At 45.5% G+C, this 123,315-nt stretch overlaps 2 protein-coding genes across 2 annotated transcripts in view; one reads left to right on the plus strand and one right to left on the minus strand.

The window, feature by feature from the left end:
* Positions 1-32,948: 32,948 nt before the first annotated feature.
* Positions 32,949-104,251, plus strand: Rreb1 (ras responsive element binding protein 1). The gene is given in 13 exon segments (XM_015493981.2): positions 32,949-33,075; positions 36,864-36,984; positions 37,603-37,815; positions 42,430-42,519; positions 43,495-43,658; positions 64,476-64,620; positions 65,184-65,320; positions 80,766-80,955; positions 81,791-83,318; positions 83,320-84,483; positions 94,224-94,385; positions 99,303-100,121; positions 100,829-104,251. Coding segments are annotated over 11 exon segments (5,025 nt in total). The 5' UTR covers positions 32,949-33,075; positions 36,864-36,984; positions 37,603-37,644; the 3' UTR covers positions 101,284-104,251.
* Positions 104,252-119,104: 14,853 nt separating this feature from the next.
* Positions 119,105-123,315, minus strand: part of Ssr1 (signal sequence receptor subunit 1) — a 38,440-nt gene continuing 34,229 nt past the window's right edge. Inside the window, exon 9 of the mRNA XM_048799754.1 lies at positions 119,105-119,115. The gene's annotated coding sequence lies outside the window, so the exon portion shown is untranslated. The remainder of the gene's footprint in view (positions 119,116-123,315) is intronic.

Genomic DNA, 123,315 nt, shown 5'->3' on the forward strand with positions numbered 1-123,315 from the left:
AAAAAAAAAAAAAAAAAAAAAAAAAAATCCCCTCAGGGAGAGATTAGAAGACGAGTGCGCCCTGAGCTAGTCCCCTTATACTTTATTATTATTACTTTGCTAATTTGAGGACTTTCAGCTCTACCACTTTTCAGTTTTCGGAAGTTCTGCTTAGGCATTGGCTTGCCCGCGCGTGTTGTGTATCCACCTCCCAGAATAAGTCGGTTAGAACATTTGGCCTCCCTGCTGACTGTTTTGGAGTGGAAGCAGCCTGAGGCTCGGAAGCGCCCAGCCAAGGCCTGTGTGACAGGAGGGTGGTCGCCCTTGCTGGAGGAGCCCCGCAGAGCAGCCTCCACACGGAGAGGCTGGAGAATGGCCCCAGCCAGGTGGCCCAGCCTGGAAGGGGGACGTGACCTGCTTTCCAGAGAGAGAATGGAGGCAAAAGGCCAAAACAGCCGAACCAGCTGCAGGGCTGCTGGGTTTACATCTTCCCAGGGTGTCAGGCAGGCGCTGTCGCCCACCGTCCTGTGCTCAGAACCATGTGCCTGTCTCCTGAAAGCGGAGCCCGCTTGACTTGTCTCACTGCTCTGTTTCAAGTCTCTCCTTTTCCAGGATCAGTTTAATTATAAAAATGAGCCCATTCAGCTGGGTCGTTTCTTGATGTTCTATACTTGAAGTGCACCACCAGTGGGGATACCGTCAGCACTGCTACTCATGGTCAGAGGCCACCGGGCTCTGCGGCTTCTTGTTAAGTGTGCCTTGCCTTACCCACAGACAGTCCATGAGGTCAGCCTTGACCACCTCCCGGCATGTGCTCTGTAAGTTGCCACCTCTGCAGTCATGTGACTCAGACCCACGCTGAAGCCAGGGTCCACTGACTGCCCCCAGGGTTCCCCCACCCAACACACACATTGCAGGGCACTGTTGCACCCTAGAACCATGTCAGTGACTTACAAGGCAGGGCCTGGCCTCTCTACTTTTGGAATTTGTCCCATTTTGCTGTGCTGCCTTTGGTGATCAGTTTTCTCAAAACAGTGATCCTTTACCAGGGTGAAAGCTTTTCTACACTGCAGAAGCCAGGGCCCACTCCAGGAGAGTCTGATCCATCTTGTCTGGGTAAAGGCTAGAAACAGGTAACCTGCCCATTTCTGTTGGAGACTTCTGATGAAACAAAAGAATGTGTTTCAACCTCTAGAATTTTTGGGGAAAATAATGTTGAAAGGGTTAAGACATGATAAATCACCAAATTCTCCCATCTGATACTTACTTGCAAAGCTGTTCTCTATTAAATGAGGTATTGAGCTACCTGTGCTATGACCTTGATAGGCCCACGGCATTGGCAGATGTCAGTGCCACTAATTAATTTTTTAAGAAGTTGAAGCTCTTACAAAATTATCAAGGATGCTCAGTAGCTGGTACCAGATGTTTCTTTTGTTAAGGGAATGGAAAAGCAGTGTCACAGGTAATTGGGCTATGGATGTTTAATACCTTGATCTGAGGCTGTGGGTTTTGGGATGATTTTTAAGAAGGGTTAGGGAGAGTGCACATTCTGGTTTCTTATGTGCCCCCCCCCCCTCGGCCACTTGCAGTATTATCTTATGTGGAGGTGTTGACTCAATTATCATTAGACCCAGCTCCTGTTAGAAGAGAGTAAGTGGTACTTGGGGCCTCTTTATCTGTATGGTTTTGCCACAGCTGAGGTGACAGCCTGTTCTAACTGAATTCAGTCCTTTTTTCCTCCTTCACTGTGGAACAACAGGAAAGTCAGCCGCTCATCTTGTCGGGTACAGACTTTACAGCCTCTGAACAGCCTTTGCTTTTGCAGTTTATGAATGCACCATTTGTTATTTAGAGTACAACTGTTAGATACAACTGGCCTCTGCAGCCCACTCTGCCCAAGACCAGTGAACATCGCTGTGGCCTTTTTTTTTTTTGCATAGGCCAAATTTTTGCCTTAAATACCACCATTTTGTTCACACTAGAATTTCTTTGACCCAATTTACATTTTTCACATGTAAGTTTCAGAAATAAGCCTTTAATTTGTTCAAACTGTTGGGTTGGCAGTCCTGAATAAGTGAGAGTATTGAAGGAAGAGATTGATTTTGTGCCTTAGTTATGTACATGTGCTTAAAAAAAAAAAAAACTCAGACATGTGACTATAGTTTTATTTTAAATTGGCTTGAAATTGTGAAGTTTTACTACTGTTTTCTAGGTCTTATATGTATTTCTTTTTGACCTTGCACATCATCTCTTTGTCATCAAGTATTCAGTTAAGAATTTAAGATTGATCTTAAATGTTCTCATAACAAAAAATGAGTATATGAGGTGATGTGTTAATTAGCTTGATGGAACTATTTCACAACATATTTGTACATCAGAATATCTTGTGTACACTGTAAACATGTACTTTTTTTGGGTAGTCTAAGGATTGAGCCCAGGGCTTAGTGCTATACCACTGAGCTGCACTGACAGCCTGACAAATTATTTGTCACCTATGCCATAATAAGAAAATTATTAATTGAAAAAATAATTTAAGTGAATCTGTCAAAAACTAAACTCTGTAATGTGGTATTCTGAAGTATTTGTAGACAACTTTATCCTTTTTCTTTCCTCCTGAACCAGGGTTTCCTCCAAAAGTGATACTATTAATGTTAGAATTTTTACTAGTGTTTTTTTCTCTTTCACATGTACATTTTTGGCCCTATGTAATTAATTATAATAGATATTGTGTTTTGTTATCTCTGTGGGCACAATTCCTTCTTTACAGTTCATTTCACAGTATTTTAGTTAAAAGAGTCTTAAAATCTTTTTCTTCTGTGTTTTAAATATTCAGCAACTGGGCCAAATTGTTCATTCTAACTGCTATCAGCCCTACTTTGGCTGAGGAGAAGAATTTCTGTTAAAATAGCACTAAGTGTCCTACAGCAATCAACTCCACATCCCTTGATATCCTGGAGATTCCAGAAATGAAGCAGTCATTTGCTGAAAATTAAGATTTCCATATGTAAATCTTCAGGTAGATATATTTATTTGATGTCTTTCAAAGATGTTATGGAGACCCTGGGTTGCACTTGGCTTTTGCTAAAATGGGTACATACAAACATGCTTAAGGGGAAAGAGTCCAATGTTTGAGATCTGTGCTCTTCACTTTACTGTGTGGAGAGGAAGATCTCTTTTTGTAAAGATTAGATCTCTACCTGAGGAATCCTTAGAGTTGATGTGAAGGCAAAGCAGACATAAGCAAGAAGTTGGGGCAGAGGGTAGGCAAGCTCTTCTTCGAATGTATCATCCAGGAACAGGTTTCTTAGCCCTGAATCCATTCTCATTTTCAGAGCGTGTTTTACCTATGTGTTATCCCACATTTTGATGCTTGGATTTGATCTACACCTTTAAACTATGTGAAGTCTCATTGGTCTTTTCTCCCTTTGCTGTAGTTTCTTGTGTGATTAATTAGGTGTATTGCTTAAAATGGCAACTGAAACATCACCAGGAATTTTCACCAGGTAGAAACTGTTTTTTCCTGTGTCAGAACAACCAGTGTGGCTTAGTTGATGCTTCTGTTGCTAAGCAGGTACATTTCTGGTCTGAAGCCTGCCCGTTAACCCTGTAAATGCCTAATGGCAAGCAGAAAAGAAAAAAAATAATTTTGTCATTCTTTCTCACATAGTATTTGTTGGAGTGTATGAAAACTGGACCTAGCTCAACCTAACCCTGAGTTACCCATTTTAGTGGGGAAGGAGAAGAGCTGGGGGACAGCTGGGGGGGGGGGTTGGCAGTTTCCATTGAGATGATAGCTCCAGTAGCCGAGAGTCCAGGTCTCAGTTAATGTGATCAAAATTATGAGTTTCATTTCAGTGAGGAATGGGTTTAGCTATTTTCTTTGGGAGTCTTCTCTATACGTCTTACTTTAATCGCCAGTATGGTGTGCGAAAGGACAAGGGAAGAAGGGGTTGCAGTTTGCATTCATTTGCCAGAAAGGAGTTAACAGAACTTGCCGCAGAACAGGTTGGGCAAGACTGTTAAAGCCAGTGATGAAGTCTTTCTCTCTCTTTCCCTCTCTTCCTCCTCCTCTGCTGCCCCCACTTCTCCCGAGATTTTAAAACATCTTCAGAGATCACACACACTCTCGCACACTCCCCGCTCCTCATTTCAGTGTCTGGCTTTCCCTATCCGAGGCAGAACCTTTGATGTGAATAAAATACTTTGTGCAGATGAGGAGGCTGCGCAAGCAGGCCGGCAGCCGGCTGTGGGACTCTGCCTGGCCAGCTGTTTCTCCAGCAGGCGACGGTGCCCTCTGTCATGTAACATAGGCCCCATTCAGCAGCAGCATTCTTGAGTGTGCATTTATGCCTCTGTGGGACTGTGGGGTGGATGGCCTGGGCAGGGGCGGGGGTGGGGAGTGGAGGCGGAGAGGGAGAAGGAAGTGTGCGCACAGACAGCCGTGGAGGGTGGTGTGCTGGAGTGGCTGCCACTGGGGTGCCAGTGAGTCAGGAGACTTGCTGTTGGAAGCATTAGCAGTTAGCTCTGACTTGTGGCATGCCTGGGGGCCCTAACTGTGGAGGAACCAAACTCTTTAAAAGCTAGTTCGGTCTGATATAAGTTGTGCATGGTGTTTTCATCCGTCTACTCCATAAGCACACCATATATAGTCATGCTGGAGCTCACTAGGACACCATCGCAAGGGAACGTTGCTAACACACAGCTCCTTTGGCCTCAGAAGCAGACTCACTAGGTGCTTTCTATTGTGCTTGCCTTGCTTTCTTCCTTTTGGAGGGCAGGAGGCGAGAGGAGAAGGGACTCTTTTTCTATCTTTACACTATTGAGTTTGCCTGCCCTCTGAAAGCTAAAGAATTGTATTGTCACGCAGGAGAAACTGAGTTTTAGGATTCGAGCCTTGTTTCTGTTTGTATCGTTATCAAGTGTGTTTTGTGTTTTATGGTTCCTGGTCTCCCACTGTCTGCTACTAGAGCACCTTCTGACTTTTGGAGGGTGCGCTGTTCCCTGTAATGTGTATTATTTATTGGTGGCCCTGTCTCCAGGGACTTATGTGTGTGCTTTGTGTCCTTGTGTGTGCTTGTCCCAGCCCTTTCTGAGCTGCTGAGTATGTTTATACATCACCTTCAGATGGCCAGGGCAGGGCAGGCAGCTAGCTCTGTGGAACCCGTGGCCGCCGGTTTCCACTTGGCAGAGCTGGGTCTGTGGAGTGGGGAGGAGACAGTAACGAGAAAGAAATGCACTTTTGTCCCCCCCCCCCCCCTTGGAATACCCTGGGGACTGCATTTCAGCTTGGAGTGAGCAGGGTGAGGCATTTGTGGTCCAGATAAGAAGTCTTCTTCCTTTTCCCTCTGTTTCCTTTTCCTTCCTTTTGCCGCCCACCGCCCTCCACGCCTGATGCCTTTCTTCTTAGGCCATGTAGGTGGGTAAACCTTGAGGAGAAGATGGCTTTTGAGTGGGATATTCGGGTACTATGTAAAAAGACAAGACAGGCGCTTTCTTTGCCTTGTTTTCTCTCGGTGGCCTCAGCAGAGTGAATTATATCTGTGTGACAGTTAATTGTACCATCCTTCCCCTTTCCTAAGCTGATAAGCCTCTCTGTGTCTGTCTCCATCAAGCTTCTTTGTTTGAGAAGTTCCTAATGCAGTAGAAGAACAAAGTGACACTTTTTCTTACTCACTGAAGTCTCTCGAGCATATTTGTAATGTCCTTTATCATATTTTTATTTCTTCAGTTTATATAATTGAATTGTTCCGAGTAGTAAAAGTGACTAAGTTAATATTTTCTTAAAAAAATCAGTTTTTTTGAAGGAAGACAATGTTTTGGTTTTTTTTAGAGGTATTTGTATTTATTTCTAAACCCTGAAGAGAATTTGATGAATAATGTTCAGAATCAGACACTGGGACCTGCCAGAGGACAAATAACAATATGAATAGCAGCTGATTTGCTAGTGTGCAGTTGACTCAAGGTATACACCACTTATGTAGGGGGTCACTTATTTGGGCATCCTTAGGTCCAGAATATTGAGCTGATGTGCATGTAAGAGCTAGTGGGATACACATTATTGGGGGGGTTATATAAAATAGAGCTTTCAAAAGTCACAGAGGTGATAGGAAATACTGATGCTAATACTCCTACCCTTGATTTGTGTTGATCCTTTAAGCCTACACTCTAACACTGTTTATTCCTACTGTACAAGTGACTGACCACCTTATGTCTCACATTTCTCAGTCAACTCCAAATTAGAGGCCAGAATTGGGGGTTGAGGGTGGAAAAGAGCCATCGGTAGGAGGTAAATTAATGACAAACAAGAAGTATGTCAGGGGATGGGACAGGAATGGCTAGTTACCACCAGGGGAAATTAAGGAAACTGGACAGAGGAGCCCTCTGTGTTCTTTCTCACATCTGCATGGGCATCCACAGTGATCTCATAAAAATTTCAATTAAAAATACAAGCACTGCCAACTGAGGATATAGGGGCAATGCTGAAATAGAAGAATATTGACTAGTTTCCAAAGGCAGCCTTGTTAGTAATTATTCACTGTGAAATGATGGTTTTGAGTCATTCCCCCCATAGGTTAAATTAATCACATGTTGATTCATCATACTCTTAGGAAGTTTAAAAGATACTTTTAAAAATGATTAACACTTAGGGTTTTATACAGAAAATTAATTTCTGAGTCCCCCTCCCCTATTCTCAGCAATGTGCAGCTACTCTGTGAGAAAACATGAAGTATTAGAATTATCTTTCAAGTGTAGTCAGATATAAAGTAAAAGTTTATTTTACTTGGACCGCAGGAAAAAAGCTGTTTCTTAATAGATTCAAGTGATGTCCAAGTACCATCATTAGGTGGTTGACTTTAAGCCATCTAATGTGAATTGGAAGGAAAGAGTGTCCCCGCTCCCACATCCCACCTGAAGACTCATTCTACAAAGGATGCAGTCTTAGTCTGGAAGGGACTCAAGTGGTCACTTGGTCTGTTTTTATGAGTTTGTCTATATTCTACTAGATATTCTGGCTAGTGTCTAGAATTGAACAAGTTATATGGAATCGTGTCCATGTGATTTGCTTTTCTGTTTTCTTTTTTTTTGGCCAGGAGAAATGTGATACTAACTTGGAACCAAAATATGCTTATTCTGCAGAATTATTAGATTTATGGGGGGGAGTTGTTTGCTTTAATGTTACTTGCTAATTTTATTCTCAGTAGCTCCTATTTTACAGGTAGAGAACATTTGAGCACTCCATGGTGATACATCATAGTCTCCCTTGATAATCCAGTATGGACATTTTTATAGAAATCCTAGGGTTAAAAACTATCCAAAGTTGCAAATACCTGCTAATGGTTCTCCAAAGGCATTTTGATTTGATCTGCATAAGTACTGACCCAGGTTTCAATAATCAGACTCATAGCTACATCTTAAATACTTGCATATTAACTCTTAATAGTATCAGATTTCTTTTATAGTTAGATTTGCTGTGATGCATTATTAACCTGTGCATAAGCCTGCTAAAAACTTTTTCCTTCCTGATTCAAATAGGTTTATGGTGTTGTTTTGGTGGGTTTTTTGTTTGTTTGTTTGTTTTTGTAGCTTAGGAGTTGTTCCTGTGAGAATTTAATTAGATTTGAAATTTGAAAACTAGAATTCGTGATTACTGCCAATGATGGTGGAGAGTATTCTCTTACAGAATATATGTTTTTGACACTGTCGGGCAGGGAAAATGCATATGAATTGTATATACACAATAGGAACTAGTTTTCTGGATTTAGACTCTCAGGGCAGATGGAAAAGTAATAAAAACCAGGACTTCCCAAGAAGCAAGTAGCAGGTTTCCAAGCTGACTCTTTGGGATGGGGACAGCACAGAGTGGACTTGCAGAGTGTGGCTGAGTGGTAGAAGATGGGGGTCAAGATTTGTGACAACCTTGCCCAAGTGATCTGTAGCTGGTTACAGTGCAACTCAGTTTTAGCCGATGTGCACAACTTCTGGGAAGGCTGAGCCTCAGCAACAGTTGTTAGAGATCCCAATGGTGGAGGTAGAGATGCTGGGCACAGAATGGAACAGTCACTGGCTGCTTGGAGATCAGCCTCTGTAAATCATAGGCACCAAAAACTTGTGTGCCACTGGAGTCACTGTGGAGAGAGCAGGAGGGTACATGCTTCCAATTGGTGTTCTGATGCCCTTTAAAGTGCCTGGAGCACTTCAGAGACACTGCAGAAATGTGTTGGACAATTATTAGCATCTCAGTACATAGCATCCATTGTTTTTTAAAAGCTTTCCCCTTTACAAAATCCTAATCTTCTCTATATAAAGTAAATGTCAGTCTACTGTAAAAGCTGACCAAAATTACTTTTGTTTTACGCAGCATGTTAGTTATAAGGACGGAAGTAAAAACCCAACGAGAAGAATTTGATCAATTGATTTAAGATTGTTGGAGGATTGAAGTGTTACTTGATTGCTGGTCTTATCCAGGATTTTGAGATTTCAAGGAAAAGTGGACAATGGCTGCTTTTATCCTAGGGATTTCAGCAGTCATATGATCTACCAACCAGCCCCCAGGAACAGCAAGCACCGGCAGTCTCTGTGCTGAGGAGTCCGTGTAGAGGAGGAACGTCAAAGTGGGTGGCATGTGCTGGCTTAGGAATCATTTAGCCAAGAACTGGTTTTGGTCATGACTATAATATATGCATAACAGTTGCATTTTGTAGAGACAGGACACATGAATGGTCTGAGATTTATTTGGTCGAGTTGGTGGAGCTTGAGGAGGCAACAGGAGGGATGCCAGTGGGGATCAGCAGTTTCCTGAGGAGCCCAGGGGAAGCTGTCATGGCCAGGTTGGAGACAGGGACAGTGAATCATCTTGTTAAGCCCTCTCAGAGAAGTTACTGGCGTGTGGACCATGTATGAAATCACACACCTCTTTGGGCATAAGTAAATGGAAAGGGGATTTTGGCTATATAAAGGATACCATTTGTAAACTCCCAGGAATTTACTTAAGCTTGACTCTCTCTTGTGGTGAACATGACTATGGAGAAATGAACTGAGCAAGTCAGATCATAGAAACTGCATGTCATTGCTTTTACATGGCTTCCGATTTCTGAACATTGTATGCTCCATTGTGTTCCTCTCTTGCAGGCACACATGCAAGAACTCTGATTTGAGGAGACAGGATAAAGGTTATAAAATCACCTGACTGAGTAATAGGGAATTGAGTTCTAGCAAGATTGATGCCAAGTTTTTTTTTTGGTAAGCTTTTATAATAAATCAACTTATCTAATTGTACATCATTCCTGTTATTGCAGTATTCTAAGAGGAATGTCCCCCTCCTGTTAGCTCCTTATGAAAAATAAAGAATAGTCTGGTTTGGGGGAATATATGGAGACTTCATTGGTCTGCCTAATATAAGTAATTCCTGTGATTTTTTTTTTTTTTTTTTTTAAAGTAAGCTCTTACTACTGTTAATTTCGGGGGTTGGTTATTCTTTTTTAAGATAGGGTTTCACTATGGTCCCCAGGCTGGTCCTCATCTCCTGGGCTGGAGTTGTTCTATCATAGCCTCCTAGTAACTGGGACTACAAGAGTGCACTATTACACTAGCCTAGGTTTTCTTTATTTTTAAGTAACTTTTTAAAATGTTTTCTGAAAGACATGAAGAAAAGAAAATCTACTCACTTAAATTATCTACTCACAGTTACTATTTTTAAAAAATTAGAGAAATTCAACTTTAAGTATTGGGGCCTTTTTATTATTTTCCATTCTGATTTTACAGCTGAGTTACAATATGTGACCAGATGGATTACATGAGTGTTGACCTTTTTGGGGAATGCCACATGCAAGTACCTAAAGAGCTAGAATATGACATACCCAGAGAATGAGGTGTTCAAGGGGCCCTCAAAAGAAGCACTGATGCAACAAGGTCCTATCATCTCAGGGTTGAGCTTTGCCAGTGCTGGATGGGACCACAGAGCATTGAGCTTCTTAATAAATGAGTCTTGTGTCGGATTCCATCTCTTGGGTCCCCTTCTTCCTCTGGGAGAAGTCTTTTCTGCTGTCCTTTAATAAAGCCTCTACTTTCCACTCTGGAAAAAAAAAAAAATGAGTCCTGTGCATGTGTACCAAAGGCCTCCTGCTCTCTATAGACAGAGAATCTTTTTTTGTGTTCCATTCCACATAATCTGGTAGATAGTATACTTTTTTTTTGCTACTGGGGATTGAACCTAGGATTGCTTTACCATGAGTACATCCTTAGCCCTTTTTATTTTCTATTTTTGAGACCAGGTCTTCCTAAGTTGCTTAGGGCCTCATTAAACTGCTGAGGATGGCCTCAAGCTTATGATCCTCTTGCCTTATCCACCGGTAGATAGTATACTGTGAATAGCTTATTGCCTGCATGTTAAATTGCAAAATGCACCTAGGTTAGCTAGAAACTATGATTTTTTATTTGTTTTTTGTTTAAAGCAGTTCAGTAGTTAAGTGCTGATGAGATAACCTAATTTTGCCCAGAGAAAAAGGTAATCAATTCACACATGAGTAAATAAAGTCAAAACCTTGTACTCTTGGTCTGCTCTACAGAGACTGATTAAAGTCAAAGGATTCCAGTAGTGGGAATACACACACTCACACACATACATTCATACACACACAGATACAGACACTGTATCAACAGGAGATTAATTCCAGGACTCCCCCTCCCCTTGGATAGTTGTAATCCTCTAACATCAGCCTCCCCAAGTCACTGTGATTGCAGGTGCGTGCCATCATGCCCAGGTTCCAAATTCTTCAGTGTATTTACCGTTCACGTTGTTAATACTTCTTAGCATATTGAGGTTTCTAAATTATTAGCAATTGTTTTGTAATCATATGCTACTAAGGAACTTTTATATTTGATGAGAAACACTCAAAAAGGGAGGTTAAAAAATCTGTTTTGGTAAATGGAAGTTTATGAGAACAAGATAGAAATCCTGGCTGATTATAAAATACCTTTTCTATGCATTTGATAGGTTGGACTGATGGTGAAAATAGGCTTTGTCTAAGTCAGGTTAAGCTAAATGATGCTGAGGTATCAAGTAAACCTTGAAATCTAAGAGGCTCAACCCATAAAACACCATTACTTGTTCATATGAAATCTTTGGTTGGGCTAGCAGCTCCTAAAAAGTGGCTCAGGGAACCAGGCTGCTGCCCTCTTACAGCTACCCCTGCCATTACAAATGATTCCAGATGGACACAGCAAGAAAGAGTTAGCACAGATCTCACACGTAATAGCTTCAGCCTGGAAGTGATGCGTGTCACTTGTGACCACAGCCTATTGGCCTAGAATTAGGCGTGTGGGCTGCCTAACTCCAGAGGGAAAGGGGTGCTGAGAGAGATGCAAAAGAACATAAGGATAGCCGGGTGCTGTGGTGCCCACCTGTTATCCCAGAAGCTTAGGAGGCTGAGGCAAGAGGAGGATCATAAGTTTAAGGCCAACCTCAGCAGCTTTGCGAGACCCTGTCTCAAAATAAAAAATTTGGTGCTGGGGGTATAACTCGGTGGTGAAGTGCCCCTGAGTTTAAAAAAAAAAAAAAAAAAAAAAAAAAACTTGGTAAGGATATTCTCTGATCAGTGAACCACTCTTTTACTCTCCTTTCTCATTGCATTTCTGGAAGATTTACTGTACACCTAAATAAGCTATGTAAGTTTTAGGCCTAAAGAGTAGATCTTAATGAATTAACTGTGCCATTCAGCAGTGGTTCTCAAAGTGTGGTCCCCAAACCAGCAGCATCAGCCTCACCTGGGACTTGTAGGAAACAGATTCTTAAACCCTTTTCAGGTTTTATCAGAAACTCTGGAGGGCTGGGTACAGTGGTACCTGCCTATAATTCCAGTAGCTCAGAAAGCTGAGGCTTTGAACTGATCACAAGTTCAAAGCCAGCCTCAGCAACTATCTTAAAATAAAAATTAAAAGGCTGAGGATGTGGCACAATAGTTAAGTGCCCCTGGGTTCAATCCCTGGTACCAAAAAAACCAAACAAAAAAATTATATATACATAACTGATATTCATTCTCCCCTCCCTCCCTCCCTCTTTCTCTCCCTCCTCTCTCTCTCTCTCTCTCTCTCTCTCTCTCTCTCTCTCTGGTGTGGCTCAACAGTAGAGTGCTAGACTGGCATTTGCAAGACCCTGATTCTATCCTTAGGACCACACACACACATACACATGCAAAAGCTGTGGAGGTAGAGTTCAGAAATATCTTATAAAAAGCTCTCTAGGTACATTCCAAAACATAGGTGAATCAAATGTCTTTAGCACCTGTTGGACTCATGGTAAGTGAATTAAGTCTGAAGTAATGATACATACTTGTTAGTGTGTATGTGCAGGACATGTGCTCAGGAGGACACGTGCTCAGGAGGACATATATGATAATAGCAAGCATGTAGGGGGTTGTACTAAATGTTCCAAATAATGTTTAAGCACCTTATAAATGTGACTCATCTATTTCCCACAACAACCATATAAAGTGAGTATTGTTATGATCCTCAGCTTAGGAAACTGAGGCAGAGAGAATTTCTGTCACTGTCTAAAGGCAGTGCCCATAAGGTCAGGCCACTTACGACAGTTGGCAAGTGGTAGAGGCAGGATTTGAATCCAGGTGATGTGGCTCCAGAATCTACTCTGTAACTATTGTGTGGTTCTACCTGCTGATCTTTGGGTGGCCACCCACTAGGCCCTGTGGTCATTTTTTCACTTTTTCTTGAATGGAGATAGTTTGTGAGAATTAGCAGGAAGTGTGGTGTGCTGGTTACAGTTCACATTTTAAGTTAAGCCCCCTCACCACGAGTTTCATTCGTTGGTGGTTTACATGTGTGGTGGGCTGGTGACAGTGTTGGCCAATCTTGGAGGTGCACAGCTAGGCAGCAGTTGCCCGTTCATTTAAAACTGAACAATAAATAGAACAGGGTTGTTAGGGTTAGAACCAGGGAGCTAGTGGGAAGTGGTTTCTCAGTGAGATAGTCGTGCTACAAGAACATTTTCTTCAGTTAACCTATGTGCAATCTCCAGACTCGAGGGAGAGGCCCTGTTCTCATCACCTTCCCTTTTTATTCTTCTGCCCTTTCATTTTCCTTCATCCATCTGCCCTCCCTGAGATGCTCATCGGAGGCCCAATTCCATCGGGGGCTCTGAACAAGGTTTCTGTTAGGTCTTTATGAGCTAGACATCAGTTTTATTAGAGAAAATGTGTTTTTCCTTCCAAAAAACGAGTTAAAAGGGTTTTCAACCTTCCATTTGGGAAGTCTAAATAGAGTTAGACCTTAGACTGACTTTAATTTTGAACTGATCAAATAATATTTTCCAAATGACATTTAGAACTGCTTGTTTCCTTGTATCTTTATTTACAGTTTGTAATTATTAATTGCCTTTTCTTCCAAGTGAATCTGTTGTGTCTGTTGTTTAGGTGGCCTTTGCTGGCCTGTGTGTTTTCTTCCCTGCTTTGTCTCTTGTGTTCAGCAGACTAGAGCTGAAAAGGCTCCTTGGCAGCTCTGCCCGGGACAGTACCAGCTTTGACTCTAGGTAGAGGATAAAGATAGCATCACCCCTTTCGGGTTTCATGTTGGCTGGGAACAGCTGCTATGCCTTGTATAGCCCTTAATATAACATTTCATCCCTGAGTTGCTAAAATTTTTAGTTTTCTCCAAGCCAGGGCTTAACCATGAGGTTTTGACATGCAGATGGAGAGTCTAGAATTTTCCTTTGAGAAACACAGTTGCTTGTCTTGGTTGTTTAGACCAGTACAGAGATACGATGGTGGAAAGAGAGAGAGAAGGTTGTTTGCATAAGTTGCTTTAAAGCTCCATCCACTTCCTTCATCACTTTAAATGGTTTAATTTGCTTAGGTACTCCAGCAGAGGTGTAGATGATAGAAGGAAATCTCAAGTCAAATCTAAACAAAAGAAGAAAGAACTGACCTAAAAAAGAGCAACTGAACTCACACTAATTGAATCACACTTTTGCCCAGACCAGCATAGGGACAGAGTGCTCTTGGTGGTCTTGTGCCTCTTAACAAGGAAGCCCTGCCAGTCCTCTTGCTGGTCTCCTAGTGCATTCTGCATGGAGCCACATCTGGGTTAGAGCTGCAAAATGTGAAAGCCATTTCACATTGGCACCTGGAAAATGTATTCTCCCCTCTGGGAGACCTGGTGCCCTTGGTATTTGTATTTGGAATCCTCAGGCATCCTTTGGGAAAAAGTAATAGGCTTGCCTCTTACAGCTAGAATGTGAGATGCAGCCATTTGAAATGGCATGGTATGAACATTCCCTCTCCTTGGCCAGTCATTCCGAATCGGAAACGGGATTCCACAGGCACCCTGAGTAGGAGAAGGGGATTCCAGAGTGCCACTTCACTGCTCCCTAGACCTGTTCTCAAGGGAGAACACCTTATGGTCACTTGGCTGTAAATACCTAAGCTAACTAATGGTTTCCCTCTCTGTTTAGCTTCCTTTTCTGGGGCTATTGCAGAGTCAGGAGCCGGGGTGAGGAGGGAGACTTATATCTCTGACTGCCTCCACCAGCTCCCTGGGGTCCTTGTTCCTACCATCAATTTCCCCTTTTCTTCTTCCTCCTCGCAGCATAGGACCATGGCCTATTTCCTGGAGATTCCTGTTGAGGACACTATTTGAATGCCTCTGTGTGCACAGGATTCAGCAAAGGCCATCCTTGGGCACCCCCTCCAGGATTCCTCTTTGCTCTTTCATCTTCCTGACTCAGGCGACAGGCTCCGCCCACTGGCTGCTAATGTGTTCACACTTATCTGGAGGCCATTCTTCTCCCTCCTGAGGACCTCGATCCTGCCAGCCCTTCTTCCTACCCCTTGTGACTAAATAGGGGTGTTCTTCGTGTCCCATGCTTGAGTCTCATGAGCTCAGCGGCACAGCAGCACAGGACCTTCCTCTCTGAGGAATCCATCCCCAACACTTATCAACTGATTTCACTACCATGACCTTCTGGACCCCTCCTCATTTTATCCACATTCAGAGTCTCTAAAAAAAGAACTTATCCCAGTCCCCTTAACCATTGGAAACTTTCCCCAGTCACCATTCTGTTTCCTGTGGCAAGAGAGACATGGTCTCTTCCTCCATGTGCTCTTCACGGGGTTGGTCTCTTCAGCTGCCCCAGGAGCTTCCCTTTCTTTGAAAGTTGTTCTGGTTTGCCTTTCCCTTCCTATTTCCTCTGTTCCCTTTTCTAGTCTGTCTTCCTTCCCTGCAGTACGGTACCATGTTCAAACAGGTTTCTTGAAAACTCTTACATCACCTTTCTCAGCCTACACTGAGCCCACACCCCCCAGTGTCCAGACCCAACCCCAACATTCCCAGCGCCCCATAATTTACACACCCTCTGTAATCATCCCTGCCCTCAGCAGCACCTGGTCCTTTTTGGGTCTCAGCTCCTTCCAGCCTCTTTTCTACCTCCGTGCCCCTCCACATCCACTCTGCCCATCCACGCTGGTCTCTGCTCTTTCTGGACTGAAAATTAGTACTCCATGGGCAGCACTTAATCCTCTTACCTTTTTGTGCTTCTCTCTCTCTCTCTCTTTTTTTCCCTTCTCACCTAGATGGTGAGCTCATAGGTCATCTCCTTGCCCCCTGCCCCAGTTTAGTACTGGGTCAGTAATTGCTAATTGAGGTAACTAACATGCATTTTTATCATCAAGAAATATTTGAGGGCCTTAGAGTATTTTACCCCAAGTCATTGGAAGTGGGATCACAGGTCCCATATTTTTCCCCCAGACTTTTTTAACCTCTTGATAGCTTGAAGGCCCGGGTGGGGTTGGGGGTGGATGATCAGTTTTTATCTTCAGAGGAAATGGGAGAAGACAAGGACTGAGCCAGCTCACCCATCCACTACTACCCTTGTCGTGATTCTTAAACTTTATAGTTGATGTAATTTTTCCCATTATAGCCAGTTATGCATTGCAGTTTAAACAGAACTGTTCCATGCTTAGGGGGACTCAGCTTTAGTTCCTGGTTTTTATTTAAAAGTCTCACTAAGTCCCCTATTACCTTTTATTAATTGAAAAATAAACATAGCCCATTAGACCACCCTCTACTCCGTGACCCCTTTGAGATTCACAGCAATTGATCGTGTGGGGACCACATTTACACCTACCTGAGGTGCTCTTTCAGAAAACCTCACGCCTTTGATGGCCTAGAGTTGGCCACAATATACACTCCAAGTTTTAACCTAATAGTTGCCATAAAGAAACTAACTGGAATTCCAGCAATCATTCCTGGAATAACTGAGGTGGGGACAAAACCACACAAAGACAGTGACGTAGATGGGGCCCACCATGATCTCTCCCCACCCCTTCCTTTCCAGGAAGATGAGTTCTGTTTCAAAATGATCATGTTTACAGCATGTATGGGGGATAGTTTTGGAAACTGATTGGACTAACTTATTGAGTCGTTGTCATTTATTTGTCCACACTGCTTAAGTGAATTCTGTCATTATGTCATTCTATCTTCACAAGAAAAGGGAAGGTTAGAAGGTTTGCTATTGCCAGTAATAGAGTCAAGCCTAGCAAGCTTAAGGCCCTGGGTTCCATCCCGAAGGCTACCAAAACAACTTTAGCTCTCCAAAGGTAGAATCTAGTCTGCTGAGGCTCAGACCACTGCTGTAGTTCTGAGAATCACAGATTCTTTGGATAATCTGGTAAAATTTATGTCTCTTTCTATGAAGAATGAATACCTTGTAAATTTCTTGTAAGTTTTCAAGGGTCTGGCCTTTGTGCTTGTCTACTTAATAGTGTCTATCAACCTGAGTATGCTGTCTGTTCAGTTTAGCCCATAGTAGGCTTTCAGCACATGTTTATAGAGTGAGGTAAACTAATGCCTACTCTGCCAGGCATGTTTCTGACAAAAGATACATAAGTTGGGGAAGGGAGGACAGGGAGCAGTCCACATTTTAAAAAGGTTTGACTCCTGATTATTTTCTTCTTTGTATGTTTTTTAAGAAATCCGAATGATTAACAGAGACATCAAATTATACTTGTATTTTTAGAAATCACCATATTGTCATGATACATACTTCATTTTAGGTGATCTTTTCTAGGTTTCATCGGTAAATATGCTATCATAGCACAGAATACTTAAACATACCAATTTGACTTGTGTGTACAGGTGTGTGTATAATGAACATGGAACCCAGGACTTCAAGTATGTACCATTGAGCTACATTTCAAGCCCCCAACATGCTTTTTATTTTTATTTTTTTCCAACCTGCTTTTCAAACATGACGTAGCATTATAAACATTTTCCTGTGTTTTCACACATTGACCTTTATGTTTCAGGTGGGCCATGTTCAAGCAGGTTTTGAGTAGATGAGGCAGGGTGGGGATGACTCATCTGGAAGAGGTCAGACTGTTTAGGAGATAACCTTCTCTTGGTGGTCTAATGGGTTATTTTGCTCTATATGCTGAAACTTTTAAAAATACTAAGCAAAATAAAATACTTCTGGGACTGCTAATTCCCCTCCTATGCCTGTAGGCAAAACATACTATACTGTCTTTCTTCCTGCCTCAGGGTCTAAAAACCCTAGAAGCAAACAAGTTAAGAACTACTGTGTAGTAATAAAAAGAAACTGGAGTAAAGATCTAAGCTATCCAATGAAACTGCCACTCGTCATGTGTAGCTGATTTTGTTTTGTTTTTGGTACGTTGGGTCGAACCCAGGATTATCTTACCACTGAGCTACATCCCCAACCTTTTTTATTTTTTATTTTGAAATAGGGTCTCACTAAGTTGCTTAGGGCCTCACTAAGTAGCTGAGGCTGGCTTTGAACTTGGAATCCTCCTGCCTCAGATTCCCCAGTCTCTGGGGATTATAGCCATGTATCATGGTGCCTGGCTGTAGCTGGTTTGTGTGTGTGTGTGTTTTATTGTGGTGCTAGGATAGAATCCAGAGCTTTGTGCATGCTAAGCAGGTCCTCTACCACTGAGTTATATCACCAGTCCACGTGTAGTGGTTTAAATTTAAGTTAGATTTAACTAAAAATTTCAAAAGTTTAATTCCTTATTCATATAAGCCACATTTCACATTGTGGCTAGTGACTGCCATATTAGACAACATAGATAAAGGACATGTCCACCAACTGAACTGCACTACTAGAGATTGTGTCATTTCAATAAAATGTTTGATGCAGGATCTAACCTGTTTTATTTGATAGCCTTTAGAGAAAAGAATCTGCTGGGCCCAGTGGCTCATTCTTATAATCTCAGCTAAGGAAGGCGGATAACAAGTTCAAGGCCAACCTGAGCAACTTAGTGAGACCCTGTCTCACAATAAAATGAAAAGGATATAGTTCAGTGCTTGCCTACCATGTGCTAGGCTCTGGTTTTAGTTCACAGTTTGGCCAGATAAAGAGAGAGAGAGATGGACTTTGTTTTTCTTTGGAGACACCTTAGGCATTTTACATTGGGTGAAGTTTTCTGTGAGCTTGTAACCTTCTGTAAGTTAAGTCTCTTTAAGCACTTTCCCCTACATCAGCAAGTCATGATGGTCAGTTTCATGTGTAGAACACAATTTAACGATTAGTACGTTCCTTCCTTTTATTTGTTTGTTTTTGCCATGCTGGGGTGGAACTCAGGGCCTTGGGCTTGCAGGACTGTACCACTGAGCTAGGCTTCTAGCCTCAGTCACATGTTAAATGGCTGCATGTGTTACATGTTTCATTTATTCCCAAGCATTTATCTTCCTGTATCCAGAGCCCACTTGCACTCCTTATCCTCCTCCTCCCAGATCTGCTTTTCTCATCTGCTCTTTTCTGGCTGGGGATGTTTATAGACAAGTTTTCTTTAAAACAAAGCTCCTTTCTTAATCCTGCTGTGTGCGCTTTACTCTTTCCTGCGCGAGGCATTTCTCCATCTCTGTTAACTGCCTTGTCATCCACTGTGTTGCTCCATGCAAGCAGCCCAGGGTCATTCTGGACACTGTCCTGGCCTTCACAGCCAGGATGTCCTGTCTCCTCTCTGTTCTTCCTCTGTGATACCCCCCACCCAGACAGTGCCTCTTCTTGTCTGTCTTTCAACTCTCATAGTCACCTCCTAATTGGGTTATGTGCCCCTAGTCATCCATTTTTAAAACTGCTGCCAAATCTTTTTAGAATTGGGTAGGATTATTTCATCCTAACCACTGAACCACATCCCCAGCCTTTGTTTTTGAGACAGGGTCTCTCTAGGTTGCTGAGGGCCTCACTAGATTGCTGAGGCTGGCTTTGAACTCTTTTTTTTTTTTTTTTTAATGTTGATTTTTTAGTTGTAGATGGACACAATAACTTTATTTATTTATTTTTATGTGACACTGATGATCCAACCCAGGGCCTCGAACATGCTAGGCAAGCGCTCCACTGCAGAGCCACAACCCTAGCCCTGGCTTTGAACTCTTGATCCTTCTGCCTGGGCCTCCTGAGTTGCTGGGATTACAGATGTGCACCACTGCGCCCACCTCGTCCTAACTTTTTAAGCGGGGGTGGGGTTAGTAGGTTTCACAGTGGCAGGATAAAGTTCATCCCTCTCTGATGGAACCTTGACCTCGGGATCCTTCTGCCAGCCCCATCCTTGCCATTTCCCCCAGTCCACTCTCCCTTCTTTCTCAAAATGTGCTGGTATACTCTGATAGCTCCCAGGGGGGTGGTTTCCATGGGCTAGAAACAATGTAAAACGTTTGCAGTCGGACATGGGGTTACATTTTTTTTTTCTTTTGCCAAGTAAGGGCATGTAAATGCAATCATCTACTGTCTTTATCATCTCATTTTAAAAAGGGGCTTTTGTAAATTAAAAAATAAAGAATGAATTTAGGAAACAAATTATAATGAAATGCAATTGTCATGTGCTAGGTAACTCTTTTTCTTTTTTTCAGTACTTGGAATCGAACCTGGGGCCTTTGGCATGCTAAGCAAATGCTCTACCACTGAGCTACTGCCCAGTAGCAATTAAGAACTCATTCTTTCTCCAAGCTGTGTTCCAGTTTTTGCATGTGCCTTAAAGCGGGGTCCCTTCCTCAATCTCATGTTTGCTTTCGCCCTACTGCCCTTAAGCTGGGTGACTCTTACCCTGGTGAGCCCATAGCTTTAAAGTGTTTGGCCCACACTCCCCTTTCTCTTGGGTTGGAGTTTTGCTCCTTGTCTCTACTCTGCCTCAGCCCGAGCCAGGAGCTCAGTGCCTTACACCTTTTTGGAATCTCAGTGGACTCTAGTGCCTGAACATAACCATCATTTGCACACTGATACCACATCTTGTCCTATATCTAGGGCACAAAAACAGTATAGGATATTTTAAGCAACTAATTTTAACACCTTGAAGAAAAGGCACACTTTTCTGCACCTTCTTAATGTTTTGGATCAGACGTACTGTGACCTGTAATTCCAACTGCAGCAAACTGAGAAGACATTTTTTAGTGAGATATGTGGTTGGGATTTAAGAAATGATACATAAGTACAAAGACACTGGAAGTTTTAAAGCCCAACATTAGTATGTTCCTTTGTTTTCTCTTTCTACAATTAAAAAAAAAAAAAACCTTAGGAATGTTTACCTAACATTGTGATTGTGAATAATAATATTTGACTATGAATTTGGATTAAACAGAATATAGTTTTAGAACCATTAATGTGGTACTTTTTTGAACTTCTGAGTCTTGGCTAGGAAAATACCAAAAAAAGTCATCATCATAATTAGTAGTTCTTTTTTCATGGAGGGATCCTTAAAAGGATTATTCTTACCTTAGCCAAAGCACAGAATTAAGGGATCACTCTAAAGATTAAAGAGATGGTAAGTTTTTTTCTTAAATCCCTGACTTTCTTGCAGGTAGCCAATTATATAATCTTTTAGACCTTTACTTTGTTGTTTTGCTTTGTTTTCCTTGGGAAAATTCTTTGTTCAGATTGGGAACACACCAGGATTTCTGAGTCTTCTATTCTACTTTATGGAACTGTTAGTTACAATTCTAAACTGGTTAAGTAACTGATGCCATTCTCTTGCATTATACTTTGACTTCTGCGTTTTAGTTGTGGTGCCCGCAGAGCATGAAATTGAGTTTGTATGAGCATGCGTGCGCCTGGGTGTAGTGGACTTCGTTTTCTTTCCAGAATTGTAATGAAGCATCTTCAAGGCTTTGAGAAAGTTTCCTCAGGCATATTCAGTGAGCTGGTAGATGCCATTGTTTCGCAAGTTTTCTGTTTTCTTTGTCTGTACAGGTTGTTCCTGACTTCATGGCTGGGAGGAAATTGAGGATGCTGAAGTGTCTGCTGTTTGGCTGGTGAGACAGCCAGTTAGCTGGCGCCTGTTCTCCCATGGTCTCTGACAGGCTGGGTCCTGTGGCCATAGGAGAGGGGCCGTCTCGAAGGCTATGTCCTAGGTTGTGCTCGGAGCAGCATGGCTCCTCTGGCCTCACATTCTGTCTTAGTCTATTATCTAGCCTCATTTAAAAAAAAAAAAAAAAAAAAAACCACCTAAAAGAATACTGGCTGCATTCTGGAATATTAGCATAGAAATTGGTATTATGTACTCAGCTTGTAAATAACTTGCTCTGTCACTCATTCCCCACCCCTCTCTCTTTGGCCTGGCCTCCCTTATTGTCCCCATCTCCTTTCCCTCACCCAGCCCTCTTAACTGAGATTGTGAGATTTGTTAAGGGGTATTTGGGCAAGGCAGTTTTTCTTTCCTTTAATTGATTTTGAAGCAAATCCTTATACCCCAAAGAAAGAATTCTCTCTGACAGTATTTTTATAAACATCTAATTTTATCATCTTCTGAACCCATTATCTTCATGTGTGCTGATGCCCAGAAAATGAACTCCTACCTCATATGGCAGGGAGTCAGGGGCCTCTTTTGTCTGATGGGTGAGTTCTTGCTGTTCATCCCATCCTGTAAATGACTCAAACAGCCTTATAATCACCATGATTTTGCGCATAAATAAGTGGGTTTTGCTGCCATCCTCAGTCCTGTGTATTCATAAGAAGGTTCTAGCAGCTAGCAGGTAGAAGTTCTTTTGAGCCCAGAACTCAAAACACCCAGTTTTGAGACCCAATAATTAGGTCTCAGGTGCAGAGTTAGGACCAAGAGAGATGTCAAAGATCGAAATCTGGCTTCCCCCCACAGGTGAAGGGTCCAGGGTATTATGGGTCACGCACGCGGAAGCAATCCTATGCTGTACTGCTCTGCATCCTAGTGTTAAAGGACATTATGGCAAGTATATTAGTGTAAACTACACTTGAGCTACTGCAACTAACTTACTGGGTTTTCTGGACTTTGATGAAGAAGGTGCTTGTGTTTGTTGCAGACAGAAAGTAAATGCGTAAGTGAACCTGCACAGTAAGTTCTTTTCTGGGAAGCACCAAACCCCTCCCACACTGAGGCTCGGGGAGTGCTGGTCCATTGACTGGGTGGCTGTTAAAAGTTGGAGCTGAAATGAATGCAGCTGTTGCTCAGGCCACTGTGCCACAGCCACGGAGGCAAGTATTTGAAAAAATTCACACGGCCCCTCCAGGAGAGCTGCAGGAAGTGTGGCCCTTGGCTCCAAATGGTCAGCAGGAGATAAAAGTGTGGACTGTTGGAGGCTAAGCCCCTCCTAAGGCTGGATGGCGAACTGTTAAGGGAAGATAAAAGAGTAGGGATGTTCTTTTTGAACAACAGAAGGGTGACTTTATCACATGCATTCAAGCAAATTAAAGAGGGTGAGCAAGAGGTGCCTCAGCTTTAGGACTGAGTGTGTTGAAGAACTCTTATTTGAGAAGCAGAACTGAGTGACACACAAGCTAAAACAATTTCATGTCATGGAAGTATTGGCAGAGGCCAGTCCTTCTGACTGGGAATGCTCACGTTACGTACTGCATACAGTAAATGGGGGTCAGCTTGGGCATCCAAATCTGCGTGTCACAAAGGTTGTCTTTGTCAGTGTGTCTGGGCCATGGGAGCTGTATTGAAGTATTCATCCATCCTCAGACTGGGCAGGGAGGTAGGCAGGCAAGCAAGCAGCCATGTCCCAGTTGGCTGGAACTCTCACAGTTCTCTAAGTGGTGTCGGGGCACCTGTCTCCTCTTAAGTGTGCTTCTGGTGCTGGCCAAGTTATTACTCAGGTATGAGAGGTTTAAGGGAAGGGACCTGTCCTTCAAGGGTTATCTTCCATTTGGGGTTTTTCTTCCTATTCTCTGTAACACTTGGGGTAAGTTTTGGGGCTTGCGAAGGGGTTGTGTGTTTAGGGTGAGTCTTGTAAATCAAGAGCCCACATTTAAGAACCTGGATGCTTCCAGTGCCTGATAGGAGCTCAATCCAAGGCAAATGAACCAATGTGCTTTGGGAACTTGAGGCTTGTTTCAGCCTCTGGGGAGGGACATGGGGAGGGGGGTGTCAGGCATTTCTGTTGGTGAAGCATCAGTGCAATTAGACCCCCAGGGAGTACAATTGCCATGAACTAATCACCCTCCCAGCATGTCAGGGCCAGAGCAAGCTAATTGCCCCCAAGCCCCTGCCTCTGCTGGTCCAGCCTGTTTTCGCACAGAACATACCAACTTCTCTTGCCAACCGGACATGGACCTCAGGAGTGGTCTATCCTGCCCTGTAGTCATTCTTGATTTATTCAGTTTAAGTAAAACCATTTGCTTGCCAGTTGTTTTTGGTTGGTTGACTTGCGATAAACACTTATCAGCCACTTATATCTCAGAGTATTCGTTTGCCTTCACAAATGCAGTGGTAAATACTTTTGTTGGAGGCAAGGAGGGAGTTGGGGGAAGGAAAGATCATCCATTCCATGCTCAGAGGGCCACCCATCAGGTTTCTGGGAGCTGGGGTATGTCAGTTCCCCAGGCATAGTCATTCTCAGCTGACAGTTGGTAATGTCTGATTACCCACTGTGAAATTTTGACCACAGCTGACCACTTTTCCAATGGGCGAGGAAAGATGCGACCTCCCCCTTTCACTGTCTTCTCAAAGCTGTCAGGAGAGGAGCAATTCAAACACTTTTGTCTTCCACAAAGTCATTTTGGTTTTCCAAGGAGTGTCATCCTGCAACTGCCCTCAATTCTGGGAATGTGCAGCCCAGTCGGAGGTTAACCACCTGCTCTGAGGTTGCTTAGCTTGCACACAGCTCCTCCTTGGGAAGAAGAGATTCCTGTTTCTGCTGTACCCTTTCTCCAGCACGTCAGAGAGGCCAGCCTCAACCTCAGGGCCTGTGAAAGAGTTGCAGGATATTGCCTAAAACTCTATGCAAACTGCTACTGAACTTTACCCCAGCTTCTTTCCAAAAGCTATAAATGTGACTAAAGATATTTAGCTCCACTTCAGAGAAGTGTCGAGAACAATGCAATGACTACAGTCCAGTTGCCTGAGGAGACTGGGGCAAGTTGCTGGATGTCAGCAGCATCAGATTCAGGTGCTACAGCTGGGACAGCAGAAGTGTGTTGGGGAATACCAGGAAGAAAGAACCCCGTCCTTGGAGGAGTCAGTAGTGTGTACTTCCTCTATTAAGCAAATGTAATGTGGAACTGACCAGGATTTGTTTCAGCAGCACACTTGGGTTTTATTTCCTGCTCACCATGCAGCATGGAGAGTGTCAACAGCTGTTCTGCTTGTTACTGTCAGTAGGATTGCATTTGTGATAAGCCAGCTTATATTTATTTTTAATTTTCTGACTTGTGGGCTGGGACAGGAATTTTTTTTTTTTTTTACAAAAATTGTCAAAATTTTTAGGTTCCTGCCCTTAAAGATTTGGCAGTCCAATAGGGGAAGCTAGGTAGGCAAACTGAGGAAAGTAGGGGGGTGGGGGGGACAGCCTAGGGCATAACCTGGAATGTTGGGAAGGAAATAGCATAGCATCAGTATCCCAGACTCGATGGTGCAATACTGTTTGCCAAGTGTTTTAATAAATCAGCTTCACTTCTCAGATGGGAGAACTGAGGTTCAAAAAGTTAAGGGCCTGCCACCTGAGCTTCCGGGTCAAAATTTAAGACTCCACATCGTCTGTTCTTTCAGTAATTATGGTTTATTCTCTCTGTACATTCAGAAGAATTTGACAAAATTCTGATAGAAGATTTATCCTCTCAGAAGTACAGAATCTAGCAGTCAGAAGAGTCATCTAACCTGGTCTCTCACCTACTACGAGAAAATTTGTTGTTGTTGTTATAACATTTGTGATTAATGGTTACTCCCCTCCTTGAATACCTCTAGGGCAGCAAGCTCATCACCTTAGTGGGCCACATTCTGTCTGAAGGCTACTCTACTTGTTTAAAGTCCTGGTTTAATGAGTTAGAATCCCAGCTTGGTTTCTCTGTTTCTCCCACCCATACCTCATTCCTGCCCCAGAGGCCTCACGGAATGGATGTGTGTCCCTCTTCTAGTGCTGCAACTTTGGCAGCCGGCTCTTGTGTGTCTCTGGTTCTTTCTCTTAATGAATGGAGCGTCTCCATTTACTTCAGCCATTTCTTATTCTCCCCCTGACTTGGTGTTCCAAACCTGTATTTTGTCCATTGCCTTTCTCTGAAAGGTTTTCAATGATCTTTGTGGTATATGAGAATTTTGGAGTCGGACAAACCCAAGCTAGAGTCTGACCCTACCCCACAAGAGCAGTGTAGAATCCAGCAGATAAACTGATCATTACCTGCAGGATTTGGGAAAGGATTAGATATATGTAATGTCCTTGACACATTTCTGGCACAAGAGTTTATGTCCCATAGTTAATGCCCTCTAGTTATTCTCTGGAAGAAAAATAACTGGATACATCAGACATCTAATACATTCTCACTTTAATCCTGTTATCTGTTACTTATAGCAAAAAACTCTTTCACCTTTAAAATTCCTCAACCCAAGTTGGTTGTGGAGGCTCCTTCCCATCCTTTCCTAGACCTGTATCTACCTGACAAGTCAACAGATTAGATCTTTTTTTTTTTTTTTAATATTTTAGTTGGACACAACACCTTTATTTGTTTATTTTTATATGGAGCCGAGGATCAAACCCAGCGCCTTACACGTGCTAGGCGAGCACTCCTCCCCTGAGCCCCAGCCCCAACCCCAGATTAGATCTTAAGGTGGGATGGGTAAGACCACTAAACTTAACCCCCTGTCCTGGGGACAGGTGAGGGGACCTTGTCTCCCTCTGCCTCTTCTGCCCAGTATGAGCACTGCCGTGTTTAGACACAGGTCACCTTGGTCACTCACTCCCCACACCCCCAGCTGCCTTAAGCAGAGTAGAAAATGATAAAGGATTCTGATAAGTTAGGCAAGAAAGTGATGAAATACCAGGTCCTGGTGGCCAAACAGAAAAACAGTGTTTAGAAGAAGTCTGGCATGCTTGTGGAAAGGGCCAGGGACTTGCTCTTCCCACAGCTGGGTGCCAAAAGCCGCCCGCATACCCTTCCCAGGGGAGCAGGGCACATTGTGACAAATGACTGCCAGGTGGCAGCTGCAGCTTGGCCTCTCAAATCTGGCAGTAGTTAGACTCTGTCAGTAAGGCACACTCCCGGGAGAAGAGCTGCAAGAAGTGGAGTCAGCTTCTTCCCAGCCATCGTGGACCAACACAGAGGCCGCGGTGAGGTCTCGGCCCTGTTTCCTTCCTCCGAAGACGCCAAGATCCCTGCAGGGGGTGCCAGGAGGACAGCTGTGGGGGGACACCTTGGTTCAGCACCTACCAGATAATCCACCTTTCCAGGAGTTTGCATTTTTGCTTTATTTTATTTTGTGGAACCTTGGGCCTCGCATATGCTAAACGCAGGCGCTCTGCCACTGAGCTCAATGCCCAGCCCCAGAAGTTCACGCTTTAAGTGATCAGTTTCATTTGACAGATGAAGCTGCTAGACACAGGCCTTGTCTTCCCAGTCAACACCGTGCTTTTCTCTCAAGTCGAATTTAATGCAGCAGTGAAAATGTCCATGTTATTGTTATTTTTTAAGGGAAAAAGTGTTCCTTTACCTAAGGACCATGGACACTCCTGTGTTATTCCTGGTGAAATGTTCCCCATCAAGACCACTCGGCACCGGAAATCTAATCATAGTATGGAGCAGCAGCCACAGAGGGTAGAAATGATCTCTTTCCTCCTCCTTGTCCCGGGTTCCATGAAGAAGCACGTTGCACTAGATCTTCAGCTGTTTTTAAGGCTGGAGGAGGGAGGCTTAGGGTTGCCTTCCCTGGGAGTCATCCTCCCTAACTGCTCTGTTTCCCTGTGCCCTTTGTTTTGCACATTCCTTACTGCCCAGGATTGTCACTGGAGAGAGAGGGAGGGTGCCCAGGGGCCACCAGAAATCCTGACCAAAGGGCTCAAGTGTGGAGGCCAATCCACAGAACCCTCAAAGGAACTTTTCAGGGAATAGCTCAGGCTCAAAGAGTGCCATTTGCTGGAGAGATGGGTTTCAGGATCTTGTGAAGGCTCAGGCTAAGTGCAGACTGGTTTTGCCCTGTCTGAAGCTCATATCCAACATGTCCTTGTTCCTGAGGAAGGTAGAAATAGGTCTTGCAGAGATGAATCCCTTTCCCCTCTCTTATTTATTAATTTGTTTTTTTGGTAAGTAGAGCCAAAGCTGGAATTGGAATCTGAGTCTCTGCTGCAGTGCCTCCGTTTTGGCCTGGGACATGGTGGATCTACAGCTCTCGGAAGGGAGGTTTGCTGTTACCCTTCCTGAGGTGGTTCTCAGTGCAGAGCTGTGAACACACAGATTGTTGGGCCTGCCACCCTAAGGGTTTCTGATTATATGGATTTGGGGTGGAGCTGGAGAATCTCCATTTCCCATGAAGGGCTATGAAGTTACTACAGATGGTCCCCAACCTATTTTTTTTTTTTTACTTGTACAATTTTTTTGATTTCTTAATGGCATGAAAATGGTACACATTCATTAGAAACCACACTTGGAATTTTGAATTTGTCTCTTCTCCCAGGATAGCAGGATGGGGTTCAGTCCTCTCTCGGGATGTCTCTCTTGCCTGGCTCCCAGTCAGCCATGCCACCATAAGGAGAGAGCACAGGCACTATACTGTATGCTGTGCTTTTAAACTTTGATGTTCAGCACTTGAGGTGCATTCAGTGCATTTCCACCTTAGGATGGGTTTATTGGGATGGACCACATTGTGGATCAAGTGGCATGTGTGTTCTTCAGGGTGGCTGTGTTGACAGGTCAGCTGTAGTTAACTTCTTGCTGACAAGATAAGGCTGGTGGTAAGGTGCCCTGTGCATGTGTTTGCCTAGTTTTCATCTGTGCAGTCTAGGCACTTGCCCCCCAACTCCTGTCCCCCACTTCTTCTGACATATGCCATTTGTTGGCTTGTCGCTTATTGTCTCAAACCTCTTCCCCCATACCTCTGGACCTGAGCACAGCTCCTCTTGCTCCAAGTCTGTACATGATTTTCATGGAAGCAGAAGTGACCTGGTGGGCTTGTGTCATCAGCCACTGGACAAGACTGGGCTGTTTGGTATCTTAGACTGAGCCTCAGGGCTTCTTCCCGCCTCCTTGGCTTGGCTACTTCTAGAACCACAGGGTATAGAATGTGAAAACCTCTCCCTGTCCCTTTGCACGGCGGAGGGAATGTTTCTTTTTCCATAGAGGTGAAATCCCGACCTGCCTCTTGCCATAGAGTAGGGGACAGCAGGCACGAATGGAAGGCCAGGTGCTGAGCATTTAAAGGAACAAAAATGATTCAGACCAAGATTTAGAGAAGCCAGAGACATGACTAAGGGAGCACAACTGTGCTGTCGAGCCCCATGCCAAGGGCCACACTTTTTGTTCAAAAGAAACTTAATGGAGTTCAGAAAGAGGATTCACTTGGTTCTCCTACTTAACAGCCCTACAATTTTGGAGACAAGTAACTTTAGTTTTCTCATCTGTACAATGAGATTATCTTCACAGCATTGTTGCTATCGGAATAAACAAGGCAGTGGACTCTGTGTGTGGTACATACAGAGTGCTCAGAATTTGTTAGCTCTGAATATTTAGTGTGATAGTGGAATTAAAGGTCCTTGTGTCTTGGGGTTTGGAACCAAGAGCCCTGGGTTATTAGGGGTCGGGGAAGTACCAGGTGCATAGTGGCCAAGAAGAGGGGGAAGTTCAAGGGGAAAGAACTGAGCAAAGAGATAATCACGGGGACTGGTGGACCACAGGGCAAAAGGCGGGCTGTTGCCAGAGCATGAAGAGCCTTGAGTACCAGTTTAAAGTCTGACCATTCCTTATAGTCTTGAGGGATGGGAATGGGGAAGTGTTTTGAAGCTCAGGAGACAACCCAAAAGGAGGTCCACATACACACCTTGAATCCTGGGATTGACACTCCACCCCCACCCTTTTACCTCCACACTTCACTCCTGAACATGGCCTCTGCCATCGGGTACCTTCCCAACCTCTTCGCAGCAGTCCATACTTAGCCAAGGGGAGAAGATGCAGAGCTGGCTGGAGCGTTCACAGTGCCCAGTTGTGCAGGGTCTGCTCAAATTCTGAAAGGCATTATATGACACAGTAAGGCTCCCTTTTACCAAAGCGAGTGCCAGCTGTGGGCAGGGAGGGGCGGGTGACTTTCATGGGTTACCGCCCTATCCAAGGCATAGCATGCACCCTAAGCCAAGAAACACATCAACTTCCTGGAACCGTCATCCCAGCTGTCTCAGCCTTCAGAGCACATGCAAGTCCATCCTGGTTAGGAAAAAGACAGTTTGGCCTCAGGCTTTGCAGGCAGAGAGAGAGCAGGCTTGGCTGTGGTGGCACAGCTAGTCTGGTTTGATTCGGTCCCCAGCCAAGTCCACCCTTCAGGAGATGTCTTTGCTGTTGGTCAAGTGCCCTAGTAGCTCAGACCATTCTGATGTCTGTACTCCTCTTAATTCAAACTCTTTGAGCCTGTCCTGGCTGGCCTGAACTCATCAGCTGTGCTCCAACACACCATGCATCAGCCATCCCACCCCGAGTATTTATGAACATCCAGGAGGCTCAGCACTGCAGCCGTGCAGGTCCAGTGTTGTAAAGCCCAGGACCTCTGCCATCATTGTGGGCAGCTCAGCGTATTCCATATTTCCTGGGGGTCTGAGGACAGATTTTAGATTTCACTTCAGAAACCCTGGAGTTTTCAGAAGCTGGGATGCTGCTCTTTGCTTCTAAACCATCTTCCCTTTTATCTCTCATCTCTTCATTGCTATCTCACTGGACCTGGAGACAGGCTCCTTAATCTTCTCTTCTGGTTTTACATAGCATTGTCCCTTATCTCCTCAGGGGCTGGGGGCTGGCCTTCCCTTGCCCCTCCTCCTCCCAGAGGGACCTCTGCCTTCTCCCAGACATCCTGCCTCCTTGGCTTTGCAAAAAGCTGGTGGGAATGAAAATCCAGAAATTCAGCATCCCGGACCATTCCCCAAACATCCCAGCCTTCTTAGCCGCCTCTCACCAACCAGAGTCATCATTTAGACCATAACTGGTCTTGTTTGTTTGTTTGTTTGTTTGTTTGTTTTGTTTTCATTTTTTCTCCTGAGGCAGTTGTGATGGAGGTAAGAGATGTCTTGAAGTTTCTTCCAAAAACTGTTTTGTACTTTTCCATTCTACAAGTTCTGTGAGTCCCTTAAGCCTAAGGGAACCCAAAACAAACAGGGTAGTGACTCTATTATTCAACTTAATTGAAGACATTCTTGATATTCAGATCATTTACATCCAAGGTCAGAGGATGGAGTTTCAAGGTCAAGCCTAAGCGTGGCCTTTTTGCTCCAAAAGGATCCTCTTCCCCTTTGGTTCTCTCTGTGTATTTGAGGGGAAACTGGTGATTTTTATTTTTTATTTTTTGGTAAGTACTTAAATGAGAAGAGGAAGCAGGACTAAATTTTAATGGCAGTCTTAATTATATTCTGGAGAATGTTCATTCCATAAATGTTTCTCTGACTCTGAAACATATTGTGTGAATATATATGTGTGTGTCTTTTAATTATATGTGGAACTTATTTGGAGATCTTGACAGTTTCTGGGAGGAAAAAAACCTGTGGGCTACTTACTCCTTCCCAGACTTCCTTACTAATAAAATGTACCTTTTTTTACCCCCAACTACGTGTACTTTTTCCTTCTATTTGTCTTTTATTTTGGGGGCTCTGGAAATGGAACCCAGGACCTCACCATGCTGGGCAAGTGCTGTATCATTGATCTATACTCCCAAGCCCCAGTTAATGTAAAAATGAATTGAAAATAGAGAAAGTTTGCTTGCTTTTTAAAATACTTATTAAAAAATTATGCTTAATTTTTCCTTAGATATCCATAAGTTTATATAGGTAGAGATCATCTGAAAGAATGGTTTGTGTATTTCCGAAATCTGCATAACTTTTAACAAAATTAGCTGATCCATGGTTTTGGGGAAGTGGGGGTCATATATCAAGTAAAACACGAATTCTTCCCTTGCTTTTCCAGAATATTTCTGGAGTCCCTGATCCTCCTGAATCTGAATGAAAATGTTGAGTGTAGAGTGTATGTGTGGTTTTTTTGTTGTTGATAGACCTTTATTTTATTTATTTATATGTGGTGTTGAGAATCAAACCCAGTGCCTCACACATGCCAGGCAAGTGCGCTACAGCTGAGCCCCAGTCCCAGCCCCCTTTTTATTTTTTATTTTGAGTCAGGGTCTTGTTACAGTGCTTAGGACCTTGCTAAGTTGCTGAGGCTGAGTTTAACCTGCCTCAGCCTCCAGAGCTGCTGGGATTACAGGCATGCACCACCTTCCTTGTTTCTTGATACTTTAGAATCCAAGAGAATAACACAAAGAAGATGGAGAATTGAAGCAGAGAGGTATTAAGAAAAATTTGGGGGAGCATCATGGTATCAAAAAATCACTCAGGAGCTGTTTCTGATTTAAAAAAAAAAAATGCTGGTGAGCTTTATTACCCACCCCAGCAGAGCAGCCTAGCCCAGGCTTTTGCCTGCCCAGGGTGGTTAAGGAGCTATCTGTGGACAGCTTGAGGAAGTCTGAAGACGATAGCTGTGTGGCACACTTGGACAGCTTTTCTCCAGACTCTTCAAAAAAGGGATGAAAGTGAAAAAATGTGCCCCGCAATTGCTTTTAGACAAGTGCTATCCGCATGGGGTTTATTTTGCTGCTGCTCCCCCTGCCCCCTTTTCTGCTATGCTGGGAATCATGTGCACAGAGATTTCTTTTTAATGTGGTGCTGGGGATTGAACCCAGAGCCTTTTGCATGCTGGGCAGGTGCTCTATATGCTACATCCCCAGTCTTATTAACTTTTTGAATCTTCTCCCAGTTTTGCACTCTTTAGCTTAGCTGAGAGATGCTGTTAAGAGCCAGAGACAAACATACCAGATGCTGTCGTTCTGAGAAATGCCATATTCCAGCTTTCTCTGACCGTTGAGGTCCAAACACAACATTGTCCCAGCTTGGGACTTTTCAGGGCCTTAGCACACTGGAGAAGACTTTCTCAAGTTCGTGAAGGGTGTGTGTAATTAGAGACATTTTCCACATCTTACTCCAGAAAAGAAAAGGTGCGCATTTGGTCCTGTTTGACATGAGTTACAGACACTTCTTGTTTGGGAAAATATGAGATAGTCTCAACTTAAAGGCTCTGTTCATTACCTATTTCTTATTTTATTGCTTCTTTTTTCCTGTTTCTATAGCATTGACTGGTATCCTGTTTTTCTATTTCCTTCAAGTCAAAGGACCATCAGTTTCTACTATTAACATGCATTAGGATTGCCAGAGCTCCTCCAACAGTCACAGCCGGCCGTCTGGACCCCTCTCTTGTGGTGTTGCCCTCACCATTGCTGGAACCTGCTTGGTGTGGTGGTGGTGGGTGGGGGACCTGTGGAAGTGGACTCAGCTGTAGCCACACTTGTTTAGATGCTACCAGGTCAACTCTGGGTGGAATCGCCGCACAGATTACTTGTAACTGTAGTCAGGGCATGGGAAATGTGCTCTTGTCTCAGTTTATGATTCCTGGTGTTGTTGAATAGAGGAGATTATACAGAAAATGGATCGCTTCTTGTCTTAGCTCCCTTTCACATCAACTTCTCTTGTTTTTGCAGGTTGCTCCAACTCTGCGCTCCAGAAGTGGTGACTTTGAGGTGTGACCCTGCCCACATTTGGGCCCAACCCGTGCCAGCTTCTCAGTAAGGAGGTCGTGACTTGATAAGACGAGAAAAACAGGTCAGTTAAACAGCACAGATTTTCCTTTATTTATAGTAACGGTCAGGGTTGAGTCTTCCTATGCTCTCCCTTCTTCCAGCTCCCTCCCCAGTTGTGCTCCCTCTTTTCCAGGATATCCTGAGACTTAGTGCAAAATCAGTTTAAAATTGTGAGTGCACCTTGCTATTTTTTTCTTGATCTGTTGATCCTGTGGTGTGGGATGAGAAAGCTGAGCATGCTTCACAGGAAGCAGCACCTCAAACCAGATTCCTCTCTTCTCTCCTTTTTCCCACCCCGCAGTTTGGTCTGTGGGTTAAAGACTGGCACACCAGGCTAGTCTACTTGGTGTTGTAGATCACACATGTGTCTTGGGAACTTCATCTGGGGTCCTAGTCCTCTCTGATTCCAGTTGAAGGGGATGGTACTAGAGTGGGGCCAGTGATTATTTTAATGAAAATTCTAGGGCTATAAATATCCATAAAAGGAAAAGTGTTTTATCAAAAGACCATAAACTATTAAAATATCTTTTATTCCATGATATCAAGCATCAGCAAGTTTAGGTATATTAGTTTGGGTTATTCCATTGTACTGTAGGGCATTGGGTAGTGTAGCGGGTAGGTAGAATGAACTAATACTGGCCACCTTGCATCTAGTTAAAGTATCATAACGAGCCTTAATGTTAAGAAGGATTTTTTCTTTTTTTTTTTTAATATTTATTTTTTAGTTGTAAATAAAATATAGGACACGATACCTTTATTGTATTTATTTATTTTTACGTGGTGCTGAGGATCAAACCCAGTGCCTCTCATGTGCTAGGTGAGGGCTCTACAGCTAAGCCACAACCCCAACCCTGGGGAATTTTTTCTAATACGGAACAGTGAACTACATTGTGTTTAGCACCAGCATCTTTCCGGTGCCCCATTCCATACTCAAAGGAGAACTCAAGTCTAGGACTCAAGAATAAACTAGAGTAAAATCTAGCTTGTAAAATCCAAGGGACAGGTTGTTATTTGCTTTTGAAACATCTTCCCAGGGTGGATCCAATGATCCTTTTTTTCCTTTCAACCAGCATAGCCAAGTATTCCATTCTATTAATTGTATTGCTATTTACTTACATTAAAATAGGAAAAGGGGGCTGGGGGTGTAATTCAGTAGTCAGGTGCTTGCTTTATCATATACTTGAGGCCCTGGGTTCAATCTTAGCACAGCAAGATAATTATCAAAATTAGGAAAAAGAAGTAAATGGAGGGGATCTTGGTGTCATTTACATGCAGCATTAACACTTACATTTTATCTTCAAGAAGGAAATAAATTTGACCAAGCCAGGAGTGGTGGTGTACACCTGCAATCTCAGCCACTCAGAAGGCTGAAGCAGGAGGATTGCAAGTTCAAGGGCAGCCTCAGCAACTTAGTGAGGCCCTGTCTCAAAATTTTAAAAATAAGAAAGGCTGGAGATGGAGCTAAGTGGCTCAGGAGGGGAGGGGATTGGCCAAAGTCTTCCTGTCCAGAAGAATGAGAAGCAAGTTTATAGTTAATCCCAAAGCATGGCTTTTCTCCTTTTCTAGTGGGCTAAGTCCTTGCAGCGTTCAGCTCTTGTGCTAATTAACTGTAATAACTCTCGCTAGGCATTTTGTATTTCAGACCTAGTTTGCAAAAATGTATCTTAGATATCATGACTGAAAAAATTCTTACTAGCAGTTTGGATCTGTTTAGAGAACATATTTTTGTCAGTTTGCCTGTTGGTCATTTAGTCACAAAGGTGTTTACTGCAACTTCATAGATTTGAGTCAGCTCTACCAGTTTTCTTTTCTAAATTTACTGATAGGACAAAAGTGAGATTATCTTCCATACTCTTCATATAAATTGGTAGGAAGGTTCATATTCTTTTTATTGATACAATATAATTACTATAAAGATAGATTTCTAGTAGTTATTTTACACAATGTGGTGAATTCAGTACTGGAAGCATCTATTTCTGAACCCAATACATATTACATACTGATTAATGATGATACTTTTGTTAACAATTAATTAAGAAAAAAATGTATCAGGTGTGGAGGCACATACCTATGATCCCATCAATCAGGGAGACTGAGGGTGGAAGATTGCTAATTCAAGGCCAGCCTCAGCAACTTAACAAGATCCTATCTCAAAATAAAATAAAGAAAGGATGGGACTGGGGATATGGTTCAATGGTAGAGTGCTTGCCCAGCATATGTGAGGCACTGGGTTTCTCAGCACCACATAAAAATTAACAAATAAAGGTATTGTGTCCACCAACAACTAAAAAAAATTAAAAAAAAAAAAAAAAAGATTAAGGATATGACTCAGTGGTAAACTGCCCTTGAGTTCAACCCCCAGTATGAAAAATAGAAAGAAGAGTGGTATGTGTGTACACACTTGTATGTACATACTGTGTTTGCATATTTTTTCCCCTAAGGAGAAATGACCCCATTAAAGACAAAAACAGGAAGTAAGAAGCATAATTTTTAATAGATTTAAATGGATGTTGGCATGGGGAAACAGTTTGGTTTTCCTCTCTTTTGGGGAAAAGATGTGGGAGGTGAGACTGGATCAGGAATCTTAAATTGTATGCTTTTGCATTTACTCCTTTTTCCTACTATTTGGTTATATTTAGAACATCTACTAACAGTTGTCTTAGGTTGTTTTCTGTTGTTATAACAGAATCCCCAAGACAAGGTAATTTATAAAGAATAAAAGTTTATTTGGCTCAGAATTCTGAAGGCTGGGAAGTTCCAAGGGCGTGGCACTTTCTTGGCCTTCGTGCTGCATCATAACACCACAGAGGATATCACATGGCCAGACAGAGCAAGTGTGCATGTTCAGTTCTCTCTTCCTCTTCTTGTAAAGCCACTAATGTAATTGTGGGTGTTCCACCCTCATGACCTTGGCTAATTACCTCCCAAAGGTCACACTGCAAATACTATTAATAATGTATGAATTTCAAGGTTAATTTTCAATACTTGATCTTTTAGAGAACATATTAAAACAAAAGCAACTAAAGCACGTTTTATCACTTGACAAGGAAATTTCTAAGATTGTCATTGGCCCTTTTGGTAGGATTTCATTTAGAGATTTAGCAGATAGAAGCCACTTAATAAAGTTCTATCCCCTTTCCTGCTTTGTTGCTGGAAGGCTGCTTATCTGGAGCTGCTCTGGGTAGACCACCTGACCACCTGTCAGAGCCCCTAAAGTTGGTGGAGAAAACCACATGAAATCATGTTCTTTCTCATGTTGTTTTTAAGCAGCCTCTTCAGCTGAGATTATGAGCTTGATCTTAGGCTGCTGTTATGGCCCTCTGAAATGTGTTAATTCTAACCATAGAATAAGAAGGTACTAAGATAATATTACCAGTAGGGATTCAGCTATAGAGTATAAAATATTCATCCCAGATAAAATGAGGACTACATTTTATGTATGGACTCATTACTGACTACACCTCTCGCCATAGGCCTTCTAGTGGCAAAGAGTACATCCAGCCTGAAGAAGTAAATCCTGGTGTAAAAGGGTCATTACTTTCCCTTTGGTCATTCTTTTCAGGTTACCAAGCTTCGTTTAGGTCTGGCCTAATACTGTCTTGACTCCGACCTTTTAGTGAATTCCTTAATTGTTTTGTGTTTGGTCAATTTCAGGTTGAGACACAAGGTGGGTCAAGTTGGGGTCTGAGGCTCCTTATAAGTAACTGGGGCGCAGTTTGAAAGAAAATTTGGTATATAAATATGAGCTTCAGAAAGTAAAATACAGCAAATAGATATTCCCTGAATCTTTCTACCTCTGTTTCCCTCCAGTGTCAACCAGTGATAGCCGTAGAGGAAAAAAGAAGTAAACACGGAGCCATTTCTTCCTGCGTGTGGATGCTAGTTCTCGCAGGGGGAAATTTCACGGTTTATCAGTTGGCAAAAAATGGAGGTAATTAGCCACAGGGGTGGGGTTTTATTCTTTCTGTTATCTGGGGTATAGGTGTAGTACTTACTTGTGTTTTTGAAGAAACAGGCTATTTTATGTTGATTTGAAATTTGGTCATAATCCTGACAGGGTTGGTTTCTCTAATCTCTTACAGAATTTGGGTTGCCCATTAAACTTACTTTATTGCAGCAATGGAATTAAATGAAACCTGAAGTTTCTCATCCCGTATATTTAGGTCTAGAGCCTTTATGTCACAGAAAACAAATATATGGTTCTGTGGAGGATGACAGCCAGCCAAATGGCAGCTTCTGGGGTTTCTTGTTGTTGGCTTAGCCTTTCCCACCTCTGCTTACAAAGATGAGGAAAGGCAAAGAAACCTTCCTCAGGTCACTTGGAGTCCTGTCTGTGACATGCTCTCAGAAAGGAAGCAAGATCAGTGGTGAGTCTTCAGAAAGCCAAAGTGTCATTAGATGAAAGCTTAAATCATCATTGGCACCACATGAGTATGCGCTTGACTAGAAGGAGGGTGTTGGTGTTTGACCCAGCTTGTAGTTCAGTTACACTTGGCTATGAGGAAAGTTTCAACTTCCCTTGGTAATGTCAGCAATTTCTGGTTTTCAGTTCTATGACAGAGGCTTCTTAGAAGCATAAACTCCTGTTCCAATGACGTCAAGTTCGCCTATTGGCTTGGAAGGCCCGGACCTGTCTTCCATCAACACCATGATGTCAGCAGTAATGAGTGTAGGGAACGTCACAGAGAATGGAGGGAGCCCCCAGGGCATCAAGTCCCCTGTGAAGCCTCCAGGACCAAATAGGATTGGCAGAAGGAACCAGGTAGGCTTCAAGTACATTGGGTGGTAGCATCTGGATGGGTTCCGTCTGTGAGAATGTTGGAGGAAGTTTCCCAGCTCCCTAAGACAAAACCTTGAATGTGTTCTGAATTCAACAGATACACCCAGAGGCCTAATCATTTTTCAGGAGCAAATTTTTCATAGCTTATTTCAGTTTCCTTTCATAGAAGAAATTTTCTTTGCTTTGGTGTTAGTGTTGTGATAGCACCCTTATTCTTTACCCCATGATTTGATTTAAACTCAGTCTTTCTTCACATGATCAAGGCAGTGAACTTGACTGATTTCTCGGCTGTGATGTGGTTTCTTTCCTTATTCGCACAGTTGGTTAATTGAACTTTCAAAGCCAACTCCTTGATTTTTTTTTTTTTTAAAACATCTTCAGATTAGGTGGCAAATAAGTCCTGTTTGTATAGGGGCTGCTGTTCAACTTTCCAGTTTTCAAAATGCACAGAATTTGACTCCAGAGAATTCCACTTAAGATTCTGTTTAGTCCTCTAGACAAAGGATCAGGAGAAGTGGGAAAAAGTAAATGGGTAGACAAAGATTGGGAGGTATGATTGCTGTTATAAAAGTCCTAATCTCCTCCATTGGGAAATAAGATGAATCTTTTAATTAATGGACAAATGGGACACTTTTGAAAAGTTGTGCTGCCACAGTAGAAACATGGTGTAGGTATACAAAGGAGGGAGGCAGAGGACGAATGAGTCTCTGTTCTCCTCTGGATCCATACGGTGTGAATTTTTGGTTTTATGGGTTTATACTAAACCTTCAGAAAGAAGGCTGTCTTCTTCTGAGTTTATCTAGGAACCCAGGGATGGACAAGAGAGCAAGCCCACTGGGCTTTTTTAAAATTTTCTTTTTTATTAGTAATCTTACTACAGCTGTTCTTACACAGAATTCTCTGATCACATCTATCTGGTTTTCTATAACTTCTCAGTAGTAGAACCTTAATTAAGATTTTAATGCAACTTACCCTCCAGGAAATGTGATGCCAGCCCCAGCTCCCACCAGGTGTGTGGGACTGCACTTCTTCACAGCTGGCTCAGGGCTGAAGCCTCTGTCGGCATCGCTCAGTGGTGTTTGAGGGTCGGAGCACTGACACCTTTCTTTCTCTTTTTCTCCCTTGCCTTCGTGTGCCTCTCTTCTATGGGTACCTGAGAAAATACTCAGCCTGTATGACTGTGGCCTGAGTCAAGAAGGAGCGCTAGCTCTGGGAAGAAAAGGTTTACTTCCATTTTCACGTGCCTGTCCATCTCTTCATCTATCTGTCCATCTCTCCATTCATCAACTTATGTAACAGTGTTTACCAGCTTCTACTTCTAGCTAGCTGCTGTGCCTGGAACCAAGCATTTTGGGATGAATAAGACAGATAAGGTCATTGTCTTCATCCTTCTCTGCTCAGGAATGAGTGAAGTATAGGCTGGAGCTTTTCCTCAAGTAGCACAGCATCACCCCCATCCCCAGGGCCAGGCAGAGCTGGTCCAGGGCCAGGCTCCAGTTTCTTCCCAGTTGTTCAGAAATAGCCATTAGAGCCATGGAAGATACCCATGACTCCTCCCATTCCTGCATGATGAGTGGCGCTTGTTCTTCGGAGGAGGTGAAAGTGCAGGTGTAACTGGGCCACTTGTCCTCTGCTTCCTTTCTCCTCTAGGAATCCGGTGCACTGACTTTATTTTTCCAAGAGAGTTCCGGGCCAGAGGTAGCCTGCTAAATACAGTGCCTAATTAAGGGAACAAAATGCAATGGGAAGAGAGTATAGGGAAGAAGGAAGCAGCCTCCTTACCTGTGAACTGGATAGGGAGGCCGGAGAGAGGGAGCCAGGAAAAGTCCCATCCTCGTGAGCAGAGTTCCAGGACAGATTAGGCACAGCCGGATGCTGACAAGGGTGCCAGATTGTTTCATTATGGAATGGTTAGTTATCACATTAGCTGCTAATTTTATCTTTCAGCTCAGGAAGTGTGCTTCTTCCACCAGCACAGTCATAATAATTGGATTCAAAATCCTCCAGTAGGCCGTTTCCAACATCACAGTGATCTCTTTTCTGTGTAGTTTAGTTTTGAAGGTTAAATCTGAGCCCACAGCCCACCTGAGATTTCATGAACCTGTATTATGGTCTACATGGCAGCATTGCCAGCCTCAGGTTTGGCAGCAGTTAATGATCAACCTTAGAGTCATTATCAGTCAGCTGCACAAGCTGCATGCAGTGTATCTGGTATCTGTTTCAAGCCAGATGCAAGAAAAAATTTTTAAAAAAAACCCGTCTCCTCACGAGTCTGGTTAGTTTGTTTTTTCTTCCTCCTGCTCTTTTTTTGTTATTGTTGTCGTTGTTGTTGGTGGTGGTGGTGGTGGTAGTTAGTGGTGGTGTTGATGATGAGCTGGGCTCTTACTGTCTTGTGACCCTGAGTCTGGCTGAGGCTTGGCTTATCTAATAATTTGACAGAACTGCTCCAGAGGTTTTATTTGATCCTAATTTTGGCCTAGATGTGAGGCGTCCCTCATTATTATAGAAAGTGCTCTTCTTTTGCTGCTTTTGGGGTTTTTTGTTTTTATGGAGGTCCTTGGCCAGCTCTAGTCTGAATGATTGTAGAACTGGATGAGAAGATAGGACCCCCATCCCCAATTATGCCTTTGAGAGGACTTAGAAGTACCTGAGTAACTTGGTGAGATCAGGACTTGTTTGGTTTCTGGGATAATTGACTTCCTTATAGAATTCACATCCTTAATCTTTTTAAATGTGAGTGTGAGAAATATGTGGCTGACTTACATAGTTCTCAGACCCACTTCCACAGATTGAAGAAGGATCATCTTGCTTAGAATGAGACTTTCTAGTTTCTGAAAAGAAGTGAGGGAGAAGGCAGCTACAGACTAGACATCATCATGCATTCATTCATTCACTCCACCCATCTGGTTTATGGTGCCATTTGTTTTATAGTGCACAGGGTAACTTTTATTTTCACCATCTCTCATGAGCCAACCACAGGGTGTTTCCTTTCTGTGCCTTGGGGTTCTTTTTTTTTTTTTTTTTTTTTTTTTTGGTCAAACTTTATATAGCATTGTGGTTTAGGGCATGGGCTGTAGAGCAGCTGACCTGAGTTTTAATCCTATGTCTACTTCTTAATTGTTCTCCAGTTTAGGGCAGGTTACTTGCCCCTCTGTACTCTAGTTTCCTCATCTAGAAAATGGGGTCCATAATAGTGTCTCTTAGCAGCTATAGAGGGCAAAAAAAGAAACCTTATGTTTCTGTATATTCAGAGTTTCCACATAGTAAGTGCTCAATAATTGATATTTGCAGAAACTCAGCTGAATCTCACTTCAAGTAAAAGAGGTCTATTGAAAGATGCTCAAGGACAGGAAATGATGCACAGCCTGGCCAGAGTGTCTGGCCTCTCTAGAGCACTTGCGCATGTGCGTTCATGTTCTCTCTCTTTCTTCCCCCTCCCCACCCCATACCTTTGTCTCAGAGAATGCCTGACCTCCCTCTCCAGTTAGCACTGACTTCTTAATTGATTTCTTGTGGCTTGAACATGCCACAGTGTTAGGTGTGGTCCCAGCTCTACATGAATTCTCAAAGTGCTCCTGATCACCTAACTTGGCAACACCCAGGCACATGTCAGTATCTTCAGAGAAGCTTATGAAACCAACAGATTCCTAGGTTTCACCTCCCTTCCTCCCTCCCTCACAATGATTCTGATCTAGCATGTTGAGAGTCTGCTCTAGAAATGTGTTATTTTACAAAGCTCCCCAGGTCCCACTGATGGCCTTCCCTGAGCATTCCAATTTCTGATTCCCTGGAGAGGTGTCCAAGTCTGGATCCATTTACTTGTGAGACAGAGACCCGTGGTGCCTAGGGACTGTGTGAGTAAGGAGACCATGATAGGTAGGCACTCCTAATAGCTTTCCTTGGATTACTTGGAAAGAGGAGCTGTAAAAAGGATTAGTGAATTTAAATTTCCTTTAAAAAGTAAAATAATTTCCTCAAAGGAAGCTTGTCCTATATGTTTTGAGGGAACATAAAACAAGACTTCACCAAGTAGTAAGCTGCTCCGTGTCGTCTCTGTGGAAGTCTCCAGTTTACACTGTCAATTCTATCAAAGTTCTAACATGGACAACATTTTTTTTTTTCTTATTTCTTATTTACAAACAGTGTCATGCTGATGCTAGCATGGGTCAGAGGAGTTGTGTTAATGCCTGTAGGGTACATAACCAGGCACTAAGGGCTCCTGCCTTTGTTAGGGTGGGTTTTTATTATTTCACCATTACGGACAGTGAAATAGTATCCATGTAACAAAACACTGCTGTTTAATAAGCACTTACTCTGTACCAGGCACTATTTCAGTGCTTTAATTTTATTTTAAGTTTATGAATTTAATCCACATCACAACATGTTGTGATTGATACTCTTTTTTTTCCCAATTACAAACAGGGAAACTGAGGGCAGACAGGGAGGTGACCTGCTCACGCTGACACCTGGACAGGCTCTGGTCCGCTGCTCTCGGCTACTTACAGCCAGCTCTAAAGACACGGGGGCTTATGACAAAAATAGAACGCACTGGTTTACTATGATTTGAAATTCATACTTTGTTTTAATCTCTTTTAGGAGATGAAAGAGGAGAAGTCTTCCTACAACTGCCCCCTGTGTGAAAAGATTTGCACTACCCAGCACCAGTTGACTATGCACATTCGTCAGGTTAGCTGCTACTTTTGTATTTTTGTTCTAAATTATTCTTCATTAACAAGGTGATGAGATGATTTGATTCTAATGGGTGAAATGTGAACAGTGCCTAATTTTGATTTAATCTTTTACAATCTTTGGGGCAATTATGAAATAATTTTTGTGTTCATGTTACTTTGGCAGAGCCCAGATCAACACAGAATAACTTCAGAATTTAACAAAATTTAGCTAACTGCCCACTTATATTAACAGAAGACTTTTCATCGTATGTGACTTGTCAATATGATTTGAGTTCCTTATGATACATTGAGGTCGTAGATGTCTTTCCTTTTCTTTATTGCTCTAAGTTTATCTCATTCAGTTGTGAATTTGCTTAGTTTGGGATCTTTTTCTTTTATCCTTTTCCCTCATCAGTCATGGCTGATGAGGGAAAAGGATAAAAGAAACAAGACTCTTGATGGGTATTGGATTGATGGGAATGATAATCAGTTGAAGTCATAAACATGCTGCTGAATAACACGTTACTAGAGTTACTTGGGTTTGTGTAGAAATCCTCTTTGCCATGTTTGAGAGGCCAAAACTCTACTCTGTAGGTTTCATTTTTCTTTCTCTGACAGCAGGCCTGCAATATCAAACTTGAAGGGATATTGACTCTCTGAGACAACCCTATTTCACCCATTTACTGTGTAGTTGAGTCCTTCTGCCCATAAAGTTAATATATGTGGTCAGTTAATCTATATGTTTCAAAGAAAGCCTGCAAAGACTTCATCTTTCTCTGAGCCTTGCAGAACTGCTTTTCAAAACTGGAACACAAGAAGATCCAACAAAATATTATTTGTCCATGTTTCTGATGATACATTTGGACCCTTTAGAAAGATAGTTAAAACAAAAAGAAATGGCCAAGAAGCTTCATCGGTTTTTATAAAGCTCTAGATGTCTGAGGTTTTGTCTATCTTGTCAAGTGACTACTGTGGTGATTATTTTCTGCAGCACAACACAGACACTGGAGGAGCTGACCACTCATGCAGCATCTGCGGGAAGTCCCTGAGTTCGGCCAGCTCCCTGGATCGCCACATGCTGGTGCACTCGGGCGAAAGGCCTTACAAATGTACTGTGTGTGGCCAGTCTTTCACCACCAACGGGAACATGCACAGGTGGGTGAGACACCTTTTGCCTCAGAGATGGTGTCTCTGAGCCATGGAGGACTTACCTGAGGGCCGAGAAAGTTCTAAAGTTCGGTTGCCCAAGAGAAAAGCTAGAAATGGTTTTCTTTACCTTCTTGGGGTGTCAGGCATGTCTGGCTATGAGAAACAACACGCAAGCATAGCTATTCAAGGTTCATCCCCCTGGGCCAGTTGAAGTTTGTTTTATTTCTTCCTTTCTTTTTTCTCTTCCTCTTGTACTAGGGATTGAACCAAGGCCTCATGCTAGGCAAGCACTCTACTACTAAGCTATATCCCCAGCCCTTATTTTATTTTGAGACAGGATTTTACTAAATTGCCCAAACTGGCCTCAAACTTGCAATCCTCCTGCCTTGGTCTCCCAAGCAGCTGGGATTACAGACATGTGCCACCACACCCTGCTGCCAATTGGAGTTTGAGTGCCACAGGTGGGCAGTGTACATATATATAGCAGGACCCCCAGGGAGACACATTCACATAACCCTGCCCTTTGAAAAATATTTGCATGTGCCTACCATATTTAAATAGGTGACCTGATCCTGGAGTTTCAGGAAAGATAGGATAAAATGGAGATAAAGAAAATGTGATAAATGTCAGGAAATTACTTCCTGAGTGAGAAGCATGCTTATTCAGGTGTGGGCATATTAAAATATTCAGCCAGTGGGAGACTGGCTTACTCTTCTTAGAGTGATTGCATTGTTTTGAGTAATTTAGACAAAGAATTTTTAAATGCTTACCATTTTTATACAGACATTGTAGGAACATTGAAACTAAAAAAGGGGAGAAAGGAGACTCAGAAATTTCACTTTCTTAGAAAGTAAAACTTTTTTTCTATATTCCTTTCTAATCAATATCCTTCTTTTTCAAAAAATAAGTTACATTTTAATATACTTATTTCAAAATAAAACCTTACATTACCATAATATAATTGATTCACTAGTTCTATTTGATTGTATATAATTACTAAGATGAATGGTCCAGTTTATTCTATCTAGGCTCATTTTATAAGCCACTAATGATACACTTGGGGGGATATATTTGTATGTCACTAAGTTTCCTGATTTTAAATATTGCATACATGAATTCAGGTCTCCACTGTCACTTGTAAACTTTCTGTCCTTGTGCAAGTTACTGAATTTCTTGGTACCTCAGTCTCCTCATTTACCCAGGGCCTCACACAATGCTAAGCATGAACTCTACCCTGGAGCAGTACCTCCCACCCTAAAATGAGATTTTTCATAGTGTCTGCTTACTACAGTTAGGATGGGGATTAGGAGATAATGAATTTAGTGCACAATTCTTAGCCCTTGGTAAGCAATTGATAAATATTATTTACATTTCTGAGTAATGCTATAATAATTTAAAGCCTATGGATTTCTCAATCTAAGCTAGAAGTGAGGTGTATAGTATGACTTCAAGAAAAGTATGAATATTTTAAAGAAAGTTTTACAAAGTGTTTTGCTTTTATTTCCCATGTAAATATCATTCCTGAAGGGTCATTCTCTTTGCCCTTTGAACCATTTTAAGTCTTTTGGTACAATTACATGGGATGTTTTTCCATTTATTTAGATCTTCCTGTTTTTTTTGTTTTTTTTTTTTCAAATAATATCTTCTAGTTTTTAGAGTATGAGTTTTATATTTATTTTGTTACTTCTATTTTATTTTCTGGGGTTATCATAAGTGGAATTGTTTTCTAATTTAATTTCTCAAATGTTCATTGCTAGTGTGTAGGTATACAGTTCAAATTTATATATTGACCTTGTTTCCTGCAACCTCACTAACCTCATTTATTCATTCTTATGGTTTTTTTAGTGGATTACTTAGGATTTTATAATATAAGATTATGACACTTGCAAAATTACTTCTTCCTTTCCTATCTGGATATATTTATTTCTTTTTTGTGCCTATTTGACCTGACTGGACCTTCAGTATATGTTAAGTAAAGTGAAGAGTGTGGGTGGTTTTAAAATCACAGTTTTAATCTTAGGATAAAGAAAGCATTTAGTCTTCCCCTACTAAATGTGTGTTAGTTGTGGGTTTTTCATGAATGCCTTTAAAGTTGGAGGAAGTTCCTTTCTATTCCGAGGTTGTTAAGTATATTTATGATGAAAGGGTGTTGGATTCTGTCAAATGATTTTTTTTTTTTTTTTTTTTTTTGCATCTATAGTCAGGTTGTTTTTGCCTGTCTTCCCCTCCCCTCCCCTTCCCTTTAATTCTCTTCCCTTCCCTTTCTTCCTTCTCTCCCTCCCTCCCTCCTTCCCTTCCTTCCTTCCACACTGGGGATTAAACTCCAGGGTGTTTTACCACTGAGCTGCATCCCCAGCCCTTTTTATGTTTTGAGACAGTCTCATTAACTTGCTGAGGGTCTTGCTAAGTGGCTCAGGTTGACCTCAGACTTGACGTCTTCCTGCCTCAGCCTCCTGAGACACTGAGCTTACAGACACTGAGTGCATCATTGTGCCCAGCCATTTTTGCTTTCTGTTTTGTTCTATTCTATTCTATAGGTTAAACTAATTTATTCCTAGGATAAGTCCTATCAGGGTCATAGTGTACAATTATTTTCAAGTGTTGATGAATTGGGTTTGCTAGCATTTAGTGTTTATATTCATGGCAGTGTAGTCCTTTTGTGCCGTCATTATCTGTTTTGGGTACCAGGATAATACTGGCCTTGTACAGCGAGCTAAGTAAGATGTATTCCCTCCTCCAATGTTTTTTGGAAAAGTTTGTGATAAGCTGGCATTAATTCTTAAATGTTTGGTAGAGTTCACCAGTGAAGCCACCTGGGCTTTTCTTTTTTGGTAGTTTTTTTAAATAACTAATATAATCTCTTTGCTTATTATAGATCTGTTCAGTTTTTCTTTTTTTCTTTTTTTTTTTTTCTTGAGTCATTTGTTTCTTTCTAGAAAATTTGGCCATTTAATTGAAAACAATCACTGATCTAGCAGCCAGGTATCCACAGCACCTCATAAGATACCTTCTGTTCTGGAAAGTCAGTGGTATTGTCCTCTTGTGATTTCAGTGATTTGATTCTTTTTTTCCTTTAGTCATTCTAGCTAAACATTTGTAAGTTTCATTGATCTTTTCAAAGAACCAGTGTTTGCTTTCATTGATTTTCCACTGTTGTTTTTTTGTTCTCCATTTCATTAATGTTCTGCCTTAAACATTATTATTTCCCCCTTCTTCTTGCTTTAGATTTTGTTGGTTCTTTTTTCCAGGCTTGTCACTTAAAGTAATAGGTATGAATTTATTAGAAGGGATAGGAAAGGGGAAAGGAGGAGGAGATGTGATTCCTCTCAGAGAAGAGAGGAACTGAGAACTTTGTGGGGTTTCTGTTGTTGTTTGTTTTTATTTTTTTGGAGGGGGTACCAGGAATTGAACTCGGGGCCACTCAATTACTGAGCCACATCCCCAGCCCTATTTTGTATTTTATTTACAGACAGGGTCTCACTGAGTTCCTTAGCACCTCGCTTTTTGCTGAGTCTGGCTTTGAACTTGCAATCCTCATGCCTCAGCCTCCCGAGCTGCTGGGATTACAGGTGTGTGCCACTGCGCCCGGCTGAGAACTTTGTTTTTAATACAGGCATTTACAGCTGTGTATTACCCTATAACCGTGGCTTTCCTTACATCCCATAAGTTTTTTTGTGTTGTGTTTTTCGTTCAGCTCAACATATTTTGTAGTTTCCCTTGTGATTTCTTCTTTGACACATTGGTTATTCAGGCGTGTTCGGCTTCTACAGATTTGTGACTTCCCAGATTTCTGCCTTTTATTGATCTCTATTTTCATTCCTTTATACTTGAGGAACATATTTTTGCATAAATTCAATCCTTGTAAGTTTATTGAAGCTTGTTTTATTACATAGCATATGGTCTCTCCTCGGGAATGTTCCACGTCTGTTTGAGAATGGTGTGTGTTCTGTTGCTGTTGGGTGGAGTGTATAAATGTGCTGTTAGGTCAGGTTGGTTTATAGCCTGTTCAAGTCTTCCATTTCCTTGTTGATCTCCATGTATTTTTATGTGCTGTACCTTGAAGATTTGTTAAATGATCATCCCATTTTGCAGAAGAGGAAAGGATCAAAGCATCACGCAGTGCTGAGAGATGAGTACAGGCTCTCTGGCTTCAGAGGCCACGTGTTTACTTACTATGTGAGAAATAAGGAAGAGAGTGTTCATGTCACTGCATATTAGAAAAAAGCACTCCTGTCAGTCTTTTTTTTTTTTAATTTTTAAATTTTTTTTTAGTTGTAGATGGACACAATACCTTTATCTTATTTTATTTTTATGTGGTGCTGAGGATCGAACCCAGTGCCTTCCACATGTGAGGCGAGTGCTCTACCACTGAGCTATCACCCCCAGCCCACTCCTGTCACTCTTGTCCTCATTCTCAACATCATTCCATGTTGTCAGAGTGTTATTTTCAATGTTAAACTATTTCTGTCATCCTGGTAGCATGGTCCACTCGTGTGTGGTCAGACATGGAACAGCTTTGGGGTTCCTGTGTTGTTTAGGAATATGTGGATGGACTTAGAGGTGTTCTTGAATTTTTTATAGCATAGCCTTGGATATTATCCTAAGGTACATTTCTCATTTATAACACTGTATATTAGAATTGTTTGTAGATCTTTTAAAATGTAGGCCTTCAGGAGTCTAATAATTGGAGATTTTTATTTTATTATTGCAAGACATTTTTTTTTTTTTTGAGAGAGAGAGAGAGAATATCTTTTTTGTAGATGGACACAGCACAATGCCTTTATTTTTATGTGATGCTGAGAATCGAACCGAGTCGCGCCTGTGCTAGGCGGAGCGCTCTACCGCTGAGCCATAATCCCAGCCCCAGCAAGACATCTTGATTGGGAAAAGAGGATTAAATTGTTGGAGGCTGAATCCTAGTCAAATTCTGCAGAACTTTGTGGAAATCTCTTAATGTTTTGACACTTTAACAAAATGGGTTAGTAATATCTCATTTAGAACTTGGTCACAAGTGAAATAATGGTTATGAAAAGGTTCTGAAGGCTTATAGTATACTATGGATCTGTCCTGGATGGAAGGCTTTTTAGTCTGTAAGAGCTGAAAACACTGTAGTGACTCTTTGTTTAAAAAAAGAAAAAGAAAAACACAGACGTGTGTGTGTGTGTGTGTGTTGCTCTGTCAGCTGTGTGATCATAGACACGTTACCAGACTTCTGTCTCAGTTACTTCATCTGTAAAAGCTAGTATTATCCATGCCTACTTTGCAGCACTATTGTTATTCTTTAAATAAATGAATCAATATAAGCAAAGTACTTAGGATAATGCTTGTTAAATAGTATATATAAATGTTTACTAATATTATTGTTGTATGTGCTTAGACGGAAAAATATACTGAGGAAAACATTTATGTAATTCCAGAAAATGGGAAGCTTAAAAAATTTTTTTGTTTCCTTTTCACTCTTGTTAATCTGTAATTAATAGAACTTATTTAGAGCTATTTGAGGCTATCGCACTATATTTATTATCATTTCTGCAGAAAATTACAAACGGGGTTAAAAGAATGGTTTCTGTTAATCACAGTAAAGCCATTACCACCTTCCTTTGTCAGCGGAACTGTACTTTTGGAAAAATTATAAAAATGTGAAGACACTTACAAAAATGTGCCAGAGAGAGTGGAGTTAGATTTATTTGCCCTGGTGGATCCATTCCAGAATCCGAGGCTGCAGTAGTGAGCTGCGATCTCTCCCTACCACATACCTGCGTTACATTAATCAGGAGCCAGAACTCCCTGGGATGTGTGTGCAGGAATCAAAAAGAATAATGAAAGCCCAGGCTCTGAAGAGCATGGAGGGAAGTCAGTCGGCTGAGTTTGGGGCTCAAGACCAAGGTTCTTTTGCCACTTCCCGTCCACTGCTGCCACTTCCCAAGGCCTGTCAGCAGCAGCTGGTGTAGAGGAGCACCTGGGGCTCCCTGGGTGAGAGGACTCTGCCGCAGCTTCCAGGAGCCCACACCCAGGTGTCGCTTCCATCTTGTTTGTGACTTGCTCTAGTCCCTCCCTCAGCTGTGCCTCTTTCCTCTGACATGTCCATGCTCTGGTTTTTAGTCTCTTCCCTGAGGGTACAGTCTCTGCCGTGATTTGATTCCCTGTAGTGTGGGTTTCTAGGTTTCCATCTCTCCAGGGGCTTGATCCCACTGTCTTAGGGACCACACAGTTCCCCCTTCCCTCACTTCTGCTCAGCTCTGCTCTGGAGGCTGTCCACATGGATGAGTGTGGTGCACCCTCCAGGAGTGCGGTCTTGCTGAGCCTGGCCCTCCCTCCACTGTTTGCTGTAGGAGGCTAATTCAGGCTACACCCCAGAATTTTTGTTGCTGAGATACTCAGAGGGCCTCATTATACGTCTCACAACATGGACTGCAAGGACTGCATTCTTTCCAAGTTTCAGGCTATTCTTAGCTGGTATTGAGGTGCTCTTGAGCACCCACCCCATTCTACTCCCTGGTCCTTGGATGAGTACGTGTTGGTTATCCTTGTTTCTAAGCCTAATTAGTCTTTTTTGTAGAGTCTCCTTTATCTTACTTTTATAAAGAAAATCCTCAGTAGGATTGTTACATTAATAAAGAAAAATGAATGTCATAGAATGTCGTGAGTGATCAGTCGCTTTGAAGCACTGATAAAGCCTATTACTTTTTATTTCTTATACATTTTTTATTAAGTAAATTTACACGCTATTTTTATTTTATTTTGTTTTTGGGTGTTGGTAGACCTTTATTTTATTTATTTATATGCGGTGCTGAGAATTGGACCCAGGGCCTCACACACGCCAGGCAAGTGTGCTACTGCTGAGCCACAGCCTCAGCGTCTTACATGGTATTTTATTTATTTGTCTATCTGTATATTTTTGAGACAAGGTCTCATTGCAAAGCTCAGGTTGGCTTCAAACTCCTGGGCTCAGATGATCCCCTTGCCATAGCCCTCTGAGTAACTGGAAGTACAGATATGTACCTCCATGCCTAGCATAATGTGTTTAAAAATAATGGTATTTTAGTAAACAGGGAGTAAAGTAGTGCTAATTCCAACTCATGAGAATTTTTTTTTTTTATTTTGATGGTGCTGAGGATTGAACCCAGGGCCTTGTGCATGTGAGGCAAGCACTCTACCAGCTGAGCTAGCTATATTATAACCCCAGCCCCTCATTATGAGAAATTTTGATGAGAAACCTTTTAATATGTTGCCATATCTGGTACAGTTTTTCAAGTTGCCACTTCCCTGTCTGCGGATTCTTATGTTTTTAAGGTTTGAAAATCCTTTATCCCAAATCTTTTTAACCACAGCTTCGTTCCTGAGCAGTGTAATAGGTTGCCATCAAGTACAAAACATGTTTCATGGAAACATCACTGTGGGTCCAGCTTCTAGCTTCCCAGAACTTTTTATCAGCTGCTCCCACGTTGAATATTTGGATTGAGTGGTGCATGTCTTCCAAAACAAACTTGGGAAACTGAGCCAGAGCACGCCCTCCGGGGGAGCTCAGTGTAGGAAAAAGGGCATCGAGCTTTGCAATTTGCAAAATTTGTTCCAGAAAGTGCTGGGCTGCAGAGCTATGAAGAAGTGATACTTGAAAGAGAGATGGAAACAGACCTCACTTGGAATAAATTCTGTCTTTAAAATCGGTATTTAAAAATAAAAAATTGGCAGACCATAATTGCCTTGGAAAAAATAGAAAATTAATTTCCCCCATTGTTCCTCATTTTGCAGACCACAGACTTTGAAGCTATAAAGAGAGATGTGGTTTTGTGTTAGGCTTAAGGACTTGCTGAAGACCCTGGCATCGGGCAAGCTTTCATGACCATCTTGTCCATTTATTCTTTAAAGAACAGGGATGTGTTCTCATTTCAGCCATCATTAGAAAGGTGAAAACAAGGAAGAAATATCCCTGGAACATCATCTACTTGCTTTGTCACAGTCTTTGTTTCTTAATGCGATGGGCACAGTTTTACTGTTGCTAAATATAGGAGACATAGGCCCTGAGGATGCTGCTGGATGACAGACAGACTTCAGGAACAGAGGCTTATGTGTTCTTACTATGCTTGAAGAAAATCTTCGCTGCACAGAAATGTGACCTACTCATGACAAATGAGACCCAGGGGCTCTGAATTTAGCATGCTACTCTTAGATGCTTAGGCTAAGCTATTCCTTGGCATGCACAACTGAACTTGGGTGTCTGGAACAGGTGGCCAGTGTTAAACATGAGAAGGGGCAGAGGTAGCACAGTATCTCCAAGAGCAGGGGACAGTCACTTCTTTACCCTGCGTGCTCAACAAGAGGAAGAGCCCTGTGACTATCCAGCATGGTCTTACTAGGTTTCTGAGGACATTCTGTAATAATTTTGGTATTTGCTGCTTCTCAGGGGTGGAGGTGACCACTTTAAGGTTCATCCAATCCCATCTCAAAATGAGTCTCTTAATCACCTGGTTGCCTATTCACCCTGCCACCATGTTCCCCTGCAGGAAAAAAGGTATCGGAGCAGTTCATGTGGCAAGAACTTAGTTGTAGGATAAAAATCTGTGGGTCACCCTGCCCAAGACTGTGTGAACACTTTATTTCCTTTGAAATATTTCTCCCCTATCTGCTCTCTGTTTTGATACAAGGTCTCACATTATTGCCCGGGCTGTCTTCAAACTCTGTGTGTGTGTCTGTGTGTGTATACACATAGAATTTAAGTATAATACCCCATTCTATAATCATTGCACTTAATATGCTTTTCACTTTCCTGAGAGTCCACATCATTAAATGACCCATCATTTTCCCAGAGAATGAGCATTTACAAATCTGTTAATCACAGAAAAATATCTTTGTTACCAGTTTCCCCTAATAACATCATGAAGTTCTTTCTAAATATGTTTATTGTTTGATTGTTTATTTAAAATAAACATTTTTAGCCTTTCTTAATATCTCATTGGCCGGACTTGAGACCCACGTGCTTTTATTTTCACCTCAGTAGTAATGTAAATAAAGGTGACATTTTCTGTGATGCTTTTGAGGTCTCTGGTCATTTTTATTCCTTTCTGGCCATAGCTGATAAAGGATTCTCCATGGAATGGTGAAAAAAGTCTCAATTTCTTCATCTTTTTTAATTAATTAATTAACTAATTTTTTTACATACATGACAGTAAAGGAATGCATTACACTCATTATTACCCATTTACAGCATCAATTTCTTCATCTTTAATGCAGATAGTTTTACTCACAATCTATTAAGAGAACTAAATGCTAAATTTCCAGCTCACATTAGGTGCTCAACAAATTGTTCCCATATTTCTGTTCTCCATTAAGACACTTAACTCAGCAGCCCCTTCTGTGCCCTTTAATAATGGTAGTAACAGGCCACAGAATTGAGTCTGATAACAGTACTTGTAGAGTAGCTGTGTGCCATATGTCTAAATTTCCATTTATGAATTCTGCAGATCTTTGCTATTATTTGAATACCTCATCCCCTTTTAATGTGATGTTTCTGGGTTTTGGTGTGGATTTGCATTTACACTATTTTCTGGGGTCCAGTTTTAGAATTTTTTACTTTGCACTTTAGAAATGTGCAGAGTAGAAAGCCACCAGTATTTTCTAAAGAAAAGGGTAGGCACAGGCAAGAGTGACTTGTCACATAATTTCATTATTCAGGTAAGCTAAAAAACATAAGAAAACACCAAAGCTGAAAGTTGATATTAATTGACAATCTCTCATGTAGCCTATTTTGGGTTTGCTAGACTTGATGTTCTTCAGAACATTTATTTATTTTTCATGTTTGGATTTTTCCTTCTGTAATACCCCTTAACAATCAGCATGGCTTATTTTATATTTTTCAAAGAACAGTTAAAAACGTACTTGTGCCTATTGCTTATTTCTTCTTTCTTTCTAAAAGATGAGTTGGAGTTAGGTCATTGCAAAAAAAAGAGCTCTCTTATAACAGTCCACGCACCTGGATGTGTTAAACAGCAGTCAGGCCTGTCCTGTCACTACAGTCTGGTTCATATTTCATTTTTCATCATTGGACTGACTAGATGTTAATGTTGATAACTTAGGCTTGTGTCTATTCTGGCAGAGGTAGCGTTGGTCTCTTCATTTCTTTTTGAAAATGAAGCAAATGCAAAACTAGTCAGTGTAGTGTTTTTGACATATCTTGTTGAAATATTTCAAAAGCTCTGCCTTCCCAGGTAGAACTGGCGGATGGCATCAGAATCTGGAGCATCGTGCCTGCCCACACTTGATCAGCCCGGCAGTTACGAGAGCTGAAAATTAGGTCACAGCGGGCAGGAATGGATTTGGGGGCAGGAGAAGGAATGGAGAGCCACTGACACACCCCATCTCCTCTCCTACGGCATTATTGACCTGATGTCCTGAGAACTTTGAACAGATCCTGAATGTGTATCCAGCTTAGTTTTATAATGTGAAACTAGCAAAATTGAGGAGGAGGAGCCTCATTTCCAGGGCAGCACCTCGTTGGGCTTTATACCTTGCATTTTTCCACCTTTGTTTAAATATCCAACCTGTTCAACCTGTTTGGGCTGAACAAGCTGGTGCTAGCAAACATCCAGACGTGCCCACTCGCTGTCAGACGTTTTTCTGATTTGTTAAAGGAGGCGATTAGCAGCAACATCTACATCACCCCCCCAAAACCATTCCTCCTAAAAAGGAATGGTGAACAAGAAGCAGGAGACCTTAGCCTGTGTGTTTGTGACACGGGTTCCCAGTCTCCTTTGGTGTGTATGTGCGCACCTGTTTCTCCACTTCTTTTAGGGCTATAAGATCCTTCATGGAGGGGTTATTCCTTCAGTGGAGAGAGATTTTGTGTTTCCTTATTCTGTTGCATAATGGGCTTGTTGGTATGTGGTGTCAGCACTTCGTTATTATTTTTCATGCTTATATAACCCAGCTCACTCAGGAGGATTGTTATTCCAATTTTATAGGCAGGAAAACTGAGGTTTGTGATACTGGGGGCCTAGCCGTGACCCTCAGCTATTCCTCCTGGTCTCCTCCCTCCCTGGGCTGCTGTTGGTAGAACAGTATGCTGCTCCTCCCTTGGAACACATTGTTGGATTCTGTCATCTCTTGAAAGCAGAGATTATGTGCATCCTGCATCCAATAGCACTTGAGAAGAAAGGTGACTGTAAACTCTGCAATCTCTGAGAAGTGTCTCCGTTGCCTTGTTGGTTTTGGCAAGTGATATTTCTCTTTCGATTCATATGTTGTACGTTGTCTCCTGAGGTGGGGTCCCCTTTCCTTCTCAGGTGTCTCTCACTAACCCCTGCTAGCCCGGTATAACAGATGCCCCAGTGGTGATGCCCCTTCTCTGCACCCACAGCTGGGACCTCCACTTTTCTGTTGGGACTAAGGACTGACAGCAACTTAGCCCTGTCTTACTAGGAAGACGTTCCTCTCTTCTTTCTCTGCAAAAGGGAGACAGAAGTGAATGTCAAGGTTCAGCCATCTTGAAGAAGCTTAAAGTAAAACCCTGCAAGATTGATGTGAGAAATGGCCTCGGTGACTTCAGCATTTCCATTCCACCATGAAGCTTAGATTTAGGTTGGTCATACACTGTTTTTTTAGTGGTTGCCATAGGAAGACATTCTCCATAGTGAGACTGGTGATGACTTCCCTCAAAGATAATGGCTCTGGGTCAGTGTGGCCACTTTGGGAGTGGTGACTTCATTTGGGACCCCATCACCTAAGGTGGGAGTCACTTCTGGTATAGGACTGGCTGTGGATGTGAGATTTGGACTCTAGGATTTATGGGGAGGTTGAAGAAATCAAGGGGGTTTAACTTAGAAAAGAGGAGTTTGTTGTATCATGATGGTTGCCCTGGGAATATTTAGACACTATCAGGTGAGATATGGTGGCATTCTTTGTGGACTGTTTCTCTGGATTTACATAGGGAAAGCACAAGCCAGGAAGGTTCAGCTTTGTCACCAGTCTGTTTGTTGTTATTGTTTTAGTCTGTGGATTGAACCCAGGGATGTTTTGCCACTGAGCTGCATCCCTAGCTCCTTCTATTTTTTCTTTTGAGACAAGGCCTCAGTAAGTTGTTGAGGTTGGCCTGGAAGTTGGAATCCTCCTTAGCCTCTCGAGTTGCTGGGATTACAGATGCAGCACCACCTTGCCCAGCCGAGTCTGTGGTGAAGGTGTAGAGATAGCAAATCGTGTATGCAGGGTGTAACGACTGAGAAATTATTGTCACTAAGCAAGCATGGGCAAAGAGAAAGAAGTACGAGATGGTTTAGGGTGAACTGAATCAAAGGTCTGACAGTTAGGACTAGTGTCTAGAGTAAAGGTTATTTAAAGGTTGATACCAATGTACCTGGGCTGCCCGCCAAGCCCCTCCTACTCGATGTGAAAGTCAGGAGGGAAGGAGAGAGAGTGGCAGTTATGAAAGGAGTGTGTCTCTTTCCTATGTAGACAGTCAAAAGCTAGAGGTCACTGTCCCTCAGTCAACAGCTTCCAGGTCAATAGAGAAAGGAATTTAGGAGCCAAAGGTACCCTTCTGCCCCTAAAAGAGTGGCTGGGACATTGAGGAAGAATACTCTTCAGGTATCGAAAGTCCAGCTCAGTCCATCAATGAAGTAGTGTTTGGACAAAGAATACATAGGGATCTTACCCAGGACCAAGATAGAAAAGGAACTGCCAAAGAAAGTGGCGAGGGGCAGGGGGGGAATAAATAAGTAAAAGGAGCTGCCCTCTCCAAACACTGCAAGGAACCTGAGACGAGATAGAAATAGTGGTCCAACCAGAAAGACCAGGACCTCAGAACCCAGGGTTAGAAAGGAGCCCTGGGCTGGAAAGCAGAGGAGTTACCGAGCACCCAGCAGTGTTTGTTAACAAGGACTTGAGGCTAAAGGCTGGTGTGCACCTGCTTTGCACTAAGGTCTCTTCGTTTGAAGTCTGTCCTTACACTGGTGCCATCAGAGTGCCAGTCTTAGGTAAGAGAAGCCCTCTACTCCTGGGTGTGTTGTCTCAAGGAGGAAGTCTGTGCCGTGGAGGATGTGGCCTGTACAGGCGTCTCCCTGAGTGGAAACAACAGGAAGAAATTCCAGTATCAAGGCTAGGTGTAGGGCTCCCCTTTGTCACAACCTCTGCTGTCCATAACATTCCAGTGAGAGGACACCACTGGCCTGTGGTGGGATAAGTACAGTGTCAAGGGCATTTCACCCAAGCATCCCTGGGAGCAGGCGAGTTAAGGTGTTCCCACGGCAAGCCCGCAGACAGCAGATTTGTACCTCATGCCCAGATGACTTCTAGACTTTTCTGAGAGGATTGGCTGTTAGGTCAGCACAGTTGCTTATGCTTACGCATCGACAAACCTTCTTCCACACCCTGGCACAGCCGATGTGACCTGCCTCCTGGACAAGCATGACTGGACGTGAACAACACCTGAATGACTAGAAGGTGCCTTTGCACTGACAGGTGGGGCCCACTGGGATTCGCTGTTGATGCCTTGCCATCCCTCTCCCCATAACCCTCCTCCACTCTTGACTTTGTGCCCCATTGTTTGCACAGAATTGATTGACATAACAAGTATCACTCACACCTCTCTACCCTAAACTCCTCTCCTAGGTATTTGCTATGAAAACATAAACACAAATCTTTCTGAAGATGTACTTTTCTTTGGCCAGAAATGTGTATTGTAAAGCTGTGATGCTTCTTAATCTCACTCATTCCCTCTTGATTTATCACAAGGCATTGTTGGACAAGAAAAGCTATCGTCAGTATACATGAGTATGTATCTATAACCAGGCTGCTAGAACCTGTTTGAACTGGTTGCCTTCTGTTTGGCAACTCAGCAGTGCAGAGTGCCCTCTGTGTAGAGTTGTGTGTACTCATGGAGTGACCTTCCTTATGCCATTCACTCAGAGGATCAAATAATTCAACTTCTCCATTAATAAGCCTATGAGGAAATTAAGAGTGGAAATTTTGCAGGTACTGGAAGTGTCTAGATCTTTCCTGAGCTTTAACCTTCACATGTAAATTAGACATAGGAAGGCTCAAAGAATGCCTCTTCAACTAGGCAATCCTTAGTTTGGGTTACATTTAAACTTGCTGAGGGTTTCCCTGAAGGACTTTTCCACTCAAGGAATTTTAAGAAAGTTGAATTTCCCCATTTGCTTTGTTAAGCGTTTATGCCTGGTAATTTTAGAGACTACTGGTATATTGGAAGATGAGTCTGAGAGAGGTTTGATGCATGAATCCAAAATCTATGGACATCCTAGTCAGATGGTTAACCAAACCTGCAGTTAGTATCAAGGGCGTAAGAATTTCCCTTGGATCTCATGGTTCTTACACTTGAGCAAGCAAGACATGGAAACCCATATTGCCAGGCCCTGCTCTAGGCCTCTAGTCTGCAGGCTTTGCATTTGTAACAAGCCAGAGATGATGCTGATGCTGCTGGTCAGAGGCCCATGGTTGGAAAGCAGTGCTCTAAGAGAATGGCAGTATCATCCCCCACTTCACAGATGTGCAAATTGAAACTGAGGTAGCCTAAGTAACGAGTCACCGTGGTTACTAGGTGGCAGAATCAGAATCTAACATCCAAAATGCATCACAGCTCAAAGACATGGGAAGTGAACCCTGTGGCTTCACTGCCATCATACATTCTCTTTATGCTATAAATATAACATCTTCCCTCCAAATTCCTGCTTGCTATTCAGATCAAGCCAGTGCTTACATGGCTAAGAGTTAACTCCCATCCCAGGTCTCAGGATTCCCATGCCTTAGGAAAGTCAGCAGGAAGTATGTGTATTTGAAACTGGGAAAGAGGATGTTCAGGGAGGTAAGGAGTGTGTTTAAGGGATTGGTGTTTCTCCCTGGAGTTACTTGACTAGCATTCAGCTCTCGCATGCAAGATCCGTTTGGTTTAGCTCTGATCTTTCTCTTCAGTATGCCGATGGACATCCCACCTTACTGTGGGGATGTAGTTCAGTGGTAGAGTGCTTGCCTTCTGTGTACAAAACCCTGGGTTCAGTCTCCAGTAGCTCTAAATAAATTAATTTTATCTCAAATTTTAGAAGACATGATTACATTTACAGGAAGAAAAATGTTAAGTCGAAAATCAATATATCCACCCCTGTTAGTAAGCAGTATATTCCAACAGATTTGCAGGTGGCACCCACAAAATTTGCACTATCAGTATTAAAAGGTACTCAGATTTTTATTCCAGATTTACATCCAGAATATTTTTGTTCATCACTGTAAAAGCCTGTCTAGGTGTTACGGATGGCAGGAAACTTCTCTTGATTCCCAAAGTGCTGATAAAATTCCTTCCTTAGACACAGTGTGGCAGGATTCTTACTGGTTTTGTTAAGTTTGTCAGGGTTGGTTTTGTTTTATTAAAATACTAGGGATTGAACCCAAGGCAGTGCTACCACTGAGCCACATTCCCAGCTTGCTTTATTTATTTGTTTCGGTTCATTTATTTATTTATTCATGGCAGGGTCTTACTAAGTTGCTGAACCTGGCCTCAAACTTAAGATCCTCCTCCTGCCTCAGCCTCCTAAGGTGCTGGAATTACAGGCATGCACCAACATGCCTGGTTCCTATTGCTGAAGTAACCTGCCTCTGAATGAAAATTCTAGAATTTTATGCAAAAGTACAAGTGTACTTTGATTTTACATTGACCTCTCTACTGTATGTGTAGATAACTGTTTGAATGAATGAGCACAAATTCTATTAAGAGACAAAAATAGCTTATGGGGTACTTGAATATTACTAGTTACTCCACAGATATCAGGTTTGTTCGCATTAAATTCCAGTGACGTAAATTATAAGGAACCTAAGGATATATGGTGTAGTGGTGCTTCAAGTGGAATGGTTTCTGCATATGCTTTGTTCTCCTTTTCTTCATTTATTATTCTGTAATTCAATATATTCATTTGTTTCTTCTTCTAGCCATTTGGTGGATATTTGTCCACCACCTACTGTGTGCCTCCACAGGCTAGTGTAGAGAACAAGAGACAAACTAGGTTCAAGATAATAGAACTAATTTGACTGGGGGCAAGGGGTCAAAAAAGGAAATACACAATCTCTTCCCTTTCTGCTGTGTGTTTTTGAAGGAAGTAAAACCTGAAAGGGCCTTGGGATAAAGAGGCTAGGATGCTCACCAGTGAGGCCCAGGAAATAAATGGAGACAAGATTTACTGAAAACAGTCCTGGCGGAAAAGTTGAGCAAGAAGTGGTATGCCGTGACCTCTTTTAGGAGCACACTGTCTGCTGGGTAGGGAATGAACAATAGGCAGCAAGAAGAAGAGCACTGTGAACAGTCTCAAATCCCATGACCTGCTGGTGGGTCACCCTGTAGTTGTCAGTGTTTGCATAGGGTATTCATCTGTGAATTATCATTATAAAATGACTTGCCCAGTTATCAGTCCTTAAGACAAATTTCGTTAAGTGGAGTTACTGGGATAAAGGACATATACATTTAAAAGTCTGGTCCTTATTGCTTAGCCACTTTGCAGAAAGGTGGTTAGTTAACAATTCTCACTCTCATTAACATTGCATATCTTAAGACTCCATCACATTTGCTAAAAGGGAAAATGAAAAGACATGGTTTTGATAACGGTTTGAATGAAGGAATCATGGGCATTCTAGTTGACAAAACTTGGTTCATAGGAACTGGGGATGTAATATCGCTTTCAAACATACGCAGCAACTGGGTCTGGTAGTATATGCTTGTAATCCCAGTGGCATGGGAATCTGAGGCAGGATGGTCACAAATTCAAGGCCAGCCACAGTAATTTTAGTGAGAACTTCAGCAACTTAGGGAGACCCTGTCTCAAAATTTGAAAAGAACCAGTGATACAGCTCAGTGGTAAAGTGCCCCTGGGTTCAATTTCCAGTGCCAAACAACAACAACACACTCATCAGAACCATCCCAAGCTATGTTATGTCATCTCTGGAGGTCATTGTCTCTGTGCTCTGAGCTCTCAGACCATGTCTATGCAGGATCCAGCGTGATCCAGATGTGGATGAAAGATGTCTACAGACTGGAGGGTATCCTGAGGTTAGTGAGCAGTATATTCCAACAGATTTGCAGGTGGCACTTAGGGGCCTGGAATTGTTTAATTTTGAGAAGAGAACTTGGGAGAAATGCAGTGGTCCTCATGTGCTATCGGAAGAGTATAGGTTGTGTTGCCCCTGACAACTGATAGATACTTAAAGGATGGAATTCCTATCTGACTCCATATGCGGAAGACTGTCTTTTACCATGAGAACAACTGGTGAAAATGGAGACGTCCTTGTTGTTGGAAACATTCAAACACAACTAGATGGTGCTCTCTCTCATATGCTGTGCAGAGGGACTTTCTGTGCCGAATGCATGACTGGGTCCTATCTTAGCTCCTTTCCAGCTCAGGGCTTGTCTTCATTGAGTCTCAGATAATGAGAATCGGGCAGATTAACCCTGGAAATAAGACCTACGAGGAAAACAGACCCCAGCCACCGCCTCTTTTTTTCTTTTTGGTATTGTTGTTGTTGCAGATGTACACAATATCTTTGTTTTATTTATTTATTTTTTAATGTGCTGAGGATTGAACCCAGTGCCTCACACATGCAAGACAAGTTCCCAACCACTGAGCTACAGCCCCAGCCCAGACCCAGCTTTCTAATCACAATAGTGTTTGCTCTTTCCTTCCACCCCTTTTCTCTGTCTGGTTACCCTAAGGGGGAGGCTAATTACTGGCTCATCATGATGACTCTCGCCCTGCTTCCTGAAAACCTTAGGGAGGAAATGAACAGCTCAAGTTGCTGTCCATGTTGTTGGAGGCTAAGGAATCGGAGCAGGGTTGGGATGGAGGGAATCTGTAACTGCAGATCACATCCAGTCAATTGGACCTCTGTGGACCTCTGAGGCCATTGACTAAATTTAAGTCTTGAATCAGCTTGCTTCTTCTATTGGTCATCATGTCTCTGGAGGAACGAACCAGGGACTCACCCACCATGTTGTGGCCAGCAACCAGACATTTCATCCTAGACTGGAGCTGTGCTTGTGTTTTGAACCTGAGGCTCCAGCAGGACTCAGAGAGCTAGAGTAGATGGTTGTGTTCTTCAGTTTCATGGGGCCAGTAGGACTGCCTGTCCTTCCTTCTTTCTTTCACCGCAGCCATCATGCTGTTCAAGGGCCACCCCAGGATTTTAGACTAGGACCAGGTTTTCTGCAGTCCTATGGGCTCTTCACCTGCTCTGTCTCCTGATAGAATTTTGTCATTTAATGCCAACTATTTCACCTTGGGCCACCGTCACCCACAGAGGAAGTGCCTGGGTTATGGCCCTGAGATTCCAGCCAGTGATCCAGAACCAAGTTAACTGACTGATGTGGCCTTTGGAGGCCATCTGAAGTAGGAGAAAGGTCCCAATTGTTGAAAACTTCATTCTAACCGAAAATTACAGATCCCTCTTTATATCACCACTGTATCTGCAAAATGGAAATAACAGTGTGTGTGAAAGTTCTGCTAAACCCTCACTGAGTGCTGGGTTTAGCCCTTCTTCTCCCTGTGAAACTAGCTTCTCTCATAAATCCCAAGGACAAAATAATAAAGCATCCTTTTATATTTCTGTGTGTATATGTATCATGTGGTTGAGAATATGGAGCCTGAAGTGTGCCAATGAACTGTGTATAGTCGTCATTCTCTAATTTCTAGTATTCTCACTCTATTGGTAAAAAGGGTATTGTTTTTGTTAATTAAATTGATTTTGAATAAGTTATTGAAATGGCAAATTTGAATAATAATTTATATCTTCAGTATTATCATACTTCCTCAATTCTTAGATGCTTTTTTCTTAAATATATAAAATTGGGATGAACCATATAATAAATGCTGAAAGAAGCCACTTTGGTTTTTTTTTTTCCTTCAAACTTTGATGTTAAAGGATGTTCTTGTCAAATCACAATCACTTTTGTACTTAACAGAGCTATTTGTGTCTGTTAACTTCTTCAAGTCTTTAAGTGACTGAGAACTAAATAAAAAAGCATCCTTCCCTAATAATTTGGGTAAGGAATTTTGTGGCTATAAGCGTGATTGTGATTCTCATCCATTTTCTCCCACTAGATTTTTCTACTCCACCACATGGATTCCCCCTAAGAAAACAGGTTTGGCTTCTTTTCCTGAGTCCCCTGTCCTCAAGGTCAGGATCCATCTTTAGCAGTTCCAGCTGGTGGATAGCTGTAGGACTGGTGCTGTTTTGTCAGGGCAGAGTCTAGGCAGGGGTTAATTCTAGAGTGTGTCTAAGGAGTAGAGTGAGAGAAGTCTAAAGCAAACTGTAGCATCTATATCCACAAACTTTAGAAAAGGAGATTCCTGCTGCTGTAGGGCAGAACCTGTGTGTGGGAAATTCGGCATCCTGGCCATCTTGATCATTGGCACCAGCAGCCGTGATTCACAAGCTGCTTGGCCTTTTCACCCCACAGACTCACTCCTCTAAAGAAGGCACAGCAAAAAGGTGAGCTGAGATGGTTTTCAGAAGTGTAACAGGGGAGTGCATGAGAGCTTTGCTGTCTTTTCACATTCTTAAGAACTTTTATAGGGACTGGAGGTATAGCTCAGTAGTAGAGCATTTGCCTAGTGTGCATGAGGCCCTGGATCCAATCCCCAGCACAGGGGAGGGAGTGGAAGGAAATTCTCAAGTAAAATCATCTTATAAAATAGCTATTTGTAAAAAGCTGCAGCTACATTCCTACATCTGGCACAGTTTAACCCCATTCAGATGATGAGTATGATTGTCATTAGCGAACTGAAACCCTTTTTATTTTGCAAAAAAAAAAGGAATTGAGACTATTTGTTTGTAATGCCATTCTTTTCCTCTGTATCTTGGGACCCTCTTCTTAGGATGTTTGTTTTAGAACCTGATAAAATAAGGTTATTTATTAAGGGCTGGGTCAATAATAAGGGCTGGAGATATAGCTCAGTTGATAGAGTGCTTGCCTTGCCTTGCACAAGGCCCTGGGTTCAATCCCTAGCACCACAATAAATAAGTAAATAAGGTCATTTAAATCAGATCCTTATCCATAAGACCCCTTTTAATGGAACAAACACATATAATATATATAAAACCTCACTTTCATAATATATGTGTATCTAGATACAAGAGTTGCAACATGTAATTTACTGCTCTGTCCACCTATTCTCATCATCTATAAATCCACATAATACCTTGAACAACATGGAAAAGATTTCAGGTCTTAAGCACTCTGGACATGTGCTTTGTCAGCACAGTTCAAATTTGTACCCCAAAATGCTTCCAAAGGCAGAAGAAAGACAATACAACTAGGATGGCTTCTGTGGGCCAATATGGAGTTATGGCTTAGTTTGTGAACTAGTGGAAGTTTAGGAACCTGGGAACTTTTTATTCTGCAGAATTATGTGTCCTAAAATAGTATTTTTTGCCTGAGTACATAAAACCAGTCACCAGCTAGCTGTTTCTATCTCACTAATGCCTGTCAAGTTCATGAATATCGTCCACCAAGCAGTGAGACACAGCACTGCTTCTGGATAGCACTCTCAGGAGCTTGAAGGGTCAAGGAGATTATAAAGCTTTGGAAAGATAGAAGCCACTGTACAAATTGTATTCCACATGCTTAACTAATGAAAATTCGGGGAGTAGGGCTATAACTCAGTAGCAGAGCACCTGCCTCCCACAAGTAAAGTCCTGGGTTCCATCCTCAGCACCACAAAAAAAAAAGATAAAATCCAAGACCAAGGCCCAGATACAAAATCTAAAATTTAGAAGAAATAAGTGAACTAGATATTTGTTGTCGTCACGTCACACCATCGTTGTGTATCTCCCTTTCAGACATATGAAGATTCATGAGAAGGACCCCAACAGTGCTACAGCTGCAGCCCCTCCATCCCCTCTGAAGCGCAGGCGGCTGTCCTCCAAGAGGAAGCTGAGTCATGATGCCGAATCGGAGAGAGAAGACCCAGCACCAGCTAAAAAGGTCCTCTGGGCCCCTGGCACAGACTAGTCTCCTCATGGGGGGGCTTTTGCAGATCTACCTCTCGTCTTTATTTTCATAGTCTAGGGACTTGGCAGACATCCATCCTAGGCTTTTCGACCTATGTTTTCCCACAGTATTTTCTAAAGTGTCTAAGAAAAGAGTACCTGTGTGTGTTTCCTCTTTGGACCCCCTCAACTAGCCTAGGGATGAAACAAAGAGCTCCCAGAATTATTTTCACACTTTTTATGTTGTTTTTATAGCTAAAATGAAGTTTTATCAGTGTTAGGGACTCTTGTCCTCACTCATTCCTAGTGCTTGGCAGATACTAGGTGCTCCATGAGTATTTGTTGAGTAGATAAGACGACTGGGGAATGAGTGAGGGCATAGGCGGGTAAGTGGTGGGTATGTCTTGTGTGAATGTAGGAATCAGTGGAGTCACATCCTTAATAATGTAGTGAGGTCCACATCCCTTTTAGAAGTCCCTGGGTTGGTGATGGCCTCTTTTCTGAAGCAGTCCCCATGAGAGAACACCTTTATGACTTCACTTTCTGCTTTTCCCTAAGATGGTAGAAGACGGGCAGTCAGGTGACTTGGAGAAGAAGGCTGATGAAGTCTTTCACTGCCCAATATGCTTCAAGGAATTTGTTTGCAAGTATGGACTGGAGACGCACATGGAGACCCATTCAGATAACCCACTAAGGTAGGAGGAAAGGTGAACTAGACCTGTGGTCTGGGAGGCTGTTTTTCATTCCTACTCCTAGCATATTACATTCTTATTTCTCATTACTTTAAACTGAGCTCAGTGATTGAACTTGAGTAGGATGACATTAATAAGGTAGTTAAGAAACACGCAAGGTGTAGGGAAGAGGTTGGGCTGAGGATCTTCAGGGAGAAGGTGGCTATAGTCACAGGGTGTGTTCATTCTGCCTCTTTTGCTCCTAGCAAGGCCCCTTGAGTAATCACCATTGAGCCCCCCAGCCACTGGGGAGTCTCCTGTCACAAGAGCTTTTGGACAACAGACATATTTTCTTCAAAAAAAGGTGTTGCAACCCACAAGATTATTAGTCATATATGGATATGTGGTCAGGGCAGGGATAACCCATGTGATACATGCCCCTGGCACAATGCTGGCACATACTAGATGTTCAGAAAAGTTCAACCCATAGCAAAAAAAAACCCTGAGAAAGCATTGTAGGGTAAGAAAGACTTCTACTGAGTGCAAAGAAGTAAAGCCTTCTCGTTCCAATGAAACAGTGGCAGGCAATTGTTCTCATTCAGCTTTAGTTTTAGATCTTGCTTAGCTGCAGGGTTTCTGATTCTCAATTTTGTGAGGCAGAAAACATGGATATTGGTATAATTTTCCATCGGAATTTAGGGGGAACTTGTCTGTCTTTTGCTACCATCTCTGATGACTCTTCATCAGGCAAAAAGTCCCATGTTTTTTGTAAGCAGATAGGTGTAGAGATTTTTCCTTAAAATATTACTATCATTGATCTTAAGCATTGAAAAGAACAAAGAGCTGTGTGGGAGCCTCTTCTGTAGTTGGGAGGCTTGAAGGTAGCCCATCCCAGAAGTCACACACAGCTGAGGGTGTTCTTCCAAGAGCAGAGGGCAGACCCCTACGTGGTTACAACGTGAGGAAGACACCTTGAGAGTACAGGAATTTGGGCATCTGTTTGCCTAATACATGGACCAGATTTCCTTCCCACAAACATGTGTTAAGTTGTGACCTAGGATTGAAAAGGTCCGAGCCAGCCGAAGACCTCTGTGCGGGGGTAACTAAAAGCCATGTTGAATATCGTTATCCTTAATTGCATTAGTTTGACATATATTCCAGTGGACGAGGAGGAAAGAATTTATGGAGAGCAATTGAAATACTATAAAATATCTTTATGAAACTCCCCAGTCTTAGAAAATTGGCCAATGTGTTGGAGCAGCCATGGGCTGGTTGTCAGGCCTGTCTCTGCTCATGTGTAAGTTCAGTTTCCTCATCCTTCAGATTGAAGGAAGGCTGGGAAACCAGGTCATCCCTTTATTCCCTTCAGGTCTGTAATTCTAAAAACTCTCTTAACCGTTGAAAACACATCTGGTTCTTCCTTTTGTAAACCCCCTCATTCTGAGATTGAGGAACTTGACTTTATGGTTTCATTAATGTCCACAGCATCCCTAGGATGTGGGCTTGTGGTAGGTGGAGAATATTAAAATCCTTCTCTGGATGAAGGATATGAAGTTGGCAGGCAAGCCTCATAAGGAGAGTTGTGGGCAGAGCAGGAATAGCACTTGAGACGCCAACTCCCGTTCAGCATTTTTGTTACACAGCGCCATGAAGTCACAGCTCATCTCTGTGCTCCTTTATATGTTTTATTTCACTTCCTATTTTATTTTGTGATTAGAGAGCATCATAGGAACTGTCCATTTGCCCCTTCTCGATAATTCTATCTTATAGGAAAAAATAATCTGGCTCTGAAGAGATTTCTGGACAGCCCAGGGCTTGGACAAAGTGCATAGCAGTGAGAGAGAAAGATGAGCTATCCTCTGCTGAAGTGCTGTTGTGGATGAGGGTGTGGATCTTGTGGAGTGGCCTGCAGACCAGGACCTTCTCAAGGGAGAGGCGGGCATCCTCAGAGTGGGTGGAAGTGGGAATTGCACTGGACACTGGTCATGTAGTCCATGTGCAGTCACAATTTGATGGATGATCACCCACTATGGCTCCAAGGCGGGTGGCATAGACAGGCTATGAGGTTGAACCTCCAGCCCTGCGGATCCAGTTAACCTCACCTGTTCAGTGATAATGCCCTTTGTTTGATGAGTGGTTAGCTAAAGAAGTGTCTTTGCCTGGTAGAATCTTGGCAGGCCTTTATCCCTGGCCCCACAATGACTGGCCTTAGGGTTGCTGTTAAGAAGAGGTGACCTGACATCCTTTGTGCAGGGTGAGCAGGCTAGCTCCTGCCTGATGGCACTATCTAGTAACTGTTGCTAGATGGGGTGGGGCTGGCATCTGGAAACCAAAAAGGAGTTGATTACAGAACATTGTTAATTTCCCTTTCTCCTCTCTGCTCTGCTGTTCCACATAATAGCCTGCTATCAGAGGAGGCCTTGGGGGCAGGCATGGGCCAGTGAGGACTAGCCAGGCTGTGAACTGTGACGGTAGCTGGTGGGAAAGACTGCTTTTTAACCCAGAACTAAAATAGACACCAACTTCATTTTCAAACCCCAAAGGCAACAGCCACAGTGGGATGCTACCAGTTTAGACAGAAAGTCTGTAACTCAAAACAGCTGTTGGTTTCTGTCTCTCCTGCCCCTACCCGCTTCCCCTCCCACTAATCTGGCAAGGTGCCCGTTGTTCCTTAATAAAGTGTTGGAAATCCAAACTCATGTAAACACTGAGTTCATTTTCCTCCCTTCTGCAGTGTTTCGTATTAACGGAGTGTTAGCATCGAACAAAAGGAAGATACAAAGCCCATGGTAGATTCCAGCTCTCGGGGTCAGGTATTGCTGGTGACCCTTTCTATACAGCTTCCCAGATGAGGCAGGGAAGGCAGGGGAGGAGGTGGTGTAGAGCTTCCTGGGTGCATTTGGAATCCGAGGTGAGGGAGTGTGTGTTCAAAGAGTAGACGGATACAAAGGGGCCGTCGCCGGTGTGGGGATATTGCTGGACATTGAATACCTGGTTTGGTGGTTAGAATAGAGCGGAGCAGCAGGCCATCCGATGCTGGGAATGAAGTCAGCTGGAGGAAACATCCAGCACCATGCAGCAGAAGTGGAATGTGAGCCCCATGTGTCCTTTGAAATTTTCTAGTAAAGCGAGGGCTGGGAGTATAGCTCAGTGGTAGAGCATGTGCTTAGCATGTGTGAGGTCCTGGGTTCGGCCCCCAGCACCAAGGGGGGAAAACAAAAAAGCAACAGGTGAAATTAATAATGCTTTAGTTGACTATACCCATATAGTCAAAACAGAATGTCAACATAAAGTCATTGTAAGAATTCTCATTAAGACATTTTGCTGTCTTCCTGTCATATGCCAAGTCTTTGAAATCGGTGCATGTGGTGCTGTCACAGCCCCTCTCAGGACAAACCAGCCACATGTCAAGTGCTCAGCAGCCTGCAGAGCAGGTAAGATAAGTAGGGAGGGCAGCAAGCCCCAGCCTCATGTGTGAAAGACTCTTGTCCTGGGGTGGGCCAGGAGGGGCAATAGCTGGATGAGCTGGATAGTTCCCATGTTGAGGAAGCTGCTGCCAAAGGTGAAGCTTGGCCCAGGTTATTGTATAATCTCATGTGGCTTCTTGATTAAAAGAGATCAGGTAATAAGTAATTTTAACATTATTTCAGTTAAAATGTACCCAACAAATGACTGAATCCTCAAGCTAGTGCCAGGCATCTACCAGACTTGAGGAAAATGGTACTGTTCAAGACAGAGGCCATGGGCTAGTCAGAAACAAGGAGATGAATTCAGGACCAAGAAGGCACGTTTGCCTCTCAGCCAAGCAGAGGGATAGGTTGGTATAAAGTTTCAAGTTTCTCCTTTGAGTGTATCAGGTGTTATGATATTCACTACTTTCTCTCCAGGTCAAGGCCCTCCTCAGTCTGGTCAACGTTACTTTTTATTTATTTATTTATTTTGGTGGCACTAGGGATTGAACCCAGGGGCGCTCTACCACTGAGTTACACCTCCCAGCCCTTTTTTTTTATATATAAGTATGTCCTTTTTTTTTTAAGTTATAGATGGACACAATATCTTTATTTTTATGTGGTGCTGAGGATCGAACCCAGTGCTTCACACATGCAAGGCAGGCATTCTACCACTCAGCCGCAGCCCCAACACCCCTCCAACCCCAGCCCTTTTTATGTTTTATTTTGAGACAGGATCTCACTAAGTTACCTGAGCTGACCTTGAGCTTATGATCCTCCAGTCTCACTCCCAAGTTCCTGGGATCACATTCTGTGCCATCCTGCCTGGCTGGTCCACTTTATTAATCTTGGTTGCCTCTGAGGTGATGTTAAGGTTGGGAATCCATTGGAAGCCCAAGGGGGTTCTGGCAGGTACCCACAGCCCTGTGGGGGTGAGGTGGGGAGGTGAGAAATGCTATAGCCAGGAGGGCCACTCCTTGCCATGTGTCTTGGCGGTGGGGCCACTGGGAAGGATATGGCAGAAACTTCTGCATTCTCGACTGTGGGGAGAAATGATCATGTCCTCCCTGCATGTCCCCCACCTGCTGAGAAACCCATTCTTCATGTAGCATTGGTCCCACACATGTCAAATGTCATCTTAAACATAGGCTAAAGGTAAAACCAAATCTGTCAGCATCTTAAATTTAAGAGTCCAGGGGTCCAAGGCTCACCCAGTGGACACACATTTAAAACTATGCTGGGCATCTGGGATGGAAGGAGAGCCTATGACGGGAAAATAGCTAGTCCGGCAGTTGGTGGCTCCTGGGTCAGGTGGCCCCGCTGTCCGCTGCACCTAAGGGGCAGGATGAACAGCAGGCTCACCAGGCTTCCGTGCTTACTCCACACTGCCCATGGTAAAAGCCCTCAAGCTCTGCCCCATGCTTCACGCCAAGCTGGCTTGGTCCCAGAGGACAGCCTGGGCGGGTTCCTGGGACATGGGGAGGGGAGGCTGCCCCGCCAGGCCCATCGCTGCTGCTCACAGCAACTGGGAGAGATTAGTGCAGCTGTGGATGTCAGTTCTCTTGCCCTGGGATGGGCTGGGAAGGGTGGGCTGAGGAGAGAAGAATGTCTGAGCCGGGTGGGGCTCCGCAGGAGAGATTGTTTGCACTTACCCCTGCTGGTCTCTGGAGACAGAACAGGAAAAATGAAGCATGAAATCCCTTTAAAAGGAATGCCAGTTTCTCGATTAAAACACTGTAATGAGCAAGGAATTCAATATCTTAGGGAAGTGGCTGGCTGAGTTGCAGCCTCTCAGCAGGTATTTCTCAGGTTCTGCTGATGGGGTTGCTGGGAGTAGGGAGTGTCAGTGTTAGGAAATGCTACTAGCAGCCTGCGTCCGGGCTTCACGGATGTGATGCAGGTCCTGTAAGAAGCTGGGGCATCTGCAAATAACTGCCCTCTGAGTAAACAGTAGCAGACAGCTCCATTCTGCACTGCTGCCTGGCAGTCTGGGACCTCAGGCCAGGGGAGGCTCAGTTTCCCCATCTGGAAAATAGATTTGAAGACCTGTGAGGGACTGGGGATGTAGCTCCATAATAGAGTATTTACCTAACATATGGGAAGCCCAAGAACTTAAAAAAAAAAAAAATTTTATTAAGACTAAAAACTGTTGTGAGGATAAAGAGAGATAATCTAGTTCTGAACTGTACCAAATACTAAATGAGTTTTTCTTTTGATACTATTATTTAGAACATGAGTCTTTAAAATTTTCTGATTTTTAAAAAATTCTTTTGAGGTATTGGAGATTGAACCCAGGGATGCTGTACTACTAATCTGCATCCCCGGATCTTAGTTTTTTATTTTGAAACACAGACTCACTAAGTCACTGAGACTGGCCTCGAACTTGTGATCTTCCAGCTTCAGCTTCCTGAGACTCTGGGATTATAGGTGTGCGCCACCACAGCCAGCTATGTGTTGTCTTTAACATTTTAAGCCCTCCAACGTTTAGAGCGATGGTTTGTTGTGGCATTTCTTTGGTTATCCCATTCCAGTGAAATTGAGGAGTCAGATTCCAGGGCTTCTCCCAAGTACTGTTGACTTGACAGGGAACATGAAAGCAATTTGTTCTTTGCTCTTTATTGTCATAAAGAACCACTTTTATCTAGTTTTGCTTTTGTAAAGATTGGGCAACTGAGTGGCTGTATAAATTTGGTTTGAGTCCTGCATCCCAGGTTTTGTAATCCTTGTAAACTGTGTCGAAAGGCTGATATTTAGAAGCTTGAAGGGACTTGACGCCTTTAAGTAACAGAGCCACACATTACTTTTCTTAGTTTCTTGGGGAAATCTGAGATTCTAAAGAAAGAGTTTCCCAATATTTGAAATTTGCCAATAGTCTTTTGAAAATGTGCTTTGTGTAGTTAGTGAAAAATAAAAAATTAACCCTTTATCGCCAACTGGGGAGGGAGGGCGATGCTGCGTGGTAGGCCCTGTGGAATGACAGCTCAGTGAAGATGCCACAGGAAATCCTAGGTGGTGTGTGTCCTTGGGCGGCTCTATTGGCCTTTTCTGTTGACTTCAGGATTTTCATCTTGTTCTGGAGAGTTAAGGTGACCAGATGAATCAGGCACGAGGGAAGCTGATCCCAAAATCATTTAGCCTCAGGTTGAGAAAAAGAAGATGAAAAGGACTTCTAAGTGCCCTGTTTTCCATGTTCATAAATCGCATTGCTGAAAAATTTACCTTCAAACTTGATTCTTGGGGTCGGGGTATTGTTTGTTTTTGTTTTGTTTCGTCTGGGCGGTGCATGGGATCGAACACAGGGTCTCTCACATGCCAAACAAGCTGCCTACCACAGAACTGCTCCCCCAGCCCTCGGGCTTGGCTCTTGATTCATGCCACGTGTGCATGCTCCCCCTCCATTTTAGGTGTTTCCCGAAGATTATTCGGAAAACCACTTCAGTCAGTGGTTATAAATTCTAGGTTGGTATTTCAGGGCCAGTGCTTCTCATGGTGATAGTCGTTTCTGATAAGTAACTGTTGGCCCTACTATGAACCACCAAACCTGCTGGGTCTATTTTGGGCTTGTTCTTTTACCTTTACTCCCTACAGTGAATGTCCACACCATAATAGCACATTTATCACATCACATTTTCTATCCCAGCCTGGCATTAAACTGTTTTGTTTGTTTGTTTTTTGTACCAGGGATTGAACTCAGGGGCACTCGACCACTGAGCCACACCCCCAGCCCTATTTTGTATTTTATTTAGAGACAGGGTCTCACTGAGTTGCTTAGCACCTCACTTTTGCTGAGGCTGGCTTTGAACTCGTGATCCTCCTGCCTCAACCTCCCAAGCCACTGGGATTACAGGCTTAAACTGCTTTCTTTTTAAAACTAAACAGAAGAAAGAAGGATATTATGTCTTTTTACAAGGACATTTTGCTGTCAAAAAAAAAAAAACAGATACCACAGGGCCCTCCCTATTTAGGCATTTTTTTTTAAGACGAAAACAGAGGGGCTATGAATATGATTTAGTTTTGTTTTTTTGTAATGCTGGGGATCAAACCCAGGACTTCGTGCCTGCTAGGCAAGAGCTCTACCACTGACCTATACACCCAGCCCATACAGCCCGTTCTCCCTGTGACAGCATCTCCCTCTGAACCTGACAACCAAAAGACACTTCTGAGCGTATATCAAAGGCTCCCTGTGATCATGGCCTCAAGGTTGGTAGCCTCTGTGACTTTATATACCTAAGCCATGATCAAAACTGGGCTCACCTACCCCTCCCAACTACTGGGAGGCACTTCCTGCCCTTGGGACCCCCAGGCCCTCTTATCTCTGCTTCTCACCTACCCAGTACCCTTCAGTGATACTCAAGTGGTGCTAAGGGAAGCCAGAAGAGGAGATAAGCTGCAGGCAGCTGCTTCCTCTCTGTTCCAGAGAGCCCCTGACTCTGCATACCCCCACACCACAGCCCTCTCTAAGAACCCCACATCCAGCAACAGGAGCCACTACTGTTAGAGCAGGGGAATGTCCGATCCTTCCCAAACTGCCCTTTGGAGGCTTTCCCACCGACTGATGTTCCTCAAAGTAACCTATTTCAATATGATTCTAAAAGAAAACAAAGGTTTTGTCTGTGAATTCTGTTAACTTCTTTAGATTCTACAAAGAAATGTGCTTTCCTTCATTTATCTTAGTGGCAATAAAGTTGTTTCCACTGGTTTTCATTTGTAAAAGTTTCTCTCACTTTCCAGCTTGGGACATCGCTACTGTCAGAAAATCAGAAGGAAGACTATCAGATTTGTAAAATTTCCCTCTGGGCACACTGTCAAAAATTTCTTGCAAAGTGAAATTGTCCCACAGCCCCCTGTGTCCCCTCTGTGGCAATTCTTCAAGTGCAGTTCTACCCCATTTAAATACTTTTGCAATCGTTCTCTATACGAATTCCTGACAGAGAGGAGATATCTCACAAACAGGGCAGGGAGTGGGGTGGAGAACAGAATCCTGGGGGCCATCCCCCCATGGTGGTCCCCCAGAGGTGGTAGCCTTGAGAAGATGGACAAATCCAAGCCAGGTTTGCAAATATCCTAAGAGCAGTGCCTGCAGCAGCTCTGCATCCTGTAGCAGGGTCCACAGATTTACAATGACCTCCACTGTCCTTGAAGTGCTTCTTTGAAACAAGGTTGCAAAATGTTCTTCCTGGGGCCTTGGGCAGGCTCCATGACCCGAGTGTCTGCTTGATAACAGCCTATCCAAATGTTTCTGGGTGATGGTTTTCCACACTAGTTTATTTAAGATCTACCAACAGGTGCAGAGTCTGAGACAGGGAGGCAAGTGTTTTTCTGTGGGTGTTTCTTCCTTTTAACCAGCCTCCCAGTGTGCTTCTGGTTTCAAAGCAGCATGTCTCCCCAGCCCCCCACCTTTTTTCAGCAACTTGATTGTGAGATGACATTCTGTATCTTCAGAAGTAAAATAGAAGGGGGCAGGGGTGTTGTATCCCTGTGGTCATCAGCTACTTGGGAGGCTGAGGCAGGAAGATATCTGAAGTCCAGGAGTTGGAATCAGTCTGGGCAACATAGTGAGATCCCCATCTAAAAAAAAACCAAAAAACAGGCCTAGACCTTGACTTAGACTTAGAAGGCTTCATGTGGGTGTGCAGGCTGGAAAGCTGTGGCTTCAGGAGGGTGGCAGGGAATGAGGAAGCAGGAGGTATAGGACAGAGGACTGACATTAAAAAACACTTGTTTCTTCCCATAAGTCTCCAGATTAAACCGAGGGCAACTTGTGAAGTTTTTGAGTGAAAAGAAAGGGCACATCCATTTGAAATTAAAACTCAATTTTCCCTGCATTTTCATATTTGCCCACGCACGCCAGTACATCACCTTTTCCTGATTTCTTTTTTCTCCCCTAACAAGTTAAAATAATGGTTAAAAACTGTGAAATGGTACCTTGAAGTTCTCAAAGCATTTTGATATTCAAAGTAACCCCAAAGATCCTGCTGTCACAGGTGAGAAGGGAAACTGTTAAGATATTTTCAGACTCTTGATTCTGGCAGCAAATTCTTACTCTAAATTGTTTTTCAAACTTGTCCAACTGTAAGAATCACCTGGGGTGCTTTTTCATAAGCCGATTCCTGGGCTCATCCTCTGACTTCAGGAGGTCTGGGGTGGCATCCAGGAATCTGCTTCTTTTAACAAGGTCACGAGGGCATTCTTATCTCTGGCGTGTTTGGGAAGTTTTCCATAGCAGGCAGCCGAAAAGCAGATGTAAGTAAGTTGTCCAAGGTCACACAACCTGAAGTACTCCTAACTCTGTCCCTGTACCCTGGTGTCCCTGACACCCCACCCCCCCACCCCTGCAGTGCTCCACACTGCCCTCCACTGGACACAGAGCTTGTGGTTGGTGCTGGGTACTTTTTGCTTTGAGTTTATTCAGTGCCCGCTGTTTGAAACTGACCAGAAAGGGGAGGGATTTGAAAGAGAATGGAGAAGACAGATATGTAAGAATCAATGTTTTTTAAAAAATTTATGGCTGTCATACAGTGAATTATCATTCACATTAAAAGCCACTCTCCATTTCTTTTATAAAACCTACCTATTGATGCCACTCACGGTGAATATTCATGGCCAACAGAGGGACTATACATTAGTATAGTAGTCTCAAAAATAGGGTATGTTCAGAGAAATCTCAAAGGCATAGGAAGAAAAAAAAAATAGAACTTTTGTTTATCTCCCCATAAGAATTTCTATTTACCTGACACGTTATATGTACATGCAAATATATGTGTAAATGCATATATATTTATGTCTACAGTATATACACATTTCTCAGTTAAACAACAGATAAATGCTCAAAAGCTTTTTACTAATACACAATTTTTACTTGTCAATTAAAAATACATTCTTTTTAAAGTGAGGTATTACAGGCAGGGTTCCATCCCACTTCTTAGGCCCACCTGTTTGCCTTTCACAGCTGGCTCACATGCCACTAAGAACCACTGTTATTTCTTACTAAACCTACTTACTTATGTAAGTAAACTACTTACATAATTTACTATAATTCAATTTTATTTGTATAAGCCAGTGAATTATTGTTTAGAAAAATAGTAGTCTCTGGAAACCAAGTTGAAAAGTCTTATTTACAGTGCAGATTGGACAGTATTTTTTTAATTGCTGTCAAATTTAGGTAGGTCAAGCACCTATAAACAGTTACATGAGATAATCATAGAAATTTGGGATTATGCTCTATCTTGGTTCGAAACATCTAAATCCTTGCTCCAATTAAATGAACTAAAACTGTAAATCGAAGATGTATTATGGAGGCTGGGGTCGTGCCTAAGAGGTAGAGTGCTTGCCTAGCATGCGTGAGACACTGGATTTGATCCTCAGTACCACATAAAAATAAAAATATTGTGTCCACCTATAGCTAAAAAATAAATATTTTAAAAAGATGTATTATGAGGATGATTCATGCACTAATGATGAAATGGAACTAGACTCAAGCATAAACCTTTGGCCTTCTGTAGAAGGACTAGCCAGTGAATGTGCAGTTGTCTGTCAGTGTCCATGAGAGCTTGGTTCCAGGACACCTGAAGATACCAAAGTCCACAGATGCTCAAGTCCCTTGTATTGAATGGTGTAGCATTTGCATAGAACCTGTATACATCCTTTCTTATACTTTAAATCTTCTCTAGATGACTTATAATACCTAACACATGTAAATGTTGTATAAATACTTATTATACTGTATTCTTTAAAGAACAATGACTCAAAAGCAATGTGCATGTTCAGTGCAGATGAATTTTTCCCCAAATATTTTAATTTGGTTTTTGATTGAATCTACATGCAGAACCTTTGGGTATAGAGGGCCCGGGTGCTTAGTTGAGATAGTTGTTTTTTGAGATAGGTGGGTTCTGTAAGGTCACTCCAAACACAGAAGTAGCAAATACGCAACCATTGTTCCCTAGGGGAAATATGGGTTTCCTTGGTACCTCCAGTCCTATTTTCATCAACTAATCAGTGCAGAACCTTGTTTTGTGTGTGTGTTTCTGTTTGAAGTACATTCTTTGATATATATTACTGATTCCTACATTGAACTCACAGCCAACGCAACAATAACTCATGCTTTTCTAATGCATGCAGTACACACGTTTTTCTCCATAAAGCACATCATAACCTCTCGTTCTTAAGAACACAAAACAGCACTTCAGGACCACACGAGGGGGCCATTGTAACACTGAAATCACTAATAAAAAGCACAAAAATGTGAAGAACATGGCATGAAATAGCACAAAGGACATTTATTTATAGCATGAGAGTTGAACAAGAAGGCAAAGTAGTGTCCTTCAACCTCAGCTAGGAATGTGTATATTTGGCAACTCAAGATTTTCACTGCTTTGTACATGTCTGCAAATGACCACAAAATCATTACAAGTATCAATTTTAGATTTGCAAATAAATTTTAGCAACGTAGACGTTCACAAGTACAGAACACAAAAATAATCAGAATCACTGTTTTGTTCTGATTTATTTAAAGTTGTGTTTCAGACATATATGTGTGTATATATATTTTAGGTTAAATACTTAAGATGTATATAAATTCTTTTATGAGCTCTCTCTACCTGGCTTTGAATAAAAAGCCCTTCTCTGCAAGGAGTGAACCCTGCTGGCTTCACAGGTAAAGGTGAGCTGGGAAGAAACGCTAGGCTTTCTGCTGTGATGTTTACTAATGCTGTTTATCTCATTTTGCTTAGGTTGAAATGAGCTTGTTTAGGTGTTGCAACATCTCTGCAACCAGGACAGTGCCTAACACTAGTAAAATCTAATTTAAAACACTGCCAATCATGTACAACTAAGTAGAACAAATAAATAAAAATAAAACACTGTAAATATTCTGCACAAAATATCTATAGTAAATACTATTTTCTGCATGCAGGAAGAGCAAGTTATATTGCAGACTCAGGTGGGAACACCTGCCTGATCTGCTGGGTGGCAGGACCCCCGCTACACTTGCTTACAGCTTGCTTCTCTCCTCATTTTCTCACCTTTCAGGGAAGGCAAACCTAACTTCCATCCCTTCCGACTCCCCTGAACTATCTCCAGTTCACAAAGTACCAGACCAGATTGTGTCATAGGCTCAAGTGCCCAGCTTTCCCTGAGTATAAATCCCAAGTCTGTGTAGTTTTCCTGAGCCTTGGCTTTGGCACTTCCCTTGAGACCCTGACTCCCACCCCTGTGTGTGCACAGACATACAAACACACTTCTTTCCAAAGCTCTGGTTGGTCAGTAGGTGTACAGGAAGAAACATGGTCTTGCTGGGGAAATGGGCTCCTTCACATTGTGAGTGCCACAGAGGGACTCAGTGTAGGGACTTTCCTTCTGTAGTTTTATCAATGGAGCCCCCACACTCAAACACACCTGTTGCAGATGGTGGTCTAGGTGTTGTCAAAACTGAAGAAAAGAGAAAAAGTCAGCTAATTCGCTGTTTGCAGTAAGGTAGTTCTGTCTCTTGAATGTATAAGGGATTTTTCAGATGTATACAAAAGTAGAGAAAATAATATAGTGAACCCCCACGTATCCCTCACCCAATTTCAGGAATTAACAACTCACAGTCAATTTTGTGTCATCTCTTCCCCAACCCAGATAATTTCTAAACAGTAATTTCTTAATAATATCAAATGTCTGGTTAGAGGTCAGTTTTCCCGATTCAGATATTTCTTTGATCCTTAGTCTAGTGCAGAGCTCCCAGCTGACTAGTGCCAAGGTGATGGATCGGTCATCATGTGCAGTTGAACTTGAACCTGGAAGATCTGAAGTCAGGACTTCCCTTTCCAGTGTGGTAGAATAGGACAAAGGTTCTCAGCAGCCTCCAAGGTTACTGTCCCCTCTGTGTCCGTAGCTGAGAACATGGAATGTGTTCCAGCCAGAAGACCCTGGCCCTGAGCAGCGTGCCCATGCAGTTTCCCTACTTAACTCTGTTTTCTAACCTATGATTTAGACTTCTGGGCACTTGGGTGAGGAATGGTTCCTGCGGATCATAGCCTATCCCCTAGGACCTGCCTACCCGCAAGGTGCCAGCCACACCATCTGGGCCCATGGTGTAACAGCTTCAGTCCCTAAAGCTGTTTTGGGTTATCTGAATCCAGTTCTTCCCTGGGGCCTTGACTGCAGCTTGGCAGCTCAGAGACTCACCTCAAAGGGAGCATTGTGCTTTGAATGGCTCCTAGGAACCCAGTATTCTAAATGTAGTTGAACAATGACAGGAATCTTGCTAGGGAGGTGTCCACAGTTAGCAGAGGAGAGAAGAGAGGTGGATATACAACAGGACCCCGTTCCACCACCAAGTGATAAAGCAAGCAGAGCTGCACATACTTGGCACTTCTTCCTTTCAACGCTTCATCAAAGAGAGCTCAGCTGCTTCGTGGGTGATTTCATTATCTCTTTATTTCCAGAGAAGAATTTCATAGCAAGAAAACTTTCCATTAAAGTGTATGCAATGTAAACAGGAGCCAGTTGCCTTACCTCTGTGTAGCACAGTGGTAGTAAGACCTACTTTAGAAGGTTTGCAAAGGTGTCTGTACGTGTAATGATGCTTGGCATGCAGAACTTTTTGCCTTCAAGGAAATATGCCATAGCTGTATGGCCCCATGCAGTTGAGCCTTGGAAAGGAGGCTAAGGTGAATGACGAAACTTTATTAAATTTCTATTGAAATAGTCACATGTGTCTCAATGGCTGTATTTAGTATAGATCTAGGAGATGTTGATAATATAATTATTGTATCATTTTTAATATGGTTCTCAGTGAAGACCCAGAAGACAACACTGTGAAAAGTAGAGACAGTCTTAGAAAATGGCGTTTGCTTTGCATCTGAGTAGCCAGAACATTGTAGGATGTCAAAGATTGTCTCTAAAATTAAGGATCATGATTTATTTTTCCTTTGTTTTATTTTTAAGGGCCACAGTTTAATAAAAAATGTTTTTAAAGTTGTAGATGGACACAATACCTTTGTTTGTTTATTTGTTTGTTTATGGTGCTGGGGATTGAACCTAGGGCCTTGTGCGTGCAAGGCAAGCATTCAACCAACTGAGCTATATCCCTAGCCCTGTTTTTTGGGGTTTTTTTTTTTTTTTTTTTTTTTTTTTTTAATGTGGTGCTGACAATTGAACCCAGAGCCTCACACATGGTAGGCAAGTGCTCTACCGCTGAGCTACAATCTCAGCCCTGGCCACAATGTTTAAGTAGGTTGTATTCGTGGGACTCTTTCAAGGAAGGGAGATAGCCTTGTGATAGGCAAGGGTGGGAGTAAGAACTTGGCCTTACATTTTGTCTTGCTTCTTGGCTCTGTGACTTTGGTCAGTTGATGAACATTTTTAAGCCTCTGTGTTTCCATCTGTAAGAAGAGGATGGTAAAACCCGTTGCCTTGCCGCGGTGTATGCACTGCCCTGGCAGGTCTTACACTTAGTGTGGGCTCAGTATGTGGGAACTACAGTTGTTTTTCAGATAATGAATGCAATAGTAGAATTTAATAAGCAATTATTATTCCTTGCTACCAATTCGGTTAGGGAATTGAATTATATTATCCTTATCAGGAATCTTGCTGGGGAGATTGTCCCCAAGGATGCTGCTACAGTTGCTCCAGGCACTGCATAAATGTATCTTTTTGCCCTTTAAATATTTACAATAATTAGAACCCATTGAGCAGAGGGAAGAACACCACCTCTGAAGTGATCCCTTGACGTTGCATGACTCAGGTCTGCAGCAGTGGCCTCAGGGTCCCGGCTGTCTTCTGAAGATGAGATGTTTGGTCATAGATACATCTTGTACTGCCTGCAAAGATTTGGTGTCCAGGGTTAGTAGAACATAATTTTAAAAAATAAACAGAAGAGATTTTTTTGTTGTTAACCACAAGCACACTGGCTTCTTGGTGTCTTATTTGTATTGTGTTCAGTTGAAATGAAGCAACAAAAGACATCATGAAGCCAACAGACAAGTGGAAACTGACTGAGCTACCTCTTTGTATCTTTGTCCCTCTCTTCTCCCTAGATGTGACATTTGCTGTGTCACCTTTCGAACACACCGAGGACTGCTGCGCCACAACGCACTTGTCCACAAACAGCTTCCCAGGGACGCAATGGGAAGGCCTTTCATCCAGAACAATCCTTCGATTCCTGCTGGCTTCCATGACTTAGGATTCACTGACTTCTCCTGTAGAAAGTTCTCTCGCATTTCTCAGGTATACTGAGCAGCCTGTTGAACCAGCAGCTGCCTCATGGTCTGCTTAGTTGGATTAAGCTCCCTTATCCTGAGGGTCCCTTTTTCAAAAACGTTTTCTGTTGGATTTTTATCTTTTTTAGAACACCTTTTCTCTGAAAACTCCACTTGACCCTTTCTGTATTCCATTTCATCAGCCCATTCTTGGGGCTTTGGAATTTAAAATTGTAAATTGTTCACCACCCCCACCCAAGCCCTGTTGTAATTTGAATTTGTTTTAATTCTAGTTTCTGCATCAAAGTTAAGTATTTCTAACACTGTAGGTTCTGTGAGAAATGAGGGAGGAGCTGGAGGGTGCAGCTCAGTGGGAGAGTGCTTGCAGCAACAGTGAGGCTCTTCCTGTGCACAGAGCCAAGAAGCAAGACAAACTTGTTCCCTCTGTGTACACCACCAGTGCCCCCAGATGTCACCCCTCCTGCCCCTCTCACGCAGTGTTCCCTCTGTCACAATCACAGAGGTAACCAGTTCTCCGGCTTCTGTCACATTACTTTTGCGAGGCACCAGTTTTTTAAAAAAGATAAAGAATTCTACCTGCAAGGTGGTGCTATTTCACTGTACTTCAGTATCTCCCTGGTGACGGTGTCTTTCATCAGGCAAACACGATTCTTTAGATGCTTTGTAGTTTTCCTAACTCAGTTCCGGGTTAGCCATCAGGGGAAGATCAGCCCCTTATCTATTCATAGAGAAAGACTGCATACTGGGACAGTTACACAACAGATACTTCTCGCATCTCCCTTAGTGATGATTTTTGACTCTTTACCTTTGTTCCCTTGCTTTTGCTGGTGGATTCTACATAGGCCTGGTGTGAAACAAACCTACGAAGGTGCATCAGCGAGCAGCACCGTTTTGTCTGTGACACCTGTGACAAGGCGTTCCCCATGCTCTCGTCCCTCATTCTGCACAAGCAGACCCACATTGCCTCGGACCAGGGACAGGAAAAGCTGCAGGCCAAGACCCTGGCTGGTGATGTTCTGGACCAGAAGGCCTTCCTAACCTTGCTGGGCCTGCAGCACACCAAAGACATCAAGCCTGTGCCCACTGAGGAGCCCCTGCCCGATGACAACCAAGCAATACAGCTCCAGACACTCAAGTGTCAGCTACCTCAGGACCCTGGCTGCACCAACGTGCTGAGTCTGTCTCCTTTCGAAGCTGCTTCCCTAGGTGGTTCTCTCACAGTCCTTCCAGCTACCAAGGAGAGCATGAAGCATCTGACCCTACAGCCCTTCCAGAAGGGCTTTATCATCCAGCCAGATAGTAGTATTGTGGTCAAGCCCATCTCAGGAGAGTCAGCCATCGAGTTGGCAGACATTCAGCAAATTCTGAAGATGGCAGCCTCGGCTCCCCCACAAATCAGTCTTCCACCTCTCTCCAAGGCCCCTGCCACCCCTCTGCAAGCAATTTTCAAGCACATGCCCCCTCTGAAGCCAAAGCCCCTGGTCACACCCCGGACGGTGGTGGCCACCTCTACACCCCCTCCTCTCATCAACACCCAGCAGGCCTCCCCAGGATGCATCAGCCCCAGCCTCCCCCCACCACCCCTGAAGCTCCTCAAGGGCTCAATGGAGGCCGCCTCCAATGCCCACCTGCTGCAGTCCAAGTCGGGGGCCCAGCCAAACACGGCCACCCAGCTCTTCCTGCAGCAGCCCCGGGTAGAACTGCCAGGCCAGCCCGAGATGAAGACGCAGCTGGAGCAGGACAGCATCATTGAGGCCCTGCTGCCCCTGAGCATGGAGGCCAAGATCAAGCAAGAGATCACAGAGGGGGATCTGAAGGCCATCATGACAGGGCCCAGTGGCAAGAAGACCCCTGCCATGCGCAAGGTGCTATACCCCTGCCGCTTCTGCAACCAGGTGTTTGCCTTCTCGGGAGTCCTGCGTGCCCACGTGCGCTCCCACCTGGGCATTTCACCCTATCAGTGCAACATCTGCGACTACATCGCTGCCGACAAGGCCGCTCTCATCCGCCACCTGCGCACGCACAGCGGGGAGCGACCCTACATCTGCAAGATCTGCCACTACCCCTTCACAGTCAAAGCCAACTGCGAGCGGCACCTGCGCAAGAAGCACCTCAAGGCCACCCGAAAGGACATCGAAAAGAACATCGAGTATGTGAGCAGCAGTGCGGCAGAGCTGGTGGACGCCTTCTGTGCCCCCGACACGGTGTGCCGGCTGTGCGGAGAGGACCTGAAGCACTACCGCGCGCTGCGCATCCACATGCGCACGCACTGCGGCCGTGGCCTGGGCGGCTGCCACAAAGGCCGCAAGCCCTTCGAGTGCAAGGAGTGCAGCGCCGCCTTCGCGGCCAAGCGCAACTGCATCCACCGCCAGCACCTTCGCCGTAGACTTCAATGAGCCCCTGGACTTTTCTCAGAAGGGCCTGGCCTTGGTCCAGGTGAAGCAGGAAAACGTGACCTCCTTTCTGAGCCCTTCTTCCTTGGTCCCCTATGACTGCTCCATGGAGCCCATTGACCTGTCCATCCCCAAGAACTTCAGGAAAGGAGACAAGGACGTGGCTGCTCCCAGTGAAGCCAAGAAGCTGGAGCAGGAGGTGGGGAGCAGTGAGCAGCTGTCCCCCTGCCCGCCCTGCCCTACTCTGCCAGTGACCCTGGGGCCTAGCGGAATCCTGGAAAACCCCACAGCCACAGTGGTGGCTGCCACCCCAGCTGCAGCCCGGGAACCCCATGCTCAGCCCCTCCAGGGCTCTGTTCAGCTGGCGGTCCCCATCTACTCCTCAGCTCTCGTTAGCAACCCTCCCCTCTTGGGAAGCTCCGCCCTCTTAAGCAACTCGGCCCTCCTGAGCACTTCAGCCTTGCTGCGGCCATTGCGGCCCAAACCCCCCCTGCTCTTGCCAAAGCCCCCAGTGACAGAAGAGCTGCCCCCACTGGCCTCCATTGCCCAGATCATCTCATCCGTGTCTTCGGCCCCCACTCTACTGAAAACCAAGGTGGCCGACCCAGGCCCTTCAAGCACCAGCAGTAACGCTGTAGCTGCAGACAACTTAGGAGGCACCATACCCAAAGCTGCTGCCACCCCCGCTGACACCACAGGCCCAAAAGAATCCAGCGACCCACCCCCTACAGTGAGCAGCCCAGAGGCAGCCTCACCCACTGAGCAGGGGCCAGCTGGCTCATCCAAGAAGAGGGGCCGGAAAAGGGGGATGAGGAGTCGGCCCCATGCCAACAGTGGTGGGGTGGACCTGGACTCGAGTGGGGAGTTTGCCAGCATTGAAAAGATGCTGGCCACCACGGATACCAACAAGTTCAGTCCATTTCTGCAGACTGCAGAGGACGACACTCAGGATGAGGTGGCTGGAGCCCCCTCTGACCACCATGGGCCCAGTGACGAAGAGCAGGGTAGCCTTCCGGAAGAAAAGCTGCTGAGGGCAAAGCGGAACTCCTATGCCAACTGCCTGCAGAAGATCAACTGTCCCCACTGTCCTCGGGTCTTCCCTTGGGCCAGCTCCCTCCAGAGGCACATGCTCACACACACTGGTAAGAGGGCCCACTGGACGCGCCAGGTGGTGAGGCCTACCTCCTGGCAGGGAGGCCAAGTGGGGGATCAAGGGATGGAGGTCAAAAGTGGAGGACCCTTTTCTCATGCTCCATTCATTCCTTGATTCTCCTGTTAGAAGCCACAGGCTTGCTGGGGGTCCGTGAGTTTCCCTGATATTCTTAGTAACCATAGTGACCTGTGCCCATGATCTGAACCCCTCTGAGGGCTTTCTGGTGAGAAGTGTCCAGTGCAGCGTGGTCATGTGCCCATTGGTCCCCTCACCTCCCTCCTCCCAGCCCTTCCCAAGAAGGTTTTGAGATAATTTGCTGGGTTAAGCAGGGGAGGTGGCTCCAGAGAAGTGGGACTTTGTATTAAGGTATTGGGGCATAATGAGCTCGGTGTTGTGACATCAGAAATTTCAGCCTGTCATCCTCGGTGCAGCTTTTTAAATTTTGAACAATCTGAGTTCTTTTGGCCACGTATCTCTGTAAAGGGAAGTACTGCAAAAGGTGACACTGGCCATTTCCTCTCCGTTCACCAAGCTGGCTGTACCTTCCCCTATCTATTTTGAAAATCAGTGGTGGATGGTGCTAGAATTTTTTGTTTCATTGATACTAAAATTGTCAACTGTCACAGGGAAACATCCCAAGTATGATTAATATTCTAAATAACAGTAAAATTAGCAAAGTTTTCAAATGATCACACAACTCTCAATTATAATTTTCCAGAAATTCTCGCAGGACTTACGTCATTGAACTAATAGTAAATTGAATGAGGTCCTTAACCTTTGGGGGTTCAAAACCCAAATATTAATAGGATCAAAGATCAACTGATATTGTATGTATGGTACAGGATTGCTGGATGAATTACAAGCCAGCAGTTAAATTTGAATTCCAGAACAACAACAAACGATGTTGAGGGTGTTTCCCTGCAGTATTTGGGATAGGTGAAAAATTATTTGTTGGTCTGAAGTTCACATTTTAACTGGGAGTCCTGTGTTTAGGAGGTTTCTAACAGTCTGGTGAGGGTAACTTCGTGGGAACTGGTGTGAACCATGCTCTCTGGCCAGGGGGAAACACCGCGTAGGGCTGGTGTACCACACGTGAGGTGGAGCAGCAGGAAAGAGTTCATAAAGCAGCCCTGCAAACCAGGAAAGTACGCAGAGGCTAGTGGGGTGGCGGGGGAGGAAGCCGAGGAGGCGTGACTGAAAGGATTGGAGTCTCTTGGAGGTGCCAATCTCCAGAGATTGCCACAGAGCTGCAGCATCTCTTCCTGGGATGCTAGGCCCTCGAATCCAGGAAGTTGCAGTGTCGTCCAGGGAGGGCTCCGTAGAACCGGAATTTCTAGATTCATAAAGTACACGCTGCCTTTTCAGTCCTCATTTTCTTTCCACTGAAATAGTTTAAGCCAAACAAACTGAGTAACAGTTCTCAGGAGGAAGCATTTCAGAGAAGTGCCCCCACACAGAAGTGTCTTCTGCTGCCCTTTTTTGGGTGACACCTCTTTTGTCGCCTGCAGAATCTTTGGAGAAGTGAGTATTTCTGTTACAGTTTTTCAAAGAGCAGATGGTCTGGAGCTGGTGGTCGGTTTGGTTCTGGCCCCTCCTCCCCTCTCTCCTCTGCCCCTGCCATCAAACAGCCTCCCATCATTTTCTGATGACAGTCCCATGCTCAATAGACACTGTGCACATTTTCCTTTAAATGTGTTGAGGCCATTTATCCCCAGACATTTCTATTCCCAGTAAACTGGCGGTTTCCCTGAGAAGGTGGAGCAGCCAGAATTTCCTTTCAAGAGTTGTGCTGGAGTAGATGCCTGATACCCAGCCCCACTTGAGAATCCAGCACTGTGATTGCCTGGCTTTTGAATGCCAGAATGTCATCATTGGCTTAAAATTTGGTAGCGTGTGAGCCAGGTGGAGTGGTGCATACTCATAATCCCAGCAACCTGGGAGGCTGAGGCAAGAGGATCACAAGTTTGAGCCAGCCTTGGGAACTTAATAGGACCCTGTCTTAAAATAAAAAGGCCGGGCACGGTGGCTTTCGCCTCTAGTCCCATCCACTCCAGAGGAGGTAGGAGGATGGGGAGTTCAAAGCCAGCCTCTGCAAAAGCCAGACCCTGTCTCTAAATAAAATACAAAATAAAGCTGGGGATGTGGCTCAGTGGTCAACAGCCCGTGAGTTCAATCCCCAGTACCAAAAATAAATAAAATAAAAAGGACTGGAGACCTAGCTTAGTGGAATGTACTTGGTTCAGTTCCCAGTACAAAAATAAAATAAAATTTGGAAACATCTGAGCCTGAGCAAGGAAGATGTAAGACCTATTCGAGACCAGGTAGGATGGATGTAGATATAAACATTCTGCTACTTCTCCCTTCATAGTTGCCGATAACCTTAGTTAGAGGTGTCTCTTTGGGGCCAGTCTCTGACATCCAGTCAGAGAAGCCTCTGAGAGCTAGTGTTCGTGACATGAGGAAGTCGAGGCTTAGGGAAGCTAAGTCACTCCCAGCAGTCCTGTGGGTGGTAAAGTATGGCCAGAGCGCCACACCAGAGCCACCGTTCCCTGCAGCCACCCATGATCGCCATGGCCTGCTGGTGCCCTCATGGAGGCCCTCCTGTGCCAGCCTGTCTGCACATGCCTGCATGAAGAATACTGGGAAGTGGTGTGAGACAGGGGAGAGCACTGCTGGGCATCAGAATGCTATGGATTAAAATCTCAGCGACTGCAGAATTATGTTGTACACCATGTAAATATTGGTGCCCGCTGGCTTCCGCTCACTTCCTTTCCTTTCCTGTGCACCACTACTCACCGTCCAGGGATGGCCTCGGCATCACCTGACTAAATCACGCCATGTTGAGCACTCTGCTATGTCTGGTGCTGTGTGAACATTTCCCACTCATCGAGCCTTAGACCTGGAAAAAGACGGGGGAATCGTCTTCCCACAGACCTGAAATTCCCCTGTTCGGCAGCTCTGCTGTCCATCAGAGTCACTTAGCTCCCTGGCTTCTTAGGCTCCCTCCAAAACTTGAAAACATGGCTTGAGGCATATACTTAAGACTCAGCAGCAACCCTGTAAACAAAGGAGGTAGACAGGGTTTGTAAGTGTAGTATTAAAGCTGACAGTTTTTATTCTGAGAATGGTGTTCTAATAGGGGGTCCACCTGCCAGCTGCCTGCACTGTCACAGCGCTGCGGCTCCGCCTCCCCCCGTTCAGGCTCCAGGAACTGCTTCTGAGGAGGAAGCTGGCATCTTCCATGTCCCTGCCTTGTTCTCCACACACACCTGCCCTCTTCCTCCTGTCCCTCTCTGGCTTTCTCCCAGCCCAGAGCTTCCTGCTGATGGGGACAGTTCCTGATTCCTTAACCTTTCTCTCCCTGAACTCACCACCTCCTCAGAGAACAACACTGCCCCTGGTGAGCATCTCATCCTGTGCCTTCAAGCAGCTGGTGGAGGACTGTGCCAGGAAACACAGCCAGTCCCTCTTGTCTCTGCCCTCGGTTTCTTCCTCCTTCCCTTTGCTCTGGTTCCTCATCGCCCAGGGACAGGCTTGGGACCGGGTGATGTCCAAGTTCCCTCCAGCTCTCGACACTGAGATTGTCTGGCTTGCTCGCCTTGTCACTGGTGCTTCAAGCTCCTTTTCCTGGCCACCTCAGGGCTATTCCCCGCCGAGACCCTCCTCCCCACTATCGGGCAGCCAGCATCAGAGTTCAGATGAATAAGATGTCCTCACTCGAGTGCGGAAGGCACCCTGAACACCAGATGTCCTTGACCAGGTGTCCTTACCTTTAATCCAGTCCTGAGGGTTGGTGCCAGTGGGGTAGTGAGGTTAATGTGGCTTAAGGACCGTGCCTGGTAGGTTGTCCAATTCAACATATGGTTCTTACCCGTCATCGGAAAACTGACCTTTAGGCGTCAGCCTCCTGTCTTAGGTTGATACCACTGCAATTGGATCATACCCGTCACTGACTACCGGTCCAGCATACAGCCATTGGCCCCCAAATTTTAGACCATCACTAGCAGAAGGGAGGAGGATACAGAAATGCCACGACACCAAGCCAATTGACGGCTCCTTGGGAAAAATTGCATCACTGGTGACACCATCAGCAAAGATATGCCAGCACTACCACAATTAACATGGGGTGCGCTGGCAAGGAAATAAAAATTGCATCACTAGTGACACCATCAGCAAAGATATGCCAGCATTACCACAATTCGCTGCACCAAACGATAGTTACATAGTCCAGGCAAGTTCTGCAAGCAGTTCAAAGCGGAGGAATCTATCAATATGTCCATTTCCTCCCAAAATCCGTTTCCTCCCAAAGTAAGTTAACTCCTTGATTGAGCATTACTTGTTGAGTTATATTCATTGATGCATCAGTTTATACAGTTTACTGTGATAGCTATCATAGAAGCTGTAGTCTGGTTTTATCTTTGTCTTCACCGGCACTGGGATGAAGATAGGAATTCTGGCAATGATGCTAAAAAGACATTATCCTGAAAAGAATTATTAAATATAATGAAAAGGAAAGGTGAAAGTAAACAAACAGATCTGTTAACCTCCTTTAAAAACAATCCTTAACAGCTGTTTACCTAATTTAAATTAAACCATTTAAATCACGTGAAAAAAAAAAAATAATAATAATTCGGATCCATTTTTTCATGAGCGCTCCTCATATAAGAAATATGGACATACGCACATACAGACATACAACACAAAACACAAGAGTGTACACAAACGTACAACACATAAGAAAATAGTAAAGGCCTTGTAGCTTTACCTGGGTGAAATCTCCATTGCAATGTTTAAAAACTCCACAGTCAAAAAATAAAACTGATCAGAAAAACATTAACCTAGGTTTGTATGAGCTCAAAAAATAAAAATAGAACCTTATGATGTGGAAAAATGCAATAATAAAATAGCTATTGAAAAAAGCATCCTGGTTAATCACTGTCGCAGATGTAAGAATGGCCAAGCTGGAGTTCTGGATATCAGCTGTTATGGATTTGAGTCAAATCATCTTCTTTTCGATCTGTAGAAATTGTTTTAGTTAATCTCTCTGGAATCCAAATGGGCTGCTGTTCTCCCTGTGGAAAAACACAAACAGACCCCCGACTCCAGACAATCACTGGGTCAGGACCTTTCCATTGTCCTGTTAGAATATCTTTCCAAAGTACTTTAGGCTTATGTACATTTTTTGGATACATATGCCTTTCCGCAGCACTAAGTCCTGATGAATCCAAATTTAAAAAGTTTAGAGTAAAAAGGGTTATTTTAAGTTTATCTATGGGGGATATATACCCCTTTCCAATTCCCTCTTTTTGCTTTAATAAGTATATGTCTGTATCTAATAGTTGTCTTAGCTTCTTGCATTTTCTATCTGAAATACCTTTACTTGACATTTTCAACCATTTTCTATCTTATTTCTATCTTCTAGTTTTTTTCCTAAGGTTTGTATATTTACCCTTAGTTGCCTTTTTTCCTCTTTTTTTTTTTTTCCTATTTTGTGGGTTTAAAATTCTTGTCTTCCTACATTTTTTCTATCTTTCTACATCTTCTTTATCTTTTTTCTTTTTAACTTTCTATACTTCTGTCTTTAAAGTTTTTCACTTTAAATTTTTAATCTTCTTTATCTAAATATCTTTTATCCTATTATCTTCCCATTTTTTAAGTAATGTCTTTAAGATTAACTAGGCTTCGAATGATGCAATAAAGCAATCTTTTTTCCGCCATGAAGGTATCTCGACCACCTTCAATTTAACCTTTTAAAGCCTTTTAATTATCATCTATACTGTACTTTTAAATGTACTTTTTCACCACCTACAACTTCACTCTTTTAAACGAGGCTTAGATTCTGTTTAAATCGCTTTAATGTTAGTTTACATGGCTGCCCTTCAACCAAAGGCCTTTTTTTTTTTTAACTCCATTGAGAAGCTTTGTCTCAATCTGCCATGTACAAATATCTTTTTCTTCTTTCTTCCTTTCTCAAGCTTTTAAAGTAAGTCTAGTTTCCTCAAAATCTTTTTAAATGGCATTTTACAACTTTTTACTTTACCACACAGAGATTATCTCATCTAGAAACATTTCTTTTTCCTTTAACCTTTTATATTAAAATATATTTCCACATCTTGAATCTTTTTCTCTCTTTTTTAACCGTTAACCCTTTTTATAAATTCACATTTTGAAACAACTCTTATAAAATTTCTGATTTAGACAAATTACTCCACTTTAATAAGATGAAAGACTTTCATGTTTTTTATGATACTATAATACTATAATTGAAACCCAACTGAAAATTCTTATACTCTTTGTATATAAATTACACATGATAGAATCTTAACACTTAGTAACCTTGTTTCAGCAAAGACACAGACACAAAGCAATATTAAACATTTTTCCATTTACCAATTTATGAAAACACACATAATGTTTAAATATATTACCTTATGGAACTTAATAAGTAAAGAGTACTTGATCTTATATTTAATGGTTGATATTTTAACACTTTAGCTTTGTAAATTAATCAGATGTCTGTAAAAACCAAGATCTTAGACAAATATAGTAAACAGAACTAGCCATCTCTTTCTTGTTGAAGAAAGAGGCGTGCTCTACCACCAAGGGCCACATCCCCGGCCCTTTTTATTTTTATTTTATTTTACACCTCTGCCAAATGTAGAGGAAAAAATACCAAAAGGAAGACACCTTCGCCTCGAGGGTAGAGGAGTTGCGGCAGGAACCAGGGGCCTCGAGCTGTGTTGTCTTGTTACAGAAATAAAGGCAGCTGCAAGGTTTGCCATCCAGGTCCCAACCTCCCCTCCGAACCCTGATTTCCTTTGGGAAGTGAACAGAAATATTTCCAGATCTGTGTTCTTGGTCCTGATAGCCAAGGTCCTGATCTCCTTGGCAAACTCGCTCTCCCTGTTCATTCTTGCCCCAGTGCCTTCCAGAGAAGACCATTCCACGCAACGTGTCTCTTCCTTTCTGAGCTGGTCTATGCAGAGGATGACTGGCTTGGGGTTGGGGTTGGGGGCGAGGGATGACCCTTGGGTACCAGGGGGATTCACTGTTGTTACAGATGTTCTTACAAACACCCCTTCTAAAGTAGTAACGAGGGGCAGTTACCACATTAATCAAATCATGTGAAACTTTCCACTGTAGGTGATCAGCCAAAAGGGTTTTTAAAACCTGTCTTAAAATACTAAAAGGGCTCAATATTTCTGCTATCCATAGAGACCACTGCTATTTAAAATAGAAGGACATTTGCAATGAAATGAAATGTGAGGTGTTTCTGTTTGTTTTGTTTTGTTTTTTTGCTTGTGTTTTCTGGTCCTGAGGATTGAACCTACGAGTGCTCTACCACCAAGCTACATTCCCATTTGTATACATTATTTGTATACAAATAATGTATACATTATTTGTATTTTAAGAAAGGGTCTCGTGAAATTGAAAGGCTGGCCTCAAACTTGTGATCCTCCTACTTCAGCCTCCCAAGCTGGGGTTACAGGTGTGCACCACTGTACTTGACTCCATACTGCCTTTTGACAATAAAATGTTAAAGGAGCAGTATTTTATTCCTACTTGAAATCCTTAAATATTATATTCAATTCTTAATGAATAGCAAGAAATAAGTTAGAAGGTACACCAGTACTTTACAACTAGTTGCACAAAAGCATGATTTTTTAAAAAAATTAATGTGGGTTTTTTTTTAAATATACGTTTAGCAACAAACACTTGCAAAAAGAGGGGCTCTTCTGAGCAATTGATGGGTTCTCCACTATTTTGTGTGGCTCCCCAAAAGTATACGTACCATATCCTGGATTTCTGATTCAGCCCTTCCTGGGTTTCCATAGGGACTTGCACGTCTTAGGCAGGGCTCCACCACGGAGCTACACCCCGAGCCTGACTGTGTTCATAACCAGCTCCAAAGGAGATTGGGAAGCATCGTCTTAAAGTCTTTGAGCTCAGAAAGGAATAAATGTCTTGGATTACTCCTGGCACACAAGTTTGGCCACACTGCTGCTTCAGTCTTGCTGGCCACATGTCTTCATGTCCTGGGAACAGCGCCACCTGGAGTTGTGCAGCCTGGCAGTGCCAGTGGTGCTGCTCCTTCCTTGTCCTGGGAAACCTGCAGCCCTTCCGCTCACCCCAGGCGCCAGGCCTTACTGAGCACTCCAGCAAGCCCCTGACCCTGAGCACTGCCCCAGCCCAGGCTCAGTGGACATTACAACACTAATCTAAACCGAAGGCCAAAGGTCTGTGATTTGTGTCTCCAGGGAGCTGTGCTAGCGGCTCTTCCTGCAGACCTGGACGCTTGTGTTTGGCCCTGGCCGTCCCAAGGTTCAGTATCTGACATCTTTTCCACTGTGAGGTTGGACACTAGGATCTACAGTGTGTGACTGGGGGAGAAAGAAGAAATTAGCGACGTAGCAAAGGATGAACCTCCATTTGTTCTCTCCTGAAGCCTGCCTCGTCCATCTCATCCTTCCCCTTTCTCCTCCTTCATCATTCTCCTCCTCCTCCTCCTCCTGTCCCACCCCTTCTTTCTCAGTCTCCCCCCACACCCGTTTCTCTCCCTATTGGACTTCTCATTCCTCTCCATCCTTCCCTCCTCCTCTGTCCTTTTCCCTCCCCTCTAACTCCCTCCCTCCTCCTCTTTCTCTGTCCTTCCTCCCCCTCTTCCTGTTCCCCTTTCTCCTCTTTTCCTCCCCTTTCTCACCCCCACCTCCACCAGCCCTTGCCCTCCCATTCATCCACACAAACATGGGATGGTATCAGAGGAGCTTCACTTGCATTTTGCAAGTGGTATTTACAGTACAAAAGGAATCCAAATAAAAGGAAAGGATGGGCCGACCAAAGCAGAGACTCCCCTGGGGAGGGAAGGAGGGCCTCTCCTCTCAGCCATTTGCCCATTTGTAGAGCTGGGACTTGGGAGGGGGGGTCCTCTGCTGAGCATCTATGGAGTGAGCAGACTTGCTTATGTGTTGGTCACTCACGTATTTCCAAGCCAGAGTTCAGACCAGGGGGAGCAAAGAATCTTTAATGGGACAAGAAGACCTCCAGGCTCTGCCCGTGAGGACCACAGTGACCTTGGGCAGAAGTCACCGCAGTACGTCCCAACAAGTCGCACAGGTGGGGTCCTAGGAAGATGCACTGCTCCTGCCCCCCATGGGAAGCCACAGCCACCTGTGGCTAGAATGGGGACCTGCTGCGTGAAGGGGGCACTCCCTGACTTCTCCCATGGGCCCCTGAGGTGACCCAGGGATTCGGGAACCCTCCGGGAGGCCCGAGCCTGTCTCCTCGTCCCCTTGGGGTCCCCAGCATCTGTATTATTCGACAAGCTAGAAATCACTGTGTTTTCTTTGTGGTTTAATACAGGTGTTGTCTTACCAGGGTCTGAAATCCCTTCATTCTTATTTTTTGTTGTCATTATTTAATTTTAATGCTGATGCCATCACTTTATTTAAACGTATATATCTTGGTTTCACTGTTGAATTTCTTTTAGTATTTTGAAGACAAAAGCTCATTCCAATTCACTCAGATGAGGGAAATTTATCATTATCATTATAGTCTTTGGTATTTCTCAGTGTTTTGTTTTGTTTTTAATGAATTTTGTTTATTAAAAGGAAGGGGTGGAGGGTGGGGGAGAGCAAATGCCAGTAATCCCAAGAGAATAAATCAAAAGCGATTTTTCTTTTTCATTGCATTAGAAAGCCAGATAAATATATATTTTTTTTCCTGCTTCAGGTCAGAAACCCTTCCCTTGTCAAAAATGCGATGCCTTCTTTTCTACCAAATCTAACTGTGAACGCCACCAGTTGCGCAAACACGGAGTTACCACCTGTTCCCTGAGAAGAAACGGGCTTATCCCCCCAAAAGAGAGTGATGTTGGATCCCATGATAGCACAGGTAGTGCCTCCAGGTGATGGAGAACCAGAGAGGAGGAGAGCGGAGGGCGCTGCTCCGGGCTCCGCCAACAGCCGCAGCCAGCTCAGGGCGTGCTGAGGACTGGGAGCGCGGCTCCTGGGTCAGAGGGGCCTAGACTACGAGACGACGGAGCCAGGAGCCCAGGGAATTCGGGAACCAATGGCAGTGCCCCTAGGTGACTTGTGGAAGTGGCTAGGGAAGATGGACACCCTCCTAGCAGAAGGTGGCCTTTGTTCCTAGTGCTGGGCGGTGGGATCTGTGGGAGGTGTACAGTTTTTGTAGCTCTGGGTATGAACACCTCTAAAAGGAATGTGAAACCTTAAAGGTTTGGGGAGCCCCAGCCTCCGCAGCATCCTGGAGCAGGGAGGGGCTTACTGGGACATCCGTGTATTATTATAGGAACTGGGGGTGCTGAGCCCTTCCAGGGTGGGGCGAGGTGGGGTGTTTTTCTTTTCAGTAACTCTCTTCCAATAGAAGACTGTCCTTGTTTGAGAAGCACTCTGCATGTCTTTTCTTTAATCATGTCTCTGCCTGACCTGAACCCGGTGTGACTCTCTGTGCTGACGTGTGCTCCTCCCCCAGACCCTACAGAGCAATTAACAGCTGCCCACTCAGCTTCCGCCACCCTTCTCCCTTGGCTTCTGTATTTACCCACGTCCTCAGTTCAATGCCCTCCATCGTCCCAGGCTGCTGGGACACACCACCCCCAGAACAAACGACAATAGGCTACTGCAGGTCACCACGACTTACAAAAGGAACAGTGAGGGTGGTGTGAATACTGGATTCGGTTCTGCAGACCTTCAGTGCTTGTCGTCTCCAGATCTCCCACTGCTTGAAGCCAAGCCAAGGTGGTTCCCCCAGCTCTGTTTTTCTGGAGTTTAATTGTGCCCGTGGTGTGGCATAGGAGGCAGCCCACACTATTAGTCCTTACCTCGGGGTCAGAGGGAATGGGGCACAGTGGAGTGAGTGTGTACCATTTCCAGATCGAGAACTGATCCCACTGGGGGGAACCGGCCCTGCCTTCCACATACCTCCTACCAAGCCCAAGAGAAAGATTCCAAGCGCCCTTGACCTGCCCAGCCCTTCCTCAAGTGCTGGTTTTGCTGACTCCATTTCCACACAGTTTACCGAGTAAAGAAAGCTGTGATGCCCACAGCACCCTGCCCCTGGAAGAGCCCTGTGAGCCGAGGATGGTCTACTTGCTGCCCAAGTGGCAGGAGGCCCGCCAGGCTGCCCACAGAGCTCGCTTTCCTGCAGACCTTCCTGTTAATGTTTAACCCTCGGCTGCCAGGGCACCTGTTGGTCCAGAACGCTTTACAAAGCAGCATGTGATCCTTTCCACATCAGTTCCGAAGGAGGGAAGACAGCTGGTGAAGGGGCGGGGGCTGGGTCCCCGTGTTTTACCAACAAGTCTTAGAGTCCTCACCGTGTGCCGCGTGCTCGCTTTGCACCCAGCGTCCCTCCCATACGGAAGGAAAACCCTGGGATGCTGCTGACCCCGGGGGTGGCTGTGGATCCCCAGATACAAAGCTGAATCAAGATGTACACTCTGAGCTTTGCTTCAGCACCAAACGTTGGCCTCTGGGTGCATTTGGCTTCAAGTTTACAGTGACAAGTTTTGTTTTTTCAAGGCCCTGCCCCAGAAGTTGTGTAGATTTTCTGTAAAGGGACAAAACTTCTGGGAAACGAAAAGTCACTGAATGTTGTAATGTGAAACCAGCCGAGAGAAGTTATAGGTCTGGTTTAATTATGGTCACATTTCATGGTGAGAAGAAACTGAGATTCAGGAGGGAAAGAAAGCAGGTCAGGGAGGCACACAATCCTGGGACTTCAAGGAGAGATTTACAAACAGGTGGGCATGATGCGGGTTTGGGGGGCTCCCTCCGGGGCAGTTAAAAGTGAGACTTTTGAGAAACAGACTATTTTTTAAAGTCAGGGAATTACCCAGGAAGTTCTCAAGGTTTCTAAGTTTATATGCCTAGACTGCATTTTCTTAAAATCTCTAATATTTTCTAATGTCCATGTGACTTTTTCAGTCCCATAAGATTTTTTGTGAAAATGCACCTCAGATATTTTCCCCAAAATGGTGCTAAAAATGCTGTAGTGGGGAAGCGGCTCTCCTTTCAGAGGGCTGCATTGAATTTTAAACTGAAACTGCACTCTGCTGGGCAGAGGTGCCTGGCCCCCTTTGCGCTTGAAGGATGCCCTCCTGGGTTCTCCTTGGACGCTGTCTAGAAGAGCCATGGTAAAGGCAGCCGGGTAGGACTATAAACATGAACGTTTTTAAACTTTTCCCTTAGTGGTGGTACGTATGCCAACCCCAAAATCCCATGTGTCCCTGTGGACTGGACCGCAGCGTTGATCCCAGTCATCAGGCGAAGCGCAGACAGAACAGCTCTACCCATCAGATTAATTATTTAGATGATCATGTCTGCCTCGTCAGGTAGCGTTTCATTTCCAGGAGCAGGAGATCCTTAACTGGAGCACCTAGGAAGATGTGTGCTGTCCCGCAAGGGGAGCTGTGGGTTCCTTACCTATCAGGATTTCTTCAGCTTTTTCCCATTGCCCCCCCCCCCATAGAGAAGAGGGACGGATGGGTGGCAGAAAATCAGTGCTTGCTTTTAAAGTAGCATTGCTTATACAAAGCCATCAGCTCGCTACCTGTATTTGGCAATGTGAGTGTTGAAGAGGGTCAAAATAGGACCTGGCCTTTCAAGGTGGATATTAGTGATATGTGAACAGGTTAAGTCTGTTGTTCCCAAGAATCAAAAGTTGTTTGGAACTTGAGGGGGCTAAAACACTCCCCCTAGCGGAAGTTTGGTGGAAGACAGCCACACCTCCTTTGTTCACAGAGGAAGTGAGCAGAGTTCTCCTTCCATTATCCACCCTAAGGAAGGACCTGGGAGTGGAATGGTGTGGTCTTAGTGTTTCAGAATTTATTTTGATTTTTTTCTGGGTCTATCTTCTGAAATATGTTCTGTGCAGTTCATTCTTGCGCAGGATGTGGTATGGGCCCAGCCGCTCAGGAGGCTGAGGTTGAGGATTCTTTGAGCCCACAATTAAAGATCAGCCTAGGCAACATAGCGAGGAGCAAGACCCTTTCTTTTTTTTTTGTTTTGTTTTAGATGGATACAACATCTTTATTTTATGTGATGCCAGGGATTCAACCTAGTGCCTCACACATGCTAGGCAAGCGCTCTACCACTGAGCCACAACCCCAGCCCCACAAGACCCTTTCTTTAAATTTTTTTTTTTTTACTGAAAAAAATTAAGAGAAATAGTGTAGGATATACTGGAGCAAAGTGGAAGTAACTAGAGATCAAACCTTTTTAAACAGATTACCCACAAAGCCAACAAATAAGTTAAGCATGCTGCATTTTTGTTGCAGAGTTTATCCAAAATCCATTCTGGAGATGCTCTCTATTCAAATATTTCCAGAAAATGAGCATCTGAATTTTCCTTGAAATGTGCCCTAACGTTGGTGTGCATCTCTCAGAAGTCCTAGTTCTGGTCAAATAAAAACATGAATCATGTTGCCCTCTGACATGTCTTGATACCCAACAGCGGTCGGAGTAAAACCAAGGCAGTCTCGTGGGTAGAATGTCACAGAGATGGTTGCAGGTGAGCCCCAAACTCCAGGGGTGTGAAGAGCAGGTATCATCTCTGAGGATATTGGGAGAGGCAATACCAGCTCCTTATCCCAGCCCCAGGACCACCTTGATGGCAGGTAATGGGACATGTGACATTGAAGAGGAGTGAAGGGCCTGGGGTAACATTGTGGGGTGGCTGGCCCCAGCAAGCAAGAATCAGGTTAGGTGTGTGAATCTTTGCTCAGTTCAAGCACTGTGGTCGGAGACGGGCGTGTTGAGGGCGTGAACCTCCCATGTGCTGGGAACAGCGGGTTCTGTCTGTCTGACTCCAAGGCGCCTCTGAGTGCTTACGGTGAAGAACTGGACATGAATCTACACCTGACCAGTAGGCCCTGCCGGCTTCTGCCTCACTGTCACAGCACATACTTAGAGTCCTTAAGTCCTCATTCAGTTCTGACCTGCTTGGCGTCACTACAGTTGCCACAGTGCTCTCTCTTCAGAAGGTCATTAAAAGCCAGTGGACTTTCCCCGTCTAGTTTTGCTGTGGAGAGAGGACAAATTGGAACAAGCAAGAGGCAGGAAGTGTGAGATGCCTGCCACCCACAAGTCCCTGTCCCCACTCGTACCCCCCCCTCCACAGCCCCTCAGGGTCTCCTGCCTTCCTCAGTTGCTCTCCTGGCATAAAGGTGGTCCTCCCCTGTGGAATGTCTCTCCACCCTCCGGTGCTGCAGGTGTGCATGTCTCCTTTTGCCTCTGACCTCTACCTAGAGATGAGCTGGCAGGCGAGAGGGTGTGCGCTATAAACACAGAATTCACGCTCAGGGTCGTTCTCTATGGGACTCATCAGAGACCACGTTTGAGAGGATTGGGAGGGTGGTCCTGTGTGTGATGCATGTTCATATAATTTCTTTGCACTGGAAAGATAACTTACAACTTGGCTTTCTCAACTTCCCTAGTGCCACCAGTCTCTGGAATGCACCCTCTCCTATCTTGCAGCCCTTTGTCTACACTGCCTGAGTCACTCACCTTCCTGGGGCGGGGCAGTGGAGGCCAGGAAGTCCAGGCACAGCCAGCCCTGGGAACCTCCTGCAGGGATGTGGAGGCTGGTTTGCCCTCCTTAAGTCTCCAGGTTCATGTTGGCCCTCGTGAGGGATGTCAGGGGTGACGAGGATCGGGGATGAGAAATCCTCACTGAGCTTGGGGCCCAGGTCACCAGGGTGGATCCAACCAAGTCCCAGTAGAGCCCTTCAAAGGCACATGCTTTGTGCATTCCATCTGAACCCCTTCCCTGCTGTGCTTGCTCACACAGATAGCCAGTCAGACTCGGAAACACTGGCGGTGGCAGGTGAGGTGCTGGACCTCACCGCTCGGGACAAGGAGCAGCTGCCATCAGAGGGAGCCGTGGAGCTCAGCCAGGCTGCAGCGGATCCTCCTGTGGAGGAGGCCAAGGCAGAGGCAGCCTCCCCTGGGAAGGGGCAAGAGAAAGGGGCAGAGGAGAAGCAGGAGCTGGAGGAAGAGTGTGGCGTGGAGGTGAGCGCTGGGGAGGCCCACGGGCCGGAGGAAGACACGGCCAGCAACAAGAGCCTGGACCTCGACTTGGCCAGCAAGCTGATGGACTTCAAGCTGCAGGGTGAGGCAGGCCCCGTGGGCAGCCAGGGCTCTGCCCAGCAGGACCAGAAGCACGCCTGTGACACCTGCGGGAAGAGCTTCAAGTTCCTGGGCACCCTGAGCCGCCACCGGAAGGCTCACGGCCACCAGGAGCCCAAGGATGAGGAGGAGACGCAGCCTTCGGAGGGAGAGGGTGCTGGCGGAGCAGCCGAGAGGCCACCGTCTGTCCCTGCCTCTGAGCCTGAAGAGAAGCCCACTGAACCCCCTGAAGTGGAGCCGGCCCCAGGCGCCAGGGAGGCCTCCGAGGAGAAGCAGAACGAGGAGACAGAGGGCCCCTCTGACGGGGAGGGCACAGCCGAGAAGAGGTCCTCAGAGAAAAGCGACGATGACAAGAAACCAAAGACGGACTCCCCCAGGAGCGCGGCCAGCAAGGCGGACAAGAGGAAGAAGGTCTGCAGCGTGTGCAGCAAGCGCTTCTGGTCCCTGCAGGACCTCACCAGGCACATGAGGTCCCACACAGGTGAGGAGGGCCCGGGCCACCAAGGGGAGGCGAGGGGGACCCACCTCGGTCCCAGAGCAGTGACGGAGTCAGAGCCCCAGGCCACTGGGAGAGTGTAGGAGAGTGAGGTGACCTGGGCAGGGCCATCCGTCCTTCCCTCCCAGAGAAACCCTGCCAGGCCCTGTTGGTCTCCCCTTTCCTCCCTTCCCAGCTGCGGCCCATGGGCCACGACACCCAGCCAGCCTCCGCACAGTCCACTGGGCCCTGTGCTCGCGGCCAAGAGCCCCAGGCCTGGCTCTCAGCAGGGCCATGTTCTTGGGCTGCTGACAGGTGCTGTTCTCAGCTGTTGGCCGCTGGGTCTCTGAGCCTTTGGGAAATTCCACCTTGGAACACAGAGATCTGTGCTTTGACTTAGGAGGAGCTGCTGTCCCCGTGGGCCCCGGAGAGGACCATCCTGGCCTTCCACGAGATGCTTTTCTCTGGGCCAGGTCAGACTGCATATCCGAGGCTTCTGCTTCTAGGATCTTGGTTTCGGGATCAGTTGTAGAACTCCTGGGCTGAGGAAAGGGGAGGGGATGTGGCCCTGGAACTCCTGTGTCCCCTGCGCCAAACAGAAGGGCTGGCCCTGAGTGGGGGAGTCCTGGCCCTGGGTGCGCTGTCCTGATTGCCATCGGGGAGGCAGGGTCAGTGGCCTTGGGCTAACAGACGGATTTCTTCTCCCTTCTCAGGGGAAAGGCCCTACAAGTGTCAGACCTGCGAGCGGACCTTCACCCTCAAGCACAGCCTGGTCCGGCACCAGCGGATCCACCAGAAAGCCCGGCACGGCAAGCACCACGGCAAGGACAGTGACAAGGAAGAGCGGCCCGAGGAGGACAGCGAGGACGAGTCCACCCATAGCGGCAACAACCCAGTCTCAGAGAATGAGGCCGAGTCGGCTCCCAGCACCAGCAACCACGTCGCCGTCACCCGGAGCCGCAAAGAGAGCTTGGCCAGCGCCAGGAAGGACTGCGGCCACCGGGAGGAGAAGGGGCGGGCGGCCCCCAAGGAGCAGGCGCCGGGCGACCCCGACCCCGAGGGCCCAGAAACCCTGGTGCAAGACCTGCTGGAGCTGTGCAGCAAGAGGCCTGCCCACCCCGCGCTGGCCCCGGCCGAGGCCACCTCCCAGCTGCTGGGGATGGAGTGACATCCCGCCTCGCCCTTGCACAGACAAGCCAGCGGAGCACAGCGTCTCAGAGCTGCATTTCAGGAGATTTCGTCATTGTCCTTCGGCTGTCGGGAGGAGCCAGCAGGAGGGCAGGAGGAGCCTAGCGGGCCACGGGCCCTGTGCCATAGCCTTGCGGGCGCCTTGCAGGCCGCAGTACGTGCCGATTCCAGTGCCTTAACTACTTACGGAGCCTCCGTGTCACCATGGGGGTTGTGTTTGCCCAAAACAACTTTAACAAGACAGATATTTTAAAGAATTGTCTGGGGAGGACCTCTTCATTTAAGCATTAATGTTACCCTTAGTATCGATGTGTGTGAGCTTGTTTCTGTGAATCTGTGACAGTCCTGTTTGTTCTGTGAGCTGGAACAGGAGGAAAAAAATGCCCTGGGATACCCGTAGCCAATAACTGGAAGAAAATGATGTGAATTTCATAATTTCATGTAAATGACCAGAGGGAAGATGGATGTGATGTGATTTCTCAAAGACCTTCCTTTTTCTTTCTTTTTCCCTGTTTGCTCCACAGTGGAGCTGATCTGGTCCTTGTTATTAGGAAATGTGGTCGATGAAGGTTTCCAAGGCAGCTCAAGCCAAAATCAGGAAAGATCTCTAGCTTCAACCTCATATTTGTTTCTACTCTTTCCACCTTAGAAATAGTTACTATTTCAAGTTCCAAGACATCCATTCTTAATCTACAGAGAAGAGTTACCTCCCCAACAACTTAACCTATGGAAAACGTACCTGGATGTTGTCTATTTGATTTTCCCCCTTCCCATTAGGTATATGTTATTATTATTATTAATATTAATATTATTGTTATTGTTAGTTCATCAGTTTGCTGGGCTCTGCAGTCAGCAGAAACAAATGGGCAATATTTGTCCTTGGAGACCTGTGTGGCCACCCCCAGGTCCCCACGGAACCTGCCCCTGCGGGTTCCTGGGCACGCTCCGGTGACAGCTCTCTACTGTATTCAGACAGGCCTTTCTTCCGCAGCTGCAGACTCCAGCAGGGGCCGGGCCCCCGGAACACAGCTGAGGAAGGCTCGGATCGGGGAGAGCAAGGCTGCATGTGCGGCAGGGAACAGGCATCCAAGACGCCAGGTCAGGCCCGGGGGCGCCACAGGGGTGGTTTTTGAGGAAGCCAGGTGGTGACAGTCCTGTCACTTGTGAGCAAGGTATCCCAGTCTTCCTGCTAAGCCCAGTCCAAGCCTTGCCCCCGGCTGTGCTACTGTCATTGAAAAGTGAGGAAATACTACTACTGGTAATAAAACTACATGCAAGGGTTAAGAGGAGAGATTTCTATTTACCTTCCTGCGACGTGGGGTTGGTGCTTAAAGACCAATGTGGTGTCACTAGTTCCTTAAGAGGCCCGAACCGCTGGGTGCAAAAAGGTAGGATTCCTTTTATTCGTGAGCATTCTGTGCAGACAACAGACTTCCCTCACTGCAGCGAAAACGATAGGTCCTATAGCGCTGACCTTGTGTCCAGCATCCTGCCCTTGAGTCGAGCCCCTAAGGACACCCGAGCCATACTGCTGCGGGGGCCCCTGCTTGCTGCACCCTGTGGAGCCTCTGGCCTTTCCCTGGGGAGGTGCCCCTCCACTGGGCCTCTCCCCACTGGCCCCTTGTGGCTCCACGGACTCTTCCTTGGCTTAAACCTTGCACAGAGACACATGCCCTTTTGTTTCCATTTCAGTTTCCTGTAGCTAAAACCCAACCACCCTGACATCAAAGGAAGGTGGATAGTCTTGAAAAAATAAAAAGTGATATCTTTGCATGTGAAAGGAAAATCGATGAGGTATATATGATTTTTAACTGTATTGGGATATATGAACCAGTTTAAAAGTGCGATTTTATTTACTGTAGAGATGAATGCAGATCAGAACCAATGATCCCTTGGCCTTCTAAGTTGAAACCAGTTCATGCATCCCTTAGTTGTTCTTTTTTTATTATTATTATCACAATTGTTATTGTTATTTTTGTCGTTATTATTATTTGGGGTTCCTTGTGTTTTGTTTTTCTTTGCGACTCTCCACACTAAACTCGCAATATTGTGGGGAGAAGCCATGACTAAACTCTACGCTGCGGTGAGATGTAGCAGGGGTCAGCCCCCCGCCACGCAGGTCGCCGGGGCTGCAGCTCGCAATAATCACTATTGATCTAAAGCTTTATTTAGCCTTGATCCGTACCCTCGTAGTCGATAAGGTCTTGCCACGTTTTATTAGTGAGTTTGACAAGTGTATTATTTGTTTGTTGTTCTGCCCCCTTTCCCCTATATTAAACTGTGAAATTTGTGATTTGTTTAAACGCTGGGTGAATCATAGCTTAGTTTGCATGTCCAGCTAATTTGTTTCTATACATTTTGTTTGATTCTCTTTCTCCTTCTCTCAGGGCTTTTGCATATATATATATATATATATATATATATATATATATATGGATCTTCTGAAAAGTTTTTTGAGGTGCAAGTTTTTTTTTTTTTCTTTCTCTGTGATCAATGGACACAATGCTGAGATTCAATCACTACATGAAACACCTGGCTGCGTGAACAAAAGAAACAAAGACCCCAGGGCTGTCTTCCACGCGGCTCTGGGGAAGCTACGTGGCAGCCGGATGCCAGTTTCAGACAGATTCATCATACGTTCGTCTCTTTCCTCTCCTCTCTTTCTTCAAGAAGGAAGTTGATCCTAGTGATTTCAGCCCATGCATTAAACAGGAAACAATAATAAATGTGTAGATTTCATATTTTTCTAAAGGGAACTTAAAAAACTGCTGCTACATGTTATGTACAAAACTGGTTTATGCCACATGAACAGAGAATCACAAGTTTGGTTTTGGTACTTTTTGTTCCTCTTTGTACTCAGTTGTATAGAACTTCCAAATTCAGAATGAAAAGAAAGCTGTTCTGTATCAAACCATCTAAGCAATAAATGTTATATTTTAAAAACGGCAGTTTGCCCGTCCCGCTGTCCTGTGATTCGCTCTAATCCTGTCCCCAAACCTACCGCCTGCTCCACGCAGGTCACAGGTATCAGGTGCCTTCAGGAAGTCGCAAGCTGCTTCCTGCCCACGTGGGCCATCTGCGGGAAGCCTTGTGCCACAGGAGCATCTTTTTGAAAAGCCACTTGGCCGAAGCTGTGGGCACTGCCTGGAGAGAGTGTGGACAGGTGGTAAGTCCGCAGTGACGGCGAGAGCTGGGGGGACCTTGCAACCGCTTTCCACCGTCGGTTATCCACAGCTGAGCCAGCCGTCCGTCTGCTGCACCTCGATAACTTTTCCTCTCCCCCAACCCAGCTGCACGGGATGGAGTCCACACCCGATGGAAGGAGAGCTCTGGGAGCTCAGAATACAGTCGTGCAAGCGGGTTTTAGCCAAGGAAGGGGACAGTGACTCCAGGGCTGGTCAAAGCCCACATGGTGGGGCATGTGTCACTGTAAAGTGGCAACAGGTGAAGTCCTGGACCTGCTACCTCTGGAGTGTTTCTTTAAAAGCAACCTCAGGGGGCGCTGTCAGGGGAGCTGACTGTAGGTGAGGCTACACACTCTGACCATCCTGTTGCGGTTTTTTGTTTTTGTTTCATTTATATTTTGGGGGTGGGGGTTGAACCCAGGGATGCTCTACCACCAAGCTACGTTCTCAGCCTTGAATTTTGAGATAGGATCTCATTAAGTAGCCGAAGCTGGCCTCAAAGTTGCCATCCTCGCTCCTTAGCCTCCCATGTGGCTGGGATTAGATGGGAGAGTGTCCTGGACTTCTGCCAGATCACAGCTAGTTGTAGCCCTGCGGTCCCAAGCCTTCCAGGCTCCTCTTTGGGCCACACACCCTTCCCCCACCAGGCCCTGACACCCACAGAACTCGGGGCCGGGGAGATCATGAACAAGCACGCACAGGGACAGCCCTCGGCTGAGATGGTAGCAGACATTTGCCCTGCTGTGAGCATGAAGTCACTGTCCTGACAGAATTTGGGCTGCACACCTGGTCCCTGAAGACCAAGGGCTCTGTGGGGTGTGATAAACAAGGCACTGTAGCCCAAACCCCAGCCACCTGGGTGTGCAGAGAGAGCACAGTCCCCAGGGTCAGGGTGACCCTGCGAAGAGGCATTTAGGAATGAAAAGACCGAACATATCTACAGTTCTGCCTGTTACCTGAAAAGGAGCCTGGTATTGATGCTGAGCAAATGTCCTTGTTGTTTCTGGTCGGGAGGAGTCCAGGCTAATTCCAGGCTGAGCTTGGTGGCGCATGTCTGTAATCCCAGCAGTGTGAGAGACCGAGGCAGGAGGATGGCAAGTTCAAAGCCAGCCTCAGCAACTTAGCAAGGCCCTAAGCAACTCAGTGAGACCCTGTCTCTAAATAAAATACAAAAAGGGTTGGGGATGTGGCCAGGGGTCGAGTGCCCCTGGGTTCAAACCCCAGTACCAAAAAAGAAAGAAAAGGCTGGGGTCCCAATATCACCTTCAAAGAACCACTCCCCCCCCCCCCCGTTGACCTAAAGAACTCCCGCTAGGCCTTACCTCTTAATCTTAAGGTTTCCTCCACCTACCAAGAGTGCCACAGGCTGGTGACCAAGCCTTTATTTAACACACACTTTGGGGGACATCATCCAAACCACTGCAGTGTTTTTGACCCACAGGTGACCACCAGCCACTCTGTACCTGTAGATTTATGTCCAAGCCTAGCCCTTCTGATGGGTCCCTGGTAGTTCAAACCAGAATCTTTGTGCACATCTTTGTGTTTGTGATAAAATGCACGTGACATAAAAATTTACCGTCTTAGCCTTTTTAATCGTACAGTTCGGTGGCAGACATCTCCACCATCCAAACCAGAACGTTCTCATCGCCCAAACTGAGGCTCTGCACCCACTGAACACTAATGCCCCACTTCCCTCGGCCCACCCACCCCTAACACCCCCATTCTGCTTCTGTCCCTGTGAAGAGGACTCCTTCGGGGACCTCTCATGAGTGGAGAGAACATCACACGTGAAAGAGACCTTAACCTTCACAGAGGCCCCGGCTTGTGGCAGGCTCAGGAATCTGTCCAGGTGGAGGGGACCCTGGGAAAGGATCCCACACTCAGGTCCCCTGCCTGAAGACAGCTAGCCGTCTGCCCCCCGCGGGCTCACAGGCAGATCCCAGCTCTGCCCCTGTCCTGGCCAACAGCCTTGTGAGTCCCCAGCCCTAAGACGGGGAAGCCACAGAGCCTGCCTGGCGGGACTGCAGGGTAAATTAGGTGAGTTAACAGGCAGGAGGCGTCATTAAAGCTTCTGTGACGTCTTGGCATGCATGGCTCCCATCCTTGTACAGACCCTCCCTGGGACACTTCACCCACCAGTGTTCAGAGGGAGCAGTCGGAGCAGGCGCTGGTGGGAGGCCCAGCCTCTGCCCTCTAAGACCTCTCAGGTTTCACTGCCTGCTCTGGCTCTATAGCCCAGTCACCTTCCCACTCAAAGCACTGCCCTCAGTGTCCCTCGGGGCTGCCTCAGGCCTTGATGCTTATCAGACATCCCCACTCTGCTCAGTCCCCCTTGAAGCCAGGCCTGTCACACACAGTCTCCTGGTGAGAGGAGCCACCCTGTAGACCTGGCACCAGGAGGAGGTTCACTGTCCTGGGTGGGATCTGGGGACCCACAGCACCCACATCCCCTGGGAGTGGGCTAAAAATGAGAACCTCAGGCGCACACACACACACACACACACACACACGTGCTGAGTCAGCATCCACGACTTAACAAAAAGCTCCAGGGATTCGTGAGCACATTAAAATTTGGGAAGCTCTGGTCTAGAGCCCAAAATAGTTCAGAAGATGAACCCAGAAGAAAACTGCAGACAACTCTTAAAGAGACACTCCATCTGTGTCAGTCAGCATCCCGTTACTGTAACAAAACTCCTGAGAAAAGAAAACGACTTATAAAGAGAAAAGGTTTATTTTTGCTCACAGTTTCAGAGGTTTTAGTCCATGGTCAATTGGTCCATGGGTTGTGGGGCCTGTGACAGCACATCATGGCAGTCACGTGTGGTGAGGAAGTTCTCATGGCATGGCAGCTAGGAAACAAAAGAGTCCAGGGTCCCAGTAGCTCCTTCAAAGGCACGCCTCCAATGACCTAACTTCCTTCCACTAGGCCCCGCCTCTAAGGGCCTCACCATCTCCCAGTAGCACCTCAGACCACACTTGCAAACCTTGGGCCTTTGGGAGACATTCCTGATCCAAGTGCAGCCCCGTCTCAGGAGGAGGAGCACGGAACCCTGAGCCCTCCACCGACCCCACCTCAGCCCCTGGCAGAGGCAGCCACATCCCACAAGTCACCCAGAGGTCCTGTCTGTGGTTCCTGCCGTTTTGCCATGTTTATGGACTCCAGCGGCTCCTCCGAAGGGGCCAACCAGCCAGAGGGCCTCCAGCTGGCTCTAGGCCGAAGCTGCCCGCTGGCCTCAGCCTGGTGCAGAGCCGCAGGCCCCGGGCGGCTCAGCCCTTTCTCTTTCCATTACCAACACCCCAGGGAGGCCGGGAACAGGGAGGGGGACGGGTTTATTTTAAACTTATAATTGAAGGCTGCTCGTTAGCAACAACAACACAGTCCCTCCAAGTCTAGGCCGCCAAGCCCACGTCCTAAATAAGGAACAAGTGGTCACTCCTTTCCCGTCTTACTTTAAGGGAAGGAAGCCGCAGCCAAACGTGGAAGTGATAGGCTGGCCCCGGGGGGCTGCCCAGCCTCGCCTCCTCTCAGGGCAGGAATTAGTGGGCACAATGGCGTCTGCTTCCCAGGCCAGGAGGCCAGCCAGGGCTGCAGGCTCACCGGCCCTGCCTCCCCGCGGGACTAGCATGGCTCTTTTTTTGGGGGGAGGAGTACTAAGGACTGGACCCTGGGGTGCTAAGGACTGGACACTGAGCCACATCCCCAGCTCTTTTTTCTTATTTTTAATTTTGAGCAAGGATCTCACCAAGTTGCCCATTCTGGTCTGGACCTTGCAATCCTCCTGCCTCAACCTCCTGGGTCACTGGGATTACAGGAAGTCCTACTGAGTGCGGCCCTAACAGCGCTTCTATGAGGCTTCTACATTAAAGTAAGGCTGCTCAGTGGGGGAAATTTAGAAGTGGTAGAAAAATGTAAAGGGAGGTTTTTGTGTCTTGTCTTCACCCAAGCCCAGTGAGCTGAGACCATAAAGTTCCAGCTGGGTGTGGTGGTGCACGCTTGTAATCCCAGCAACTCGGGAGGCTGAGGCAAGAGGATCACAAGTTGGAGGCCAGCCTCAGCAACTTAGCGAGGCCTTGAATAACTTAGTGAGACCCTGTCTCACAATAAAAAAGGCTGAGGATGTGGCTCAGAGGTAGAGCACCTCTGGATTCAATCCCTGGTACCAAAACAACAACAACAAAAAAAGGTCTTAGTCCTCCCTCAGAGAAGAGATAAGGGTTCAAATGCCTTGCCCGGGTCAGCCAGCTAGTAACTGGCCCTCTTCAGATGAAACTGCCCACCAGCAAATCCTAAAACAGAAGGTCCCCAGCATGGATGCTGTGGGGTGTCCGAAGTGGGGGTTTTGTCCACCAAAAGGGCAGTTCTGAAACGTAGGAGCAGGCAGCCTCTATGAACTATGGAGGCAGACGTGCCTTGGCCCTGTCCATCTATTCTCACGGTCACTCATGAATTCTGGCTTCTCTTTTGCTGTGTGACAAATGAACAGAACTCAGGGGCAGGATTCAATGAGTTAGTGGGCATTGAGGGATGGCTCAGCCCTTCCCCATGAGGGCACAGCCTCCGAGACTCTTCTCCCTCCTGTCAGGGACAACCTCGGTGTGGACAACCCACCTGCTCACCCAGCCACTAAGAGGCATTCACCCCCCCCCCCACCGGGTTCCTTGTGGAAAACTCAATTTCAGACCTACTGATTCAGGGTCTCGGGAGGTGGGACCCGGCCATACAAACTTTTATTGAATTCTCAGAGAATTCTGAAGCCTGGGAGAGGTCACAGCTCCCCGAGTTAAAGGCAGTCCCAGATCTCAGCCTCTCAGTCTCCTTTGGTACCAAAGGAGTTGGCTCCACCCCCCACCCCCCACCTCACCCAAATCCGAGGATGCTCAAGTTCGACTTGTAAAATGCTGTAACTGCCCGTGGTAGTGCACGCCTGTGATCTCAGCGACTCCAGAAGTTGAGGCAGGAAGATCACAAGTTCAAGGCCAGTCTCAGCCGCTTAGCAAGACTCAAAATAAAAGATAAAAGAGCTGAGGATGTGGTTCAGTGGTAGAGTGTCCCTTTAATCCCCATTAGCAAAAAAAAAAAAAGGAGGAGGAAGAGGAGGAGGGGGGAGGAAGAGGAGGGAGAGAGGGGGAGGAGGGGGAGGGGAGAGGGGGAGGGGGAGGAGGGGGAGGGGGAAAAAATTCCATAGTATTTGTCTGGAACCCACACATATCCTCAGTACACTCCAAATCCTCTCTAGATGGCTTATGATACTGAAAACAAGGCAAATGTAAACAGATGTCAAGCTGTATTTTTCAGGGAAAATGATAACAAGAAGTTTGGGACGTTCGGTACAGATGCAATTTTTAAAGATATTTCCCGTCTGCAGTTGACTGACCTGCAGGTGCAAGGGTGAGTGGGCCTCTAGCTGCCCCTCAGGGGAACACGAAGGCAGATGGCTTGCAAACATTCGCCTTGGGGACGTTGTTTTGGCTGGGACATCTCTCTGAAGTCTAGGAAACGTGCCAGAACCTTGGAGCACCCATCTGGCCTCTTTCCCAGCATCTGAACACAGGGAGGGTCCTATCTCACCCTGGGACCAGGCCCCCATCCTCCTGAAGGCAACTTCTTTTTTTAAAAGTTTTGAATTTGTTCTTTTCAGATACACATGATAGTGGAGTGTGTGTGAGGCGCTGGGGATTGAACCCAGGGCTTTGTGCACGTGAGGCAAGCACTCTACCAACCGAGCTATACCCCCAGTCCCAACGGTAGAGTGTATTTTGACATATTATACATTCAAGGAGTATGACTTATTCTAATTGAGATCCCATTCTGTGGTTGCACACGATGTGGAGTTACACTGGTCGTGTACCATGTATAAGGACAGGACAGTTATGTCTGATGCATTCTACTGTCTTCCCTATTCCTATCCCCCGACCCCCCCTTTCCCTTCATTCCTCTGTCTAATCCAGTGAACTTAGATTCTCCCTTCCCTACCCTCCCTTGTTGTGGGTCAGCATCCACATATCAGAGAGAACATTCAGCCTTTGGTTTTTTGGAACTGGCTTATTTCACTTACCATGATATTCTCCAGGCTCCATCCATTTACTAAAAAATGCCATGATTTCATTCTTCTTTAAGGCTGAGTAATATTTATCCATTAATCTGTTGTAGGGCATGTAGGTTGGTTCCATAGCTTAGCTATTGTGAATTGAGCTGCTATAAATATTGAGGTGGCTGTGTCACTGTAGTATGCTGATTTTAAGTCCTTTGGGTATATGCCGAGGAACAGAATAACTGGGTCAAATGGTGGTTCCATTCCAAGTTTTCTGAGGAATCTCTATACAGCTTTCCAGAGCAGTTGTACCAATTTGCCGTCTCACCAGCAATATAAGAATATACTGTTTCCTCCACATCCTCACCAACATTTATTGTTACTTTAATTCTTGGTAATTGCCATTCTGATTGGAGTGAGATGAAATCTCAGTGTAGTTTTAATTTGCATTTCTCTAACTGCTAGTGATGTTGGACATTTTTTCATATATTCGCTGACCATTCTTATTTCTTCTTCCCTGCTCAATTCCTTTGCCCACTGATTGGGTTATTGGGTTATTGGTGTTAAGTTTTTTGAGCTCTTTATATATCCTGGAGATTAATGCTCTACCTGAGCTGCAGGAGATAAGATTTTCTCCCATTCTGTAGGCTCTCTCTTCACGTTCTTGATTGTTTCTAAGAAGCTGGGGCTGGACTCAACTTCAGCATCAACTCCAGGAGCACGTGACTCCACCTGACCCAACTTCTTGGGATGCTGGGCCACCCTCACTTCTGATAGTCCATCAGCCAGGGCTGGCTACATAATGTGCAGGACCTGATACAAAATGAATGTGTGAAGCTCTGTTCCAAAAAGGCAGGAGAACAACCTTTCCCTTGGTCTATATTTCTCTCTCAAAAGTCCTGGTATTTTTAATTTGTAAGACCACACAAGCACGGGGAAGCCACAGGCAAATGCCCACAGGTGCTTAGGGGCTCACCCATACCCATACCTGATGCTCCCGACATCCATGCCCAGGTCTCCACCAGGGACCAAGGGGCCTGCAATCACCAGGCAAGGTTGAGAGAGTGGGCACCCCAGACCCATTCCAGGGAGGCAGGACCACATGTGAGCTAAAGTTCCAAGCCTCTGTGCACATTCCGTTGTCCATCAAACTCTGCTTACCAAGCCCAGTTCAAAGATAACATCCATTGAGGATTTCAAGATGGCGCCCTTGAAGCCTTGCACTTCAGGCACAGGGCCCCTTCCCAGCCTGGGCTTCCTGGGCAATAGAGCAGGTCACACTGCAGGAAGCCAATCCTGTTCTCAGCTCGGAGCTCCCCTGCTGAGATCCTTGTCCTATTTGGTCTCCCTGCTGTTCACCTGGCACCCCTGCATTCTCCTGTCTCTGAGGCCCTCACCTGTTCAGAACCCAGGATGCTTTGTTTCCTGGTCATTAATGTCCTCGGGGGTGCCTGTCCTCCTGCTCGTCCCTGGCTCTGGGGACGGCTTCCCTGAAACAGCCACCAGCTTCATGAACAGAACTGAGGAGGTGCCGTCGGGCTGGCACGTGTGATTGGACTTGGTTTCCAGGTCACTTCACACAAACCCTGGGCCACGCCCTGCCCCGGGGCTCCGTGGGGCTGCTGGGTGGCAGGCACTGGGTTCCCTGGCTCTGAGCTCAGCCCCCCGCAGCCCCCACACCCCTGCCCTGCCATACTCACCCAAGGGGACCCTTCCTCTGGCCCCAGACAGGAGATCCCCAAAGGAGCCAGGCAGGGAGCAGAGCTTCGCCACCCCTGTCTTGCCCTTGTCCTCTGGAATGTTCCCACCTGCCTTGCTTTCCTAGCTGACCCCTCCACCCAAGTTACACCAAAGTCCTGATTCTCCAAGGTTCGCATCTTGCTGGAAAATGGCAGAGTGAACCCACAGCTGCCTGTGAGGGAGGGAGGGAGGGGAAGATGGAGTCAGGGGGCCCTGTGAGTGGCCTGGATGGCGCGGGTGAGAAACAGGGCTCTGGGGCATCCTGGAACCCCCTGGTAAGAGGCCAGCGGGGCAGACGCAAGCTGGGGAGCCGGAGGTGTCACGGTCTGGGCTTCTGTCCCTTCACCTACAGCACGTGTCCGCTGAGCCCCGACCTGCGCAGGTACCAAGCTCAGCCTGGAAGCAGATCCAAGGTGAGGAACAGACTCTGGCCTCCAGAAGCTCAGAAGAGGAAATGTGCGGCAGGTGACCCTGGGACACAGGGACATTGCTCCATGGGGCCACAAGCCCAGCGTGTGAGGTGTCAGAGGGGAAAGGCACCGCTGGCAGGGACTCAGCCCAGGTTCATGGGGAGAGGCGCCTGGAGGGTCTGGGGCCAGGGACTGGAGCAGGGCTCAGAGAGGGACTGGTCATGGTGGTGTGAGCTGTGGCTGGAAGTGGGGTGGCGCTGCCTGACCCTCACAGCACCTGGGGCTTGGGTCGGTGAGTCGGGAGGGCTCTGAACACACGAGTTCTTTCTGGCTCAAGGCAGGAGTCGCGAAGGTTCTTGAGCCCATCTGATCGCTGAGCTCTAGAATGTTCTTTCATCAGCATGAGACAGGAAGCCAGTGATCAAAGCCCTCCAGGCAGGAGGGAGTGCGGGTTGGAAGTGGCAGAGTCATGTGGGGCCCTGCTGGGTGAAGGAGGGTGGAGACATGGGTCCATCCACACATCAGCCTTGTAGCCTGGCACGGGAGCAGATGGTGCGTGGGCAGCCCGGGAAGGGAGATGGCAGGTAGATGGGTCAGGAGACTGCAGGCTCCGTGTGGCTGGACATGCCTCCTGGAAGCCTTTGCTAGCCAGTAACAAAACCCCACTCAGACCAGCTTCTCAGACCCAACCTGAGAGTGTGCTGGCCTACACCATGGAAAAGTCCAGAAACGGTGACCTCCACACATACAGATCCAGATGTTCCAGGGCTAGTGCTGGCCTCCACCGGCTCCTGTCTTCACATCGCTTTCCTGGTCACGGAGGGTCCCCCGCGGGGCAGTGATGATGGCCCCAGCAGCTCACCCCGATGTTGACCCAGCTTAGCCACCTCAGTGGCCCCCCTAATGAGATGCAGGCCAAAGGCAGAGCGGGGCTGGAGAGCAGAGGAAAACCCGGTAACTGCTGAGGCTCCTTTGAACAACAGAAAGACCCTGCTAAGTACACGATAAGTAAGACGAGGCGCAGGCTGGGGCCAGGCCCTTCTCTCTGCAGGGTGGCACAGCCGGGGCTCTGGGTCTTTCCTGTCGCTTTGGGGATCCCTGGGCAAGCGCCTCTGATCAGCCTTGCTAGGTCTCCGGACAGGGCTTCTGGGTATTTGGATGTTTCCAGAAAAGGGAGACTCATGAGAAAGCCAGCTGCCTCCAGAGGGGCAGACGACTGGGACCCAGGACAGAGAGCTCCAGGGAGCTGGAGCAGGGGGAGAAGGTCTCAAGGACGCCTCTTGATCTCCACCCATGGGCCTCGCTGAGGACAGAGTCAACCAGCCCCAGGGCCCTGAGAGTGATTTCATCTGTGGCCTCACCCCGGTCCTGCCTCAGTGGAAAATGGGATCTGAAACAGCTTCCTCGGGGGCCTCAGGGGGGCAGAGCAACACAGGGCCTGTGTCCTGCCTGCCCAGCCACCAGAAGCAGCAGGAAACAATGGGCACATTCTCTTGTCCCTAGAGAAGTCTGTCTAGTCCATATTGAGGCCACTCGGAGTGCAGGGGGCAGGGGATTCGGAACTGCACCCACAGTCACCACAGGACCCCAGGACACACTGAAGCCGGTTCACACCCAGTGATCCTCCTCAAACACCTCCTCACTCGCGTGTATTCCATGACCAACCTCCAGGGTCCCCTCCAAACCTGGCCCAACTCACCCTGTCTCCTGATGGACCACGCGCCTGAATGACCACACCCAGTTCAGCCATGCCTGAGACCACACCTCAGGCCAGCCCGACTCCACAAGCCGTGCCCAGGATGCCCACCCTCAGTGGACCCTGGGCCCCAGCTGGCTGACACTCCCAGACATGTGTGAGCACACCTGTCCCCTCTTTAGCCCTCTTCTGAGTTCTCCCTGTTGTCCCAAATCTGGCTCTGCCTTTTGGGTCTCCTCACGGCCTCCCGAAGGCCCTCCCTGACTCCTCAGCCTCTGCAGTTCTCGTACTTGGCGCTCCCCACACCCTGGAGCACAGTTGTCTTTATTCACATATTTAAGCACTGTGACTCCCGCTAGAGAGACAGCCCGACAGACCACAAAGGCACAATTATTCTTTCCTGCGTCCCACTCCCCAAACTTAGCACCTTATCTATTTTAGCAGCTCGGACTTTTCATAGACTGGGACAGAGCCCAGTCCTTACAGGACGGAGTGTGGTCTGGACAGTGGGTGGGGACAGCAGGTTTGGGCTCATGCTCAAAGCAGGCCGGTGTGGTGGGTGACGGCTTTTTTGTTTTGTTTTGTTTTTCCCGGAGCCCAGTGGATCTGCAAGTTTCCAACAGAGACTTCCCTTGCACCTCACAGAGGTGTTCTGCAGCTCTGATGTCCCAATTGCTTTTCCTCCAAGGGGGGGGGGGTCCCCTGTCCTGGCTGTTCATGTCACCTGGGAGCATTCTAGGCCCCCACGGGGCAGGTTAGACTTCACTAAGATAGACCCTCTGTCTCCTATTTCCAGGGATGAATGGGGACCATGCAGCCCTGTTAAAAGAGATGACTCCAACAATGTCATCCATCATCATCTTACAAAGCTGGGAAAAGAAAAGTCTTAGTTTTTACTTATTTTTTAAGGATTCATGGTCTCCCTAACTTAACCTATCTAAATGAGTTTACCCGTTTTGCAAAATTATCATCCGCAAAGGCGATGTCAGGCTCGAATTCGTCCTTTTCTAAAGGTCAGGGGAAGTGTGGAACAGGGGAACCCACGCTGCAGTTGGGGGTGTGACCAGCTTGATGTGACGCCTGATGTTGGCGCCCTCTGTTGGTGATTCCTGGAATCGCTCTGTGGACGTGTCACTGGCTTCAGCGGAACATTCCTCATCTCTCCACAAGGTGGCGCCAGCCCTTCTCCCTCTGGCGTCAGACCCTCAGTGGGCTCAAGTCACCAGCAGATGCGCGGGGAATGTTGGTCCATGACAGTTCATTTTGTGTCCCAGGGTCGTTGCACACGATCCTCTACATTATCACCCCACATGCCAGGTGCTGAGTTCAATGTTTGGTGTTTGTTTATTTGTTTAAAGTTTTTTCAAGGGCAATATTGCTATGTTGCCCGGGATGGCCTCAAACCCTTGGGCTCAGTTCTGAGTACAACTTTTTATTTTTATTTATTTATTTATTTTAAAGAAAGAGTGAGATAGAGGGAGAGAGAGAATTTTAATATTTGTTTTTTAGTATTTGGCGGACACAACATCTTTGTTTGTATGTGGTGCTAAGGATCGAACCCGGGCCGCACGCATGCCAGGCGAGCGCGCTACCGCTTGAGCCACATCCCCAGCCCTCAACTTTTTATTGATACTAGAGAGTGGCCCACCAAGAACTGGCTTGGAATTCCAAATGTGGAAGGGATTTCACATATTTTCAAATGTGAAAGACTACACATCTCATGTTTATTTGAATACAAAATGAATTGGATCATGATGTTAGGAAGGGCAGATTAAACCAGAGATGGTATCTCTTAAATTATTCAAAGCCCTAAACTATATATAAATTCAAGTTTATGGGCTGGAGATATAGCTCAGAGGAGGAGCATTTGCCTAGCATCTGCAAAGTTCCGTCCCCAGCACTGCAAAAAGGGAAGAAAAAAAAGTCAAGTTTTTATAACAAAGAAAATACTGTCTGTTTAGGACTGAATTGTGTCTCCCCTGCCCAGTTTGTTTGTTGAAGTCCTAACCCACAGTACCTCCAAATGTGACTGTGTCTGGAGAGAGGTCTTTGAAGAGGTAGATATTAAAATGAGCTCATATGGATGGTCCCTAGTGTCACAATATGATGTCACAATATTACTGGTGTCCTTATAAGAAGAGATTAGGATACAGACACAGAGAAAAGACCATGTGAGGACACAGGGAGAAAGCAGGTGTCTTCTGGTCCAGGAGAGAGGCCAAGAGAAATCAGCCCTGCCCACGCCTCCATCACCAGAACCGAGAAGATAAATGTGTGGTGTCTCTCAATCTGCAGCACCTTGTTACAGGGCAGTGTGGCTGACTGATACACCGCCCCAGTTTGGTTTTCTGAATGTGTGTATTGAGGAAGAGTTTCTTCATTCTGGAGTCTTGTGGGCTGCTTCTTGTAAAGCAAAAAGCTGAGGGTGAGATACACAGGTGTTAGGGACTGTTACCACCTCTACTATGAAATGTTCCAGGAAGGGAACACATGGGACAAGACCCAAGGACTGTGCCAGCCAAGTTATGAATCAAAGCAACCAGTCTTTGCTAGGTACCTCCAATGGCTACACTGAGTGTAGAAGGGGGTATATCACTTACACTGTCTGCTCCTCACATTTCACTTAAAGAGTTCACAGATTTCAAAGGAAGGAGAAAGGGTTCTGTTTTTATTTGTTGGAATGTCAGGAAACTCCCTGTCCTCATACTAGATACCTGTGCTGTGAGCTCTCCTCTGCTGGGATTATTCATTTTAAATGTTTTTTGTTGTTGTTTTTTGGCCAGGTGAAATGGTGCGCACCTGTAATCCTAGCAACTCAGGAAGCTGAGGCAGGAGGATCTCAAGTTTGAGGCCAACCTCAGCAACTCAGGAAGGTCCTAAGCAACTTGGCAAGACTCTGTCTCAAAACTCAAAAAAAAAAAAAAAAAAAAAGACCAGGGATACGGCTCAGTGGTAAAGTGTTCCTGGGTTCCATCTCTGGTACCAGAATAAACAAACAAACAGGGTTTTCAGCTCCGGGTGCCCATTTGTAAAGTGGGTACTATCAGTCTCCTTGCCCAATTTAATGACAAAAGCCCTTCCTGAGAGACAGAGCAGGGGGCTGTGGAAAGCAAGCTATAGTTGCTCACGACTCCACCCAGCTGTATGACCTTGAGCAAGTCATTTGGTGTCTAGAGTGTTAAGGGACTTGACAGGGGAGCCCTTGAGTTGGGCTCCAAGATTAGCTTTGACAACTCCCACGTCCTGGCCTCCCGAGTGAAGAGCCAATCTTTGGGAATCGTGCTGCCTTTTCAATTGTCAAGTGGCTCCAAGTTCACACACTTCATTGTCTGCTCTGAGACAATGGATCCAGCTCCTCTGGATATTTTCCCTTCCGGTGGACAGTGGCGAGACACTGCAAGAGGAAGGTTCTCGTGCGCCAGCTTGGTCCACTCTGGCACCGCACGTGGATGCCCCAGCACCAGGCCCTGCTGTGCCCAGCGCCTCCCCCTGCACCCCTCCTCAGTGGTTGCAGCCTATTTCCTGCAGGAAGGTGCTGTCCCTTGCACAATCAGCCACCTGACACCCTAGAGACAGACTCCCAGCAGGCCCCATGTGGGCCCAGCAGTGCTCTCAGGCAAGGGCTGAGCTCGGCCCTGGGGAGGGAGCTCCCTGCAGCTCTTGGCCTAGGTGACTCAGACTTCTCTTTACCCCTACAGCCAGGCCTTGCCTACTCTAATCCCTTAACAGCTACATCCCATGTCCCTATTCAAATGAACCTGTGCTTTCCTCCCTCCAGAACCCTGACTGGGCCAGGTTGGGCCTGTGAGTAGTCCCAGGAGCTAGACCTGCCAGGTGAGACTTGACAACTGGTGTGCTTGTGTCTTTTGTTTTGGGCACAGTACCAGCTCCTTGATGGCGGGAAGGGGGCGCCAGTACCCACAGACTTACCACTTCAAGTGGGGCTTTATTTCAGCTCTTGTGGGCTGTGGATCCAGGCAGTGACCGGCCCAAGAATGAACAGCAGTCCCTACAGTTTGCAGGAAGCTAGGCTTGTTTGGATCCCCAGACGTGCTGAGTGGCCTCAGAGTCATGACCTCTATAGGGCAGCTTGGGAGGGCATCACCTGGAGTAAGGGGCCCCAGATGCCCCAAGAAACCAAGGACCCAGGCTCACCCTCCTTCAGATCCAGGGCACTGGGCAAGGCTCCATGTCCAGAGCACCTTCTGTATGGAGGGGAGGGCTTAGAACCTAGGTTGGGTGCGCCCGTAAGAAAGGTACATCTGTCAAATCTAAGGGCTCCTAATAGCGCCGCTCTCCTGGCTCCTCAGAAGAGGCCCTGGGGCTTCCTCCTGTCTGTGTGGATTCCTCTCAGAACCCCCTGGGCCAGCAGCAGCAGCAATCTGGGATTGTAGCCCAGCAGTTTCGACAAGCCCCTCCAGGTGGCTCTGGTGTACAAGGAAGTGTGACAGTTAGTTACTGGACACAGGTTGGGATCCGGGTTCCCCCTGTCCCCCAGGCTGTCTGGATCTTTGAATTCACTTTACAGTGTCTTTCAAAATGCAAGTTCCTGGGCCATCTGCCTGGGATTCTGAGTAGGTGTGGCGGGGGCACTTCCTGGGGTCTCCATGCTGGGGGTCGCAGGCTAGGTGGGGGCGTTCTCCTCTGTGTGGACGTGTACAGGCACAGGTAAGCCGGCTTCACCTCTCTTTGGTCCCTTCCTTTCCTCCACTGCAGTGCTACTTCCTACCTTTGCTTTCTCTTTCCCCACTCAGTACTCCAAGGCCCAGCTCCAAGGTCACCCCCCAGCCTCCCTACTCCTCCCTCCCCTCCCCCACCCATCACCCCTGAATGTGCTCTCACTGCAAGTCCACAGCACCCTACAGCCCAGCGGTGTGACCAGGGGTGCCTCCTTCAGCTCTGACGCCCCAGGGCCTGGCACTCCACGGGGACGTTCATTCTTGTTTGTAGGCCTTTCAATTCAATTTATTTTAGTCCAATTTGATTCAAGGCAATTCAACTCAATTCACGTCAGCACACAGAAGACCCCAGGAGCCATTAGGGCACCAACACAGAGACGGGCGTCCAGGAGGAGGCCGGCTGGGAGGAAGCTCTGGTCCTGAGGCATGATGGCTCACGTCCATGCAAAGCACTACCCAGCTGGGGCCCAGCGCCACCTCCACGGAGGCCCTGCTGGCGGGGGACAGCTCCACCTTGAGACCGCTCCCCGCCATCTCCTGAGGACACTCATCTTTGAGCATGTCCCTCACAGGGAACTGGAAGCTGCTAAGGAGTGTGTTGCGACTGTCCTGTCACAGGGCTGCTCTCGCTCACTTCACACACGGCCCTCTGGCTCCTGACCCAGCCGCCATCTGTGTCACCAGGTGAGAGCAAGCTGCCCTGAATGAGCCTACAGCTTGGGCTGCGCAGGTCACCCAGGCTTGGCTGACGGGGACCCACGTCTCCCGTCCTCCTGGCTGGCAGCAGAGGCCTGGTTTCCCGGGAAATCACCACCTAGGAACAGCGCACAACAGCTGTTGTTCATCAGCCACGAAGCCCTAGCGACAGCCATTCCCAGCGGTGACTTCAGAGGGACCCACATGAGGATCCGGTTGAGCAGGCCAGCGCTGGCCAACGTCTCACAAAGAGCAAAACAGGACAGAAGAGATGGCCAGGCTTCCGGAACCGCGTCCAGGGCTCTTCCAGAAGCCTCCGAGGCCGAGGGTGCGGCCTCAGTGCGTCTCCTTCCTCCTGCATCTGAAAGAGCAGAGGGGACAGTGATATGAGAGGCTGCGGAGTGTCCTGGGGCCACTTCCCTCCCTGGTGTGACACAGAGGCTGCAGGGCGGAGGCCAGCTCACTATGAAAGTCTCTTTATGTGCTCTGCGGAGTCCCAACACTTCACACCATCAAAGGCCCAGAGTGTCCCCCACTCCCACTCTCCTCCCACGAAGAAACTCGTGGAAAGCTCTAGGCTGGGACTTCAAAGTCTCTAGAATTGGCCCAGTCACCCCCTAAAGGAGGGCTAAATACCATGCTTCTTAACTGAGACGGAGTCAGACTTGCATGCTTTCAGTGACAATCTGGCACAAACAGAAACCCCCCACGTCTGCCATGCTTCCTGAATAAAGCAGAGAGGAAGCGCAGACAGACACAGGCTGCTCTGTAAACTGTACCAGCTCCCACATGTTCTCTCTCACTCATTCACGGAAAAAACACGTTTTAAGTGCTTCTTGCTCACCAGAGCTCAGGCCACTCTGCTGAGCAAGAGGTGGTCCTTGCAGTTGAGGGATGTGGGGACACACATGCTGACTGGGTCAGTGTGAATGGACTCCGCCCCGGGGCCTTATGGAATGGACACCTGACCTAACTGGAGCGGGAAGGGTCCAAGAAGGCTGCCTTAGAAGGTGAAATGAAAACTCAAGTTGAAAGAAAATAAGTCCTCAGTGTTCTTACCACCCAGAGTGGGACAACCCAGCAGCAGCACGTGGCCCTTCGATTTGCTGAGAAGGGCCCAGCATTGTTTCTGGGCTGTTCCCGCCGAGCAGGAAGACTGCGGATTATTCTGAAAATACACCACGCAAACTCGAACTGGGGGATGTTCTGCAAAATAACAAGCTTCAACTCTTTAAAAATGCAGTGTCACGTAAGAGGAAATAGGGTGATGTGACAACTCATGTAACGTGTGATCCTGAACCAGAACTAAAAGAGCTGTAAGGAGCATTCCTGGGACAGTTAGTGACATCTGATCCTAGCCTGTAGATTAGAAAATATCGCATGAATGTTTTCTAATTTTGATAACTATAATTTGATTATGTAAGAGCATCCGTGTTCTTTGAAGACATGCTGATGTATTTAGGGGTAAAATATGTCTGAAATTCACTACCAAATAGCTCAGAAGAAAATATTTATACATGGTGCGTGTGTGTGTGTGCGTGCATATGCATGCCAACCAACGCAAAATGCCCACAGTGATCTGGGTGAAGGAGAATTTGCACTATTTTGCAAAGTTTTCTGTAAGTCTAACATTGTATCAAAATGAAGGGTTACCCCCAAATTGGGTATTCCAAGGGCAGGTGTTGGGATCATCCTTCCAGGGAGAGGGCAGAGGCATGGGGAGGGCGGTGGATATCACACGAGCTACACGTTCAGAGGAGGGACTGGTGGCCTTCCTCCTGCCACCTGTCGGGAACCACTGGAAGGTTCTCCGCTGGGGAGAGCAACAGGGCAGGATGCCATTTTGGTGACCACAGTGGCAGGTTGGGCTGGGCGGGCTTGGAGGGAACTAGACGGGCATTTGGGATGTGGGTCACAGCTCTCCCAGTGCTGCAGGCAGGGACTGCTGGTACCTGGCGCCAAGTGCGTCCCACGCCTCTTCTGCAGAGCCCTGGTGACAGGGAGTGTAAGAAAGGAAGCTGGGACGTGGACGCAGGCAGGCTTACGCCAGGAGTCTCCCCACAGCTCCACCTCAGCACGTGGATGGTTAACAGGACGAAGAAGAGCTGGATTTAAGAGTTAGGAGACGGGGGAGGGAGGGGACCTGCCACCAGGGAGTTTCTTGTGGAAATGATGTTTCCACCCGAGAGAAATGCAGGAGGAAGTGGTTGAGAACAGGGAACCGGCCAGCTCCTGTTCTGAGTTCAAGATGCCCTGGGGAAGTGGAGTGTGTGTCTGGGTGGCACTCCCTGGAGAGATCCATGTGCCACAGCAGGGCGCATGGGGGACCCCTGGGGTCAGCCTGCCTGCGTCTCTGTCCCAGCTTCTTTTCCTAAAGCTGGGGTGATGAGCAGCAAGTCGTTTACTGTTCTATGCCTCAATTTCCTCATCTGTAAAAAAGTGGTATCAGGACCTCCCTCAAGTGGAGAGCTAAAAAAATGTCAGAGGGGCGGGAGGGGGTGCTTCCTACCCAGCATGCGGGCCCCTGGGCTCCACTCCCCAAGTTCCAATTTGTTTCTCATATGAGAAGTATCAAGAAAAGGGGGTTCTGTATAAGGTTGAGACTTAAGCCAGGTGCAGTGGCACATGGCTGTAATCCCAGGGATTCAGGAGACTGAGGCAGGAGGATCGAAAGTTGGAGGCCAGCCTCAGTAACATAACAACACCCTAAGCAACTTGGTAAGACCCTGTCTCAAAATTTAAAAATTGAAAGGGCTGGGAATGTGACTCAGTGGTAAAGTGTCCCTGGGTTCAATCCCTAGTACAAAAGAAAAAATGCTGACATTAAGGAGCAGCTCGCCACAGTGGCTGGCTGCTGGCATGTGTGTGCTGTCCTGTGTGGCAGGTCAGGGCCTTCCTGGGTGTGAGCAGGGCGGAGCAGCTGGGGTGGGGCCATCAGGTGGGGCCCAGAGCCTCCTGGGGAGCAGCTTGCAGAATGTTTGTGGGAGAGCCAGCGGGGCTGTTGAGATGGTTGTTCTGGGCCCCAGCCACGAGCCATAGCCAGACTCTGGGGACGGCATCCCAAACTTGGCACATGAGCCAGCCCAACCCTTTTCCCCTCCCAAGGTTATGGCAACTCAGCTTGCAAACGCTGAATAAGAAAAAGAACTCACCATTGAAGCAATGCATTTGGGGGGCAGAGACTTTATGGAGATTATTTTCATCTTTCATCTCAAGCCATGATTTAGGCCCTTCCAAGGGTCTCACATATGCTAGACAAGCACTCTACCACTCCAGCCCTATTTATTTATTTTTTCTATGTTATGATATTCTTTTTTTTTTTTTATTGTTGGCTGTTCAAAACATTACATAATTCTTGATATATCATATTTCACACTTTGATTCAAGTGGGTTATGAGCTCCCATTTTTACCCCGAATACAGATTGCAGAATCACATCAGTTACACATCCATTGATTTTTACATATTGCCATACTAGTGTCTGTTGTGTTCTGCTGCCTTTCCTATCCTCTACTATCCCCCCTCCCCTCCCCTCCCCTCGCCTCTTCTCTCTCTGCCCCCTCTACTGGCATTCA

The sequence above is a fragment of the Marmota marmota genome, unplaced genomic scaffold (assembly GCF_001458135.2).
Source record: "Marmota marmota marmota unplaced genomic scaffold, marMar, whole genome shotgun sequence".
Classification (NCBI taxonomy): domain Eukaryota; kingdom Metazoa; phylum Chordata; class Mammalia; order Rodentia; family Sciuridae; genus Marmota; species Marmota marmota.